A 143,415-nucleotide genomic window follows, 5' to 3' on the forward strand; every position below is an offset into this window, starting at 1 on the left:
TGTTAGAAAATCTCCGATGTAGACATTTATTATCTAAATTCTACAGTACATTCTTAAAAAAAGGACGATCCCCTGGCTACTGTACCACATGAGCTGATATCACTGGAATTCAATAATAAATCACTCTTAAATGGCACTAAATTAACTAATGTGCTCCACCTGAACAAATGTTGTCATTATGTTTCCTTTATAAGTGAGCAAAAAATACTAAGACTTAAACAAATACAACAATGAATCTTTTTAATACTGTAAAACAGTTTGCTTTTCATTGTTTTACTGTCACTTAACAGCAGGTTAGTCCACACACTGTGTATCTGGAGTCCTGCGTGTGTGTTTAGCAGCTTCTGATGCCTGTTGCAGTAGTCACATTAGGAGTTTTTGGGGTCTTCCAGAGGGAATGTGTCAACCCATTTCTGTGTGCGGGCTCGGCATTGTTCCCAGTCGTACAGAGGGCGGTACTGGAAGTGGCGCTGGGCTTTGTCTGTGCTGACAGTGAAGGAGGTACTAGCTATGGCCAAGGTGTAACTGTTGAGCAACGGAGTGTAGTTGTACAAGGGGCTCAGTATCCAGCGAAGCAGATCATTAAACATGGCCAGGAACCAGATCACCAGTGAGGGCATGCGGACCCTTCGGAACTTAAATGTTGAGAGGAACTGCATGTTGAAATCCTCGTAGTTCTTGTAGGGTGAGTCATCATAGCAGAAGAAAGCTTCACCTCCAACTGTCTGCGGACGCTCTCTCAGGGCTTGGGCTGCAAGTATATGCATCCACGCCACATTGCCTAGAAACACAAGAAGTGGGGGATTACCACACTGAATGATGTAACTCCCACTCAAAACATTTATCTTAGTAGAAATAGTTGGTGAACAAAAGCAACAGGTTAACAGTAAAATGATGATGTCAGTATGAAGATTTCACCTCTGTTACTTTACAGCCTTTTACATGTCTTTTTACAAACACTTTCATCGCCTTCATTGGAACTTGTGTTTTACAGAGTTCTTAAAAATAACATTTGCTATTAAAAACTAAATTTATGGCTGACACCAAATACTTTATTAGTTTAAGAGATTTAATTAATCCTGTCACGGCCACGTTATTGATGTATGAGCATGTACCTGCTATATGTTAGTTATCAACTTGGAGGTTTACCCAACAACACCAGTGTTTTATGCCATTAATCAAAGCTGAATATAAAATCATAATCTTCACTTGAAAGGCGCACTGTGTAGGATTTAGTGGCATCTAGCGATGAGATGGCAGATTGCAACCAACTGAATATGCCTCCTCTCACCCCTCCCTTTCCAAGCGTGTTGTAGAATCATAGATTGTGCCATAAAGATAGATGGCATAACAACTCCCTAAAAGTGAAGCCAAAACATCTCAATTTCCCCCTGGTGGCTGGCTGCAGTACAGGCCTTATCACGTTGATGTTTAATTAGTTATTTGATGCTATAAAAAGGGGGTTTGGCGTCATGACTGACAGCTGTATGTGCTCACAGTCAGTGGTGCTTTTTGCAATTGGTCGGACAGTGGGAACTCAAGAGATTGCTACTGTGCAGACTCTGGCTCCAAATTACGTCATCAGCACAGGATGTCAGCAGCCATAGGACATTTTGGCTTTATTTTTGTACAACGGGAGGAAGTGGAGATGCGTTGTCCATCTTCATATACAAGTCATTGAAAAGCCCTCATTGAAAAACGTGAAAAGCCCTCTATATCCCTATGTAGATATGAAAGGCTCGTTCTAAGATAACGATAACACAGTAACTCTTAGTTTTAGGGGATTATACACTAATGAAAACATAATTATGATTATTATATTCCATTCTACCAATAGATGCCCCTAAATCTTACATGCTGCATCTTTAACTAGTGAAATAAAATCACTAGTTAAAGATAAAATCCCTTACATCAAAATTCTATGCAAGTACAACTCTTCCGGAAAAATGTGTGGTTGCTTCACACCTGTGACCACATCACACTGACATCACACTGACATCATCCTTAACGTAAGCTTAACACATGCTACCAATTACAAAACATCTACAGTGTCTAATGTTTTAATAGTGAACTTGCATCCTCGACATTTATCAGCTGTAGATCTTTCTCATGTTCTATGACATCAGCATCTGCTTGGTTTCTACAAATGTCAGCCTCTGACACTCGATGACTGTGAATCATTCTCATGTACACAAGTCGTGGTTACTAATACGGTCACAAGCAACAGCTGACACCATGAGTGAATAACAAAACCCCACTCATCAGCACTGAAACCGGCATGTTGAAGCTGGTCTAAAAATGTCATCATTATTTGTGGAAGGAGATTTATTGAATGACATGTTCACATGACCGCGAAGATTTATGATGTGCTGTACTATTCACATGCTATTGTTATCACAACCAAGAAATCTGGATTGAATTATCCTTATTGTTCAAGTTCATCATGTTGTACAATCTGTCTTGTGATGTTATCTTGCTTGTGCCTTTGACTGACGAGCAGCTGTTGAGGAGTCAGCTGAAGAGAGCATCATGACTGGTGGCACTGTAAAACTTAAGTCAATATAAGGACACTTCCTGTGAAATGCAGAGGAAGTACTTTTGCAGAACAACTGCCCTTCTGCTTTGGTCCTGGTTTAGCATAGGTCATGCTATTCTTTACTCTGGTTCTCCTTTGCAACTTGGTTTACACGCCTTGGTTGTCAGAGTTAAAAACAGAACAGAGGCTGCTCGGGATTTTCAGGCTTCATTGGTTCACTGACGTGTCTTTAAGGTTGTGATTATGACTAAAAAACAGTAATTTTACCTGCATAGACCCGTCCATGTTCAGAGTCTTCTGGGACACCCCCGATTACCAAGCCTCCCCTTTGTACACTTTGCTTGTAGAAATCCTTAATTAGCTCATGCCCCTCGCCATAGATCCCCGTCGGCCTCAAAGAGCATGTGTATAAACACTTCCCACCCTTCACCTGGACGGGAGACAAAACCAGGTTTCAGCGTTGGGAAATCAGACAGGAGGCGTACAAGAAAAAAAAACATACACAGAGCAGTCCAAGGGTAAATTTTTGTGGATTTTGAGAGTAAACAGCAGGAGTGACCCCACAGGGAAGCCACAAGAGATGATCTAGAATTTTGTGGCAAAGTTGCACAAGAAATTTCCTCATAAAGTTTTTCTAGGCTTAACAGCAAACAACATCCACAGCTTTCAGATTGTGTAACCCAGTCTTAAACTAAGACAATACAGTATAAAATCTAGTCAGCATTTTAGTACTCAGTAATGTTCAGCAGTAAACATAATACACATATCTGGATGCCAATAAAAACATTTATTCTACATCAGTACCTTTTATCAATTCCATTGCATCACTATGGTTTTATTATTCCTTTTTCAGCACTGTTTTTTTTTCTTCTTTAGTTTTCTAAGTGTGTCTGTAAAGTTAAAATGTGCTTTCAATAAATCTGCCTCAATGAAACCACTTGAAGCAACAACTATTTATTTGTGAAATGTGTATTGTTGGACATAAAGTACCTTGGTGCCATTAGCTTCAAGCACGATTTTCTCTGCCTTTGCCTTGCTCTTAGGATAGGCCATAGTGTGCTTCACTTGGTAAGGTGTGTCTTCATTTCCCCTGTGGAGAAAGAGTCAAACGGTCAGAGGAGGACTCAGGAGAAAGTAAGCAGGTAATGTTTTCTTGACCTTTCGGTATGTGTGAGAGGAATGTGGCTGAACAGACGGAGAGAGGATTTAAACACAGTGAGGGAGAGAGAGATAGAGAGGAAAAAATGAGTAGTCAGTCTTTCCAACAAGAACAGAGCAGGGTTCATTCTTTTACTCTGACTCCTCTGAAAGAGAGACTGCCAAATTTTGTTCTGAGCTACAGCTGTAGCCATGTACTATATGTACAAACCCAAAGAACAAACACATACACACACACACACACACACACACACACACACACACACACACACACACACACACACACACACACACACACACACACAATGAATGTTAGGATTCACTCTAATAGCAGAAAGACAGAGTTTGCCATTGCAAGTATTTTTTCCATCTCCTGCCTTTAGCATTCAAGATCCACATCACAATTACTACTAATCATGTATATTTTGATTTACCATACTGCTAACCAGAGGTGTGGACTTGAGTCACATGACATGGACTTGAGTCGGACTTGAGTTAAAAATCTAATGACTTTGCACTCAACTTGACAAAGTAAGAAAAAAGGCTTGCAAGTCAACTTGGACTTTTACACCAATGACTCATGTATTTACTTGAACTTGAGCCTTTTGGTTTAAAAGAACCTAGGCTAATATTAACATAGCTAGCGAGCAACTGCTTAGCTAATGTGATTACTCTGTTGTTAACATAGCATTACACTTGGTGAATGGTGCATTATGACTTGTTTGGGAAGTGAAGCCTAAAGTTAAAGACTTAGAACTTGTCTGTCTTGACTTGGGACTTAAGTGCGAAGACTTGAGACTTACTTGTAACTTGCAAAACAACTACTTGGTCCCACCTCTGCTGCTAACCGGCTTTCAAAAGTTACATTTGCATTTTAGATTTTTCAGTGTGTTTAGCCGTTGGCTCCCACTGAAAATCAAATTTCAGATTCAGACACATGAAACATGCTTGTGACTTGTAATCTATCACAGTAAAGATCATTAATGTTTGATAGAGATATATAGATATATGTATTTTTTTCTAATCATGCCTCTGCACCAGGATATAGATGTACTTACAGTAACACACAATAACACAACAATTTTTACATGCATAGAAACAGACATACAGCTAAAAAAAGGCAGCTGGGAATAGTCTCACAGTGTATGTTTACACTATTCCGGTACCTATACTAAATAAGCACAGTGCCTGGAGACAGAATGACAGTGTCAAATAGTCATGTGGCTCTGACTCACTCCTGATGAGTGAACTCTTCTTGTTTGTCATCTCTGTTTTCATTTATTGCACAGCTGTTTTTGTTGCTGGCTGTACAGCTGCCCTATGTAATGTGCGTCTGAAAAACCAGACAGTTACATGCAAAACATCAGAGAGTGATAGTGTAACAGTAAGATAAAGAGAACTGTGGTAGTTCTTGTTCAATGTCTTTTCATCCCAGATTCTTTCTATCTGGAGGACTTTAAAAGAAACCCTTGAAAATACCACTAGGGCGGTAGATTCTGTGTGTTGTGTACTTTTGTGTCCACCCGATCATATCTTTTCTGTACAGGCCTCATGTTTTCCATGATGGTGCATTCGAGATACACATAATAAGAAAAAAGACAGAAAATAGCGACCACAGAAATGTAACTGAAAGAGCCATGGTGCAATTTGAGAGTGTAAGAGCCAAAGCAAAAATGTGTAAGAGCCAAAGCTTGAGAGTATGAAGTGCACCCATGTGTTCTCAGTGAGGACACACTTGGACGTGCACACTGGGTAACTCTTAGCTTAGAAATGAGTCAACACAGAATTACATTTTTTAAACCTTCACCTGACAAAGTGGTCTCCGTTGATGTTGGGCCCAATCACTTCCATGCTGCTGGTGTAGATCAGGCACTGGATGCCACACTCCACACATGCGTTGATCACATTCTCTGTTCCTGAGAAGAGAGAAAATATAGTCATTTAAGAGATGGAGAATAGGTTGACTGAATTTACTGAGTAACACGAAAGCTTGTCCATCCTCCAAAGCCACAGGAATGACTTTGACACAGTTGGATTTCTTCAGTAAGCTGCAGTCAGCCAGTTTTGAAAGACTTAAATCACGCAATAACAGGAAGAGGATGAAAGTCTTGAAATCCTAATTGGATGCATACGTACAGAGTCAACAGAACATAATGCAGCAGAGCCATGAGATTCATATGTGTTATATTTAGCTGATAGGAAGCAAACATGTTTTTCTAAAACCTGTTTTTTGTTATGTAACAGTGGACGTGCAGTGGCCATTGCAAAGTGGAGGAAATAAGACCTCTTTTTGTTGTATTTAATACTTTTCAGGTCTTTCTAGTTTTCCATAGTGAGACTTTTTTAGGCCTTTGACCTTTGGTCATAGACTGAGCAGAGGAGAAGAGGACACACTCCACAGGCTGCACAGTTGCATCTGTTCCAGTTTTCCAGAGGATCAAAACAATTCCTGACGAGACTGTGCTAAAATATGCGCTTTAAAAAGGAAGCCAAGTTACCCAGATGACAGAAAATGTAAGATTGCCTTGACTGTTACAGAAACAAAATTAAGAAATACAGAAATATATAGCACCTATCTAAAAGCAACCACCTACTAGTGAATTAAAAAATAGTACAGGTACTCAAGTACATATGTTCACAGAAACTTGAATTAAAAACATTACATATATTTAACATAATCAATCAATACGTCAACTGAATTGCAGCCATTGCAGCTATAAAAAGGCCTTATTAAAGTGCTTCTTAAGTAGACATTTGAAAAATAAAACTGGTCTAGCAGGTGCACTCCAGTGCCCAGGGGCTCTGATGGTTCAAATTCAGTAAACATCTGTTTTCAGGAGTGGCGGGCGTGAAGATCTGAGGCCACATGCTGGCACACAAGTGGGTTAAAATCCCTGGTATGTACTTAATCTGAAGGCCAGAAAGCAAAGGGCGTCTTACGTCATCACTAAAATCAATTCTAACTGGGAACCAAAGTCTAGATAACGTTCTCAACTCCACTACTGACAGGATTAGAGGGAGTTAACATGAAACCCTGTTGAGACAAACACAGGGGAAATAATATCGAATTCTTGTCATATTTGTCTGCCAGAGGAATCTAGACTGGACCTTCAGAATCAAACCACTCCCTCTGTTCCTTGACTTCATGCAAGACCACAGACTTTAATTCTGTGGCGGTTTGATAACATTAGTTTAAAATTAAACCTTATTTAGCTGATGATGTTCTGGCACTTCAACCCATTAACAACCTCTAGACAGATATTTGTAAATTATTTATTCAGTTCAAGCAACCTGTAAAGTTGCTAGAACTGAATAAATAATTTACAAGTCCGCCTGTTTGGGAGGAACTGTTTAAAAAACCCACGTCTCACAACAAAGTGGGTTTTGTCTATTTGCTGAATCACTGCAGACTACTAAAGGCCAGACATTGACCTTAACCTCAACACAACCCACAAACATCATGATGCTCTCACCATGTTCCCAGCTTAGTCACATAAAGCTCATTGTCACAAAGATCCATGAATTCGTACAATTAAGTCACAGTATTTCCTGTACACATTTTAAAGAATAAGTCTAACAATATTCAGGAAATATAGGAAATTGTTTTGGCTTTATGTTATTAAATGAAAGCATCTATTTGTGACCTTTCTTTAAAGATTTACATTTCAAGTAGGAACTGGTGGGCATGGGACTGAAGGCCACAGACAATCTGAGGAAATCAGAAAGTCCTGAGAGAAGGACTAATCATGGGCGGATTATGAGACAATGGGCCCCTGGGCACAGACGTGCAAAAGGCCCCACCACCTCAACATCGGAGCAAAACACACAGACTTTGTAGTGGTTTTGTGTCTCTTTTGAGTTGTGTTGTGTCCCTTTGTGGAAATTTTGTGGTCATTTTGAGTCTTTTTGTGGTAGTTTTGTATCTCTTTGGGGGGGTTGTGTATCTTTGTTTTTTGGGTTGTTTTTGTGTGTCTCTTTGTGGTCATTTTTAGTCTCTCCCTGATTGATTCAGATTCAGATTCAGTTTTATTTGTGTCCCCGTAGGGCAATTAGTGTTGCAGCAAGTAAAAAAAGACAAAAAATGTACAAGACATACAATTAAAAGTCTAAGAGGGGGGGATAATACATCAGCAGCAGCGACTCAAATAGCCCATACAAGATAGGGAAAGATACATTACATTTTGTAGCTGAAGGCCTGGGGGCCCCCTTACACTCTGGGCCCCTAGGCCTGTGCCCACTAAGCCTGTTGAATAATCCATTCATGGGGCTAATGCATTGTCGGGGTTGTGTTTTTCCATTGGATTTGCTGACACCTGACAGCTGATACCTAGATACGTTATCAGCAGCCTTTTCCTTTAAATACATCACCATAAATTTCAATAGCCGTAAACCAAACAATCTAAATGTAGTGATGCAAATAAATTAAACTACCTCTGTGATCATTTCTTCAGTATTTCGATACCATTTGTTTGTGTTGTAGTCGTTGTAGTGAATTGTATTATACAGAAAGCAGTTTATGTTATTTTGTTTGGTTCAATACAACATGCCTTGCTAACAATGGCCAATATTGTCTCAATAGACAACAGTACAACATAATTATGGCTAACATTTTTTAAACCATGAATGAAGTCACGTCCTTGAAAACTATCCAAAACAGGAGAGGGTGTGGGTTTCCTCTGTTTTTCTGGTTTCCCACAATAAAACATTCATTAAACTGAATCACCCATTGACGCTTCCTCCCCATCCCTTTTCCCTGTTATCACACGAACCACCACTCCCTTGAAGTCTCACCTGCGACGTTGACAGAGAAGATGAGAGTCTCTGGGATTTTGTGCCAAACGTCTACCAAGCTGGCTGAGTGGATGACGACATCGGCCCCTTGGGAGGCCTCCAGAACACTGCTGTAGTCTGTGATGTCCCCCTGTATCACCACCACCTTTGTTTGCTCTGTGGGTGAAACAGGAAGACATTTTATCTGTCTGGTCCTGCAGCAGGGAAGCTTTCCTAAGAACCCAGCAAAGGCTGGCAAGAGATTCCTCACTCTGTTTACGGATAACATAACTTTCTTTCGGTGTGACAGAAGACAAACACTGCCTTTCTTCAGCAACAACTATTTGTGTCATACTGCAGATTATCTGGATCATCTTTCCACAAGCTCTTTTCTGTCATTGTAAATGTAATTCTATTTCAAGTAAGAAAGGTTACCAGGTAATTAAAAACCTGACACATTCCTGGACTTTGTCACAAGACACAAGACAGATAGCTCCCTTGATAGAAACAATATCGCTAACTCTTTGCCAAATGACAAATTTAAATTATCTTTCAGTATATATCATGGTCACACCCAACTTGCCCTCACACTGGATGAATTCTTTGTGGGATTTCATGATGTTTTTCACTTAGGCACCAATGCTTATCATTTATGAACGTTGGCTTGACTTTGCTCTCACACACTGTCCTTGCAACACTTAACACTGATAGATAACAGGAACAGACAAGAGTCTTGCTTACATGGAAAGGGGCCAGACTTTTGAACATGCAGTCAGAGATCCTGTTGCTATTCAGACTCTAAAGTTTGCAACCCCATCTGTAATTTTACTAATTACAGAGAAGCTTTTAATTACAGACGTTTCCACTAATTCAAGCCAGCCTAAATATCAACCAGATAAAACCACACACACAATTAAACGTATCCTTTTCTGTGGGGCCTACACTAGGTGTTAGTGAGACTGAGCTCTCCTGTTACTGTTAGCTGATCTTTTTGGGGCCCAATCTAACAACAGCATGCCTCAGCACTAGCTGACAATAAATAATGGAAGCTGAGCGAAGCAGATTCTACTGTGGATAGAGGCATCATTTGTGTTTTCAGTACATTCCTGACGCTAACAAGGGACAAAGCTTTAAAAGAGCAGTTGTTGAATGTAACTTTCTATATTTCATGTAGCTTCTAGCATGCCTTCTCACCAGCAAAACACTCCCTGACCTTGATTCATTTTAATAGTTTTTTCTTTCCCAGGAAGTAAAGACTAAACAGAAGCAGAAAGCATGCAGTCCACATCAGGTCACAGCACACCACAACTACAACACATCCTACATTCATGTAATACAAAAGTGATGACAGTAACTGTAAACGGCTATAGGTCGTGAACAGGACGCGTCAAATCACACAATGACAGGTTATAACATCATTATCCTGGCACAGGATATAGGGAAGTTGGCTATCCTGGATTCACAGCCCAGCTGTCATCTGCAGATCGACCCAGTGACCATTCAACATGTGAGGGAAATTATGTTGGGAGTTTTTCCATAGAGAGACACAAAGTTCAGCTGTACTCAAACTTTCCAGTATCTCCTCTTACACTACTAAAAAAAAACTAATCTTCATTTACTAGGCCTATATGTTGCATAATGATTTACACCCTGGTGATCCATTCAAATAGCTGATGTGTTTGTTACCTGCTGGCTACGACCAAATAGCTAAACCTGCCCTCATCAGCACCATTTTCAGAGGGAAATAACCCAATAATGAAATCCATGTGGTAACTCCATAATATGCAGGTTCATCAGTATCCTATCACAGTTAACTTCAGTCTAACATCCTATAGACTATCAGAGGGAAATGTAAGGAGAAACCATGCAAAGGAACACTGGAGGTAACTGGCCTTACACCAGAAACATACACAGAGAAAAGTTTCAATAAGCCAAGAACCAATTATGTTTTCTAAAATATGACAGAGATACTCTTTTATGAATTTTCAGACAATCTTCAAGCAGAAACGACAGATTGCGAATGCAGTTATAAAGGCTGAAAATAAATGAGAGCAAGAGATTTTAAAGGGTCACTGGCTTCACTGAAATTAGCTAAATCTTTAAATTATCAGAAACTGCGTCGCAACAACACCTTCAGGTCGTCTTACCTGTGCTGAGTCCATTCAAACTTGAATCTATGTGCTTGTCAAATACCCGGACCTCCGCCAGTTTGTCCTCCTTCTCCAGTAGGAGCCGCAGCAGATGCCTGCCGAGGAAGCCGCAGCCTCCGGTGAGCAGGTAGACGAGACCCCGCTGGTTTTCAGACATGCTGTGGAAGTGCTGTGCAGTGTGGACGTGCTCTAAGGCGATCTGTCATGTCTCTCTGTCACGTCTCTCTGTGAACGGCAGCTTTAGGAGGAGGGAGAGGGGGAGGAGGAGGAGGAGGGGTTTCTTTTTCTTTTCTTTTTTTTTGTAAACCTTTATTGTTGCAGACAGACGCACTTGCACGTACAGAGCAGCAGTCAGTGGTGGTGCTGGTAAGTATATTCACTGAAGGTACTTACATTTTACCTGAGTATTTCCATTTTCTGCTACTAAATTCTTCTACAATTCAGAGGGAAATGTGTATCTTTTACTATACTATATTTATTTTAAATGACCTTCCAGATTCAGGTTACAGTGAGATACAAAAATATAAATTATGATATAGGCCTACTTGTGGATACAGTTAAGACTCTATCCTTTACATTCACATGATAGGCTTTCCATCATAAAGTAAAAAAAAATAGCTCCACCTTTACCAGCTGCAACACGAAAGCAATGTACATATTAATGCAAATTGTACTACAATTATACAGTGCAATATATTATTGCAGAGTCACTCTGCATAATGAGTACTTTGATGCTAATACTTTTTTACTTCAGTTATATTTTGAGTGCAGGACTTTTACTTGTAACAGAGTATTTCTACACTGTGGTATTGCTACTTTTACCTAAGTTTACCATCTGAGTACTTCTAACATATTTTTGTCATTGAAATGAGCAAGGTTGTAATCACAAGGGTGTCTGAGTGGGATTACATTAGTTATAATACAAAATGATAAAGAGTAAATAATTATTGGATGGATTAGGCCTACAATGAATTGGTTCCAATTAGGCATATTTTAAAGAGGGTTTAAAAGTTTTACTTAAAATATTTATGGTAATAAGTTATACATTTTAGTAATCCATTCATACATTTCCATAAATTATTCACTTAAAACATATGAAAATATAATATAAAAATGCTCATCAATCCAACTTAAACTGGTATCAGGGAGAACTTCTGCTTAAACTCACCTGACTGTTTTTATGTTAATGAAAACATATGTAAGCATTATGCATGATATTGTGGAGAGTGTGAATCTAGTTGAAGTATGATAATTGATGTTAAAACATTTCATTTAAGATGAAAAGCTGCTAATCTCAAAGCAGGTCAATGACAGAGTGATAAGCTTTAATTACAGTTTTCCAAATGAGAAAAACAAACCCAGTGTCATTCCTAAATATAGAGGCCTGCTGCATGTCATTTTGTAGGGCTTCGGCAGTGCTCCTCCTGTTTCTCCTCACACAAAGGAGCAGATAACGGTCCTGCTGCTGGGTTGATGCCCTTTTACAGCCCTGTTCAGCTTTCCTCGTGTAATAGCGTGGTCTCCAGTTATCTCCTCCATGCTCTTAGGACTGTGCTGGTAGACACAATAAACCTTTTTGCGACCGCACGTATGGATGTGCCATCCTGGAGGAGCTGGACTGTCCCAACTGTCTGTGGCCACCTCGTGCAAAACCACTCCCTTTTTGGGGGTCGTCTTGCTTTTGCCTCTCCATTGCATCTGCAGGTGAAACTGATTCACAATCACTTGTACTTCCTAAATGGACAGAGTGATATCCCTGAAGTTTAACTAACTTGGTGTTATACTGTGACCATTAAGTGTTCCCTTAAATGTTTGGAGCAGAGTGTAGTACCCTGGTCTTAATCATATCTAAAAAACAAACAAACAGAACATTGGATAAATCAGCTTACTTAATATTGGGCAAAATGAACAGAGACGGACATGTTTCAGCTACAACGTGATCATCAGCGTGACAAAACAAGCAGGAATGACAAATTATATAACCAGGTGGGGTTCAGACAGAATGTAATTAATTGATAGGCTCCTGCTGTGAATGACTGACATGCCCCGCATTGGCCTCTCCCAAGTAGAGAAGGAAGGAGTGTCTATAGTAAAAGACTAAAAAGCAGGGCTTATTTTTGGATCCTTGCCATATTATTCAAGATTGTGAAGGCTGCTGTTTGGCATGGTATTTAATCATATCTAACAATCAAATTGTTTTCAGATGGAGGTCCCTGAAGTAAGATCTTATCAAATGGGGGTGTGTGACTAAATGTGCATCATTTAAGGGGTCTTGAAACAAAAGACATTGACAACCACGAATATGAATATTAATAAAAATCCATTAATAATCATCAAGTCTGCAGTTGTTAAGTGTTACTAAATTGCTGATGAATAGATTCAGATTGTCTGCAGACCTTTTTAAGATAAGTGGTCAAACTAGATTTTTCACAACCTGGCAACCCAAAGGTTTTTCTTCATAATCACTGATAAACTTTCTATAAAGCATCAGTAAATAATTTATTAACAATCTCAGTCCAAACATTATTGTCAATAATAAGCCACTGAATTTTTATGCATACTAAAAAATATTTGACTGATATTAAACTTGGGTTTTGGCAGTATAGTAATCCACAAGTTAGACTAAATTTACTGATGTAGACTCTAATTTCACCCAATATCTAACCCTTATCTATGTTCTTGAAGTGTGCAGTTGAAATTCCCTGTCAAGGCCATTACACACCATCGTATCAAGGTCACATGTTAACCAAAGAGGACTGGTCAAAGGGCAGTCTTTGTTTTTACTGTGTTGTATAACAAGGATTTTTATCAGTTTGCCCGACTTTGTAAAGCTCACTGTGGAGCCACAAAAGGCTCTACGCAATGTCTGTATGCAGGAATACCTGTAAACATACTGTGTATGAATTATATCAGCAGTTTTCCTTTGACTGATCTGATGTCTTTGTGCTGCTGTAAAATTTGAAAAATCTTACCTTCCCATTTCTATAATTCATTCTGGAAGAGATCAAAACTACACACAGGTGGGATTTCATGGAACAACATCTTTCCATAGAAGGCAGTGTTTCATGTAGATAAGTTCAAGGGTTCTTGATGATACTATTTGGGAACAATTGCTGTCATCCCTGCAACAATAAGGCAATAAATTGTTGAAATGCTGAGCTCTATGGTTTGAATGTGACTAAAGCAATATCCTGCCATTCCAGTTTCAGCCAGCCTCCTTCTGACTAAGAGGGAAATCACATCTTACGTTCACCCACAAACAGTTGAAGGCCTGCAAATCATACATGACAGAAATCAGCTGTACGTGCTTTATTGTTCTATTTTTTGTTGGAATGTTTGCAGTGTAAGTGAATGACATCAGCTGTCAGGAAGTAAGCAGTGACCCAAGCTGTTGACAAGCAATGCACTTCCAGTAAAACAGTCCATATAATTAGCAGGTTCTAAATAAAACTCCCCTCCCTGAAGGACTGGCAGTAGATGTCTTCTGGCCCAAATCCAAACTATGAATACCAGATGAAAACTGATATATTTCTGACAACTGCATTAACTGTAACAAAGGAAATGGAGCTGTGTTTATTTCTATGTGGGTATGTCAAAAACTCATCCTGGAAATAAGTTCTTGCACTGATTTCTAAATTGAGAGAAAGTGTTGTTCCTGTTGAAGCCAAAATAACTAAACTGGAATAAAAGATTTTCCAGTTAATGTTAAGAAAAACAGACAAATTGTCAGTTGAGTAAATGTCCGATAAATCCTGTCCAGCTGTTAAGCACGGGGTTGGATCAGTCATGCTTTGGGCTTGTGTTGCAGCCAGTGGCACGGGGAACTTCTTACGGGAGGGAGGAAAATGGATTCAGTTACATTCCAGCAAAGTCTGGAAGCAAACATCACACCATCTGTAAAACAAGCTGAAGACAAAGAGATGATGGCTTCTACGATAGGACAATGATTCATAAACATGTTTTGAAATCCATAATGGACTACCTCAAGACACGCAAGTTGAAGGTTTTGCCTTGGCCCTCACAGTCCCCCGACCTGAACATCATTATAAATCTGTGGATAGACCCCGAAAGTGCAGTGCATGAAGACGGCCCAAGAATCTCACAGAAATAGAAGACTTTTGGTTGGGAGGATTGGTGACAATTCCCCAAACAAGAACTGAAAGACTCTTAGCTGGCTACAAAAGGCATTTAGAAGCTGTGATACTTGCCAAAGGGGGCACTACCAAGCTCTGTCAAAATTTTGCTTCAGGCCCCTTTTGCGACTGTTTGTCCATGTTGTTCTGTTGTTTTTTTCCCTGCTCTCCTCTTATAGTGACTTGATATTTACACTTAATGTTGTGTTTTGGAATCTTCTTTTTACCAAGAATGTTGAGTTATTTGGGACAGGAGGGAGGGTTTTTGTGAATGTCTGTTATGTTTATTCAAAATGAACATAAAAGCCAATAAACTTGGTGTAGAAAAAGGTGAAGTGCTATTTTCAGGTCAGCTCAGTTCAGCTCTGGTAAAAAGTGCACCTTCATATCACCAATACCACTACAGCTGATTTCAACAGAATAACGCGTTAAGCAGAGCAGGGGCTTGCCAGATGTTCGTCAGCTTGATCTTTTAAAAATTCGGGTCACCATCTGCGCAGTGAGCTTTCCAAATCTCCCATTTCCTATCGTCATCTGGTGACTTATGAAATCCAGTCTTTGCCGGCCAGATTTCAGCACTTCCTCTCTCATTTCTCTAAACAGGAAATATCACAGTTGCAGGTGCACTGTCGGTGCTGATTTCAACTCTGTCAAGAAGGAAATGGGACTTTGTAGTTTCCGCTATGCAAGCAACTTCCTGTTGAACACTTCATTTTATCAGCTAGTTATTTATAGGTACCTTCTATCTAGCACGTAAAAAATACTTGAGTTGTCTGGTTCCTTCAGACACTGACGTCTACATAATCCTACCACACTTGCTGAACCTCAGTAGAAGGACACAAAGTTATTGAAAAAACATGACGTTTCGTTTGTTTAAAAAATATTTTAATGCACCATTAATAAAGGGTCCAACGCATTAATACAAGAGAAATATTGCAAATAATATTAACATAATCATCAAATTAAAAGGAAAACCAATAAAAAATAAATGAATGGAAGGTATGTACATGTTTCCTCCTCATGGAGAGAGGAAAAGGAACGACATATTTACAGCTTGAAATCAGTGTGTTTCTACGAGAAACAAACACCTCTACAATATTTACATGTACTTCTTTGAATTTTTTTTTTTCCTTTCATCTTTTTGTCCTGTAGTAAAGAGGGTTGGTTTGTACTGAAAGGCTGTCATTGCAACAAGAAATATCTTACACATTTTCCTGTTTGGGAGGAATCTAAATAAAAAGAGTCTTCTAGTTAAAAGTTCAAAATGAAAGATAAACTTTGGACGGCCATAGCCATATGAAAAACAGAGACACAACACGAGGGCCATATACGTACATCCTGCCATCTGAAGCGTGTCACAAACCTGCCGAGGCCTATCTATATATACCTTCCACCCATCTACAGACAGATCGTAAGCAGGACATCTCTTTGCATTAAGCTGATTAAAATTTTTAAGGGAGGGATGTTTCGTATGGGGCAACAACTCCACGCTTTCAAATAAAACACACAGGCCTACTAGCGCATTCTGGAAAGGCCCACAAAACGGGGGGGAAAAGAAACATTACAAAACTAAACCTCTGAAGAGACCTGACCTCATCAAATAAATGTGCCTTTTAAAATCATGTGCAGCACACAGATTGACAAAGTTAATCACTGACTACACATTTTAACTAGGACCTGCGTGAGTTTGGTGGTAATCTTTGCTTTAAAAGCTGAAGAAAGAAAACCTTTGCCAACGGTAGAAATAGGAACTGTCAACATTTGCTTCCAAGGAACTAAACACAGACAAACAGACAGAAAGATCCTACCAAACACTTGTCAACCTCAAAGACTGTTAACATAGCTTTAACTTCCAGGGAACAAAGGAAAAAAAACAGGCCAATTCTCTGTTGTGCTGATCCTGCAGACAAATATTCAGCAGCCATGTAAAAATAAAACACACTTTTAGCTACAACTTAACTGACTTATTTTTCACGGTGGGTTAAAATCAAGAGCTCAAAAGGACTTTACTCTCATCCAGACAAAAAGTTGTGGCGAATCAGGAGAGTAACGCACAGTGGAGGAGAGAAATGACAGTTTCATGGTTCTGGTGAATCACAAGCCACTAAGGACAGTGGGTGGGTACACTGAAGCTCACTGTAAGATACTTACAGCTAATGCAACTAAATAACAATACCATTAATAACAGCAATAGTAATATTATTATATAATACTATGAAATGAAATAAAAAAAAGCTTCAAAACAATCTTCACACTTGGAAATCTTGCATAACTGAAGACCAAATTGATTGAACTTTGTCATCTTAAAAGTACGCCCTTAACAAGCGCTTTTTAAAAACCCTGAATTTGTCAGATATTCCTGTGCGTCTGTGTGCGGATCTGAGTGGATGGGTGGGTGCAGGGAGGGATTTGACACGGGAACAGTGATCCGGGCTGTTTAGACATAAAATACTGGTGTTTCTTTTTAGTTTTTATTGCCTTCCTTTAAATGGATATTGGCATGGTACTAGAAGCACTTTTCATGCCAGGCCTCATGGAACCCCTTGATCAGAACATTTAACCAAATGGAGTCCAACAATACTGCCACAGGAGAGCTAATGCTGAAGCGGAGGCCCCCCTCATTGTATTCACATGCCAGGTGACACAAACCGCTCACACACTGGCTTGTGAGACTGCCAAGTGAATGAAAAGTGTGCATGAAAAGTGCAAATGTGTGTCTCTGTTTCCTGGGTATTGTGAGGACGGGGGTGGGGAATCAGGAAGGTGGCTTTGTTTTGAGGTACACTCTGAGGAGGGTGAACCAGGCGGGTGTTCAGGTCTGGCTGGCCATTGGCAAGTGAGAAAGAGATACGTGTCCACTAGTTTAGTGTTCCACGGCAGTTCTCTGTTCCACACAGGCAAGGAATCTTGTTCTCCTCCAAGGGGAATTTGTAGTCATAGGTGATCTCTTCATTGACGGCGATGGCCTGTTTCGAGTAGATCACAATCTTTTTCTGGGACTCTATGGTGATAACCTTGGCGTAGCAGTTTGGCTGGAGGAACAAAATGATGACAGACTGATGAGGAGCAGCTCCAGAAATAAATTACGATAAAATCAGTCATATGTCAGCGCCTGTTAGCTATGACCAACATTTAAAACACGTCAGATATGAAATGAAAGTGACTGAGGGTGTTTAGACTCACAGTGCAGCAGTGGTTGATGAATCGTGCCAGGTTACCACACTTGGTGGCATCTATAATTGTGTCGTGGTCCACTCTGAACAGGTAGCTGCTCCCGATGCCCTGCTGTGCGTACCGCTTCTCTCGATTGTCAGCCACCATCTGGACGCACAAACAAACATTTGATCACTGTTAACACTGAACCAACCACAGTATAAAGGCATCTAACATTTAATTTACTGCCATATTCACAGTTCTTTATATTAGAGTGCACTGGTGAAGAAATAATGGAATTTTGTGGCGGGAACTGTATCATCACTGCTTAGGACTGTTAATATTTGGTCAACATTCTAACTGCATGGTATGTCTAAAAAATACTGCTTTAAAATCATCAGTCGCTCAACACAGATTGGGGGCAGTACCTGTCTGATGTTTTGTCCCACATACTCAATGACCATCTCATCAGCAGCAATGGGCTCCATGGCGAACAGGCCCCACTCATGGATCCTACTGCGTCCAAAACGAAGCCTCTTCTTGCGGTACTGCATAAGGACAGACAAGAGTCACTGTATCAAAAGACTTGATTTTTTTTTTTTAAAGATTTTTTTTGGGCATTTTTTGCCTTTAATGGACAGGACAGTTAAGTATGAAAGGGGGAGAGAGAGAGAGGGGATGACATGCAGCAAAGGGCCACAGGCTGGACTCGAACCCAGGCCGCTGCGGCAACAGCCTTGTACATGGGGCGCCTGCTCTACCACTAAGCCACCGACGCCCCAAAAGACTTGATTTTTAAAAGAAAATTACAATGCATGCAGGCTCTCAGATGAATATGCGTTGAGATTTTAGAAAACTCCAGCCCTTACATGTACAAGCAGCAAATATAGATTTAAGTATGTAGGCTTTTAGGTGTGGACATGGTTTGTAAGTAGATTGACTCTGCATTTATCACAGTTCCAGAGTAAAACCGCCACCACCCAAACTGCTCCACCACCACCACCCTTCTTTAGGGTGTTGCTGATGAACTTGTTTCCTGTCTGCGTATTCAACAGAGTCAGCTGTGACATGTTTAGCCCTGGAGGCAGGAGAAACTGGCAGGCGTTGAAGGATTAACGCCTTCCTAGCGAGGAGGCCAATCACTGATACATCCATGACTCAAGAGTGTGCAAAGTTAGTGACCTTACTTTGAATACAGGAACTGCAGAAGGCCCCAGGTCCAACTTTTATTGGTCAAGGCATATAGCTCTAATGTGTAAACAAACTGGCATTTAAACTACATGAGTAAAACACAAATATGCAATTTCAGCTTAAGTAAGATAGCTTTGAAGTTGTCAAACATCACCAAAGTTAGGGTAGCAGTTTTTTCATTGGAGTGTTTTCTTTGTGTTATACTCAGAGCAATGTGCTGAAAAGCGAAGATGGTTTGTGCCTCTGTGTGATAATATTATCACAGAGGGAAATCTTGTATATAAGGGGGTGAGTGCCTGTTGGTTGCATTCCTGTGGATCTACACGCTGTGGGTTTGTTGTGGATAAAAACTGAATGGTATCATGGCAGCTAGAGGAGACAGGAATGTTTAGTCAGTACAGACTAAAGGTCAAATCTGTTAGGCAAAAGGTACTAAAAGAAATGAAAGGGCAGCATCTTAACCTCAGGATTTTCCCTGCCCGTCCGCATGAGTTATCACCAGGCCTTGGCATGTGTGTGCGGGTCACCTTTGAGTTATTGGCCGCTGCCTTGGTTTAACTTGCTGACGACAATGCAAAGGCTTTTTTCCCCACACCTTTTTTTTCTTTTCAACTGTGCCTTTATCAGCAAATACTTTGATACACTTACAAAAAGTGCACATACATCAGTCTGGATCGCTATATTAATTCAATGATGAACGATCATTGAAAAGTGAAAACATCGATACATAACATCATCTTTTTTTTAAATTCCTGTGGCACGCCTGCCACCATTTCCGTCCAAGCACACCTCTTCCCTGAACTTTTATACAGCACTTGAGGCATTGCATCAGGCAAGCAGCCATGAAAATTACAATAATAATCTCATATCAGTTGCAGGCCCCTGAACTAAATCAAATTGAAACTGTATTTTGGCAGACTTTGTAATATCAGCAAAAATCTTACCGTTGTCCAAAGAATCTACATTTTCACGCCTATTCAGCTCAGCACTCGCGTGTTGAGGGAAATGGGAATGACACATTAAGTAAGCAATAAATTGACGTTATTAATAAAGCAAACAAATGTGTGTTTGTATGACAGCCAGGTTGACTTAAGTTACAGAATAGAACAGGATATCGAGCCTCACTATCGTACTTTTTTAAGAGGCAGTACTTGACAGATCATTTTAGAAGGCCAAAACTCCCAAACGTATTTGCCTCCAATACCTGGAAGGGATGCCACACCTAATGGGATGTTGTAAGTACTCTTCAAAAGACACACTCCCTGACATCATGTTCATTTTGTATCTACACATCTCTGCCATCACCACCAGGCATTGTGTGGTGATGTTTTAAAGTCACTGAAGTATGATGATTTCATCTTATTTCTGGGATTACTGAAATAATATTCTATATCAAGATAACTGTATTGCGAAATTTGAATACCAGCAAATACACTATCAAAACTCTGTCTGGAAGGACTTTATATGAAAAACCATAATGCACAACAATGCCTTATAACTGTAATGCGACTGAGTGGATATATGAGACACTACGACTGTAGCTGTTCATACCTTAAGCTGGTTGAGTTTGAGCAGGTCAGAGTCCATGACAGCTGTGGCGCCGATGACGGTGAGGAGGCGGCGCTGCTCTGAACGTCTCTCTGATAGTATCCGGTTGGCTCCCTGGAAGGAAATGGACAGTTAAGGAGTCATTGCCACGGTATCACTTTATCACATAGCCTTGAGCTGGAAATCAGGATCACTCAGACAGTAAGACTTGTTAGTGTGGTTGAGGTTCACTGGAAACCAGTCAGTGAGAAGGCAGATAAGGCTGTGAGTAAATGATAACAGAAGAGATAGAGGCAAGATTTTCTTCTGCTTCTACAAAGTATGCTTTATCATTGCACAATCTGTAATCATGCATTGGACAACCAGAAAATGCAGGATGTCAATTCTGAGGCCTCTGAATTGTGTTTCTTATACACAATATCAGCCATTATCAAAAGTTGTCTTCAAACGAACAAACCGTCAAGACTACAAAGAAATTCAAGATGAACTATAATTACTGCCCTGCAGTTGTATGCCTCTGCACACCAGTCAAGTTTCTCTTACAGTTTACATCCATGTCTGTGAAAACATGTCTGCTTCACACACATCTGCGTTCCGCCAACCAGAAGATCTATACAATCAGCATCGTTTCAAGGTGGGCACCCAAGACTAGTGTCACCCATTCAGTATCTGACCATATGTCTCCCCTTCTGTTCCTAAGATATGATGTTGAGTATTTAGCAGAAAAGTGTTTTATGCAGAATATTAAGATGTCACAGTGAAGTTGGCCTTTGACCTTTTGGATAGTTTTTTTTTAATCCTAATAGACATTTTTGTGAAGTTTTGTCATAATTAACATAAGAATGATTGAGTTATGGCCAAAAACATATTTTGACCTTCAACCACCAAATTCCAGTGAGTTTATTCTTCGGTCCAAGTGAATGTTTGTGCCAAATTTAAAGAAATTCCCTCAAACTTTTCATGAGATATCGTGTTTACGAGAATGGAATAGATGCAAGGTCATGGAGACCTTGACCTTGTGCCAAATCTGAAGAAATTCCTTCAAGGTGTTCTTCAGATATTGCCTTCGACCACAGCTATTGCACAGAGGCGTAAGAACTATAAAGGGGAACAAAAGTTGAAGCTAATTCTGCTCAGCAGCACAACTGTAGGATACATGTCAAACCTACATCAAATTATGAACGTTGAATGAGTATGAAATGTTTCAGCAGTAACTGAAAAGATGACACAGCTTCTGTTAGACAAGGCTTCTCAAACACCATATTAAAAAAACAAAGGAGTTCTGTCTTTTGTCTTAAACCTGCTATTTACCAGCTGCTGCAACGACACGACGGCTTGTATTGTTTATACCATGTGAGTGTGCGAGTGTGTGTGTGATCATGGCAACATGTTGTCATGGTGTGACCAACAGTAGTGGAACTACCGCGGAAGCGGTTATGAGTATTTTGCACTGTGTTTATATGTCTGTCTAGCTCATGCCTTGTTGCTAATAATGAAAAGATATATCCTCAATAACCATTATAAACCTTTATAAGTTGTGTTCTTTTTTTCCAAATACGGATTAAATGTGTAGATTTAATTACAAACCAACAGTGTGTGTCTGCGTTTTGTGTATACATGGCTAAAACCATCCATCTAAAAAACATCAATGTTTCAAGTGGTTAGTAGCAAGTCTGAAAAGGTGAGCTTAGTTGAAACTATTAGAGCTGTCCAAAAGCCTAGAAACAACAATGTTGCTAATGACAAAAAAAGATGACTCCCATTAACTGTGCAGCTGACTAAACATGGTCACAAACACAATAAACACTTGTCCTTGTTTTTGCTTTGCTGTGTGTTTAGCTTTTTCAATAGCTGAGTCAGCTTTACTTATGCAAAGTGTTGAAACAATAACTTGACTGACTGAAGGATGGTGTCATTTACAATTCATTATGGTCAACCTGAATAGCCTTTTCTGAAGAACATGATCAGTCTGTGTTATGAAAACATTTCCACTGTGAACTCCTCCACAGTCAGACCAAACCACATCACTGTGCACCTGGGACAGGTGCTCGGTTACTTTGATCAGGACATCAAAGATGCTGTTTGCTGTTGTGTTCAGTTACATCTTATTTTGTGCTGAGTCAGTGATATTGTACCTTTAAAACACTGAGGCTACATCAAAACAATAAGCCATAATAAAAATTTAAATTGTGTGTGCCCTGAATATAAAGAAACTTGTTTTTCTCCATAGTGACGGTGAAGCACAGCACAAAACCAGAATGGAAAACACATAACTGGGGAATCCAAGTGTTGCTCAGAAACACAACACTACTTTAAGCCCATTTTCCAGTGAAAACCACACGAACACTAAAATGCTCCTACCTTCCCTAACAACAATCTGGTGTTGTATGGAAGCTGTAACCCCTGATGTGACCCAGTACACCTCATTTCTACCAAATTATACAAGGGGAGCAGATATTTTCTTAGAGAAACCACAAGGAACTACATGCTTAAAAATAGCAAAACACACGAAAGTGATCAAATTTGGGAAGGTTGTAAAATAAATCCACTGGCAGGAGTGACTGGTGTGAAGTTCTGGAAGGTTTGAGGATTACTGTGGCTGTAACAGACAACTACAGATGGGTGAAAATATTGATTCAAATAAGAATCTTGAATCTAATCTTCTATGATTCTGAATAAATTCACACCTTTAAAAAATTGTTTTTAAAGGGATAGTGCACCCAAAAATGAAAATTCAGCCATTATCCACTCACCCATATGCCGAGGGAGGTGAAGTTTTAGAGTCCTCACATCCCTTGGCACTGTAAGCCTCCATTAAGTGGAGTTGTGTTGCTACTCCCTCTCCCCTGGGATCTCCGCTTTTGGTGCACTATCCCTTTAAAGGTGCCGTTTGGCAATATTGATTTTTGTGAGCATGAGCTCTCTGGTAAATCAAGACCACAGTGTTCTTCAAATCGTGTTTTTTAAATAGTGTTTTTTGAGAGCCCTTGAGAAATCTGTCAGCCATCTGTCTCACAACGGTTACACTCCTTTAATCAGTCAATGCAAACTGTGTTACACATGTTTCTAATATGTTTACTTGGAAAATTTGCACATACAGGGTTTTAACCTTTGATTTCCAATAACGTCACATTTTATTATCTAATTAAAGTGCCTTAATTAACTTCCTTGCAGAAATGCAGCACTAAGGGCTTCACAAAAACAGAATTTAATCTGAGGCTATAATTAATGTTTAATTAAGCTTTTTAAAAAAAAAACCTTACCCTTGATTAATACAAGATAGTATTTTAGCTTTTCTAAATACTTTAAATAAAAGAAAATAACCTTAGATAGTGTACTGCTGGTTTAACTAACAAACTGTATATCCTACTGTAGATTTAAACCATCTCAAAAACAGCATTAAGGTGTTGCACAGCAATCAAATTCCCGACCATCACTACTGAGGCAGTCTGAATTCAGGCTCCACTTCAGAAAATTGCTAATATGTGATTCTGTAAGACTAATCTATAAGGCAACTGGTTAGGAGTAACCCTGTAGATATGGAGTCTTTTTGTGTCTTATGAAATTTGCTGTGTTCAACCATAAGTTACTGTATTATCTGTATTAACAAATTGTCCAAAACCTCTAGACTTCACAACACACATGGTAAAGTTATGAAGCTTTGTGCTCATCAGCTATTTGGAAAAGCTTTATCACAGTTCCACAAGCCCATCAATTCAATCTGTTTGAAATCCTCTCTTTATCCCTGCCCCTATTTAATTCCAAAGCATCACAATAACCATCTATAATAACCATAGCATATACAGCAATGAATGGATCCCCTGGAGTTTGTTTACTGAGCCAGCACAGAGCTGGAATATATGATCCTTTCCACAGCATTGTCATCTGCAACCACATTTGGATTTTTTAGAGCACTTTGAATTTCCACACAATCAGACCCCCACCCTTACTTCCATAGCAACTATCAAACATTTTAAAACTTGCTGCAAATTGTATTCAGTGGGTTTTATTTTAATAACCAACATCATAAAAATGAATGTTGAATAAACATTAACTAAGACATGACAATTTTGATTCTGATCTCATTTTCCTCAGTATCAACACTATTTATACTAGTTTCTCGCTCTCTCCAATCTCCAAGAGTGAGTTGACACACACACACCCACACACCCACCACTGCAGAGCACGGATAGTCCCGCTTCTCACTCACTCATACTCACTTCTCGTCACTTGTCTCATTTGCTCCAGTTTCATGTTGGCTTTTGTGGCCAGGTTTTATATTTCACTTGCACTTTGTAACCTTTCTAATGTGTGACAACACATTGTGCACTACCACAGGAAAAATATTGTTTTAATTCATGTATATAGTTTTAACTATTGTTAATGTTTATTAGAGTCCAGTAGTTAACGGTCCTAACCCTGAAAGGAATAGTTGTCGTTGTCATGTTATAGCCATGTTATATTTATATTTCAATACAGTTTTTTAATTGTATGCCCTCAATGTCAATGTTTCCCTGTGGTATCAAAACAGTTTTGAATATAGATATTTGTCAAAAGTTAGAAATTCTAGTATCATGACAGCACTAGACTGACCAAATTCAAAAATAGAGCAATAAGTGTTTCTTTACAGCTAAGACTATTCTTTCATTGTTTTAAAAGCCATCTATTTTATCTTCAATATTTAGTTTCTTAATTGTTAGTTTGATAATGATAGAAGAACAGACCTAAACAGGCTATTTTTTCTTTAAATCGATTGGCAAAATCATTGGAGAACCACAGATTCAAGTACATCGCTGTTAAACAGATTCTTTGAACAGAGTGGCGGTAAAGAAAAAAAAAAAAACCTTAAGGATACTGCAGAGACGAAAGGACTACAGAGTCACATAATAAAATTGGAAGAATGCTTACCGAGGTGTCGACATTCTCCACCTCCCGTATGACCTGCTCAGGCAGGTCCAGGTCCAGATAGACGTCCTTCTCCTTGCGGCTGATGGCGTAGTAGCCCTCACTCCTGGCACAACCAGTCACATGCTCACGAAGCTGTCCACCTGCATTCTTCTTCTTACGCCGAGGGTTCGGCAAATTGGTTAGTGCAGCTCAAAGGTCAAGGACAATAGCACAAAAGCACACAATGATATGAAGACATAACATATTTGACCCAGTAAAAAATGTGGGCTACTTATTGATTCAAAACAGCCACAGATTGTTTGGACATTGGGAACTGGGGTTAATTTGGTGATCGCACACACATAATTAATGCAGAGGTCTGTGTTGATAAGGATATTTGTGTGGTTCACCCAGTGTGTATCATTGAGCCAGTCAGAGCTGTGGTCGTCCTGTAGCAGCTTCTCATAAGTCTTCTTCAGCAGATTCAAGTCTTCACCGTCCAAACCGGAGTTCCAGATGTCATACAGGATGGTCATCTGCTCAAACTCACTGCGGGTGTCAAACTTCATGGCTGGTGGCTCGGGTGCTGGGGCAGGTTTTGGCCAGCGCTGGGACGACGTTATCCCTGCCTCCTGCAGAAAGAGGCGCTCGCTCTTCCTCACGTCTTCAACCATCTCGTCCTCTGTGTCTGAGCTGGATAGCTCCCCAGACTCGAGCTCCTCCACGTCCACATCTTCCTCAGAGTCCTACACAGAAGAAGAATATTAGTACAAATGAACTGTGAGTGACCACAACTATGGACAAGCACTGAGTCTGTGTTCAAACATACACTTCAGTTTCCATTGTCTAGGTTCAAGTGAAATTTGTCATCCATTGTAGCCTTTTAGTTTGTTTAATGTTTATACCTTCACATCTTGTGCACATTAAGTCACGTGGACATGGTCACATATTTATAGAACAGTTTCAGTCAGTACCTTGCTTTAACTTACCAAAATGTATGTATATATGCAGGATCATTACATTTTTTCCTGAAATACAAAATTAATTTTCATAGAAACAAGCACAAGTGCTGTTCTACCAGACATTCAGTGAGGTAGGCTATCACCTTAACTTAAATGATTAAAAGAGAAAAGATCCCTTACAATCTCTCTCACTTGTTCAGAACGCCAATAGATATTATCCTGTATGCTTGTTTTCCAGTCCTTCTGAGTGTTTTTCCAGTCAAAATCAAACATCTGAATCAGTTACATTCAGCCTGGCATGTATGAGGAAAAATGCACTGCACATCCGTTGCAGCCTAAACATGTGGTTTTTGCTGGTGGCCGAGCATGACGGTGACACTAGCAAGTTTGATAAACATAGACTGAACAAATTTAACTAAAACACTGAGGCAGAGCCAGTTGCTCTGTGTTGACGCAGTGACTGAGATTAATTGTTGTAGAGAGGAGCAGAGATCCGTATCTCGGCCTGCTCCTCCTAAAACATCCATGGGCCAGAATCTACCACAATACAATGATGGCGATATAAATCTGGTCAATACAAGGTTTTTACTTTTTTATATATCTACATATACTGTAGTTGTGCAGTGTGTTTGTATTAGGCCCACTTTCATATTTTCCGCAGATTTTGTAAGTGGACGAGACGCAGGATAAAAATAAAGCCAGTCATGTCGTTTCCTTAGAAACGTGATGACATTACTAAAAAATAATGTGCCACCATTACAGAAACCTAAACTTAGTCCAACAATGAGTCATAATGTTTTCTGCGTCAGACACATTGTGACAGCCTGTTACCTATGACACACTATTTATGGTTAAGGCATTCACAAACGTTTACAGGAACAAAGCAGAAGTCCTACGCACCTCTAGTTTCCGCTTCCTCTGTTTCTTGCCCGGCTGCTCCTTCTCTTTCTTTGCGGGAAGAATCTCAAGGTTTTCTTTGTCTTTTCTTCTCCTCTTTTTGTTCTTGTCGTTTTCAAGTTCGAGACCTTTGCTGACCATGATCTTCTTCTTTGACGATGGAGGTAGAGCTGCAGCCTGGCCAACGTCCTCAGACTCACAAAGCACTCCCATTGAAGATAAGTACTCTCCTGTATCTCCTCTGGATGGTAGCGCCTCTCCAATAACCTCCTCTGGTGCTTCAAGCACCCCAGAAATAGTGTTGAGGTCTGCTGGGAGCAAAACAGAGGAGTCTTGTTTGGAGGAAGTCCTTTTGGTACCGGATGGTACTGGGAGAACTGGGGGTTTGCAGTAGTTGTGCTCCATAAGGACAATTACACCCTCTGGGCTCAAAATCAGAGCCAGTGACTCTGGGGAGAAGAGATCCTCTTCCATCTTCTGCTCCTCTGCCTCATCAGATGTCTCTGTCTCCTCTGAGTCCCCTGCATCAGGGTCCATTTTCAGGGCTACGTCAGCCAACACAGACAGGTCAGTGGTTGACGCCGAGGCCAGCTGCAAGAGGCTTGATGCCCCCAGCTGCTCTCTAAGTCTCAGCCTCTGCTCACTTTCTTCATCATCCTCGTCTTCCTCTCTGAGGGAATGACAGGAAGATGCAGAGAAGCTGGTTGTCCGAGGCCTGCCTCTGGACCGTTTGTTGACGGGAGGTGGTGGAGGAGCCTCCTCGAAGGCCATCCTGCACATAGAGGCATGGTCCAATGGCAGGTTTTGCACAGTGCGGCACACCATAACAGGAGGGACTGGAGATTTGGGGGACTCTTTGCCTGCACCCCGCTTTCCGGGGGATTTGACAGGGGTGATCTGAGGAGAAACAGATGGTCCCTTTTTGGACTCATCGGAGTCTTGTGTCCGCCCAGATGGGGGCACGATGAGGGCATTGCCTTCCCCTGGTTTGGAGGCAAAGGGGAGCAGTTGGATGCCCTGAGTAGGACGAGCCGTGGGGGATGGGGAAGCAGTGACGGGAGAGTCTGGGGGCCTGCTGGGGGAGAGGAGGGGAGATTCACCTGACAGTTGTGAGGGAGATGGAGATAACGGTCCAGTAGGGAGCTGTGTTTTGCTGTCGTTCTCGACTGTGGAGAACGAGACGGTCTTCCTGCGCTTCTTGAGAGGGGGCACAAGGACAACAGGGGACGATGGACGCGGGTATGGGGGCGATGGAGGGCGCTTGTTAGGTGCTGCTGTTGTATCTGCCTTGCTGTCCTTGGCTTCACCTGAGAGGAAATGAGAGTTTTTAAAAGACTGATCTGAACTAAACACAACACACTTTATATAGTTTTTCCAATTGTTGCACTATTTTAGGTTTTCCCTCTGATCTTCCTATAATGGTTAACCTCAGTGGTTGATGCTGATGATTTTTATATTTGCATTTGTTGATTTGTGTTTGTTAATGATGTTGATCAGGACTTCTGACTAACCTGTTTTGACCTCTGTCTTTGAAACAGCAGCTGCATTATTTTCCCTGAAACGCAAGAAAAAATAAAATTGGAGCCGGCAATAACACATGATGAAAATGACATTCATTTAAATAAAACTGGCGACATATATTTCCGAGGACAGATGTCAGCAATGCACAAAGATTAAATAGTGAAAACAGAATTTCAAATTTCATACCTGCCGTCCTCTTTCTCAGTTGTGCTGTCCATGGTCGACTCATCCATGGTGTCTGGCCCTTCGCTCTCAGCCCTCTCTCCTTCCTCTTCATCCTCATCTTCAGAGGAAGATGAGGATGAGGAGGCTGAAGAAGAAGAGCCCTCAGAGGATGAAGAGAGGCTTTCATCATCGCTATCAGCACTAAGGGCGTCATCTGGAAAAAAAAAAAAGAAAAAGAAAAAAAAAAAGATATTTGTTATAATAACTTAATTAATTAATTTAAATTTTAAATAATAATATATTTGTTAGAATTAATGCTTTAACTGAAAGAAAACACATTAAAAATATGGGTTGTGATTTACCATCAGACTCCTTTTCACTTTCTTCTTCATCCTCCTGCAAGTAAAAAAAGGTTGAGGTTAAAACACTAAAAGATCAGAGTGAAATGCTGCCATCTAGCAATCAAAAAGAGTGAGAACAAGATTCATATCAAACTTCACACAAAACAAATGAGAAATCTAGCTACTTACCACTAACATGCCATATGCATCAAATATTCATATTCATATTTATTGGATGAAATGCTCAAATTACTACTTGAGAAGATCTGACAGAAAAAAGGTTTTCAAATTATTCATTTATGCACCTAACTTAGGTGTGTCTTGGCTCTTGTTCTTGTGTTTATGTTGTATTTTGTTGTTTGCTTTCTAAAACAAACAAACAAACAAACAAACAAACCTTTTCAGTCGAGGAGCCATCAGATGTTTCCTCTCCCTCACTGTCAAGCTCCCAGGGTTTACGATTTCTTGGCTTCTTTTTCCTCCTCTTGTTGTCCCTTTCAGCTCCATGTCTGTTTGCCTCTGGCATTCTCCCCTCAGCGGCTGTAAACAAGACACCAGTTTAAGAATTATATTCAGCAGGCTTTTTAAACCGACCTGTCTTTTAAAATGTTCAACATCTCCTCAGCAAACCTTCGTCATCCTCGTCTGGTGGGGTCGAGGGTCGCGGCCTTTTCATGTCTCCCTCTTCAAGCTCCTGAGGTTCTTTCCTCTTCACCTGAACAATTGGACACCAACAATATTTTTTAGAAGTCAATGCAACACAGCAAATACCATAATTTAGCGAAATCAACATATTTATGTTCTATGTCTAAAAAGAATAGACTTGAAGTGTGTACAACTCTAATTCCAGGCCTGTACTGTGGAGGGAATGCCCTCTTTTAAAATGTAAATAAAAAAACAACAGCTCAAAACTGAGGGCATGCAATGATGATGATACATTGCTTGATAAATGTAAAAAAAGGTGTATATGTAGGTGTTTTAATTTATCGAATTAAAGTGTGAGCTGTCAAACATGGAGATACTAAGATCTGCCACAGTGTAGTTCTTTTTACCTTGAAGGAAGGCAGTCGTAGGGCTCCTCGGAGAGACAACCCCTCCATGCCACCGCTCTTTGCCCAATCCACAAGAGACATGAGAGGCTCTCGAGGACGGTTGACCTTTTCCTCTTTCTTCTCATCATCTCGTAAACTAGACACTCCTCTAACCATTGTCTGGAAAGGCTAGAGTAGGAAAACATTCACAGGACAATTTGTATTTGTTCCAATTTCACAGTATGACAGTGATCCCTGGTCAATGTGGTAAGGGAAATTCAAGCTGCCATCAAATGGTAAAAGCAGGGACAGCTTTGGAAAGCAAAACGTCCCCTTGCTAATGAGATCCTGTAAGGTTATCAGGTTTTCAGCTGGTTGGCAGATTGCAACCAGCTGAAACTTCTCCCAGTTAGAATTCCTTCAGTGTTCATTGTGTAGAAGGTTTCTATTGGGAGCCAAATTATCGGCAGAGGTCTCTTCCTCTCCAAAACAAACAGACCAGGTGATTCAAACCAGTAAAAACACTAGATGAAGGCATTTCACATTTCAAATCAGTGTTTCTTCTACAATGTTTAGCATGTCGCATGTGGCCTCCTCACCCAGCACCTGCTATGTGAGCCCCCCTTTATTTTCTGATAAATAAATGTGTGCTCGCCTTACTTCTGATCCAGACATTCAGGAGGTTTTTTACCATGAATTATCTGCAGTCTCCTCCTCTCCAAAACAAACGGACCCAGTGATTTAAACCAGTAAAAACACTGAATAAGGCAGTTTCAGGTTAAATATTGGTGTTTATCGATGTCTCTTGTTGTGGAGGGGCTTCTAAATACCATGGCCTAAATGCATAGGCGAATGACCCTATCTAGAGCTAATCTAATGTTTGATTTGTCCATTCTGGGCTACTGTAGAAACATGGTGATTATACAGTAAGAATATACTCCATTTAAATTCCATTTCTGCCAATATAGCCTCCTAAATCTTACACACTGGACCTTTAAACTGAAAAATGGAGAAAGCAAAATTTGTGGCATCAGTGCATATAAATACTGACAGTAGTTTTTAATCTAAACATTATCAGCTTGAAGTAAAGGACATTGTTTAAACAGATTTTGTCCGAGTTTAATAAAAGAAACCCCAAAACATGAACAAACAGGTGAATAAAGCAATAATTCTTACCTTTACAAAAGGAAAAATAAAGCAAGGTTAAAACCAGACCACAGCAGAACTGATTCTTCCTTACCTTGGCCTTGGTCTCTTTCCTTTCCCACCACTCGTCAAAAGTTGCAAATGCAACGTTCTCCACCATTTTTCGGTTCAGGTCCCGCTGCATGATGTTTTTCATTTCCTGGATCAGAGTGGCCAGGACCATCTGCACCGTGGCTTCATGTGGATTTTCAGCCAACATGGGCATCTCTTCTCCTGGAGCCCTGTACTGGTGTCCCTCCCCAGGCAGCATAGTGCCATAACCAGGTGGGGGCATGTAAGAGGGGTAATGTGGTGGTAAGACGTGTGGTGGCCAGCCAGTGTGGGGAGGTGGGATGCCATGGTGTGGAGGGGGTGGTATCTGAGTGCTGTGGGGGTCTGCGTAGGGGTAGGGCATGTGAGGGGGCATGTAGCGGTGGTCCTGGTCATAATGAGCGCCTGCCCCGCTCCCCTCTTGGTCCATGTAGGGGTGGTGTGTGTGGGGTGGTGGCATAGAGTGGAGATGGTAGGAGGTGTAGTCTGCAGTGGCTGCCTCACCTGGCCCTGGGGTGCCGTTGGATGACGACAAGCGCAGCTGGTGTAGGCGACTTAGCATGTGGGTCTGCATTTGGAAAGACATAGGGGCTCCACCGCTGTACTGGTTCATCAGCTCCATGGATGTGGCATAGTCGTACATGTGGTGGGGCATGGGGGGAGGATACTCTGGGTGCAGCTCCATGTGGGGCAAGGGAGGGATCCCCGGGGGAGGTGGGGGCTGGAGGGAGTAACCTGGGGGAGGTGGAGGAGGCAAATGAGGAGGGTAGGAAGGTATGGGAGGGTGCATGGAGCTGCCAAAGTGCTGTGCAGAGTCAGAGATGGGTGGGGGCGAAGATGAGGGGTCTGTTGTTTGTGAAGGCATGGCAGCCTGGGATGAAGAGGGTGAGGAACCTGAGGTGACTGAGGGTTGGTGGGTGGTCACTGTTGTTATGGTGGTCTCCTCCTCCTCATCTGAGATCTCCATGTCCTCTCCTGAGGAATGAGGCGAGGACTGAAAGAAACAGACATTAAGTGTTTACGCACCATCAACGCTTTTAAAAGAGGGGCTCTCAAAATAACTTAAAATCATAGAATCAGGAAGTGTACTATGAAAGTATTATAGCCACAAAAGCAAATAACAGAAAAATTACAAAAATTACAATGAAGGTTATGCTTAGTTTGTACCCAGGATCCCCTGAATCTTTACATTTTTGTTGTGCACTGATGTTATTTCTTCTATCCTGTCTGTTTCTTTCTTTGCACAAAACGTTTTTTTGTTTTCAGACTTTTATGTACATATACTTTTGTGGGTATGCACGTTTAATAATAAAAAAAATCTTTCTATTGACAAAAACAGTTTATCATTGGGTTGCTTTTTCCAAAACAATTTGCTGTACACCCCATCCAATTACAGCCCCACTACAAAAAATAACATGCCTACAAGCATGAGGACCATGCAGCTTTTATTTGTCAGAACAAAATGCGGCTCAGACAATGAATAAATTTCAATATTCAACAAACGATTAATTGGTCGCTGAGCATTTGATCAAACGTGAAATGAACTTCATCAAATAAAAATTTGATTCTGAAATTTAAACACTGTGTAGTCTCCTTGTACATGCCAGCTTTCAGTAGGATGGTGTATTTCGAAAGCATGTTTTAATGACTAGCATTAGCAAACAAAGAGCGCAATATAACTACTTTATGACAAGGCAGCCATCTCAGGGTTTGGAAGAAAAGCGCAGCGGCAACACTGGAAAATGAAGAGGGCAAAGCAAAGCATTATGTTTTGTATGTCTAGGTCTCTACATCTCTCTATGTTTCATGGCTATGTAGTGCTGCCAGAGAATATGTAATCTATTGCAGTGAGCTTTGATGGAGGAAAAAATGCATTTGGTATTGGTTGATATAGCAAAATTTTAATGCTTTTAATTGTTGATGTCACCAATGATTGATTACAATTTGCAACCCTAGTTGAGACCCAACAGTCTGAAGCCAAAAGCTTCCTTAGGGACAACCGATCTTACCTGACTCTGTCCATTGTAAGGTGGTGTGTGTGCTCCTGTCCTGTTCTGTGTATCAGCAGATCCAGCCTGTGAGGATTCCTCCTGCAAAGCTCCAGTCCCAGTGAGGCCCACCTGAGGCTGGGGTTCCTCTGGGGGCAGGATGTGAGAAGAGTAGGTGGAAGAGGATGGTATGGTTGCTGTAAGCACAGTGGGACTCTTCCTACCTTCTCCCCCCTTGCCCCGTTTCCTTCCCCTGTGACCATCTCTGTCTCTTTCCCCTTTCCTCCTGTGGTCCTTCTCCCCATTATCTCCCACCTGATTACCACTTGTGTGCTCCCCTGTTACATCGCCTGATCCGCCTCTTCGCTCTCCTCCATCCCCACGTAAGCCCCTCTGCTTGTCCTCTTTCCTATCGTCCTCATCTTCCTCATCAGAGGCGAGGAAAGAAAACTTAGCCTTCTGTTCCTTTAGGAGCATCTCAATACGAGAGTCGAGGCTGCTGCTGTGGTAGACAAACGGTAAACTCTCATTGGTGGAATCTGGTTCTGGGGAGGAGGAGTCACGTTGAGGGGGCGGTGGGGAGGTAGAGGAAGAGGGAAGATGGTGGGGGAGGGAGGTAGAGGAAGGGGAGGTAGAGGAGGAAGCAATGGAGGGGTGGGGTGGGGAGGAAGGCGGGGGAGTCTTCGGCGGTGCGGGTGGGGTGCTGGGACGGCGTTTGGGCTTTGTCCACTGCTCTTCACGGGCCGGACTATCCTGGTTGAAATCCAGTGTTCCCAGTGTTTCAGCTACGGCTGCTGCAATGACTGAGGCTGGCGGGAGGGGAGGTGGCGGCGGTGGGGGAGGTGGAGGCAGAGCACTGTGGTGACCAGGATGGTAGTCTTTGTCAGCACCTATAGAAGGCAGGGAGCCCCTCTCTGCGAGGCCTGTGCCACCGAGACGGGTGGGAGTGTCCAATCCCTGAGGAGGGGCTGGGGCAGGCTCTTTGGAGGAAGAGTATGCAGAGTAAGAAGAGGGAGGAGGAGACATGCTGTTGGAGGAAGAGCGGTAGGAGTTGGAATTGTATCTGGGGTCAGAGCTGTTGGAGTAGTCACTGTCTCTGTCCCTGTCTCTATCTCGGTCTCTGTCTCGATCTCTGTCTCGATCCCTGTCCCGGTCATGGCTGCTCCTTCTGCGGCTGCTGCTGCCATGGTGGTTGTGAGAATGGTGGTGGTTACGGTGTCTCTGGTGGCTGTGCTCACCTGGTCGGGAGCCCAGGCTGTCGCGCCGGTACCCCCTGTCATCCCTGCGCTCTGAGTGGTGATGGGAGTGATGGGAATGGTACTTTGTGGAAGAGTTTGTGTCTTGCTGGTGGTGGTAAGATGACCTTCTGGAGCCAATCCCTGCTGCCGCATAGCGCCCCCCCGAGTCTCTGTCTCGGTCTGACATTGGGGGCTGATCATATTGGGCGGCAAGAGGTGGCGGAGGCATTGAGGAGTGGTGAGCCATGTGTGGTCCAGGCCCTCCAACACTAGGGTAAGGGGGGTAGCATGGCGGCTCATTGGGACGGTATGATGAGGTTGGGGGGTACATAGGGCGACCTCGATGATACATTGAAGGTTCCTGTGCATCCTCAGAGTAGCGAGCCACTTTGTATCCTCCGACAGTAGATGAGACTGCAGAAGACGAGGAGGAGGATGGTAGCATGTCCTGGGGAGGGTAGCCGCTGCCCAAAGTGCCAGTGTTGTAGCCAGTATGCCTGCAAGACACAAATAAGATTTTTAATTATTATTTTACATCCTAAGCGTGATTGACATTCACAAACAGGCAACTACAGACTACTGTCACCTACTCTCCTAAACTGCTGTGTGAGCTGAGACTAATTTCTTTTGAACATAACCAAAGAATTATGAGAGTTGTGTAAAAATACACAAATAAGATATGAAGACTTATAGCTAATGATTCATGAACTGATTTCTTGAGGTCTCAGACTATGATTTGATGATGTATGGATGAAGATGTTGAGTGTCTCAGCTTTGACTAAAAGACCTGAATGATAATGACAGCACTAAGGCACTGGTAAAATGTTGACATGAAACTCTCTATGTGTCCAATATCAATAACTAACCTGCCACCTGTGTAGCCCGAGTCTTGTGAGAAAGGAGTCCCAGACCTGGAGCTGTAAGGTGTTCCTCCACCCCCCTGAGATGAAGCAGAGGAGCCTGGTGTGAAGGGACCTGACATGGAGGAAGGGGGCGTGTCCAGACGCTGATCACTGTACCCAGCATCCCCAGAGCATGGGGTGACGTTTCCTGATGTGAGGGCCTGGACCCCAGCTGCCAAAACTGCAAGCTCACTGGAGAGCCTCCGCCTGATTTCAGATGACTGTGCAGAAAAAAATCTATTAGAGTTTAGAAATTAAGAAAGTATCTGTTGTTCATTCTATAATATGCTTCATTTGATTGAGAATGGGTGCAGGTAAAGACTAGTATTCATGCTGCTTAAAACACTCAACGTTTTCTTAATATTTAATATCCATATCGACTTTAAATGATCATTAACGAAGTGAAGTGACATTTATGCTGTGGCAATACCGTGTCAGGCTGTGGTTGTGGCTGTGCTGGGGCCTGAGGCTGGAGCCTGTCTGTCAAAGCCTTGCCTCCCAGGGGCACAGTCTGAGGAGTGTAGGACCCGTTTACTATCAGGTCATAATACTTCTGCCTCTGCTGGCCTGGGTAAAAAACAAAAGCCGTAGAACAATAAACACAGGTTGTGAAATGAGCTCATTGAAGATATAAACGGTATCTACTTCTAATGAGGTTTTCAAGACAAACTCCATTCGGTTTAACTGTTTCCGCCAAAATACAACAACTAATGTATGTTTTTTTTTTGTTGGTGATGAGGACTACTTAAAAGCTTGTTAACCAAATTCTGTTAACGTTTGGAAGGGAAGTTGGGGAGATGGAGGAAGGAACAAGTGAATCACTTTTGGTCAGACTTGGATAAAAAATGCAAATTTTGGAATTCCAATAACATTTTCAGTATTTTCTCATAAGGTCTACCTCATAATTGTATTTCCCTCTGTGTATTACTGTGTAAAAAACTGTGTATACAGATCCAGGTACATGATAAAAATTTCCTAGACTTTTCAATTGTAAAAATAAATCCCCCCCCAAACTTGTCTGAATCATAACTGTGATAACTTGTATTTTACAACCAGCTCCTACTTTAAAATGCCTCAGATTAGGTGATGCAGCTTACCTTTTATATCCAGTTGAGCATGGATGATGTTACCCATGACAGAAGTATTGTGCAGATGCTTGACTGTGTCCTTGGCTCCTCTGGTGCTGGTAAACAACACTCTAGCTAGGCCCAAGTGCTTCCTGGTCTTGGGGTGAAACAGGATCTCCATCTCCTCAACCTCACCAAACTTGGCACACATTTCTGCCAAGAAGGGCTCCTTGATGTTGTCATTGAGTCTAGCAAAGGTCACCTCTTTGAGGGGTATGGGACCCACATAGAACTCATCAAGCTGTGAAGAGAGGTTGCAAAATCAGGGACAAGAACTTGTCATTTTAATACACGAAGCTGGCGGGATGTGTGAGGTTAATGTTGACCAGCTATTCTCACCTTAAACTTCGGCACTGGCAGGGACAGTTCTGTGTACCTGGACCATAGTCTCCTGGGTCTTGGATCCCGCAGTTCACCCACAGGAGGAAATCCAGAGTCCTGGGAAAAATTAAGATTTGATTTTCCTTTCTTCCTGTGGCAATCAAACATTACAACTCTTCTACCTCACACAGAGAGGACAGCAGAGGCATGGGATGCTGACGTGGCTCCAGCCTTCTTTAAGCTCTGCCCTGTTCAGCTCTGTTTGGATTTGCACCCTACCATCAATCTGTTTTTTTTTCTATGACCCTTACCATTAACTGTTCACTTTTTGGCACATTTCCTGTATATTTTGAACTGCACCTTACTGTTAACAGCTTACATTTGTGACATTTACCATTAACATGTTTACAACCTGTTCACATTTCTGGCTTTGTGAACATTCAGTTTTTACACCTTTCTGATATTTTTAATGGTTTATGTTTTGTTTATTTGTGCTTTAAGTATTGGCACTCTTTCCCCACTTTGTATTCAACAAGTTTATACAGGTCGTAGTTCAAAGATAAAATTTTAGGCGCACACACACAAACCCATTACAGAATAAAAACATGGAAATCAACTCACTGGCACACTGAAATGCACTCCGTCATATCTGTAGATTTTCTGGGCAACCCGTCGAATGGCTGGATCCTGGACAAGTTTGTAGCTCTTCCACTGCAAACTGACAGCTTTTTGTGAATCTGCCCCACCGTCTGGATCCATCCTACAACTGCGTGTCAAAAGACAACCATGATTTCAGACATTGCAGCAGCCACTGTTTGGGGACAAAAGCACTTCAGAGCCACCACCACCAAAACCACCAGAGAAGCAAAGCTTTGACAAATTAGCTGCGGAGTAGAGATATACCGGTGAGAAATGCTGCAGTAATTACAGCCAAAGTATATTTGGCTGCTGGCAGTGGGTACACTTTATGGTAACCTAACAGAACGATGAGTTGCAGGGAGCATGTCTGTGTTCCCAGGGTTCTATGCTCCCCCAGCTTTATATCCTCTGAATATGACCCAATAGGAATTTTCTTAGGGTTTATGTTCTCTGCAACATTGTTTTTCCATGAGTCAAATTTTAAATCTACGTTTTCCTGGGTCAATATGTTTAAATCACCCACCTACATTTATAGCTGCCTGATGTTAAACCTACGCCCTCGATCTGCAGGAAAGACAGTTCTCTTGACTGAAGACCTTGATATCTCCAGTGGCTGAACATTTCTACCATTCAAACTGCACTTGGATCATCCATCCCCTCTCATTCATTAGCAAAACGATACCCCTTACTAATCACTTAAAGTGCAAGTTTATATCAATGGATCATTTTTAACAGTATACCTTTTAAATCACTAGGAATTCTAATGTATAGGGTCTGGGGATCATAACATAGGGCCCTGCGAACATAGGGATGACCCCGAGCTGCGTCACATCAGTTAGCCAAACAGTAACTTTTCTGATCACTGTCTGTTAACAGTCATATTCAAAGCAAAGCAGAAAATAAATTAAAGAAGATAATAATAAGGACGTTCTCAGCCTCGACTAAGATGCTGCGTGCTGTCAAAACAATGACCAGCGTTACGTCACTGAGCAGTTAGTTCAGTTAGCAGCATGCTAGCTACACCAACAAAATGCAAAGAAACTGTTTTCCAACGTCAAATGAGAAATCATATTAAACGCATATTAATTCGGGTGCCGAAGTATTCTGCAGGAGCAACATAGCCGGTTTCTTATGCATTAGATAACGTTCAGTAATGTTATTTTACTTCTCGCTTTAGCTAGGGCAAGTGAACGTTAACGCTGCCGCTGGCTAATGCTAACTAGCAAGAACATCAAGTTGGGAGTCAAACTCTGATCTTGTTGCCCCTCCGCCCACATCGATAACATTTTATCAGTCACATTCATGTTATGCACCTCTCGTAGACGCTCTCCTGACTGGTTTTGACCTCCCGGTCCGCCTAAATTCAGACCCCACCTCTTCGAGACCTACTGCCCGCTCATCCGAAAGTAGCAACCGCCGCTACAGTGTAGGCAGCTACATCCAGGCCCGGGAGACGAACAAGAAAAACACTGAGCCCCTAACAGAAAAGGGACACCTCCGACCCGGCGCTAAAGCTATACTGACGAGCTAAAACGATACCGCTATCATTCCGGTAGTTAGTCAAGACAACAACACGCCTCTCCGAGCGGCGAAGCCATTGTTTTCGCTTTAAAATCCCTATATTGTTGAGAGAGCGGCCATCGCGTAACCAACCTGAAAGCCTCGCCTGTTCTCCATCAGTGTATGCGAATGCAGCTCTCCATTCCTGATCGGCACTTTCTTCAAACACGGTGACTTGAAAAAATATATACGGAAGCTACTACATCAACACACAATGTAGATATAATTGAAAATAAAAAAATATTTTATATGAATGAACGACTGTATTTTATTAACGGTCAAACTTACAGTTAAAAAATTATGTTCGAATCTGCTCATACAAACCCAAGCCCAAGGAAGTGATCAACGCGCCCCCTAATGGCTGATCGGTGACAACTCAGTATTATTCACCAACATTTGATCATATTTCTGAACCAAGGAGTGCAGTTCTAATACTTAATATGTATTATCAGTAATATGTATATGAAGTAGGCCTATCAACATAAAATAACTAAATAAGCAGCATTTGTTATTATTATTATTATTATCATTATCAATTTAATTGTTGTTGCTGTTATTAATAGCAGTAGTAGTAGTAGTAGTAGTAGTATTTACTGAATTACCACACACATTGACTAAAGTTAAAGGGATAGTTCAGTTTTTTTTGAAGTGGGCTTGTATGAGTTACTCATCTATAATCAGTGTATTACCTACAATGCATGGTGGCCAGCACACCCCTAGTTTGGAGAAGCAGGCTGAAATCCAACACGGAAGCTAAGCAATGTACTATTGTGGATGGGGTCAGCGATAAAACGCATTGTAGCCACCTAAAAAAAGTCCCACCTAAAAACAAAGAGCAGCAGCAGTTTTTTTCATTGGAGTCTGACTTTATAGAAAGTGATACAATGCCTTCGGTTACCCGTTGGAAATCGCTGTCTAACAAAAAGGTAAAGCAGTAAAAATACTCTCAATATAGCGTACACTTAAACTGATGTTGATTGTTTTGGACAGGACTTTTTTTTAGTTGGCTAAAATACATTTTATTGCTGACCCCATCCACAGCAGTACAATGCTTAGCTTCCGTATCGGACTCCAGCCTGCTTCTCTAAACTGGGGGCATGCTGACTACAATTTACTGTAGGTAATACACTGACCATGGATAAGTACCTAACACAACCCCACTTAAAAAATTTTTTCCGTTTCACTAATTTTATTACTACTATACGCCAGTCTACCACAGTACAATATATTATATTACATTTTTTATTCTATTTTATATATTCTATTTTATTTCTTGATTTTAACTTCTACACTATTTTGTTTATAGCTTAGCTTATTATATTTACTTGCTTGATTTTCTCTTTTTACATATTGTATGTGTTATGAGTTGTTAGAGGGAACCTGAGGGCAAAGAATTTCATTGCCAATGCCTTCACTTCGCCTCACTGGAATTGTTGTGCATATGACAAATAAAGAACTTAAACTTTTTAACTTTAACAAAATGGGCCCTGTCAGTGTTTTATTCAGATGTTATTGTTTGATCACTATTACTGATTTATTAATGTGTAGGCTGCATTTTTAATGTTGTAGCTGTTTGAGGTGGAGCTAATTTTAGCTACTTTATATTATTAGGCAGTTTAATCGTAATCCTTTTCATCACATTTTTTTTCTCAAGTAAAGCACAACTGACTAAAAACTGTACTTAAGTGCAGGTACTGAGTAAATGTACTGAGTTACATTCCACTGCTGCATACTGAACATTGTTGTGGTTAACTACTGGCTATTTTGTACAGAAACTAGCCCAAAATCAACACCTCTTGCCATCTGGAAAGTGGCCAGTATTGCGCACCATAAAATAATAATCAATGTGAAAGCATTGCTGGAGAAGATTCATATCATTGTGACTGAACTTGAAAATTTAGATGCGTATCAATTATAAGAACAAAAATATCTGCAATGTCACAATTTAAACACTATTTGGTAAAAGGTTAAACAAATGGTTTCCAAAAGAGCGCAACCATTAAATTTTCTACTAAGTCAAAGAATTTCAGTATGGAAATCCAATTACAGGTCAAAATCCAGATTTATGTCTATACATCATACTGAATCATTTGCCCTGTTGGATCTCCAGATTACAAAGTGTGGATACTATCATGCCATTCATTTAAAAGTTAATCCCATTCCGAACCCCTAAGTGCAATGCATATTTTGTTAAGTGTATGTTATTTCCTGACATATTTATGCTTCTGTAAAAATGATTAAATGACATTTTGAGATAGTGTGGTTAAAAAAAAAAAACACCACAAGATTCTTGTTTTCAAGGTGTCTACAGGTATCAGACACTAAAATTTAATGCTTTTAAAGACCTTTTCAAGATACTTTTTAGCCAAATTTATGACTGACTTAAAAAAAAAAAATCTGTATTTTTTTTCATATTCAAGCAGGTTCAATTATATTCATGGTCACATGCAGAGGTAGGTCTATGTAGGAATATGGTTCTTAGAATGAGTCGTGTCAATCTACATTTTGCCAAAAGTGCAAGCATGAAGTAAAAAGTTACTAGGTTCAGTGGTAGGTTTTCTTGTTTTTTTTTTTTTTTTAAAGATTAGCAACATCCGAAATAAGTACTTGCACGCAGAAGAATCTGACTCATTCTGACAAAGCAAAATTAAAAGATGGATGAATGACATTAGATGGTAGTGGCAATTAAAACCTCACAAATTCAAATGTAGAGCTATTTAATGAATTTTAAGTCCTAATATTTATATAATTGAATTTAATAGATTTTAAGACCTTTTAAGGACCCGCAGATCACGGGGATCACAGGTTTTTATTATACCCAGACTTAAATCTGGTTAGACTGGGTCATTGTATCCATTTTAGCTTGTGAACTACACTGATGTAACCAAATCTAGTTTGGAGACTGCTGACACAATCTCACAGTTAAATTTAGCACCAAGCCTCAGCCATTCTGGTCCCTGTTATAGACCCTCACTCTTTTAACTGCTGCTACCCAGAGGTCCGTGAATCTGTTTCCATATCGTTCATCGATTGCCTCGTAAATTTAATCAAATAGTTGAAATTTAGAGAAAGAGAAGGACAGAAAAATACGTTTTCCAACAGACTCCAGTGCATTTTATTATGTTTGCTCAGATATTCATAAGAAACAGCCTGCAAGAAACCAACCTCATGGCAGATATAAATTAAAATTTCATTGACAGTATCATAAGATTACATTAATGCTAATAAATTTCCAATGAAACCACAGCGATGCTTTCATTCATTTTAAAACCTGGCTCAATACCACCAAATAGCGTGTCCCTTCCCGGCAGATGAAGTTTAAAAGCTCATTAAGCTGCACAGCTTTCAAACAGAGCTAAGATTAATTTTGAGAAAACAGTTGGACAGAAAAAGACAAAAAAAAATATCCTGATGTGAATTGTGGTGATATGACGGTAAAAAAACAGTCCCTGTCAATAGACATGGACAGTTCACTCTCAGTCATTTGGGTTCAGCCGCACCAAATGGAGCAGGTGGTGACAGAGACAGCAGAGCTTGACACACCCAGAGGCACAGGATGTCTGTTTAGAGCGACTGTGAGCCAGAGCTACGGACAGAGGTGAGAGAAGCTGCAGAGAACTGTCTTGAGCTGAGCACTGCTTTCATGTGTGCTTGTATCCCCCGTGGTGATCTTTCACATGGCTTTCACTTTGATCTGCTTCATCTTCATCTGCTTCTTCTCAATCTTCTTCTGCTCACGTCGCTGGGCTGCTTCCTGAAATAAGGACAAAAGAAAAACTGGAATTACGACCTTGTGTTTGTATGCCTCAGTGAACCAGTCAAGTTGCATTTACAGTTTACATTCATGTCTGTGAAAACATGGATGCTTCACACACATTTTCCCCCGGCAGCACAGAAGAACCATACAATCAGCACAGTTTCAAGATGGACACCCAAGATTACTGTCACCAGTTCAGTATCTCATCAAATGTCTCCCCTTCTGTTTCTCTGAGTCATGACTTTGATGGCTAGAAAAGTGTTTTTGCTGAACATTATGATGTAACAGTGAAGCTGACCTTTGACCTACTGCATATGAATGATTATCACTTCATTTTATCCAATGAGAAATTTATGTAAAATTTTGACCAAATTAGCATATCAATTTCATGGCCAGAAACATGTTTTATGAGGTCACAGTGACCTTGATCTCTGATCACCAAATTCTTATCAGTTCATTCTTGAGTCCAAGTGGACATTTGTGCCACATTTGAGGAAATCAAATAAAAAAAGATGTTACATTCACGAGAATGAGACGGATGCAAGGTCACCGTGAGCTTGACCTTTGAACTCCAAAACCTGATCAGTTAATCATTAAGTCCAAGTGGATGTTTGTACCAAATTTGAAAAAAATATAAATAAAATTCCTCAAGGAGCTCTTGAGACATCGCGCTCACAACAATAGGCCCGTTTCCACCGCAGGAACTTCGGGGTAAATTTACGGGGCTGGGGCCGTTGGTGCGTGTCTCCACTGCAGGAACCACCCCCCAAGGACAGAGTTCCGGAACTTTTACAGGGGCTAAACAAGTGCCTGCCTCGGGGTAGGTACTCAGAACGGCCCCGAAAAACTCCTGGCTGGGGCTTGGGGATTACTTGGTGCTGATTGGATATACTCAAGGCGGAATGTGATGTCAACAGAAAGCAACAAAATAGCCGGCATTTTTAAAACTCAGCAGACGAGGGTTAGCTCGTTCATAGCTTCCACCGCCATGTAACTCAATAAATGGTCCGTGAAAAACATATTTTTTCCGGCAGATATCTTAGTTACAACATGATTGAGCTAGCAAAGCAGTTTTGTGTTGCTATGTGTGGTATTTATTCAGTTTTGGGAAATCACGATGTCTAGAAAGCATCAGTGGCTGCAGCTGACAGGGACAGCTAACAGCAGCAGCAAAGCTAACATCAGGACGTCATCTGTTAAAAGCCTCCCGTTGTCGGAAATGACATGAAACTACTCCAGTTAGCTCAATCATGTTGTAACTAAGACATTCGCTGGAAAAAATATTTTTTTCACGGGCCACTTTGTGAGTTTAGTGAGTTATTACAGACACCGCTATCGGCTAACAGCTAACAGCGTCCCTACGCCACTACGTCGCCCCGGTCAAAATGGTCGCGCAACGATTACATCACATCCAGAGCCCGGTAACTTTACAGGAACCTTCCTCCTACTCCACTCTCTCAGTGGAGACACGGTGGTTGAGAGGGCCGAGCGAGGGGACATGTAGTAGTTCCTGCCCCCCAAATAGTACCAGGAACTTCTTCAGTGGTAACAGGCCTAATGAGACAGGCAAAGCCAAAGTGACCTCGACCTTTGACCACCAAAATCTAACCAGTTCATCGTTGGGTTAAAGTGGACATTTGTGCCAAATTTGAAGTAATTCCCTGAAGGCATTCTTGAGATGTTCATGTTCACAGGACTGGGACAGACAAGCGGACGAACTGAAGATAGATCTAGATGAGTAAAATTGATAGGACTCATGTCTGTACTCAAAATATGAAGCTACTGGTTTAGTTTAGCGGAGCATAGAGACAGGAACCTGACTACCTGCTACCTGACCGCCCAAAATCTACCTAACAGGTACCCTCAGAGCTTAGTTAACAAGTTACATATAAAAAAGTGTAAAAAGACAAGTTATGATTTAACAGGGGGGTTTTGTGGCTAATTATTGTTTTCTTTTACGGCTTTGATTCTGTACAGACTAACTGGCTGCTGTCTCCAGCTACACATTTATCATAAAGACTTGACAGTGTTATCAATTCTCTCATCAAACCCATGGCAAGAAAGTGAATAAGTAGATATCCCAAAATGTTAAGCTATTCATTTAAGGATCTTTTTTGTGCAGTTCATTTGCGGCATTCCCAACCTCCAGACGACGCTGTCTCTCAGGGTCCTCCTCATTCATGATCCTCTCCTTCTCGGCTCTCTTCTTCTCCTCTCTGCGTGTCTGGGCTGCCTCCTGACGCTGAGCATGAGTCTGCTTCAGGAAGTTCTCCTCCACACGGGCACGGTTTCTGTCAGCTTTCAGTTTGCCCTTAATAAACAGGGAGGATAGAAGGGACTCTTAGCTGCACATTCTTGAAAAGCACAGCAAACAAGTGGGGCACCAGAGCACTTAAATCCTGCTCACCTCCCTGTTGAGACGGAGCTTCTTGACTTTATCGATGCTGTAGATCACCATGTTCATGAGAGGGAGCAGAGAGTCCATGTCTTTGGGAGAGGTGTTGCCCATGCCAGGCACTGCGCACACACACGAAGTGTTCATTAAACATCATAGAATCAAATTATGGGGTCATAGATAGTGGGAAAGACAAAATACTCACCATTAAATGTAAACAACAGCGTCTTCTTGGTCTCAGGCAGCTTTAAGGGCTGACCCTCCCTGAAAAACGGCACAGGAACTTTCAGCACCACGAGGAAAATATTAACATTCTCAATAAATTCCATTTGAGAAATTCCAAAAATAAAAAGATTAAATAAATACTTACTCTTGCATAACTTTTGGACCAGAAAATTGGTCCGAGAAATGGATGGACTCGATCTTGTCTGCATGATTGGTGATATAATGCACCATCTAAAAATATCAAAAACAGATCCACAGGCATGAGAGAGCTATATTTTAAGAGCGGAAGATGTTGTCTGACAAATCAAAAAAACCCTGTTCAGTATTCTGAGACTCTGCAGTGCCTTGTGAGATAGGCATAAGAAGACTTTACCTTGTTGTCCATCACCCCATCCGTGACCTCGCCCATCTCACTTAGAATAGTAAGGGAGTCTGGGAGCCCATACTTAGCCCCGGACTTAGGCTTGTCACCGCAGAACTCACTCTATGGAAAAACAACAAAAACCAACACCATTACAACAGTACTGTATAAAAAAACACAGCTTAAGACTGCATCAATTTGATATATATTTACCAAGTCCTGCATCTCCTTCTGAAGCCTGGCCATCGCCTTCTTGGTGCCAACAGCAAACACAAAAGTGTCCATGTCCTCATCATTAAGCGTCACTTTGATTTGCTACAAACAGACAGATACTCACAGTGAGACAATGACTCTGACTATTACTACTACTTTTACAAGCACAAGCCAGGGCATCTATATTTTGTGTTCCACTTCACAGACTTATTTGAACTGCTATTTGGCTACTACGTACCACTTGATCACAGGCGGGCCTCATCATCCTGGCCAGAACATTGAGCAGGTCCTGCCTCTTCAGAAACTGGCACAGACCACAGGGAATGTTACATGACTGTATATTTAACAGCAACACACACCCACGCATAAAACACACTGTCTATACCTTGAGTTGGATCAGCATGCCTTCACAGCACACACGCCCGGAGCACCACAGGTTGTAGATGTGTTCATTTTCCTGATTCAGCTTCCCTGTGCTCACTGCTTCTTTACTGGTGCCATCGTCACCTATACATACAAATTATTGACATTAACACAAGATCTGTCGTCATCATTTTGTTCATTGCTTTCTCACACTGCTGCTGTGTACAGGAGGCAACTCAGAGGTGGAGGAACTCACCCACTAGTGCAAAGTTGCTCTCTAGAAGCTCCCTGTGTGAGTTGAACCAAGCCTGAGCGAGGCGACTGTTCTTGTTCTTGCCGATGATGTAGTTCATGATATAGGCCAACAGGCCTGTCACCATCAGGATCTCCATGTAGTAACTCTCCCAGCTGTTCTGCAGATGGGCAGGAACCTGCAGAGAAACAACAAGTGGTCATCAGTATTACAGCTGGACCGATAGTAGAGTTTTGTTGGCAAGTGCATGAAAGCGCAAGGGGAACTTAGTCTTTTTCCAACTGAATATAGTTAAATAACATAAACAATTTTAATGTGAATGTTAGATTTGGTTATGTTTTTTTTTAAATAGCGACCAGGATACACGCAGTTGATAAAACAACATGTAACATCATATTTTTTGCAGTCAGCAGAAACCATGTGCACAGTCAGAGCCTAAGCAGATCACAATCAGCAGGAGACAGGAGAGTGTGAAACTTGCTTCTGAGAAGATTTCAGCAATAAGCCCGGCTTACCGTGTGGATTATGAGGGGGTCCTTCATGGAGTGGCTAGGCTTGTCCATGTCCCCAATCCCCTCAAACTCTTCCTGGTCATATTTGCTATATATGTCTTGATCCTAGAGAAACATAAAGTTGAATCATCTGTAGATTCCGTGTAAATCTGTATAATGCCACACATATAGATAAAATAGTTATTATAAAAGGTGTGCTAAAATATTATGCTGTAACCAGTAAGACAAGGCTGTGTACCTGTGTCTCTGAGTCTTCAAAACCATCCATGCCATCCTCCAGCTCCACAGTGGCTTCATCTTCATCTTCATCGTCCTCAGGCTGCGAGGACGGCGAAGCCCGAGGTGGAGGGGCAGTTTCTGCCTCCGCTGCTGGATCGTCATTCATGTCCTCAAACTCAGCAAAGTCATTGTCATCAAAGTCTGCAAGGTCCTCGCCATCATCAAAGTCGTCATTGTAGCGTCCCCTGGAGACAGGAAGGGCCAGGAGGAGCAGTAGCGCAGGTATCAGGAGGAGATGCGCGCTACGCATGGTGGGACCTGCACCAAAGCAGAAACACTGAGTTAACATTAGTTGGCACGACAGACAGGAAAACATATAAACAGGGGTGGTTAAACAAGTGACAGGGAAGGTCAAATGCAGAAGTTTATCATGTCTACATAGATAATAAACAATAGGAAGGATAAAGCTTACTCAAACGTCAAACCTCAAACTTTAAAACAAGAAGTGAAAAGCCAAATCAGTACAGAAATCTGTCAACTATTACATGCTGCAAGGTGCTTATGTATTAGCCATTTTAGATTTTGTATATCTTACTTCTGTACAGGTTGTGTCTTCCTGGATTTAAATGCTGCCATTACATTAAAGTAATGCAATTTTCTGAACTTACCAGACCGTTCTGTTGTTTTATTGCTCTAATATTGTGTAAAAGCACCAATAGTCAACTCTACAATATCCTTATCAAGGTATTTGGTCATAATATTTTGATTTTCTCTGTATTGCCCAGCCTTACTTGGAAGCATAACCTGATATAAATCCATAAAGTGTGGTGAATGTGTCAACCTACTACAATTATTCACTCCAAGCTGCCAAGGTTACACATGCAAATATTTAACATGTTAGTCCAAACTGGGGCCTCTGTAGTTAACAGTTATATTTGTGACAAGAGCCCAGGTTTATTAAAATGGTTCACGTTGCAGAAATCGAGTCAGTGCCTGCTCACACACTGGGAGTCCATGTGACAAACCCCAAAGAGAGACTAACTAATCTCTAAGGACAGAGACTACCTAGAAAACAATGACTAAGGAAGAGAAGGAAGTCCAGTGAGCCAGTGTTGGGAAACGTTTTAATCTCTGCGTACGCTGTCACTTTGTCATTGCGAATAAAATAGGATAAAGCTACAAAATACCACAATAAGACATTTTAATGACAAACTGTGACACTACCGGTGCAACATAAAGGTCAAACTTAGGACGCTGTACTAGCTGGGGGTTGAATATTCAACCAGAAAGCTGTCGCGAGCCCAACTAACTTTACCCAAAGACCCAACGTTGCTACCTTCCACGCTTGCTAACGGGCTGAAATAATGGGATATGTCTCACTTACTTTAGTGGCATTCTAGTCAAAACTATCACTGTGAACTTATCTTGTGACATACGTAGGATTAAACCACAAACCGTAGTCATAATCACAGTACCCGCCCCATCCCCCAGCACCCTCTCACTTTATCATTAGCTGTTAGCAAATCTGACGTTAGCATGCTAACGGTGGCTAACTAGCATGGCACCTTGTTGCTAACGCTCACCCTAAACTTGTACGGAAAGCAGCGTTTTTTTCCCTTTAACACAACTCGCTACGTTAAATGGGACTTATTAAAACAAAATAAGTGGACTAACCGGATAAGGAGCTTACCTGGAGAGTTACAGTGACAATAACCGTAACGCTGGTTGAGCTAAAGCAGCCTGAACTGTCCTTGTAGTGATGTTACGCCTGAAGCAGTGGAGTACTTGACACGGGGCTGACCTTTCAAAATAAAAGCATCGCAGCAGGATGTGACACTGACCCCCTTTACATTATTCCTTGTGTATCCCTCTCATTAATTCCTTACAGCAAGATTCAGTTTTGAAAGTGACGTGTGTTCCTTTTGCAATACAGGTAGTGATACCACGGAGAATTAATTATTTCCTTGTCAACTTTATTGGAAACAAATGGAACAATGATTTAATTAACAAATGTTATCTGTCCAATTTAAATCACCTGGTAGTGTAATGTATGGACTTGTTAAGACAGAGGCTAGAAAATCAGCAGCAATCCTCATAATGGCATAATATTATATGCACAGAGCCGAATTCATGAAACCCCACCTATTTGAATGTTTTTTTGGAATGAATTTCGCCTAAATTGTAAATATAGGAGGTTAAAATCTGCAAAAGAACAGCTAGGGTGTGTAAGATTGTACAAATTGATAGAGTTTGAATGCACCAACCTTTCATTCAAAATGAACACCATTTATATTTATTTATAAGATATTTATTTGTATTATTTACATTCCTCTGTGTCTATTTTGTTATTTACATATATATACACATATATATGTATCATTAATATAAAAAAAAGCTAATCTATTTTGAAGTTACAGGAGGCGTGTTTGTGTATACAACAGACGGCTTTGATTTATAATCACATGTTTTGCTTCCCTCTAGTGGCGATACCGAGTAACTACGATTATCCGTCAAGTTAGACACAATACACTAGGTATATTCCGGTTCAAACTTCTAAAATAAAATTAGAAATAATTTTTCAACATTTCTAGTTAAATTTCAATACTAGACAGTTGGAAATGTGGTTAAAACCACGAGAATGGGGATATTAGTAATGTTTGGCCCAAAATGTACCCAGAAATTTAATGTGAAGTACGTGTGATGTAGTCACTGTATTCACATTTATGCTCACTGAAAATGCAATTGTTGGTGTCATTATTGGTTTTACTTTTCTTTTTAAGGCAGGCAAAAGAATAAGAATATAGTAGTGTACAGAGTCAGTTGTTTTCTTTGCATATTAGTCATAGTTATGCAATGTATTTATTGCGGACATTGCGAACAAACTCATAGACGTTGAAAAATTAAACGTTTTAGATTAAAATGAAAACTACAGATGAATATTCTAACAATTTTATGAACAAATACACATAAATATAAACCATTTGCCGACAGTGTTTTTAAAAAGAGCCTTCAAAGTGTCTTTATTTTTTAAGTTTTTACAGACAAAGTATGACGAGATTTGGTAGAAACTCACAAAATCTGGCTTAATGGATGTATATTTTTGTTAAAGAAACAGTTATTTAAATAATAAAATCATACTTTGTTGTTAAAAAAAAATCATTTTTAAAATGACCTGCTTTTATTCTTTGTAAATAATAAGCGGAAGTCAGTTGTGTTTTGTTGGACTTGACAGCGCTATAGATCGTAACGAGCAATGCTACTCTTTGTTAAGTAAAGTGGTGAGAAATCTTGCTCGAAAACAACATCTATTTAATTAAATGGTCATTACCACCACACCTGCTGGTATTTGTTATCGCAAGTTAAAGTAACTGACAATTGTTGGCTTGGAGGACTACTTATTTTGTAGTTAGCTAACGGTAGCGTGTTAGCTGCTCGGACAACAGCTGCAGCTCGGGAGGATGTCGCTTCACGGCAAAAGAAAAGAAATCTACAAATACGAGGCGCCATGGACGGTGTATGCGATGAACTGGAGCGTCCGTCCAGACAAACGCTTTCGGTTGGCGCTCGGGAGCTTTGTGGAGGAATACAACAACAAGGTGCGTAGTGTGGTCATGGCCATTCATCGGCTAACAGTGGAGGTGGTAACGTTAGCGAGCTAATGCTAATGCTAGCTGTCTTGCGCAGCACCAAGAAATAAAATTACTGTCTATTTTGTTGTCATTCCTCAGCGACACACAAATAACCAAAGTTCCTGTGTAGATATTCTGCAAGAATGTCGTTGTGTCTGTCATATCAATGTCCCTCAGTAAGACTATATATAGCTAAGTCTATTTCTAACCCTTGTTGCTCTGTAAACAGCCATTTAGCTGCCTTGCAGTAACAGGTAATGTGTGTGTTTGCTCCTGCACAGGTTCAGCTGGTGGGTTTGGAAGAGGAGAGCTCCGAGTTCGTCTGCAGGAACACGTTTGACCATCCTTACCCCACCACCAAGATCATGTGGATCCCAGACACGAAGGGGGTGTACCCGGACCTGCTGGCCACCAGTGGAGACTACCTGCGCATATGGAGGGTAGGATATTTAATCTCGCAGGATGAGTCTGATGATATGTCTGTTGTTTATATGTTCATCAAATTCCTTGTTGTGCAGCAGTTGCTGTCAAAAACTGGTGCAAATATAAAATATCTATAAACAGATCTCCTTAACCCACTAATCCAAAATATACATGAAATCGGGGTCCATTGTTGCCCAAATACTGCACTGTTATAAACACATCAGTGTGTGTCACTGTTGCACTGGGTGATATGATCCTTCCTTACAATAAATAGGGGTGCTGTGATTATGTTTCAAGTCAATTCCACACACACACCATCCTACTTACTAGAGCAGGGCTTCCCAAACTTGGGGTCCCGAGCCGCACTACGGGTCACCAAAGCTTCATGGGGGTCATGGACTTGCTTGATTTTAGGGGTGTAAGACAACACAAAATAATTAAAAAATGATACAGCAGGCCTATATCTCTGCATTTCATTCATTGCTGTGAGAGAAAATAAAGTTTTGATTATTATTCAAGATGTAATTTTGGGTAAAAACTAATCTTAAGAGCACGGTGAAGACCTGAACACAAGCTATGGTCACAGAATCTTCACTGTCTGCTAAACAGCCTTGTCTTAGATTAGAAAACTACACAGTTGAAACAACCAAATAACAAACAATAAAACGTCAAGCGCAACAACAGTGACTTTGTAAAAAAAAAAAAAAGTCTCAAAGGTTTGTAAAATAAAACATAAGACAGATAGAGAACTTAATTAAAAGTGACAGGAAAAACTCATCTCTGCAATCTTTACAGGACATCCTTTGCTCAAAACCCAAATCACTTGTTTTACAAGAACTTTATGCAGGTATCTCGTTCATTATTTGGGTTAATTGTACAATCTATTAGTTGTTCTGTACTGTTATTGATATGCATTGAATTTAATATGAACTGCACTTAAAATATTTCCCTTCGTCAGGGGTCATTAGTTTACTCGGTGATAGAAAGGGGGTCCTATTGGAACCACTGCTGTAGTGCACCAACTGTGTATTGATCCACAGCTAGAAATAGTTCCCAACAAGTGCTCTTTTCACTCCTGTTTAAAACAATGTGCTACAGCGTTTATAAAAAAAAAGACACTATATATTTGTAACAAAGTCAGAAAGTGTTAAGAGATGAACATTACTGGTTTTGCCTTTTGTCTGGTTTTGTCTGACTGGTTTTCAGTCTTACTGCTTAACTCCCCGCCTGTCCCTGTGATCTACAGTAGTGCATGATTACACTTCAAGAAGACATCTGTATCTGAATTTAGTGCTTGTTTTCAGAAGTCTGCTCACTGACAAATTCCTTTACATTTATCACGCAGGTCAGCGACACAGAAACACGTCTCGAATGTTTGCTGAATAACAACAAGAACTCCGACTTCTGTGCTCCCCTCACCTCCTTTGACTGGAATGAAGTTGACCCCAATCTGCTGGGTAAGAGATCCACTCTGATAAATAGTTTGGAGGTTATACATCGGGCTTTGTTGCTCTTTCAGTTGTGTTGTTCAACATGTTTGTTCATTCTGCAGGAACTTCCAGCATCGACACCACCTGCACAATCTGGGGGTTGGAGACCGGTCAGGTGTTGGGACGGGTTAACCTGGTGTCTGGACATGTAAAAACCCAGCTGATCGCTCATGACAAAGAGGTCTGTGTGTGTCTGTGCTGTGAAAAAGAAGCCCTATGTGTTTTTGTACACAAAAACATTTAGATCAGTGTTGGTGTGTCTGTGCAGGTGTATGACATCGCGTTCAGCCGTGCAGGAGGTGGCAGAGACATGTTTGCCTCTGTGGGAGCTGATGGATCCGTCCGCATGTTTGACCTTCGGCACCTGGAACACAGCACCATCATCTATGAAGACCCCCAGCACCACCCGCTGCTCCGCCTCTGCTGGAATAAACAGGACCCCAACTACTTGGCCACAATGGCCATGGACGGCATGGAGGTCAGTTTGCTGTGGATCCTTCACTACCCATCTTTTTGCCCATTGTTTTTTTTTGTATTAACATTGATTGTTAATTGATTCCTGAAGGATTTTGTGTTCCCTTTCCAGCTCCATCAGCACAAGAAACATGAAATATTAAAGTTTATGGACACTTCACCACTGTTCTGTTTGATAGGTGGTCATCCTGGACGTGCGTGTGCCTTGCACTCCAGTGGCTCGGCTGAACAACCATCGGGCTTGTGTAAACGGCATCGCCTGGGCCCCTCACTCATCATGTCACATCTGTACTGCAGGTAAAAGCACCTACAGATAGTGGGATATACATAGTTGAAAAAAACAGATGCTACCATAGACATGTTTTTAAAATGAAAAAACAAAACAGAAAACAAGTCTGGTCATTGTACTGGCATTTTTAATTGTCAAACGCCTTAAAAGAGAGTGTGGGAAAACAACACAAAATGCCAAGTTTTGAAAGTGAGTTTGAGGTAAATATGTACTCAGCAGTGTGCTCTCTTGTTTAATGCCTCAAAATTCAGCCTTTTTAACATGTTTTTCCTCACAGTAGCTAACTTTCATCTGAAACAGCCCAAACTCCTACAGTGTTCAGGGACGTTAAAGGGACACACTCCCCAAATGATGTGTGCATCTACTCATTGACCAAAAGCTTGTGCTTGTGACAGCTAGAGGTGTAAACATTAATGGCGTCCTCCTCCGCTGAGTTGTAACATTAGCTGCTCAGTGGTGCGAGGTGAGCTAGCAGTAGATGCACGCTTCTGTCTGTGCTGCAGTAATAAGGTTGGTGGGTGTAGGTCGGTAGAAAGAAAATAGTTCCCACATGAAACTGCTCACAACAAGGACTGTGGACTATTTTGAGTAACTGGGTTGGATTTTCTGGAAAGAGACATTGCTCTTGAGGTCTTTTAAAGGTATTTTTTTGGTAGAGAAAAGGCAGACATCTTTACAGCCAATATCTCCAACACTCAGCAACTCACACCAAAACAATCTAGATTATAAATAGCACTACAGGTAAGAGGAAGAAATTGTGTTTTTGATTTGGGGGTAAACTGTTCCTTTAAGGCTTAACTTTATTTGTAATCTGTATTTCTCTGCTCTCTGTCCGACACATCTCTTTTAATGCCCTCTCTGCACGTCTTCTTTCCTCAGCCGACGACCACCAGGCTCTGATCTGGGACATCCAGCAGATGCCGCGCGCCATTGAGGATCCCATCCTGGCCTACACTGCCGAAGGGGAGATCAACAACGTGCAGTGGGCCTCCACGCAGCCGGACTGGATCGCCATCTGCTACAACAACTGCCTGGAGATCCTGCGTGTCTAAAGCCACGAACACTTAGACCACGAAAAGAAGGATTGTTGTTTCAGATTTGGACTTAATTTTTAGTCGTCGTCCCACTGCTTTCAAGACCAGGACGATGTCACGAGTGAACTTCCTGAACGTGTTTGGAGTATCACACACACCTACTCCACAATAACCTGGTTTACACTTTCTCCCATGTCTTTACTCCATTGTTCTATTAAACGTGTTTAAGCTCTTATTTATTTTGCTCTCAAGGTAGTGTTCAGAAGCTTTGGACTCTGAGCAGTTGTCTATGAAATTCAGATTTTTATACTTTTGGTGTGATTTCAGCCAGCTGTGAGATTATGATGAAGGGTTTAGATGTTGTGTGTTTCATCTGTTTGAGTTGTAAAGGTTGATACAAACTACTGTAGATGGCAGAAGATGACCTCTCTAATATGTAGTGATATGTCGTAGCCTTCTTGTGGACTCATACCATATTATTGGTGACTCAAAGATCAGTATATTATAGTCTTGTTTACCCCCTGTGGCAATTAAACCCATTTCAAATGGGTGTGTGTCCTCCCACAGTATGATGGTACGAGGCTCAAACTTGTGACCTGTGCAATTTTTATAAATCGTAAAATAACCTGAGAGGGATTCGTATTGTCACTGCAGTGGTGTTTGTCATCATACGGTGTGTTTTAGTTTGGCTGGTGACACTGTAAGGCAGCCATGTACAGCAACACTCAGAACCTACCAGAGCAACGTCGTTCAGCCTTTTTAAACTCCCTACTTATTCTCCTCTTCTTTATTTGTAGAAGGATGTGCATTGAAAGCTGCATTTTCTTTGTGTGTTAGAGTGAGTTGTGGAATGGCAGGAGAGCGAAGCAACTTCCTGACTGCATCTGCCTCTCTTTTTGTTGTTTTCAATAATTAAAGGGTCATGTCCTTGTAGCATGCCAGTACAAGGCAAAAATGTACATACATATAAATATATCAACTCGAGATGTTGGTAAGACAAGTGTTCATGTTGTAGCTTTTTCATAAAGTTTATTATTGAATTTGCTCTAATAAATTGTATTCCTCCATGTCCTAGGAACAAACTTGTTGATGTCCATCCATTTTTTTGTAACTGATTATCCTCGTTAAAAAGGTGTGCCTATGGATTTACTCCCACAGGCAATTTAAAGTCACCAACCTAAGAGGAAGGTGGAAAACCCACAGAAAACCCTGCTAACAATCATTGCTTACTCCACAGTAAGACTGTCCTGAATATCAGTTTTTTAGCATCCAAGTTTCACTGAGAAACCGCTTTTTTTGAAACATCAGCTAGACGTAAAGAATACTTGGCAAGAAGGCTAAGCTATTACAGTTTTGTGCCAAGCTCATTGTCGATTTGTGATATGTCAGTTTCCTTATGCATATTTGGCACCTGACTTTTTGGGGGTTACCTTCGCAAATCTTTGAACCAATTCCAGATGTCTGACTTTCTTAACATCTTGCTAGTGTATCTTTAAGCTTGTCACGTGTGGTCACACTGTCGCAGTCAAAGTAACTCTGGAGTGCTGGTGACTGATGTTAGATGAGAGCGAGTAAGAGTCACAAAACTATCACTAACTTAAAATGTCCTTGTCTGAGAATAACTAAAATTAACTACCGTTGATGCACAATCAATAATGTTGGATTACTATTTCTTAAATTATAGGCTATTTTGTGGGTATGTACAGTATACATATAAACTAGAGTAACTGCCTCACAGCTGTATGCCTCCATGCACCTTTTAGGTAGCAGTTACAGTTTACATCTGTCTGAAAACATGGATGCTTCACACAAAACCTTTCCCTAGCAGCACAGAAGATTTATACAATCAGCACAGTTTCAAGGTGGGCACTAAATTGTTAGGACACTTTGCAGACAGTCCTTCAATATGCGTAACTTTAAGCCTTAATAAAATGTAAACGGGTGAGATCTATCAAAATTTTAGATCTGGCATTCATAGATGGATGGTCATCCTGAAAACAAACCCCCAGCCATGGCTATCGGTGGTGTGGAGGAATAAATACAGTATTTTCAAGAGCTACTTTGGAAGTCAGTTACCATGGCACCAATCAAAGCTTTGCAGCATTCACGTCAGCTCTCCCACACAGAGAGGTCCATTTGAACACACACCATTTAAACTCTAAGGCCACAGTGCCCCCTCATTGTTGTTTTGTTTGTCTAGTTGCAATTGGTCCACTGTCTCCTTGTGCTATTAGTTCATGAATAGCCAATTGTCACAATATGTGTATAAAGAGGGGGCACTCGGATTTGAACCGGGGACCTCTTGATCTGCAGTCAAATGCTCTACCACTGAGCTATACCCCCTGATACAGTTCAGTGTACACAAGTGTTGATTGTCTAAAACTCTCCCGCTGTTTTTGTTTGCATAGTGAGTGCTTGGGTGGTGCGAATGTGTATGAGTGCATATGTTTGTGTGCTGTATAGACAGGATGGCTAAATTTATTTCTTATCATTTCCCAGAGCTAAAAATGTAGCGAAAGATAAATGCTTATGTTTCATTTCCCAGGTCTGACAGGTCATGTGTGTGTGTGTCTGTCCATTTAATTCCCTAACAGGCTGCTTTAACACAAGGGTGATCACTTTAATTCATTACCTAATTTCCAGACAATTTGACCTCTTAGGGCCTCACTTATTCAAATGAAACCACCAAGTTTAGAGGCAAACACTCTCTTTGATGGAACTGCTGGCAACTCAGACACCTTAAACATGAAAAGAGACCCTAACTGGACACTGCTTTTTTGTTAGGGGTCAGAATCCAAAATAAATAACCACTAGGTTGAGTAATCTGGATAATAAAAAGCATATCAGACTCCCAGGGTAACTCTGCAGTGTGTCTTTAATCTAAAAAAGATAAATAACAGGAATTTGTGCTTCAAGAAACATTATACAGAATTATAAATGCTTAAAAAGTCATTACATTCACCTTGTGGTTGTAACTGTGGATTCATCTCAACAAAGGACGCCTTGAGACGACGTCACTGTGACTGTGTGTGACTGACAGTTACCGTCCACTTCACTTGTCACTCAGTTGACGTGAAACAGCTGTCTGCAGTTTAAGTATGTTAACTGTTTAAGTATCACAGGCTAGAGGACGGGAGAACGAGTCCTCTAATGTTGGCACTTTTAGATAAACACATCAGGTATATTATGAAACCATGTGACCATGAAAAGTAGCTGACACATGTTTGAGTTGAAGAGTGTAGATGTACAGAAACAGGAAGAGGGGAAACCAAGCAAAGCAGTCATGATCAAAACAAAATTGTAAGAGCTACGTGTAAATGTACAAGAAACTATGAAGTTATTCTGCTCTGCTTGGTTGTGTATGTTGTAATACCTTCTAGTGATTAAATGTCAGAGCATGAAATATGAGATGAACATTACACTTTATCCTTGAAGCCACCATCCTTCACAGTGCGCCAGACAGCTACAGAATGCCTTTTGATATTTTTCCAACATACACCAAAACAATAAAGTGAGTCTCTAACTTATAACACTCATAATTTATTACATTTACTAGGTGTATCGTTCTTATCGTGATCAACACATCTCTATTAGGAAAATAAATTCAATTCCAAATAAATGATTACATTTTTCTAAGCTCAAGTCTAAATGTGCAATTCTTATACAAAGTGAATGCAGATAATTTTTCACATGTGAAACATATTAGTAGTCCTTGACATTTCACCTCTCTTCAAGGAAGCCTTGGACTGGGATGCAGTTTGCGTAGCCTTCAGATCCAGTGAATAACGCATGTATATGTTTGTATGTATTAACTGTCAACTTGTGTTTTTGCCCACCCTGCTAGATAGGAATAATCTCTTCATTGCACAGGACCTCAGGTGTGAAGTGACGCTGGGGCACGCACCCACAGCAGCCTGTGGGGGCGCCGTAGAGTCTGTATGTAGGAAACAGGAGGCACTCTTAACTCTGCATCCCACGTTCTACAGCAGCATCTGAACAGGACAAAGGAGGTTTTAAAGGAGGAAAGTGGGGAACATATGACTGTCCCGTCCAAAGGACCAGGCTTTAGGGTGGAGTTGGTGATTGGTTCTCTAGCTGCCTGGCAAGATAGGGTCAGAGACATGCCGCTGGATCTCCTGCATCTCTGTAGAGGTCTCCAGGTGCTCAGGGAGGGAGGGGAAGCGCTGGCTGACACATAGCAGTCCAGGAGGCTCTAGAGCCCCTGACAATTGAGGAGGGGTGAGGCCCACAGAGGGCAGATGTGGCGGGTCAGCGTCTGGCGACATGGACACGGTGTCATCGGAGGCCACAGTGAGATGGATCCCGCTTGACAGGGAGTCCTTGGATTTGTGGTTGAAGTCAGAGTCTGGACTCTGGAAAGAGAGAGAGGAATTAAGTGTAACTCACACAGAATTGGTTTGATGTAGGGAACCCTTCTCAGACTTTAGTGTTTAAAGGAGTAGTTGAACATTACGTTTATTTACATTCTTTCTGAGAGTTAGATGAGAAGTCTGATACCACTCTCTGCAAAGTCAATATTCTGCTAGGGCTAGCAGTAGGTTAGCTTAGCTTAGCATAAAGACTGGAAACAGGGGCAAACAGCCAGCTTTACTTTGTCCAAAGGTAACAAAATCCACCAGCCAGCACCTGAATCTCATTCTGTCAGGTAACCGGTTGACACTGTGGGAAGTTACTGGCTAAAGTAATACCAAGAGGCAACCTAGGTAAAATGAAGTTAATGCAGAAGTGCCAAAAACTGCAGTTCCTTGAATGCCCACTTGTTGCTAGCTCCAGAAGCGAGTGAATTCCCATACATATCCATGTTAAACTGCCCAACTTTACAGCAGAAATAAACACCTTTACAGCCTAGTGAAAAAAACGGGTTTTAGTCTCTATAGCTAATTTCAACCATCGTGACAACTGTACGGGCTGAGAATTTTTATGTATCTCGTGCATTTACATTTATCTAAGGCTTAAAGATACACATATGTGAGGCATCACTCAGTCTTTTAGTCAGATCTGCCCATTGCTCCAACACACCTCCAACCTCTAATCTAAATTTGGCTCCACAAACACTGAGATGGTGATGGCCAATGGGCCAAACTCGAGGCTTCAAAACAGGAGTCCGCAACTCAGTGGGTGATGTCAGGGTTGCTACATCCATCTTTTTACATAGACTATGAGTAATACACATTTCCCACCCAAATTAGCACACATGCATTTGCTGACACCTGCTTAAAATAGGTGACAGACCCCTTTTTTTCCAAATCATGTTAAACTTCACGAACTTGTTGGAAAACAGGTAAGTAAACAGAAGAAAGCAGCATAGAGTGAAAATGTTGTGATATTTACTTCTCTTTTATATCTGTTACTTATTCAGTCTCTTTTTCAAACACTGTGCTGAGTAATCTATAATGACGCTCATCACAGACGATGCTCAAGATGGACAGAATTTGTTGCTAAGATGACAAAGAGTTGCAGAAGTTACCCATGGTTGCACCAGAAAAGGGGCAAAATTAGCGTGTCCACCTAAGTGTCATGTTTCCATCACTGACGATGGGAGCTGGAGATGGTAAATACCCGTGACTACTGCAGAGTCATTGTCATCTTTTTTAAGGGTGCTGGTAGTTGGTTTGTGTTACCTTTGTACAAAGCCAGAATTCAAATAACTGCCTCACAGTTGTATGCCTCTGCAAACCAGTCAAGTTGCAGTTACAGTTTACATCCATGTCTGTCCAGACTCATGAGTAGCAATGACAATAGACAATACTAAGACATATATGGATGTTTCTGCAAAAAAAGCTACAAATTATAAAACATAGATGCTTCACACAAATCGTCAACCCAGCAGCACAGAAGATCTATCATTCAGCACAGATTCAAGGTGAACACCCAAAATTAGTGTCACCAATTTAGTATTTGACAAAAAGTCTCCCCTTCTGTTCCTGAGTTATGACATTGAATAATGGCCGGAAAAGTGTTTTTGCAGAAAACTATGATTTCACAGTGAAGCTGACCTTTGACCTTTTAGATATATAATGTCATCACTTATTCTTTTTATCCTGTTAGACATTTGTGTGAAATTTTGTCATTATTAGCACATGAATTCTTGAGTTATGGCCAAAACCACATTTTGTGAGGTCACAATGACCTTTAACCACAAAATCAGTTAACTGTTGAGTCCAAGTGGACGTCTATAGATATCACAGTCATGAAAATAGGATGGATATAAGTATGGGAGCAACCCCCCAAAAAATACCTCCAGTAAGGCTTTTACCAGCGCAGAGGCATAAAAGCGAATTCCCCGAAATGTCAAACCATTACTTTAATTTAAAAGTCAAAGGATTTTTTTTTCTCAGTGTAACTGGAATTAGTCCATAAGGATCCCAAACTGAATGACCTCAGAGCGTCAAACGTCTGATAACTGTTAGTAAGTAAAGTGAACACAACACCTGCAGCAGTGAGGCAGTGCTGTCGATCTGTACTGGCTGGATTGGAGGGACAGTGTGGATTGTGGGTGTTCCTGTGCTGTACAGGGTGGTGGGGTGAGGCGGGTGAGGGCTTGGGGACACAGCGCTGTAGGCCGGAGGCACTGGGGCCATCTGCCTCTGGAGGAGCTGCAGGATCACGTTGATGTCTGCTGTCATACGAGTCTCCAGCCTTGGCAGGATAAAGAAAGACATTAGGAATTTGTCCTCATGAACAGAAAAACACGCAGCTTTAAATTACACTATTGCTGTTTTGATGGTGGATGGAGTGTGTCATAATCTTTTTATAGAGTCCTTTCATCTGCTTTTTCAAAAATGTCCACTAGGTTTCTCTCTTGCTCTCTCTACAGTTTCTATCACACGCATATATGAGGACAGGCATGTAAAAGGAGGGAAGGAAGCACATGCATGACTGACTTTATATAAAATGTTTCTAAATTTTTTACTCCCACCTTTGACCCTTTCTTATCTCTGTCTTTCCCACCTCCCCTCTCGTCTCCCTCTCTCTCATACATATGCTAGTCACATTAACACCATGCACACAACCAGCTGGGAACTGATATGTAAACACAGCAGGGGAGGAAGGGAGGAGCTTTCCTAAGTATGACGTGGAGGTAAAGACAGGCTGTTGGTAATAATAGAAAATGTTAACACCCATCCTTTACACTCAGTAGGGGGTATAGCTCAGTGGTAGAGCATTTGACTGCAGATCAAGAGGTCCCCGGTTCAAATCCGGGTGCCCCCTCTTTTCATAAAAACAACCCACCTGTTCAGCTGGGACTGCAGCAGCTCCAATCTGGACTCCAACTCACTGGGCCGATCCTCAGCACAGGGTGGAGGATGGAAACTGGCCCTGACAGAGGACGGTCGTCCCTGGCTGTCCGAGAACTGGCTGGCTCTGCGATCTGGCCAATAGCTATACAGGCCAGACATGCTGATGGGGGCTGCTGCTGTGCAGAGGAGCAAGAATCTGCCTTGAATTTCTGAAACACTTTATTGTCTGTTGTTCAAGAAAATCATGCAATATGTGAGTATGAGATGAGAAGCAGACAATTTGTACTCTAGATTTTTCATTTAGTCTTTATGTTCATATCATTTCCAATTTTTTACGATGTATTTTCACTAGTTTTGGTAAATGTTTCATTTCAGTTATTCAGATTCTGCTTTATTTTTGACTGTTGCTTTTTGCAGATGTTACTTTTACTTTTACTTTTCTTCTTTTAGTTTCAGTTCTATTTTTACTAGTACTGGAAGAGCTGGAATTTTAAAGGTATAGTGACACATTTGTATCTGTGTAACAAGTATTCTGTATTACAAACTACAAGTCTAAATCCTATTTAGATTTTATTATTGTTGTATTATTTCGCTTACAGTCACTGCCACTTAAAAAATTTCACACATAGAAATACACTCTTTGGTTGCACTTTGCAAAACAATATGAACTTTTCTTAAACATTTCTTTTTGGTTCAAATCTCAGATTTTGTTGGATTAATTATTAGTTTACTTTATAGTATGTTTATTACTTGCATATACACTTTGGACTTGAATTTTAAGTGCGCTGGACTTTCCCTGGCATGAAAATTTGACGTCTTAATCAAAACCCCACTCATCACAAATCAGACACTACACCTCTGTGTGACTAAAAAAGGTTAGGGAAGGAGATTTCACTCTTCTGTTTTATTAAAGTCATGATGCCTAGCACATGTGGAGATGGATGGCAGCATCTGATGTTGCCCTCAGAGTAAGGAAGACATGTAGAAAAAGTGTGTTGCAAAAACTGCCATTGAATAAACCTGATCTGACAGGGAAAGAATCTCAAGAGCAAACTCTGAAGGAGGCACTGATAGAATTGTGATTTAAAAATTCTTCTGACCTCTAAAATGTTTAAAAGCTCTGTCTAGTCTATTGGAGACTATCCTGACATGACTGGTGAAGGGATTGTGGGTAGTTTTTACCTGAGTATGGTGGACCACCGAGGTCTACAGGCGGTCCCATCCCTGCTGAGGGTCCACTGTGAGGCAGGAGGTTGACCACAGCTGGGGGATAGTCTCTGGTGTCACCCCTGCTGGGATACAGCTCCCCCTTGCTGTGCCCCATGGGCTTCATCTCCTCATCACTAGACTGAGAACAGATGCTTGGGCTGCTGCAGAGGTCTTCCCAGTGGGATCCTGCCATCGTGCCTTGGTGGTGGTTTACCATTGGACAGGACTGATCAGGGTAAGAGTCTTCACGGTCCATGCCGTCTGTACAGACACAGGACAACCAGCATGAGGCAATATGGAGATCCGACAGAATAGAAACATATGAACATTTTTAAAGCAACAGCCCTCACTCACCCGGTCGGTTTCGACGACGCAGGGAGCTTCTGCGATGCCTTGTCCGGCGGTAGCCACATTCAGAGTCCTTGCTCGGGGTTGGCTGGTGTATTCTATCTACCTGATACATATCAGCTTCAGAAATTCAGAAATACACACCGGATCTCATACAAACAACAGGCCAAGACATGGTAGATACATCAAAAGTAATCTTTCAAGGATAATCACGTAATCAAGGATAGGGATACGACATAAAGCTGAGAAGAGATCGTCTAAGCAGGTATGACCAAGAGATGTCATCTTTTTGATTTCACGTCTTTAAGGTGCCCTGTGGACTTTGTGACTGACCACCTGTGGTGTTATAGAGCAATACTTTGCTGAGTGTGCTGTGCATAGAGGCAGTTAAGTACCATAAAGGTTGAGACATGCCAGTAAAAGGGCATTTTAAAAAAAGGAATGCAAGCTGATCTAAAATATGTAGGTTTCAAGGCATTTTTAAAAGACTTTGCAAATGTTTCGTGGGGTAGGAATGAATTTAGGCATGCTTATGACGGCTAACGTATACACACAATAAATCATGGTGGGAAATGTTGAATGTATACGCACCATGTTTGTTTATAAAACTGGTCAAAACAGGTTTTCTTAGGTTTCAAGGCAAAAGCAAAAGCACAGATTATGCAAAAGGTCTGCGACTGTTAATAGGATGGTGTTTTTAATGTGTGACATCGCCCTCTGGTGGCACTCACATCTCTCAGGTTGAAGGTGATCTCCAAGTTGTTCCAGAACATGTCAGCGAAGTCGGGATACATGTCCAGCACTTCCAGCAGGTCATCTCTCAGGATCTTGTGAAGGTCGCAGTAGGTCAACGCCCTGACGTCAGCGCTGGATTTACCTGGCCTCCCATACAGACTGATGGACTCACCAAAGATATCGTTCTTTCCTACAGAAACATCAGCAAAAGGAAAAAAGAGGATGGGAAAACACAAAGAGTTTATCAATAGATATTTAACCAAGTGAGCAAGCGACTGCTATTAATAGTGAAGAAAGTTAACTGATAACATTTTGATGGATGAATCTGATTCAAAACAAATGAGAAACAAAGCAATGGAGTGACATTAATTCTCAGCAGCTCTGCTGCTCAAAACAAATTAATGATCCCCCCAAACTCAGCTAAAAAAGAAATGACCTATGTAGGCCTGGATGTGAGTGCTGACCCTATTGATGATCAATGCCACTGTGAAATGGAAGTGGAGCTCTGCCCAAACACCTCTGGCAACACACACACACACACACACACACACACACACACACACACACTCACAGACACAAATTAGTGACACACTGTGGTTACAGTGTGTCAGAAGAGTAAAATGAAGATTTTTATTGCAATTTCAAGATTTCATTTTATAGTTTGGTTGTCACTGGTCATTATTTTTGACATTTTATTAGTGAAATAATTTGTTGAATATTTAAATGAGTGACTGATAATAAAAATAATGACCGATTTGCAACCTTACTGAAAAAAGGACACAGTAAACAGGAACTCCACAGTGGCTTGCAGCTCACCTAGTATGGCCACCACTACGTCGTCCCTGAGGATCTCTATAGAGCCTCTGGAAATGAAGTAGAGGGCGGTAAGAATGTCCCCACTGTGGACCAGAGTGTCACCTGGCGGAGCGTGGGTGGTTTTGAATCGCATGGCTAGAGCCCGCAAACAGCCTTTGTTGGCACCTCGAAAAGCTTTGCAGTTCTGCAGCAAGCTGCGGTTCAAATGGAGGCAGATGTCAGCCTGTAGACACTCAGGGAAACCCTTTAAAACCTGTGGGGCAACAGAGGGCATTGGGTGAATCTACTGTTAATAATTCTCCATGATATTTATACATTTTTTCCTGAATCCATTTGTCGTGTATCTTTTAAAACCTTGTAACCTAAAAACAGAAAACTGAATCTGAAAGATACATAATAAAGAAACATCAGGGTGAGAGGAGGAGAGCAGATTGTGTCAGATTGATTCGGGGTTGGGGGGGACGCAACGGACAGCGGCTCCAAGTGATTATCTATTCTCACATTGAATTGGCAGGCGCTAATGCTGCTCTCAGGCTGTGTCATGCTTCAGTGCTGATAGTAGCCTAAGCAGCGATATGACGCACATCATCACTAAAAATGCCATCTCCCAATGCTTCAGCCTCACTGGAAACACTCAAAATCCATGTTTAAATGAGAAGGGGGCACCCAGAGTTGAACTGGGGACCTCTTGATCTGCAGTCAAATGCTCTACCACTGAGCTATACCCCCTACTGATTTCATAAAATGTTTTATTTCATGTTCACAGTAGCACATATGAATCCCAACATATGCTCAAAGAAGAGGTAAAAAAGCTGACTGTGATAAAGGTTTTGTTGGAAAATATGAAAAATATAAAAAAACAAATCTCAATTCTGAAAGTGAATCCACTTGCGATGCAACATTGTGAAAACCTGCATTTATGTTAATTAAAGTGTAAGGTTACATGAGAGTTCAATGTGGGAAAACTGGGTCATTGCCACAGCAAAGAACAAGGCAAACAACCAATGTAGGTCAAACAGAATATGTGAGGTACTGCTGCAAGCGTCAGTGGGATATATAAAAAGACGACCAGAGGAAAACGAGAGTGCTAAAACATCCTGGTATATCATAAAAGTTTTGTAAGGATGCTTATTTTTACCATCCACTTCAGTGCCTAGGAGTTTTTAGGCGTGTTCTGCCAATAATTTATTTTGAGACTAGCATAACAAATGCATATATAGTCCTACAGTATATGTTAATGACAAATCTAAAAAAAAAAAAAAAAAAAAAAGTACACTACATGCCCCGAGGTTTGATTGAGGCATATTTTACACAGATATTTAACATGCATCATGAGTGCTCAACATTTGTTCCAGCTGAGTGGCCAGTACAACAGTTGTGGTTTGGGATTATGTACACAAAGGATGGAGCTAGGGGGCACCCAGATTTGAACTGGGGACCTCTTGATCTGCAGTCAAATGCTCTACCACTGAGCTATACCCCCTCACACATTACTGCTTTTGAAAAACAAAACTGTAATTTATAATTTAAAGTCTTTATATGAATATTTAAAGTCTTTATATGAATATATAAAGCAACCATTCCGTCTTTCTAAACTGTCTCAACATCCACTGTTCAACAAAAAAATGTTTCTACCCAAATAATATGTGAACTGGTGCAGGACCACGTATGTGCATGAATATCTTACTTGACCTACAGCGTTCATGTCGATGCCGTTAGTATAGGACCAGGCATGTTGGAAGTACTCCTCCAACCTCTGTCTCAGGCCTCCTGGGATCTGGTGGAAACGGATGAACTCTTTGACCCGCAGCATCTGAGTGTGGTACCGGGCTGTCCCTGAATACAGTCTCTGAATGATGGCCGATACATTACCAAAGATACTGGCGTACATCAGAGCTTCATGGGAAAGACAACAGAGATACTGTATGTCAGAGGAACTGATAAATGTACTGTTTTCTATTTCACATTTTTAAAACAAGTGGCACAATGCGAACAATTCTGTATTTTAAATTAAGTCCTTTGGCAACATGCTGATATTACATCTATGTTGTAAAATCATTTCAGAAAATAGATCATTTAAACACAGTATTGACGGATGAAATCCATTTAGTTATTTTTGTTTGTTTTTGTTTTGTTGCAAATATTTAAGAGCAGTATGGGTGTTTCGTTGAAATAATAATTTAACAAAGCTGTATAAAGTGTTTTAAACCTAAAAAAAAAAAAAGAATTGCCTCTGGACGTTTTTGAAGATTAATGCCTGATTTTAAGAAAGAGGAATCTACTCTACCAGAGTTTAATGTGTGAGCAAATACATGCATAGGTCACCTGGCCTTTAAAGGATAGGGTTTGATATATTTTAACTTGGACCCTATTTTTCCATGTTCTTGTGTCTAAGTAGTCTCGCTCACCAGACCTTTCTCAAGAAAAGAAAGGTCTGGCTGGGCCGACTCTCACTTTAAGATTGGAGAAAAAAACGCCCCGGCTGCTTGTATTTCTTTCAACCAATCACAATCGTTCTGGGCGGTGCCACAGCAACGGTGCGCTTGCAAAAATATTGCCAGGGGGAAACAGGTTTTGGTGTAACACGCCCACAAAAATATCGCCTACAGGACGCGAACCATGGCAGAAAAATGGCTACATCCCCGCAAGATCAAACACCGCAAAAGTTAGTAAAGGACGTGTTGCTAACGGTTGAAAACTGCTACACAACCGGAGGTGGTAGGGCGGGACTTCAGCGGGTGGCTCGTTCCGCCCAATGAGAGGCTGATCTATGCAGCGAACTTCCGCCCACTCAGACTAGTGTCTAAGTAACTAACATCCATGTTTAAAATTGGTCCAGTATCGACTGTGAGTGCTGTAGACAGCAAGCTGCAATGCACCCATTTGGGGAATGTTCGCACCATCAATGCATGTCCACTAAAAGTGCTTCTTTTTGTCACTGACAGGTTCAGATTATTATTTTAAGTGTCTGACAACATTATGGGAAAAAAATAAACCTTTTTGTTTGGCCAGAAACATCACTGAAATCGCTACCTCCAAAGCCACTAGACTCATATGAATAAAAAATAATTTTAGTGTGTATAGAGCCAGCATATTTTCACATCTAACTTGATGAATTAAGGGTTTATTCCAACCAAACTAAAGCTGATAATTGTTGGAACAGTTGAAAGTAGAACCGAGACAGTTTTTGTGAGTTTCATTTTGTTCCTGTCAATTCTGAATTAAGTGTTTTACAATGTAAAAATTACTGTATATATAAATGGAGTCTGGTGGGTTTGGAGATAGCGATTTCAGGGATGTTTCTGGTTAAACCAAAAAGGACCTTAGTCTTTAACAATAAAATCTATTTCAGTCAGGATCCTTCCATAATGTTTTCAGACACTAGTAATATAATAATCTGAGCCTGTCAGTGACAAAAACAAGCACTTTTAGTAGACGTACATTGACAGTGCAAACATGCAACAGAGTGGTTACATTGCAGCCTGTTTCGGGCTGCTGTCTGGAGCTCTCTCACTCAATGATGGACCAGTGTCATGAACTGTTGTTCCTATTAGATACTTTGACACAAAAACATAGGAAAATAGGGTCCAGGTTGGAAAATACCAAACGTATGCTTTAAAGGGTGTGACACCCTGAAGAATTCAGTAATTTCTATATAAGAGTTTTAGTCTCACATTCTTTCCACACTGACATACACATTAGTCTTTGGGAGACACAGAATGTTTGTATACCCTGAAAATGATAAGAATATGAAGACGAACTTTTGCTACAAAATACTGGTCATCAGCTGGTTCAATCAAAGCACAAAAAACCCTGCCAAAATCAAGATTCAAAACCTTGGTGACCAAGGTTTTGAATCTTGATTCTGCCTCTCTCTTGCACATGCAGACAAATATTAACATTCACCTACAGCTGCTTTAAAAATAGACATATTATATTTGTTCAAGTGGGTGCTCTGATATCAGACTCATTCCCATTCTACTCACAGCCTATGAGCATGACACAGATGGAGAAGATCTTCTCTGGGTTGGTGTTGGGTGAGACGTTCCCAAAACCCACACTGGTCAGGCTGCTGAAGGTGAAGTACAGGGCTGTAACATACTTGTCCTTGATGGAGGGGCCCGAGGCTGCGTCACTGTCATTGTACTGTTTACCAATCTGTTCAGCCAAGTTGTCCAGCCAGCCGATCTTCATGCCTCCAATGCGGGCAGAGCCGGTGCGCTCCACGTTGCCGATGGCATACCAGATACAGGCCAGCCAATGAGCGATGAGGGCAAAGGTACACATGAGGAGGAAAAGGACTGCAGCTCCATATTCTGAGTAGCGGTCCAACTTCCTGGCCACTCGTACCAATCTCAGCAGTCTGGCTGTTTTCAGTAGGCCAATCAGAGTGGTTGTCTGAGGCTGGTGGAGAGAGAGAAGAGAAGACCTCATGTTAGTGATATTAGCAAGCTTTTGTTCCAGTCTAAAATAACCAGTAACATTAATCACTGACTTTCTGCTGCAGTTATAAAGTGTACTGAGACATTAATGGAAGGTTCTATCGTGCAACGCATTGGCACACACACACACAGACCTGACACTTAACGTCCCATACTCCACCACTTTGTTGGACAAATCAGTAAACTATGCAAGATGTTTAGACAACAAATGGATTAACTGTATCTCAAAAGTCTAAATGTTGCTAACAAAAGTGTAGACTAATTGTTGTATAAATTAACAATGATTCTGCAACTGCATTACCTATTTCTTTTTTCCAGATAATTCAATAACCAATTTTGGTCGATGGTATGAAGGAAATCTGACACTGCCTGAATAGCTGATGTATTTGCAAGGGGTGTGCTCATTCAAATGGGGTCAATGTCTCAGCAGAGTATCATCAAACCTTTTTATATATATTTCAACTTTGAATGTTTTAGCGATGATTCAATACAGAGCGGGAGTCCTACCTACTTATTTAGCCTCTGTTCCTGTAGCATCTGTAACTCAAAGGGGTTTCTTAAAAGGAGTTTTTTTCATTGGTCTTTATGAAAAACTAACATACTCATTGGGTCTTCTGTCCTTGTTATCTACTATGATACTGTCATTTTACAGTGCCATATGAGTGAGCACCTTATCATTTATACCCCTGTTTCATAGGGACATTGGAGATAGAGACAGAAAACGCAGGGAGACAGGGGGCTATGCAACAATGTCCAAAACCAGATTCAAACTGATGACTACAAATGGTCCGACACCATTTTTTCCTTCTGGTGCCCATTCCTATACCTGAACTTGCGTATTGGCCAATACCAAGTACAGATCCAATACTACAGATTTATGACATTTTTAAACAGCTAACATTACACTGTTACCAGAACTCAATTCCTCTTCACAGCTCTAAGGGCCCTAACACACAAAGACAATGTTCAGTCATTAGTTAATATTGGGCTGTCAGTGAGCGTCTGTCACCCTTGTTTTTGCGGTGTGGCCCATACTGTTGGCATCTTTTTGGCCCTTGTCAGTTTTTTTTGGCCAATTTAGCATGTTGATAAGCATTGGAGACAGTGGAACCATTTGTGAATGATATCACTCTGATTAGCAGTTTAGCTCTGTGAATGGGAAGAGAAACGGAACTGAGGAAAGCAAAAAAATGACTAGAGGCATGTCAAGAGGACGTGAGATCAAAACAAAGTTGTTATATCAGGTAAGATTATTTTTTTAACCATCATTAAGCTCTTTAGCAGAAACAGTTTGTAGTTGTTTGTGTTATTTTTTTTGCTAGCACACGGTAAATATCCTTTGTTCTTTCAATATAAAGTTGTGTTGTTAATGTGCTAACTGGCTAAATAGTGTCTTGGACCTGTCCTGTTGGTCTTCCAGTTTCCCTTTTGAATGATGAATGCAGACTTAGAGACGGCCTGCTAGTATGGAGAGTTATTTCCTGTCACGCAGGTGCGGAATGTACATGCTAATTGGCCATTGGCTGTAGTGGTTGCAGAGTGTTCAAGTGCAACTTTTTGGCCAAGACACAGACTTCTTGAGGCAACACAGTTGGCCTTCATCGCCACTGGTTCTTTGATGTCAATTTCTTGTATCTGGGTGTTAAAACAGTAGTCACCAGTGGCTGCACAGTGCAACTTGCTGTGTAGGCTACTGATTTAAAACAGCAAAGAAGAATTGACTTTCAGGAAAACAGCCATTGTATCTGGGTGTGAAACTACTTTAAAGTTTATCAATAAGTTATGTGGTATCGGATTGGTGCATGGACTCATGTACTCACCAATACCCAATCCAGCATTTCAGGCAGTTTTAGAACAACTCTACTAAGGACACTGTGCTTATATAGTATACGTCTTAAAAACTAGACCCACAAGACACAAACATTTTGTCATTGCAGCCAAGATAGAACCACACTACTAAATACCTGCTAAATAAAACATAGCTTTTCACAGCATTTTGACATTTGTTGTGGCAGGAAAAGGACGGTGTAACTGATAATATGACTGGCATAACATCCTGAAAGGTGAAGCGGAAGGAGCCATTATTACACACCATTTTGATGTTTGACCTTTTGTCTGTTGTAAAAAAAAAGGCATATTTTTCTTGTTAGAAAACATTGGGAGATTTGATTTTGATGTTGTGATGCCACTGACATCCACTGTGTCCCCTGCTTTCTCACCTCCTCAGAGCCGGAGCGGAATATGAGCAGATCGAAGGGGATGGCAGCCACGATGTCAATGAGGAACCAGCCCTTGAAATAGTGCTGTGCGATGCGTCCCGGGTGGCTGACCACCTCGTCATTGTGGTTGACGTAGGTGGTCCTAAAGTTGATGAGGATGTCCACGATGAACATGACATCCACCACCAGGTCCACCACATTGAGCGGATTGCAGGTGTAGCCACAGGTTCTCCTCCGCTCTTCCTCCACCTCGTTGAGAAGGAAAGCGGCCGAGTACGGTGTAAAGATGGCGGTGTAGATGACCAGCAGCAGAATGACCCAGTCCCATACTGCTTTGAAAGGGCTGTAGTGGAGGATTGTCCATTTGTGGATGCGTGGGGCCTGGAGCTTGTACTCTGGTAGCACGTCAGCACCTAGAGACAACACCTGAGGAGAAAGGGACAGGATGGTGAGGATGTTCTTCATAATGGAGGTAGGATAGTATGACAAGTGGGATAGAGGTAACTTTACAGGGACTGGGTTAAGAGCCAAGAGTTGATTTATCCGTGAGGAGATGAAAACATGGAAAGTGCCCATTGCTTATACTTAAGCAAACACCATAATAAGAAAGAGCAAGATACTAGCATTAGCCAAAAACATACAAGTAACTTACTTCTTGCGATGAGGATTAATATTCATGCACCGCTACGCAATTCACCCTCCACTTTTCCTTTGTAGGTAATGCACTGGCTCGCTCTGACAACAATAATCCTCTGGGGGAAATGGGCAATTTTCCACAGACCTGGTGTAGCAAGCAGACATGCAGGCCAAAACTTCCTTTTTTGTGTGCCACACGTTTCAGCTAATCTCTATGCACAGATATCTACATATAAATACATATACATTTTTAAAAAAGCTAATATAAGGCTAACTTGTTGTCAGACCATAGCGGATGAGTTCCAAAACTGTGTTTCGGCCAATACTTCCCACATCTCCATACGGACTTTTTACCTGCCACTCAATAAAACTCGGACTACAAATGGAAACAAGAACACTTTTGATACAAAATCTTGTCCCGCTGCCAACAGATTCTACAAACACATGCAAAAATCTGTTTCTAAAGATTAATGTTACACCATCAGGCTCTTTGCTGCTCCCAGCCTGCATTTAGCAACATAGGAGCTGCTTTTCAAAGCTGTGTTGTGGCATTTTCTGATTCTGTTTGTGCTCTCTTTGTGTTGCCCTTTCATGTAGCATCCCCTAGATAGCTTACATAGTGCTGCCAGTGGCCCTGGATAATGTACTTTATTTCAGGCCATTATAAATTGCCCAGAGTCAACACAGAATGGGTGTAACACCAAAATCTGTGACCCATAAGATTCTGTGACTCCCAAAAAATCATTGAGTTTTGGGAGTTGTTGATTGATGGTACACCAAATAGTAAAATGTAGGAGTGCCAGGACTGCATGTTGGTGAGTACCAGCTCACTTTAAGCACTGCTAGCAGTAGTTTGTCCTAAGTTACCTTAGAAATTGGTATAGATCAGTACACATAACAGAATACATCCCCAGCTTAAAAAGTAAAGCCTCATGTGAGCACTGACACACAATTTTCCCTTAAAAAAATAATTAATTAAGCAAAACCAAACCAAGCACTTGCATTAAGTTGTTGTTTAAAACAAAGTAAAATGACTGTCACTCCACTTGACGCAAGGCAACAAAAATATCCTGATTAAGTCCAGAATATTCATACAATAAAGTAGCTGTTAATTTAGACAGAGAAGTGTTTATGCATACATTAGTGGCTGCTATACACACTAATGAGTGCGGTTTGGCAATCAAGCCAATCAGGCTTTATTGTATAATAATTTGTGTCTGAGTGGTAAATTACAACTTCCTCAAAAAGATTCTCACCAGGTTTGGTAGGAGAAAAAGTCACAACATATTCACACTCAGTGAGTTTCTTAAAATGCAGTTTTTTTGCAAATGCAGCAAAAATAACAGAAACGACCCCAGCCTTTAGCAAGGCAAAGAACATCAATACACAAATCCCCATCCAGTGCTACCACCACTCCCTCAGTGATTTGTCTAATAGCATTAACAGGCGGACCAACAAAATACAGTAAGTTAACTGTAAAGGCATCAGACGTTGAGCATTAAGATCCCACTGACCGGTACAACAATTAGGGCCTCCATATCCAGGTTCTCCTCTTGGTGTCGACCACAGCAGCAGAGGAGGAAACTCCTCCAAACCCTTTGCAGCCCTGCCTGCCTGCTGTGTAGTGGCCATCTCCTCTCCTGCATCACTTTCTAGCAGAATAAACACAAACTTCTACAAAAAAACCCAATCTGAGCTGTGACAGAGCCTCTGTGTGGCTCTATCCTCTCTCTCCAGGCGCTCCACTAAGTCAAATCACTAAGTGCTGTTTTTAAAAAGCCCACTGCAGCCTCACCTGCCTCTGTTGCACCATGTGATTCCCATTTTATGGAGACCATGTGACCCCTTCTACCAGCGTTCTGATCGATTGTCAACCCGAATAAGTGCCCGCATCGATTGGGAGCCACGCAGAGGAGTGATTTCAGTTAATTCTGCAAAGTTGGGACTCTATGTGGCTGATTTAACAGTCATTGCTGGTGTGAAATTGCTCTCCCCAAGGTGTGTATTCCTGATGCCCTGCTGCTGACACTCATATGTACACTAATGCTCTACGTGCAGTGTTGTCTGTCTACCTCCTCACAAACCCTGCAGTGGTTAGACCCTCATTTGCATTTTAGTTTGCATAATTAGGACCAAAGACACCCTGACAAAAGACGCTGGACCTGTATAACGAGTAGCTGCAGTGCCAAACACTAAACTCACAAGAACCATAAGAAGAGTCTAGCATGATATTTTCTTAGAATTCAGCTCTTCATTCCCTCAAAAAAAAGCTGTTTCTTTCCACTTTCCCAGCTTAGATAAAACAGTGGTCAGAAATAGTCAAAGTGAAATGCCTCTTAAGGACAAAGTACTACATTAAAAAAGTTACTAATGTGTTCATGGCCATATTTGGTTAAAAAAACAGGAGGCAAATACAAAGTTCAAGCTTAGATTTAACCAAGGCATGTATAGTTTTCCATTATAGCATGCAGTGGCCTTTAGTAACTGGTTGAATGTTGGCTTCTGGTCTTGCTCCATAAATCTGTGTTTTTTATGACCCATAGACAGCATACGGTATTTGGAAACGAGGTTAAGATGGGAAACGACACAGGACTTAATGAACACAACAACTTCTGGCACTCCTTTGTGTGTCAGCAGCAACTGACCACAGGAGCTGCACAGATGTGAAAAGACAACACAGTAATGAGAATGTAAACACACGAGCAAAAGTTCACTCATCCAAGAAATGTTAAGTTATTGATGTTGTGCACAGCTCTGTGTCATAATGACGACCAGAGAGCAACTGCCACCACAAGTTCGCACGCGAACAACCTTCTGTTGCTAGTTGCACTTTGTAATTAACACAGCAGGAGTTCACTGTTTTTACTTTTTCACTTGTATTAGACAGAAAAAACAGTTGAGGTGTGAAGTACAGGGGAAGCTTTTAAACTGAACAGGATATAAATCATGAAGGACAGTGTGGTATATATGATACTGCTGATTTTATGGCATTAAAAGTGGGCTTGAATACAAAATAACCATGATTGTAAAAACACAAACATGATTGTGAATTGTAATTTATCTGCTGTGAAGACAAAAAATCCTACCTTTATTCTTACTGTTGAATAAAGACACAATGCAGAGTGCAAAATCTTTCACGTATAGCTCATTTCAGTTAATCTTTTCTTCTTGCAAACTTTAATAAACATGAAATTCAACTATTCAGCCAGTGCGTGTTCCTCATCCTGCCTTATTCCACTCTAAACATGAACACATATTTCTGTACTTCAGTAAACCCACCACAGAAGCGACTCAAAAGCAAAATAAGCTGCAAGATTCTGTGCACAAAATGTGTGAAAACTGTGCAAATAGACAGACAAGTCCTTGTCATAGTAACGTGACATGGCATCAGCTTAACCTGCATAAAGCTAGTGTTGCTCACCTGTGGAGCTACAGTAGGTAAGCAGAAATAGTGAGGTGCAGGATGAGGACAGAGAGAGGGAGGAAGAGGGAGAAAAGGGAACAATAAGCAAAGCAGGGAAGTGGCGCTGAAAAGTCAAGGGAGAGTTTGAGGAGGACACCAGGGAGCTTGAGAGACCCAGTAAGGCTGAGGTACTCACAGGCTGCAGTTTATGCTTGAAGCTCATGCTGAAGCGCACCACAGGGTAATCAGCAGGAGGAGGCTAAGAGACTGCAAGAGAGAATGAGAGGGAGGAAACCCCTATCCATCTGTCTGTATTTCCCTCCCTCCTGCTCTCTCCTCCCTCCCTGTGGCCCAGCCCTCACAGCAGGATCCTCCTTCAGACATGAAAAAAATGATACAGTGGCTTTATGAATGATGCTGTCTGCCTCCACCACTGGTACTCAACAAGCAATAACTGCTAAAAGACAACAAAGCTTTTCTGATTATATAGGCAGTCTGGTTTATGGTTAGCTATTTAGAAATAATTATGTAAATGTTTATATCTCTATGCAGTGAGTTACAGCCATGTCTATTTATTTTGTGGTTGCAGTTGTTTGCATAATCCTTTTATCAGTCAACAAATTGTTGTCTATATGCTCACATGGACAGGTGTATCACTCATGTTGTGCTGTTTCTGAGGTCATGTGCAACACATTCTCCCTCCAGTCTCATCACATATCAGTGTTTGGTCATGGACTATCCATGTCCAGATACAACATGAGAGGTACCCTGGATGCGTTGGTTGTTGACATTCTTGGACGTCGTGTCAAGTCAAGTTCTGCCTGTTACATGTATTGTCTTCTTTCAAAATACACTTCCGTATTCACAGGAAATTTACTGTCTCTTTCAAAATAAATGCAATACATCAGTACAACACCACGAATTGATGTTTTTTCCTCCAACAACTAATGCACATGGTTTGGTTTAAGCAACAAAAGCATGTGCTAAGGTTTAGGAACAAAGAACAGGGTTTTGCTTTATAATCGTACCGGGTGTGAACACCGCTCTTGTCCCACCGTGCACCGAGCGCTGTTAAACTGTATGGCGATTGGCTGAGTATCATGCTGACGTCAAAGGACAGTGTTTTTTGTCAGTGTCTGACGCTGCAAGTTACTGACCAAGCGCTGGATTTCGATGACTTCGGAGTGAGACCATGTTTTTGTAAGTTACTCAAAATCATCAATCAAGTATTGTCTCAAAAAGTGGCAGATTAAATAAATCAAACTAAATACACTGAACTTTTTAGAGGAACAGTTCACCCCAGAACCAAAAATACATATTTTTCCTCTTAACTGTAGTGCTGTTTATCAGTCTGGATTGTTTGGTGTGAGTTGTTGAGAGCTGGCACTATCAGCTGTCAGCTTTGATTTTGGGGTGAACTGTCCCTTTTAGCCACATTTGCTCTATTATTGTAGTACTGCCATGCATGTTATAAATTACTCTGAATTACTAGACATTTTTTTGTTGTTTTTGTTTTTACATTTTTGTCAAGTCACATGGCTAAAAAATTAACTGACTGTATTTCAAGAGAGTATAAACAACATAATTTTCTACTCTGAAACAGGCAATGTAACCAAAAATGTTTGAGGGAATTAACACAGTATCTTGGAGGACAGTCACGCAACCTCCCCAATTTATTTTGATTACTTGCACTTGTTGACTGCTCTTTAATATTAAGTTTGATCAGATTATAATACTTGGGAAATTCAAATCAGATAAACAAATATACTTCAACTGTGCACACACACTCTCCTGCCCACAAAATTTAAAAATCATGGTGCCACCTTTAAAAAACAACTAGGAAGTTCTTGTCCATTCAAACTGAATTCCTCTGCAGCCTCATGTTGTAAGCTCATTGACAGCCAGGGGGCACCACATAAACACATTTCTGCTTTCCCAAAACACACACTGGTTAGTGTGCTGGGCCTTTTCTACAGTTACCAGTCTTTTACAAGCTGCAGTCGAGTCAATCACACTGTGTGCTTCATGTTATGCAGCCAAATCAATATGAACAAAGATCAATGACAGCCTTCATTTCCCTTTTTGTAAGGTGCCAATCGAAATCCAATTATAAAGGCGGGATAATCAACAATTTTATTGTATAATTGCAAATAACAAAAAGCAAAGGTAACATCTGCTAATAGATTTAGTTCAAAGAAAAACAACAAACAAACAATTGTCTAGAAAAACTTGTACTTGGTGTGCTCATTGACCATTGCTACAGTTTGTTCCTACATGACAACAGAAACGATTACTGTGACCTAAACCCTGACCTTCAGAGCTTCACATTCATATTTGACCCAGCGACTATGATGCCACTGCGAGGAGTCAACTCCAACTGTTTTAACAGGACCAAAGCTCAAACTGGCACCAGCATGAAGACAGGAGAAGGAGACTGCAGTGTGATTTTTTAGGGCAGTTGGAGGTTTGGCAGATGCACAGAGAGCATGCCCTCCACTTCCATTAGCTCCAGAGGCCAAGGTCACTGGCATCAGCGTCAAGCCACCCAGTGCCGCTCAATAGGCTCACAGCCATCGCCCTTTTTTACTCGCTTTCATAACTATGCACATTTCACCAGAATAGACAGCTTCACAGACAGTCTGTGATCCCCCCACACACCCACACTATCTCCACATACATCCTCACACACTCAACAGTGAGTAACACATATTAATCAATTAAATTCCACACACACAATTTTAAAACAAATACTTGTACAGGCACAATATTGATTTAGTTATCACTGGTTAATGAAATTTCACATCTCTGCCCCCAAAAAGAATTTAAAATTTGGTGGAACAAGAAAAAGTGTCTATGCAAATGGACAAGCACAGACATCCACCATTACTGATGGGACAAATAAAACTACAAACTCAAAGTCCCCCTCCACTCAAAATTGTGTTTTATTATATTGTAAATTTACTTGTGCAGAAGTCAGTTTTGAATTCCATTTGCTGAAGGTGGTAAATTTCCCTGTGCTAACCTTTAAACTCAGGTAAAGCTGTGTACATACAAGCAGAATCTTGTGACATCACAACTACTTAGGAAGCCAATCCTGGTTCAATATGCAGCTTACACAAGTGTGATGTGGAAACTTAAAGCTTTCAGTTCAAGTGGAGACATCTTGTGTCCAGTAGTGAACTTTTCGAATGAAATGTTTTTGCATATTCATAGATTATGGGTTTTTTAGTGAGGGAGAAGGGACAAAGTGGTAGAACTTTTTCCGTGGACATATTCATATGTCTAGAGGAGATCTTTCAAATTCATTCACTGAAAATCTAAAGAACTTCAGGAGATATAATGTTTGACAGCTAAAACACCAAAGCATAACCAATGCAAAAATAATTTACATAGAATATACTGAAAACATATCACACAAAAGATAATACTCGAAAAGCATAGTATTTTCCATGAAACAAGAGATTAAATATCTGCAAAGGTGTCCAGATAATCAATCTGCCATATGTAGTGTCAAGAAATAATATTACAAAATGAGGGAGATTCATAAATTGCCACTAGATAGTTCATTTAAACATGCTATAAAACAGCTAAGCAAGTTGAAACAAGTTGATATACAATGCAAACAAGTGGAAATAAATAGCTCATTGTTTTTACTAAAAACAAGATTTAAAGACACAGTTCTGGACTAAAGTTTTTGTTGAGATGAAGACACATTGAGGAAGGCCGTGTGTGGTCTGTCAACAGGAGACATACCAGAGACAGATAGCTATAATAACTGCTTTCTACCCTCTAAGGGAAACATAAAGAGTAAGACAAACCCATCTCCACTGCCATGCCAACATAGAGAAACACTCTTCATCAAAATTTGAAGCACATGACGTCAGTGGAGTCAAGATAACAAGTTAAGTGTTCTGCCAGGCATTTGACGAGGCCTTCTGTTCGTCCTGTCAGTTTTTCAAGGGCCACAGAAGCCACGTTGTTACCGCATTGTGCGGCAGGCTGTCGATACCACTCGCCTTCTCTGGTGTGAAGCAGTAAGATCTCACCATCACCAAGGCAGCAGGAATTACATAGGATAATACAAATGTCAGGCAAATTTAGGATCCATTAACAATAAAAAAACACACTATCAAGTCTAATGCCTGTGTTATCTATCAGTGTAGTGCTGAGAGTTATCACTTCTATCTAAATCTGTTAGCATTTGCACAGCATGTTCACTTTATTTCAAATTAGCCATGAATATAATTACAGAAAAAACGTATCAAATTTAGATAAAAATATAGACAACATTTTGTAGACTCATGCTGATATATTGTATAACAACTTTTGGGTAACTGTATGGTCCTTGATTTATCTTGATCCAAGAACTAATAACTAACTAAATAACTTTGGTTGCTCTTGACCACGAAGTTCATAGAAATTGTTCAATGAAGCAGATTTACTGAGTAATTTGGTTTACACTGCTGAGTAAAACCTGGACCAGTAATGTTTAATTCAGTCCATGTCCCACATTTGAAAGGATCAATCAACACTGCGATTGAAAACAAAGGCATGAGGCACAAAGCAACTTTGATGGTTTGACAGGGGGATGAATGGAACTGGGCCGGTATATGTAGTGAGAGGCTGATGAGAGAAAGAGATGCAGATGAGGGGATGGGCAGGGAAGGCCTGGGAATTGCAGAGCAGATGAGGGGAGTGGGAACAGGTGTGAATGTGGGCTGGGCAGTCAGGTGATGGGGAGAGGAGGGAAAGTCTGAGGGTGTCTGGTGGGTGGACGGAGAAAGGCAATGAAGGGACATAGGGAATTCTAAATGTGGAGACACAGACTGATTAACACAGTCAGCCAATCTGCTTTGTGTAAAAGGCTCTTGGGGTTATGGACCTAAATTTAAAGTGTTTTACAAATGGCCTCATGGTGACACTACATCACTTGTTCCTTGGCCCACGGCACAGTTTTCTAACAAGTTTATTTGAGATCTGTTGGCAGGTTTTTTTGGACTGTCCTGTTAGATAACAAACCAAAAGCCAAACAAACAGATCAATTGGGCCAAACACTGCCTCTTTGGCTCAGGCTGGATGGAAAGAGAGTCAACTGACCACTGTGGAAGCCCCTCGGATAAACTGGGTTAATGTGATGCACTAAGGGAGCCCCACAGCATCTGACTGCCAGCTCAATCCTGCACCAAACAGGCCAGTCCATGACATTTTGTCCATGTGCGTGTGTATGTGTGTGTGTGTGTGTGTGTGTGTAAGGTAAAAAAAAATCCACTCAAGTTCTTACAATTATGAGTGCTACTTCTTCGAATTTTACGATTATATTGTTATCAGTTTCTGCACTTTCCCTTCACTAAATTTTTGAGGTTAATATTGTGGTTAATGTTTCACAGCATTTATCTAATGGCTTCCGTTAAGAGTATATTGCTGATTCAGATTTAATAAGCTCATAAAATATGTACACATTCTGAAAAATAAAGTCTATGTGCTTTACCTCAGCAAGACATGGGCATCATGTAGCAACATTCTATGGACTGATGACGGACTGAGAATTTAACAGGTATTAACAAAATAAGATGTAACAATTACTGTAAGAGACCTGGGGCTGGGTAATATGTCAATATTATATCAATACTGTGTTATAAGACTAGATATCGTCTTAGATTTTGAATTTTGTAATATCTTAAGTGTCGTGTTTTCCTGGTTTTAAGGCTGCATTACAGTGAAGTGTTTTATTCTTTGAGCTTATCACCTTCTTTTAGCTGTTTTACAATTTGCCTTAACCCACTTAGTCATTACATCCACATTGCTGACAATTATTTATCAAAAATCTCCATGTATAAATATTTTGTGAAAGCACCCTACAGTATTGTCACAATATTAATTTTGTGGTATTTGGTCAAAAACATCGTAATATTTGATTTTTGCCATGTCACCCAGCCCCAATGACTCCAATGTCTCTGAGACATTAAATAAAGGGTGTTTAAAAATGTTCTCAAAATGCAGAGGAATATTTGATGCATAAATTAATTTAGCTGGTTGACCTACACTTCATCACTTCTTTATCTCCAATTTTCTGAACTAAACACTCACACACAGTATTTTTCCATTGTGGCTTTTCCTCCACTGCTGCGTGTGAGAAGCAGCGTGCCAAAATATGCACATGCACACCGTGGTGTGATGACAGTTGGCTGATGAAAGTGCTGAGCTGCTGGTGCCATAGATGTCACACCTCAGGTGAGATTATTCTTTCGCACCGTCACCCTGGGACTGCAGATGTCTTCGAGCATCTTCAGTGAGCCAAAAGCAGTAAACATTTATAGACATCTTTGCCTGAACTATCTATGTGCAGAGACAATGACTGGATGTGGCAGTGCGGAAAGATCAACTGCAATTATGGCCAACATTCTGATCCTATCAAACAAGGTGACAGGAAAAGTAACAATATGACTGATATTATTTCTTTTCCCAGAGTGAGTAGCGTGACAAATCTTTAAAACTGCTTGCAGGAAAAGCTGAAACTTTATTACCTCTACATATGAGGCTTAACTTTACTTGAAATTATCCAAAAACATTAATCATACACTGCAAAAAACACATCCATCCAAACAAGCAATAAATAAATAACAGTCTTCAATCAGAAGGGTAACCAGAAAAAAAATACACTGATACCAGAGCAATGGGAATCAGAAAGACTGTCTTTATGCTCTCATTTCATTCACAAATCTCTCCACCTCACTCTTCAGCTTCTCATTAATCAGCTGACTGTGGGCATCACTGTAAGTTAATCCAACCAATCATGTCTTTGCTATCAAATTTTAAAACCATCGCCTCTCTGCTGCTGTCAGTTGCAATTTCAGGACAAACAGATATGACTCTCTTCCACCTCATTCACCTCCAGTCTTCATCACATCCAGTGCCCAGTCCTGCTCCACATTCCACCATCCTCATCTTCAGCCAACTCAATTCACTTCCACCACCAGTGTCTTGAAGCCTTCGGGGAAATATTTCTAAACCAGCGTTTGCATCTCTACCCCCTAAACATACACATCACGATGGGGTCTATTCATCTTTATCCTGCACAATAAATTATTGTTCACGCTAAATTAAGCTTCCCCTGATTGAAATAGAATTATCTCACCTCATTGTATTATATTTACATAAGAAAAATAAGTCATGTTAGGTTCAGTCTGGTTTCAACTGACTTCATCGGTCGCTCTGTGGGCACAGGCACATCCATTATTAACTTTTCATCAAGCAAAAATGATGAAAAGAACATAGCACTGGCCCTTTTTTGATTACAGGCATCCAGCCATTTAGCTCACAGACAAGAAATTTAAAAATTGTGCAATGATCACAGCTCTCAGAGTGTAACTATGAAATAAAGAAATAAGAAATAAATTGTTGGGGCATCTGTGGCTTAGTGGTAGAGCAGGCGCCCTATGTACAACGCTGTTGCCGCAGCAGCCCGGCTTCGACTTCAGCCTGTGGCCCCTTGCTGCATGTCACTCCCTCTCTCTTCCCCCTTCACACTTGTCTGTCCTATCAAATAAAGGCTAAAAATGCCCCAAAAAATATCTTAAAAAAGAAATAAATTGTTTACTTTAATTGAACAGAGTGAGAACTTCAAATTAGTGCATAAGTAGAACCATCTTAAATTCCTTAAAAAAAACGTGCAAGCAACCAACAATCAGAAATACCAAATTTAAAATCCCAGCTTCGACCACAAGATGATTGAATTATGTTTGAAAAAAAGATGAAGTGCAAAGAGAGAAAGAAAGATGGGATTTAAAGGACCCGTCCTACCTGAGTGACGTGAGTGACCTTCTCTGTGACATTCTGGGTTCGGTCTTTTATCTTGCTGGGTGCAATGATTTCAATCTCGGTGGGCGAAGGAGGTCTCATCCTGTCCGATCCGAAAGTGAGAGTAACCTGAGGGATGCGGCCGATGGTCCTAAGTCTCATCAGGTCCGAGTCTGATGTGGAGTTCAGAGCACTGGGCTTCAGATCTGCAGCAGAATGCAACAACATCAGCAATCAGGACTCAGAAGCACATCAAGGACAATAATGAATGAATGGTGGTGAGATGAGTAAAAATGAAACAGAGCAGAAAACTAATATCTGAAAATGTATTTGAATGCATTCTCTATGATGCACTCCGAAATCTAAAAGTGTCCAGGTTTCAAGGCCAAATCATGACCAGCATTTAAAACAAATATAAACTACAGTTCAAATGTTTTCAGAAACAAAATGCTTCATCCACTATTTCTTGCTTTAAGAGGAGAATCAGGACAGACTGCATTTTCCCTCAGCCCCAAGGACCCAGATGGATGTACAAGTCTGATGAAAATGACAGAAAATGTGACATAAGTGGGAGTCCACAGTATGATTGAAACCTTAACGAAAAAATACAGTTTCCTCACAAAGTACTTCCCCTGAGGGGAGAGGAGCACATATGTTCACTAATGTGCAATCTAACCACAAGTGGACCACAAAACCACACACAATCAGAAACACACACACACACACACACACACACACACACACGCGGTGACAGAAAGATTGATTGGCGAGTCTCTGCAAAACAACCATCAGCCGGCTGCACGTGCTCAGAGCAACACTCTCTGTGTTATGGATGGTAGAGATCTGTGATCTCTGATCTTTTGTCTATTTCTGTCTTTTCTTGTCTGATAGAAAAGTAAAGGTTATTTGAGTGAATCGTGGTGAGAAATTTGTCGTGAGCTAGTTGCAGAATTGTGTCTTGTTGGCCAATATTGGTGACAATATTATACCATGGCTATGGTATTCCTTTCCTTTCTGATCAGGTGTGTGTGAATATCATACTACAGGGCAACTTGTGTTGCCATCAGACTTATTGTAATTGCATTGCTTTCTTCCTATCGTCTCTCTACTGTTGCTGTCTAATATAAAACATCTTAAAAATGCCCAGAAATCAAATGTAATATGACAGCTCAAACACATGTAGTTTCAGTCAGCATTTCAGCCACCACTTTGTGCTAGCTCTATTAAATTGCAGGTAACTGTAGCAATAATAGTCATACTTCTTGACCTGGCATGGGCTACACTGGCCACAGATGACATGTTATTGAATACACCCAATTTTTTCCTTTACCCTTGATTCATGGCCTTGGTATAGTAATGGTAATGTATACTGAGGTATCCTTACACAGAATATAATGTCTTGGTGTAGGGAACCCCTTTTCTGCCTTCATTACCCAACACTGGTAAATCTCTTAATGAAAATGATCAGTTTTTGCCAAATGATTGCACGCAAAACCCCACTGAACCAAACTACATTGGTGACGTGTGTGTGTAATTTTCAGTTTAATTTCCCCTTTTGTTTCCCGTCTCAATGAATGTTACTACTGGTTTATTTTGAACAACATAGATGCAATGTGTATTCAGACAAGGTAAACACACACTTGCAAAACATACTGTGAATTATTTTCCGTATCATTAGTAAGATTACAAAAATGATTTAACTTACATCATTACGTCTGTTGTTTGTGTTCACAGAAATTAAGCAACCGTCTTTAAATAAAAGTATGTTAATCATGTTGAAATATGACTCGTGGCATCGGTTTCTCACACGAGAGGCTTTGACTGGCGATAATTCAGTATTATGAATTGTTGACTAATAATGTCATCATCAAATGTTGCATGCTTGGTGTAATCTGGTTTAGAATGATCATGTTATGTTTCTGTCTGAAGTTAAATTTGATAAAATGAGACATTAATAGACATTCATATTTCACTAATGTAACGACAGTGCGTAGATATTTTAGTTTCTCTCAGACACAAATGCAGGTCTGATAGCCTCCTGTGATAATCCTACTATTAATTCTGTATTTTAGCCATAAATTCCCCCTGAGACGTTCACAGTGTCCCAGTCAGACACTCACTGCTGTTGGGTCGGGGGTCTCCAGGTCGACTGCTCCATTCTGCCCTCATGCCATCAATGTCGTCCAGTGATGAGGCGCGTCGGAGGCTGCGGACGCTGTCCCGAGAACAGCTTCGAGGTAACGTCCCCCTGGGGAAGGCACTGCCAGGGTCCAGGCGGTCTGTCAGTAGGGAGCGCCGCTTGGTGGAGGGCTGAGCTACAGGGGAGGGAGGATCCAGGTCTTGTTCTATCAGAGCTTCCGTCTCAGACTGCATGCAGCTCTCCTTGGACGGGATGCGAAACTCTTTGAGGGGGACTTCCTCGCTGTTGGGCTGTCAAGGACAGAAAGCAAGAGGCCATGTCTTAGATGTACAAAATCACATGCTATGAGTATTTCTTAGAAAAAGATAATCTGTCTGCAGTCACAGCATTTCAGACAACAGGACTCTTTTCATTAAAATTTTGTTGTTTTGCTTATAATAAAAGTAGAACTTAAATAGAAAGGAATGTTTCATTGCTGCCAAAGACTCTCAACATGTAAGTTAGCCTAACTTGGCCAAATACGGCTCTGGTGTCAGGTATGAATAACGTCAGGAAATGCTGTCACACTAGGAGTGATTTATCAAAACACAAGAGAACTCTAAACAGAAGTAAAGGGAGACTCTGAGAAAAGACAGATGAACTCAACAACGGAGCTTTTTCCACTCATTCTTCCCCTTGGTGTCCTCTTGGCTGAGAAATCAGACCCTGAATTTCAAACAATTCTTACTGCTATTTGAGGAATGTGAAATAACACAGTGCGTACTCAGTGTTAGGAATTTGGTTGTGAAAAGCCTACAAGAAAAGTTTGTCTATAAATAATTTGAGTGCAGAATATTTCGTGATCTTCGTACAAGCATAATCTTTTGTCAGTAAATTCAAACAATAAGTTATTACAAAGGTTATGCATAGCAGATATGTAGTACTATTGTTTGCATAGATTTTGGCAACTGTCACACCAGTACGTATCACAGCAGAACGCGAGGCATGCATACACATAAGCATTCAACACTGCATTATCTCTTGTGTGTTGTGAGTGTGTGCACGCCACCTCACCTGCAGGTAGTCCACTACCACTCCTTCAAACTGATCTTTGGAAAGTGAAGGTCGTCGCATGGACCGCAGCACCGGCAGCCTCATCTTCAACCTGCGATTCTGACCTGAGGGGGGAAACTCTGTGTTCAGCTTGGCTGTTACCAAAACTTTACCCACTACAAATTATGTTCATATGTAACTATTTTTGTATTAATAATATGTTTAAGGAGACAATTTTGCTTTTTGGTAATTTCTACTGTCCATGACTCTAAATGTCAATGTGTGACACGTGACAAAAATCAATGCAATTGCATGTGCAGGTGCAAAAAAAAAAAATCACTTGTATTGGTCTATCTCTGGGGCAGAGAAAGCTTCTCTAAACTGGAATGTGTATCATGCAGGTAAGGTATGAGACAAATGTCAAAGGCCTTACAGTAAATCCATCCTTGGGCGACTCTCTGCTTAAGGCCTGACTTCTTAATTGCGGGATCAATGAGCTCCTGGAAGTCGAGGATGAACATGATGACAATGCCTTCCTCACTTTTTACTGGGACAATGTCCACCAGGCATGGTCTGCAGGTTCCTTTAAACACAGAGAGAGAATTCAATAGGAAAGCAGGGGGCACCCGGATTTGAACCGGGGACCTCTTGATCTGCAGTCAAATGCTCTACCACTGAGCTATACCCCCTCACACATGCCTGTCACAGCCATCTTTTTTTTTTTTCATGAGGCTTTTACAGCAGACCATGGGGGGGGGCACAGGTGGGTGGGAGAGAGAGAGAAAGACAGAGAGAGATTGCGAGGGGAAAGGGAGAGACAGATTTCCAACACTGAAAGCTAAAAAAGGCCAAATGAGCGACACTTGCGTCAGGTCTAACTTCACTCTGCAATCAGCGTGGTCTAAAAATAGAAACGGGGGAGAGGGCACATCACACAAACACACACACATACCCATACATACAGAGGACAATATGTCCACACACACACACACACACACACACACACACACAGTTCCTGCATTCAATTCTAGTCACACATCCAATCAGAAAAACACTGACAGGAATTTAGTCTGAAAAAAAAAAATCAGCCTGTGAGAGCAGCTGAATCACATTGTGTCCACTTGTTCGCAAAATTTTCTGCCTGTTCAGTCTGGAGGCACAGTAGGAAGCAGGAGACAAAACAAATAGATGCTTAGCGGTTTTAAGCTGGCATGCTGATTGCATTTCCATGACAACAGCACTCTAGACTGCACGCCCCATGCCCAAATGTCCAAAGTAACAAAAGACACGTGCATGTCTGTGTATGTAAGTAGACTGAGACTATATTGTGTTTATGGTGGATGACTGTAACCGTCCTAAGCCTGGTGTGTTTGCTTGCCCCCATCATGTGTTTCTGCCTCATTGTCTCTGTGCAAGTGACAGATAAAAAGGTGAAGAATGAAGGTAAGTGACAAAGATCAGGGAGACAAAATGCAGACCTTTGCACAGGTCAGTATGCAACTGAAGGTGGCGTTAAGATTTAGTCAGAGAGTCAAGAGGAAATAAAGCTTTGAGAGGAAGGGGGTGATCAATAAAATGCCATGGTTTCCAAGTTTAAATGTCTCTTATATCTTTGTGTTCTTTAACTCCATTCTCTCATAACAATTCTAATATCACCATTTCTACATCTCTACACTTTTCATTCCCTTACCTCCCCACCTGTGATAATTATGCTTTTGTTTGTACATTTTCTAAAATCAATGTTTTGCACTAAAGATAAATACAGGTTGAGGTTTGATTGTTGATTGTTGAAGAGGGAAGAGAGCAGGGATTAAGGTTGTACCAACAAACCATTATGGCAGAACAGGAGAGGCAAAACAAATGTGCATCCACAGGAACAGGTCTTATGAAGAGATTAAAAATATGATGCTGAGTGTGCCTGCCTGGTCTCACTGGGGAGGCGACTCAGTGCCAAGTACACACTATGGGATTTAAAGCCTGATAATAAATCTCTGATTTGGTCGTTTTCAAGAACAGAGCGTCTGCAGTGGTCTATAAAAAACAAGACAGGTCACTGTAAATGCTCACCACACATGGAGGTGCAAGATTAAGATCTTTTTCTTCCTGATAAATTGTGTGTTTCATGTTTGATTTTTTTGGCTAGAATCTGGGAAGATCTGAATGTGATTGTGTTCCAACTAATTAACGTCAGAAATGTGAAGGGGAACAGGCCATTACAGAGTCATTTAGGATTTTCTGCATGTTCTTGAAACAAGGCTGATTGTCTTGCTGGTCATGATTTATTAAATTACAAGATAATTTATTCCCAGACAATATATCCTAATGACTTAAGAGATCCCCCAACCTTTCCTCTTCCACCACAATGAGGAACTTTTTTTTATTTTATTTTTTTTAGTATTTTCCAATACTATTTTTGACTGTTTTTTGACCAAAGATTTTCACAACTAATGACATCTCCATCAGCCTTAGTGGTATGTTTTGTCTCTGAATTGGCCGTCCTCACCAGAAAGCAACAGCATGTTCCAACACTGAAACAAGGTACGTATATATTTTCCTAACAGCCATCTTCCGAATAATTACTGTTGTCTTTCTGCATCCACATCAATTTAGAAACTACATCCTGCAAATTCAGAAACATTATTTACGTACTATCCTAAAAAATCTGTCAGGCCTAGATCATTTGCCTTGTTGGCCAGGTCGCTCTTGAAAGGAGATTTTTTTGTTTGTTTGTTTGTTTGTTTCTTGTTTTTGGATCCACATCACTTTAAAAACTACATCCTCCATATTCAGAAACATAATCTTTTATCCTAAAGTTTACACAGTATCTATATCTATACTATATTTTTATTCTTAATGAGACTTTTACCTCATTAACACAATGTGTATATGAGTTAAGATGATTTAACATTTAGCCTTGGCTGTTGCAAATTTTGTTTCCTGGAATCTAAAATGGTAGCATGGAGTTCGGAGGCAAACAATCTGTTGGATGTAATTTATTATTACTTTTCCCATCCATATTCCAGAAATAAAGAGCAGTGACTGACAGATGTTTTAAATGAACGAAACAGGAGCAAATGCCTGAATAATGGTAAGGGAATTAGGATCTGTCCAATCAGGTTTCTTGTCAGAAGATGGATGGCAAGACAGTGGAACATATGGGTGATTATGTTAACTGTGTTTTCATAACAGTCAAGCTGTCCAACAGGACAGCCAGAAGGCTCCTACCCAGGGATCTGAGGTTGCAAACACTCCTTCCTTCTTGTGCCTTACCTTCCTTATCGTAGTAGAGGATCTCCACCTTGCGCTCCTCTGAGCCAAGCAGGGCCTGCGCCAGCTGGGCCAGGGCGCTCTTCATGGTGCCTGGACCCACTAAGAACTGGCAGGTACAGGGCTGCTGCATGATCTCCGCCCTGGCGAAACCAAACATCTGGCAGAAGCCTTCGTTGCAGTAGATGATGCCACAGTTCTTCATCTGGGCATTGGCGATCAGAAACTTGCGATCTGAAGGGTGAAAGACACTGTGTGTGTCATATTCCAGTTTTAAAAGTCAAGAAGTCTAAAAGGGAACATGTACAGCAACTGTGGGTCGAAGTTACACAAGAAGCTATAAACAATGTTCACCTTCAAGACGCCCTATAGTGGAGTGTTCCTATAAAGTAAAGTATTTGACTTTAAATATCATAAAAATTAATATTAGATAACCATTATGGGTATCAATTAACCAAATTAACCACATTACTCCAAATATCATTAAGTATTCAGTGTGGTTTACACAGTGGTAGAAGATGCTTTACCAAAAGCAATTTACTATAAACATTAAGAGAAAGAGTCTGTCATAATAATATTTTAGGTAAAACAAATGTCAAAAAAACAGATTCTGGTCTAAATTCAATTTTGACTAAATATATGCTTACTGCTTTTTGCTGTTGTAGGTTTAGGATATCTATAATACAATTACACTTACACGGTTGGATTTAATCAAACACTCTAAAGTACAGGGTGTTCAAATCAGCTGAAGTGGAGCTAATAAGGTCCACCTTTCAGCGGTGCTAATGTGATAAACGTCACAATTTCTCCCAAGTGGACTGAGGAGAAGCAGATGGGCACTTCATCATGAGAGCCTCTGTGCTCACTCAAACCTGCCGCCACGTAACTTGTGGGAATTTATACGTTTTGACATCTGTCAGGATTACTCTGTTAGATTTTAACTGACATTTTTTAATTAGACTGTAATCATCCACCTGTTTACAATAATTGCATGGCCCTGTCATTATACTGGTAGAATATGTTAATGTCTACTTATCGTGATAGATAGCTATTTTGTGTTTCCTTGTCTCTATTTATACCGTCAGGGGTGAATGAAGTATTCAGATCCTTAATTTAGCTAAACGTATTAATGCCACTGCAAAAAATACTCTGCTACAAGTAAAAGTCCTGCATTGAAAATTAAGGTATGTGAGTTTAGTCAGGAAAATGTTCTTAATGGTGGCTGTGTCTTTATGCTATTATATCATAAAATTAATATTACTCATGCATTAATGTAAAAGCCAGATTTTACTGGAGTGGCTGGTTGAGATGGAGCTGTCCTTTTATAAATTGCTGGGAAATTTAGTTCATAATAACACACCATATTTTGTGAGCTCTCTGTATATTTTGCATGCAAAAATCTTTATTTGGGAAGTAACTAAAGCTGTCAGATATATGTAGTCAAGAAAAAAATACAATGTTTTCCTCTGAAATGTAGTTTAGGCTATTCGCTTTTTTTGTTTTATCTGGTTTTGGATGTGTTTTAACGTGTTGTGTTTACACTTTAACCAGCAAGTTATTTATTTTTTTGATCTTTGAATGCCATTTAATTCTACAGCAGTGTTTCCACATATATGGAATTTATGTCAGCCCACCCAAGAATATTTCCCCCGACCCAAATGCATAATAATTCTCTCATGTTCAGTTCACTACTCTCTGCTTGAATTGTAAGCTGCATGAAAATTGCTTGTCTAATTGAATAATCTAAATGTATAATGTTGGGTTGTCTATGGATATGAAATGTGCTATATAAATAAATTTGCCTTGCCTATATAAGTGGTTAAAATCTAGTCCCACCCTTGAGCAGCTACAACATTAATGTTGCTTACACACTGATGCATTAACAATGATAGTTATTATAATGTGTCAGTAACAGGGGCATATATGCTCATAATACTTCTGTAGTAGGATTTAAATGCAGAACTTCTACTTGTAATTGAATATTTATACATTGTTGCATTGGCACTTCTAATTCAGTAAAGGATCTGACTACTTCATCCACCAGTGAAAACTGGACCACAGTAATGGTTTTTCCTGTGATGTCAAACCGTTGATACTGAGTCTGCACTCAGAAAAAATCCTTAATAGTAATTCCAACATTATAAACTATCCAGTTCCTGTTATTGATGATTGTAATGTATGTGGCATCCGCAACACCACACCAAAACACAGTTCGCCATGAAAGTGAAGTAGGACAGTTTTGTTCGAAGGCTGCTAATGGAGGAGTTCAATGAGCTGAATGAAAAGTACATACATATCCTCCGCCACCTCTGCCTGGCCCTTTTATTATCCTGTGGTGGAACTGGGTTAAACAGCTCTCTCTGTCTGCTGCCCACACAGATGAGTGGAGGGGACTCTTCCCTCTCTTTAAAGTAAATGGGTGAGCTCCTCTGGTGGAAAGCACATCCTGTCCAAAGTCATTATCTGGGACTCAGAGCGGAAACACTGATCGTCACACCGTTGCTAAGCAGCACCACTGTGGCACGTGCACACACCTGGACGTGCATGTGCATGGGGCTGCGCGTGCACCCATACGCACTTAGGGACATACAGTAGAGGCCTTACATAATAGGTTAATTTTTTTTAAAGAGGCTTCAGAGATTCAAACATTATTGACCCCAGATGTAATCAGACTAAAACTGTGTGAGAGCAGTCAACTAGCTTTTTCTCCATGTTTGGTCAGAATCCAAGGTTATATTCACTCTTACACACCCAACACACTATTAGTGGTCCACAGTGAGGTCTAAGTAGGCAAAGGGAATATGGAAAAACTGACTTGAAAGGAAGACTGAAAAGCAGACTTTGCATGATTATATTCTAGATATAATGTATCATAGCATTTTTAGACATATGAGCATAAGGTGAAATAGAGACACAAACAGTAAAAAGAAGGCATGTTCTTTGTCAATGTGTAAGAGGAGGTCTCTCTATGCAGCCAGTGGAACATGTGAGCTAATATTAGGCATCAGGTGAGCACACAAACAAATGAACATGCAGGTGCAATGACACCTACAACATAAAAGGAGCAGCAGGGAGCTGTCAACATCACAGATACAAATAAGATAAGATTTTTTTTTTAAAAAAGCCTGCCACCTGTTCAGGCAATGAATGAGTCTAAATTAATAAGAGTGACAAATCAAATATGATAAATACAGCATATGGAATGCTGTAGCCTTTCTTGCCTTTTTGTAATTCTTTAGGTGAAATGAATCAACACAGAAATATGCTTTGGCACCAAATTAATAAGGTTTTATCCACATTATTCATTACTGTAATTTAAAAGTACACCCATCGCTGTTCCATTCACAACAATTCTCTATTTCAACCACCCTGACATGAATATCCATGTACTGTTGGCCCACTACTCCCACTGATGGTAACCATTAGCTGTCAGAAATCCCCCCCCCCCCTTGGGACGGAGAAGATTATTACTCCCCTTTAAATGCCAGATGTTTCTAATGGAGGGTAAACTCCTTACGCACTTTCTCTGCACACCTGTTTCGAGCTGTCATCTTAATCGGATCAGCTAACTGAAAGCATTTAACATTCATTACTTACTTGAGCAAGAGTTAATTTCACATTCACTTACTTTGCTCGTCGAATTTCCTGATGATAGTGTCCAGGTAGGTGTTCTGGAGCGCAACATGACCGCGTCTCACAGGCATTTTGGTGCTGAGAGAAAAGATTTCTCCGACACATGAACCTTACTGGTTAAAAAAAAAGAAGAAGAAAAAAGAATTAAAAAAAAAAAACAGAGTTTGAAGAGCCACGTGTGAAGAAAACAACCTGCTTCCACTTGGAGCACGAGCGTCAAAAGCAGATATTTTGTTTTTGATTATATCTCTCGGAGGCTGATGGTGAGGGATGAAGCGCCTGAGAATGATGGAGAGGAGTTCTGGTTGCCAGGGCGATAGCAGATGCAGGATGTTGCACGCTGATAATGTGGGAAAAAAAGTAGACTAGGATACCGCAAAAGCCATATGCAACGTTTCTTAACATTTACAAAGGAAAGCAAACAGTACAAAAAAAACCGGTTCCCCACGTTTTGGTGTCCTCTGGGCAGAGAAGGAAACCTGGGAGAAGAAGTTGGGAGGAGAAGCTGAAGGATATCTCAGTTTGTTAATATAATCGCAGCCTTCTCCCGCAAGTTTGGACACTGCACGATAAGGACGGCGGAGAAGAATCTCCTATCAGCCAGATTCCCTGGATCCACTCCCCTTCCACCGCCCCCCGGCTCGACAGGAGCAGCTGTCAGCAGCGGCAAGTCAGTCTGAGTTAACCGGCTCAGAAACGGAAGTCGTTTTGATAGACTTTCAAGATAGAAGCAAGGAATGGCTTTCTTCTTTTTCCGGAGAACAAGCACACATGAGGATTGTTTCAAGACCTCTTTAAGGTAGCTGGCACACGCTTTATGAATGAATATGTCCTCCTACGCCCTAATTTGGAAGCCCAGAATTAGTTATAATCCCAAAATTTGTTACAGCCCCCCAAATACAAACACTTGGAAAAGAACAACAAAGATTTTAAAAATCTATTATGATTTAATATAGTGCTCTCAAATACTTGTTTTTCTCTCATAATCATTTAATGTGTTGTACTCATGAAAATCTTTTGGTCATAAGACCATCTGATCATTGTTTTAGTGCCCTCAAATGCCCCACAAATCTCCTCCAATCCTCCGAAAGTTTAAGATGTATAGGCTATAATACATTGAGGGATTATTTAAACAAAATTAGGACCAAGGATTTGCAATTTGGAGACTTTGGGTGACTTAAAAATACTTGAACACAGAGTATTTCTTAATAACAGCATGTTTATTTTGAAATCCATGTCCTGAAGTGGTGTTTACTCTGTGGTGTATGACTTGATGGTGGTCTGACACTGATAGAGTGCAGACCCTCATCAGTCTGCTTCACTCCACATCACAAGTCTCTGAGCTCAAAATAGCAGCATCCTCTCTTTCTCTGTGGCTGCCATCACACGTCTGGAGTATTATATCAATCTATAGTGCTGATAAGCTTTGACATGGTGTCATATGGTCCTGTGTGTGTATATGTGTGTGTGTCATGTCCCCTTTAAACCTTGCAGAAAAGAAAGATTTTTGGTATGCAGCTATATGGAAGCAGCTTATTTCTCTGTTCTCATGACTTTAAAGGATTTTTATCTTCTCCTTGAGCCCAAAGAGGAGACATTTAGCCGGCACAAGCCCCATATAACGAGACACAGTGGATATTCAGGCCAGAGTTTCAATTGTATACTTACTTAAAGGTCACATGGAGAGGCTCCAAGTGGCTTCTTGACACACTGCACATTGTTAGTTTTGTTTTGGAAAAAAACTGCCACGAAGAGTTTCATTGACCAGCTGAACTGAGTGATGTTTACTGCTGAGTGGTATTTACGGGTCAGTCCATCACACTTCCTTTTTCTCACTATGTCTCGAACACCATTGGATACACTGACATGGCACCTGCAATGATCTGAACCCCTTAAAGGTTCTGTATGTGACATTCAGAACATTAATACAGTAGCAAATAACTATTTGCTATGTCGATATTTGGTGGAGTAATGCCATCCTGAGCAGAAAAGGAAGTCATGTTCACTCTGTGTGTGTTGTAACCCGAGCTTCTCTGTTATTTGTTGTGGTAGAAAGTCCGGATAGACGTGCATGAAAGTGCATGTTGAGTCCCTGTGTGTGTGTCCCACTGGTAAGCTGGACCCGGAACGGCATCGTTGCTGAAGCAAGACAAAGACAAATGGACCGACAATATTCAGGCTTCACTGAGCTTATATGTGATGGTGGAAATACAATGCGATTTTGACTCTTTCAAGTGACAGTGCTTTACCAATGCCAGCCAACTTATAGTGCGTCACTTCAGCGTTGCTATTGTCGATGCAAATGCAAACAGAAATTAAGACCTTGAGGGTAGTTCTTGGATGAGCTCCCCAGTGGGCCGTTTCTCTCAGGGAGTCCTCATAACAGTTGAGTCCAAAAATGCCTGTAGATATGCAGTGCATGTCACATACAGCTCCTTTGACTATATTAACTGTTTAAATAATTAAATAGAGGCTATTAGGAGACCATTAATGATCCTCTAAGTTGGCAGATTGGTGACCTTTACATCTAAAAAGTAATCACCCCACTTTGTCCAGAGAAAAGCAGTTGGTATGAGCACGTGTTCGCTGATATAGGTTCAGTCTGTAAGGGTGTTTGGAGATCAGAGGTGGCCTCACGGTCCCAGCAGATGGGCTGAGGTAGTTGCTCTCTGTTTTGTTTCAATGGCCTTGATGAAATGAGGGCTAAAATTAACCAAGGAGCACACATGCCTTCCCATTGTGACCCCTTGGTGTGAGAGCCAAGTGAGACAGGAATGTGCACCAGAGAGAGCAGCGAAAGACAAAGAGCACGAAAGACGAGGGGTGTTGGCTGCAACACTGGATGATACGTGTCAGTTTGTAGGACCTGCTGCAGCATCCCACAAATTGTTTCCTTGTATGACAACTGAAAAGTCAAACATTTAAGTTTAATTTTTGTCACCATCACCAAGGATGTTGTTTTCTGTTGCATTTGTCTTTTTGTTTGTGTGTTTATTCATCTGCAACCTAAAAATTTGCATAATTGAAATAGCATTTGTGGATTCATGCCCAGTAGGTGATCAAGAAATATTTAAAAATGATTGCAAGATAGGGTATTTTGTAAAAGAACTTTACTTACTAAAACAAATTTGTGTTCAGGGGTGTTTCAATATCAACTGATCTTATTTTCTTAATTAATCGATCAAATTAATTTTCTGCCAAACGATTATCGTTTAAGTATTTTGATGCAGGTTCTGATCAGATGCAAATTTCTAAACAATTGCAATGATTAAAAAACAGCCTTGGTGATGGTAGAGCATGTGTTTTACCATGCTGCAACCATGAAAAGCATCACCAGAATTCATTAGGGAAGTGAGGGATGACTTGATGAAAGAAAATTGTTTTGAAATGATTCCTAGGGTCAAGTTAAGTAATTTGAGACACTTTTTGGATGTAATATTTCTTAGTGGTACTACCAAGAAATCCACCTAAAATGCTGAAGACTACTTGAAGTGTTTCTTTTAGAGCTTATTATGTATCCTGGTTGTATTTCTATATAGAAGACGCTGCCAGATGTTCACGATGTTGCCAGAAAAAGTATTTTAGAAAATTTGGACCATCAAACACATCAAGAACCCTGACCTTACTCTGATGACATGTTCAGGTAAAATGTGATGTTGTAAGGTTAAATGAGTCATGTTTTCTTAAAAACATTTATCACCTCAGTCATTGATTCATTAAATCATTAATGTACCCTAACTATTAATTGAAAAGATCATCTCTCAATCTCTCAAATCTTTCTGCCATCCTTCTCCTGTTCTTTCGCCTGTTTCCTCGGTGGTGTGTCATCTACAGTGGACATGCATGTGACAGCGATGGCTAATTCTGGACTGTTGTGGCTGATATAGACCCACCATCATCTTTAATCTTTTTAAAGTGACAGAAATACTCAAAATGTCTATAATATTACCAGATGGCACACAATAAGTCATGATTTTATGGCACCTGGTAGCTTAAAAACATTTTCCTCCAGTAAAAGGTCCCATTTTAGCTTAATTTTTTGTCCTTTTTCCACCCAAATGCATTACTTACTCAAGACCCTTTCCCATAAAAGTAAAGTGTATTGTGAAAATATTAATATTAAATAGATTATAAGGTAAGAAGTTTTAAAATTGAACGTTGTACAACCAGTTTCTGTTGTTATAATTTAATCATTTAGCTGTAGTACTCTTACTACCAAAAAGAGAAAGTCAACATGGTAGGCTACATGACTCACCTTGCAGGTCCTGCGACCATTGATTTTTTTTTTATTCTTTTCATCTCTAACCTGCACATTGTAGTTATCTCAGTCCAATCACAATGAATGTTTCAAGTAAAGCACATTGTAACAATGCATTAACATGTTTGGTGGTTAGCTGGTAATATGTAAAGAGCCCAGAATGTAAAACCTAATTTGTCCTATTTTACCTGATGTCCTATTTTACCTGACTTCACCCTATCACAATTAAGAGTATTTGTATCATGCCAGCACTTTAAGTCCATTCTTGTGTATTTCAACAAAAAGAGTTGGCATTTTCTAACGGGACTGGGTGACCGTGTGTATTCATGTTTTCTATAGCTAACATGACAGCTGTTGTCACCTGGTACCCGCTGTGGAAAGCTAATGAGCTTAAAAATGTCCATCTTTGCCCCTTCCCGGCCCTGTGGAACAACTCTGGATGGGAAAGTGTTTCAGAGCCAGACGTCAGGGCCAGAGCCCCGACTGCCTGAGAGTTTTATCTGTCTGAAATTCCTTCAGCTCATAGTCGACTTCTGTACAGACCTGAGACCCACCATTCCTCTGATAAGAACGGGGCAAAACAGATACATACTGTACTTTACACACACAGTCACACTTCAGTACACACATCACCCACATTTCTCTCGAATACACTGTAGCTCAGAATAAAAACATGTTCAACATGATGACTTAAAAAACGTTTGGCTAACATATTAGCGACTAATGCAACATTCATGTGCGGGTGGAAAGCTAAAATATCCTGGACTTCCATGTTAGGTCTTGAAGCCACTTGTAAGATGTTGTTATGTTTAATTTGGCAAACTGTAATCATACTGAGATGTGCTTGTATGAGTATTATTTGACCATACTGAGAAGATTTCTGATGTTGTCAAGCCTTCATTACTTTGTTGTGAAATGTCTCAAGTAGCAGATACTCATCAGAAAACTAAAAAGAGAGGGCATAGTCCAACTATCTGAGCTATTCATGCTGCTTGAGGAAGGCAATATGCTTTACGTCTAATTCTTACTCTTTATAATTTAGATTACGTTCTGAGCCACTTTCAAATTTCCTTTTCCAACTGTTTCCTGCAATTCAATTGTCAGTAATGAAAGGATTTTCACAGTACATCATCAAACACATAAACACAGCTCGAATCCTCACAAACATAACATCATCATACTGGGTGTTTTTAGTTGGTTCAAGTTTTCCTAATTGGGAGAAATTCCAGTATTTGTTGTAGTGAAGAGAGCCAGTCAGACCCAACATGACTCAGAGAATGCAACAGCTCTTTACATGGATGTGTTTATGAAATGGCGTGACATAAAACTTAAAGGATAGGTTCTCATTTTTCAGGTTTGCCTTCAGACAATGCTCACGTTCCCATATGTACAGTAAAACAGGTTTTGCTTGCTGTAATCATTCCTCCCTGCTGGCTGTTAAGAAAACCCCTCTCCAGCGAAAGAGATGTGTCCTTGTTTGATGCAAAAATATACTCCAGAGTTTATGTGAAGTTACAGTGAGGCTTCAGCAGTCTCAGCAAGACAAATCAAGTGTACCTTCCTAAAATAGTCTTTTGAAATTTGTGTTTCCCCAGACAATGTGTCCTTGCTGAGCTGTGTTGGAGGGATAGTAACACAAAGAAAACATTCGCAGTAAAACAATTTATTTGTTGTACTTCAGACTGCTGATGTTACATATTGGCTTTCAGCCAGGCCTCACTCCTCGGGTGTCAAAATATGCTGCTTGGGCAGTGCCCCGGCATCCCGTGGGCACTCTTTAGCATCTCTATGAAACGCACTGGACTTTGAACCAAATCCACTGTAAACCCATTTGCTTTATTAGTAGACACTCTGAGTGACAGCTGTAGTGTAATGAGTGCAAAGGTCTGCTTGGATGGGTCCAACAAGCACAGGACCTTAACCCAGGAGACCGGTGTTTGTGTCCCGCGAAACTAAAACACAAAAGGCTGTTCCTGGCGTCATTAACACCAAGAGCTTCTGTCTAAGCATCAAGATATGTCAAGAAGAGAAGAGATCATGTTGTGGCTTTGGCTAAACTTTCTGATGTATTTTTGCATAACATGACAGCGATGGTGAATCTTATTCCCCCATCACTTATTTTGAAATGACTTACAGCAAGCAAACTCTGTTTCATTACATATGGGGCGTCCGACTACTGTTTTAAGACAAACTTGAAAAACTTGAGCTACTTTAAGCACTCAAACAAACAAAATTGAAAAAAGGATGAGGATGTAACAAACTATATTCTTAGATCATGATCCCTTGAAATGTTCAACATGGAGCACTTCTGTAATATTTTCTGTTAGTCTCTTTTTGAAGACAATTGTTGAGGTGACATTATACGTAACAGACTTCTTTTTTAATCTTCAGGTCAGGTGTTTAACAACCCGGTGCAGGTGTTTATTTGCATCTCACGATTGCCTGCAGGCAATACTATTTTTGGCTACAATAGGCTATCACTCAGCCTGCATATACAGTAACACTCATACTAAGCCGTGATCTTACAGGAAGTGAACCCATCTGCTCAGCATGATGGGCTGGCCGATGGGCAGAACAATCAGTTCTGATGAATAGTGTCTGTCAGCTGCTGTCATTCCTCCAGTAGCCTAAAGTTAACTGTCGGCATACATAACACTAATGTCAATGAGATGGCAGCTGATATACTGTATGTATGTGCAGTACTGAATGAGAAGCAAAGGAACATGACTACAAACACATTAACTATCATTAAAAATAAATGCAAAGCTTTTTAGAAACAAAACAAGAGGCATCAACTCTGACAAACAAAATGCTTTATTGGTGTTAACATGATGTCATAGCATGTGGCACTGGTCAAAACTAATGTTATATTCACATCTGCAGAGGTTTCTTCCAAAAAAGCAGGATTTATCTGCATCTTTGCTACAAGACTCAGGAGTCAGATTCTATCTGTGATCGACATTTTAAAAAAATAACTGTGAATACAAGAGATAGCTGCATGTTATTGGGAGAAATGGGAGAAGGGGCTGAGTGACAGGAGTGGAAGTTGCGGAGGGGAGAAGGTGGGAGGCACATGGGAACACAAATTCACAGCGTGTCCTTGGCGACGGGCACAGCGACAGCCAGCTCCAGCGTAGCACCACTCTCATTAGTGGCAGGGCCTGTCAACACGACTTCAGTCAGCGGGACTTCCAGCAAAGCAGGAGGCTTGGATTGCAGTGTTTGAGCTGCAATGTCCATCCATCAATCCTTCATCCCTGCCCTCTTTTCCTTTTTACTCCAGCATCCTCTCTTTCAAAGTAGAAAAATAAGGGTTTGTAGTACTGTGGGATTTGTTGGAGGTTATCTCCGCAGCCCTCTCTGCCATCAGTCACACACTCCAGAAACTGGGTGGTGAATTTGAAGGAGGGAGGCTGGTGGATTAACTGGAGGCTGGAGGACAGCTTCCAAACACCTCCTCCACACCTCCAACCTGGCTCTGTTCCTATCACCCCTGCTGGATAAGTGGGCATGTCCGGACTGACGCATCCTGGTGTCAAAAAATGTCTTACCAGGTTGTGTTCAAGAAACAGAGGACGCCAAGAGCGGAGTGTGCGATGGATGGAGGAAGCAGAAGAGCAGAAATAAAGTGATGCAAGAAAGTTGCTCTTGTATATTTTGGCTCATTAAACCTCCGCTAAGGACTGTGTGGGTTTGGACAGGCTCTTCGGACTTTGTTAATTTTGTTGCACCTGTTAATGGGGTGGATTTTTGTAAACTGTATGCATGTGACAGCACTGTAAAGGTTGCCATGGTCACTGCCCTCTGAGTGGAAAGGATACAAACATTAAGCATCTGCTGTTGGTGCTAAAATGGGCTGTTATGCAAATGACTGCACAAGTAGATTAAGACAGAATTCAGGCAAATGTTGTTGTTTTTTACAACAGCTGAGTGGTGCTGCAATTTCAAGATAATTGGGATGCTGACGCCAAAACTCATACATCAAACATCACACCTTTGATTAATTTGGACTCTGCAGAGATTTCATCTTGATTGCCTGTCAGCTGTCTCTGTATTTCTGATGTCCTCAGGATTTTTATTTATTGAGACATTTTGCTTGACTGGTGTGCTTTTGGGCTTGGTGTGGTGCACTTCCTTGACGTCAGTAAACGTACATGTCTGCAAACTCAATTCCTGATTTTAAGTCTATAGATCACTGACTGCCCAGCATGCCATCGATAAATTTGCTGTTTTATCTCCTAATTTTGTAGTTTTACGTGAGCAATTGGAGGTTGTTTGCCCACATACTAGATTGGGTTTAATGATTTCCACTAAACCCCAATCTGAGCACACATCAGCCAGAAGTGAGACAGGAATGCACTAACTGAAAACACCTGTACAAGAGGCAACACACAAACAGAGGTGGCTGTTGCAACAAAGGAACAAAATGCAAAATAGCACCTGACAAGGGTTAAAAAACAGCCCATATTCACCTGTCATTCCACCAAAAACTGCTCTAACATACACACACCTCTCATTTCCCGCCTAAATCCAGTTCTGATGTCTGCAAAACCTGCAACTCTCTCTCGTACTTCCCTTGCAACATTTCACATTTCACATACACATAACCAAACATAAACCTCCACCACGCTACATATTAGCTGAACACAATCGCTACGTTTCAAGGCCTCGTCTATGGCAGCTAATCTGAAACTACAAATCTGTTTTGAGTTAAAATTAAACAGGTTACCAGTGACTTCCAGTTGTTTTAACTGGAACAAGCTACGGACCATTTAAGACAAGTTACCTACATCCTACTCACAGCTGTACAAAAGCTCAGCTTAGATGTTTATGGGAGAAACTCTAATGAGGGAGTCTAGGAGTATTTAATGGGTATGTTATTGTCGCAGGGCAGTGAGCAAATTAGCCGGCACGTGATGAAAAGATAGAAAGTAAGATGATGACTCTGGTGGAACAGTGTTGGGGGTTTGGTAAACACAGTAAAATTGTAACTGTTGAAAATCTTCAGATGGCAACTGAAGACTTAACTTCAAGGAAGATCTTTGTGTTCAGTTGTTGATTCCTTAATGATCTGAAAAAATAAGACGCCAGAGTTAAATATAGAAACAAATAACAAATCCCTTGTGACTTTTTGCTGCATTATGGCACCAGGTGTGCTGAGCGTCAGTGAGCGAGTGTGAAAACCTGCAGAAGGGTTCAACAATGCCCTCCAGAGGTAATGGGTGAGAGGTGCAATGTGCTAATTGGCCCTTAGTGTGAGGGAGTTGAACTGTGTTGTTTTGTAAAAGCACGTACCTCCCCGTCTCTGGTCTCCACAGTTCGGACCAGGATGCTCCTCTTCACATGGGCCTCTGGGGTTTTAGTGTCCAGGTTAGTTTCTAGAAAAAGAGTAGAGGGAGAAAGCAGGAAACAGTCAATACAGTCCAAGAAATGCAAGTTTATTACCCTCTGTTCCAAACTGTGACATTCAGGGAACAAAAATCTCATAGGATGCTAAGGGTGATATTCTTACCACCACCCAAGAGAGATAGCCATGTTTATGTTTTGTTTTTCAAGCAGTCTTCTTTAGTTAGACAACAGTAGATGATATGACAGTAAAAGTTGGGGAAGAGAGATGGGGGAATGACATGCATCAATGGCCACCAGCACACCCTGGACCCCAAATGTCCTATGAATATTCATGGTGCCTAAAGCATGATTACTAATGATTTTGGTGACCCCGCCATCAGGACAAAATTTCTAGTTGTTATTAAGAAATATTCAAATCTTAACATGAGCACTGTCCAAAAAGCAAAAAAATCCAAATCAATAAAAGGAAGAGAATACAGTGAGGTCACCTTTAATACTGACCTCTAAACTGCAGGTTGGAAAAGCTCTGAACTGGAATGGTGATCCTGAAGGAACAGAGGAGGAATATTCACTATTAATAATGTTCACATTTTTTGCTTGTGTCAATCCCAACCAGTCTGTTGAGCTTTGGCTCACCTGCTCTCCTCTCCTTCAAGCAGCTTCCTGTAGGTGGCAATCTCGATATCCAGGGCCAGCTTGACATTGAGAAGGTCCTGGTACTCCTGCAGGTGTCTCGCCATCTCCTCCTTCAGTCCATGGATGTCCTCTTCCAGATGGCTCACCGTATCCTGGTAACCAGAGGTCTCCATGGCAAAGCGATCCTCCATGTCCCGGAGCTGGCGTTCCAGAGACTCGTTCTCAATGAGAAGAGACAAGACAAAGTGATGAACACCAACATCTAATGTAGCAGACTGTGGGCTACAATTTAATATTCTACTGAAATCCAGTTCAACTGAGTTTTACTGTTACATCTACTTCTACTACTACTGACATTACCACGTCTAGTACCATACATCTACTCCTGTACTACCACTCTCCCAGTGCTACTATTTTTTAAGTTACTGCCACTCCTGCCACTACTTTTATTTTTATTATTATAAACCAGTACCATTTCAGCTTTTCCACTAAAAGTACAGTGCAATAAATTCACATTATATCAATAAATTCAGTTTTAAAAAGTGTAATATTTGGGATTGTGCATGCTTTTACCTGGTCATACATAGTGTGTTTGCACGTGTGTATGTCTGTGTATGTGTGTGTACAAATAATCTATGACTGACTCTTCCTCAATAATTCAACAAAATATTTCCTGCCTCACTGAGTGCATTGAGTTTGCTGAAGGATGGAAAATGGTTGATACTGAGAAGAGTGTCCCCCAGTAGGACATGGTTTAGGCTTTTAAACTCTCATTATGATATAATTAAGACTCTCATAAATAAAAACACCATCCTTATGAACAACAGACACAAGATACTTTTATAAATTTGATCACTATTCTCCCTTATTCCCATAAAAAGTGTTTGCTGTTTGCATTTCCTCCCTTTTTGACAAGACAGTGTTTTGTTGGTCACACTGCCATGTGTGTTTCATCACCAGAGAGCCCAGGATGTGCTTTTCACAGCACATTAGGGCTCTAACAGAGTGCATGTAGGCTGGTGCTTGGAATAACGGCCTCAGTGTCATGTCCCCTACAGAGGACAAATATGAATTGCCATGTCTCAGGAGGATAATTCTGCTATTTTTGGCTCCCAAGTATTAAGTGATAGGGTTTAAGGTGGTTTCAGGGTGTTAACATCCATCCTGAGTCCCTCAATAGGCCTATTTGGAAAGTACAGCTGCATAATGATGCTAACAGACAGACAAGACAATTTTAATATTTAGTAACAATGTGTCATTATCTTACTCTCTGTGAAGATTTTAATGTTGTAAATGGTTAGCAACATTAACTAATGCAATGTTGTAATGCCGGACAAAAAATGGTGCCAGCTAGCATTAGGCTAACCATATATATATTACACATATTAACATGTCTAGCACACCTGTGCAGTTTAGTGAAAACAAACGTAGCTTTACTATCATTTTTGCAAGTTCTGTTTAAACTAGTGAAATTATTTATTCATTCATTCAATACTTTTATACTTAACTTAAGAAATACAAATGCATGATTGTCAAAAGAACGTATGATTTATCAAGAAAGTCTGACTTCAGGTCCAAAGCTGTGGAAGCCCACTTCTGCCAATGTGAGGAGAAAAAAAAGGTCCTGTAAGTCACTGTAATGAACACTCTCTTGAAATAATGACTTTGTATCTCAAAGAAATGACTTGGCCATACAACTCAAAGCCTCCTTTGGCTAAACTTTTTTAATATCTATATTTTTTGTTCAATCACATTTCACTTGTTGAGGAACCACTGAAGACAAAATGTACCTGAAACAAGCAAGAATTGAAGCTGGCTACAGTACAAGCTTGGCACACATCTCGATGAATGTTCTGATAGTGTCTTTGGGTCACAGACTTCTGGCAAACCATTTGCAAACAGATATTAAAAATTATTTTTGTGCTGGTTTATTATTTTTCTTCAAATGCTGCTCAACAAATATGACCCCAATTGGCCTGATGGGGGCACTATAATTGAATGTCAGCTTTGAAAATTCGCAACTCCTATGCTGTAAGTCTGATTTACACAAAACTTGGTACAGACATCCATCTATAGTGACGCAATAAATGTCATTTTGAAGTTTTTAAAAATAAACATCTTTGTCATGTCCTCCTAAACTGTAGGTCAAGAGTGGTACCAAATTTTCTGTGGGTCATTATTGAACCAAACTTATAAAAGGCTATGTGAAGCTTTTTGATATTTTATTTAGTTTTCAAGATACTGACCAATAAAATTTAGAATTGCCTGGTTTTACCAAAAGAAGCTGCATTGTGTCCATCTTATCAGAGATAAATTATACTAGCCAATATGTTCACAACACACAGTGTTTTCTGTTAGTGGACTTACTGTACCACGGAGAGCCTCAAGATCACAGGTCACCGCTTGGATCTGACGCCGGTATTCATTGGCCTCTTGTTTGGCTTGACGCAGGGCTTCTGTGTTTCGATTGGCTGCATCTGTCAGGTCAGCAAACTGTGCACAGAGGTAAACAATCCAACAGCCTGTAAGCATCACCTCACAAGGACATTTTAGTCTACTTCCCAATACCATACACTTTATAAAAGGCATATCTTTCTCACCTTGGATCGGTACCAGTCCTCCGTCTCCTGCATATTTGAGGAGGCCATGGTTTCATACTGGACCCTGATGTCCCTCAGAGCAGCAGTCAGGTCTGGTTTAGATACATCCAGGTCAACATGCACTTGCTGGGCCATGATCTGCTCCTGTAACTCACGCAGCTCCTGAGAGCGGGAGAGGTAGTGGGAGAAGTGAAGTTCAAATGAAGTGGTCAAATGGATTAAAGGTTCAGGTGGTGATAGTTAAAGTTGATCTTTCATTTCATTTTTACCTCCTCGTGAGTCTTCTTCAGGAAATTTATCTCATCCTGCAGAGCTTCGATCTTCCTCTCTAATTGGACACGATTTAGAGACGCCTCATCCACATCCTATGCAAAGAATAAGGCACATAGAGGAATGAGGCCAGACAGTCACCCAGACAGTCAGCTTAAGTCATGAATTCAGAGAAATATCAGCAGAATTACCTGTCTGTAGGCATTCAAATTGTTCTCTGCATCCTGTCGGAGGCCAAGCTCATCCTGCAACCTGAGTAAGTTAAAAAAAAAAAAAAAAGAATAAAAGTGTGAAGTAAAATTGCTTCACACAGCAGGTGATCATGAGGAAAATTACACATAACTACAGCTTATTTCCCTGCTGTCTATCAAAGAAAAAATATTTTAACAACACTACAGCTTTTGTAGATTTATATTAGTATTAACAGCAAAAGTTAGCATGTCTTTTTTATGATTGTTGAATACATTTGTTCTATATCATAACATACATTTTAGTAAAATGTGTTTTTGGAGATTTGTTTTAACAACAAAAATCCCTAAAACAATCCCAGCAATTTTCCATTTTGCTCTTATGCCTGCTGATAATAATTTTTCATCTGGTTGCTTCATGGCGCAGCATCAGTTAGAAAAAAACAAGCATTAGGTTTTCGGTGATTCAAATAAGACCTTCCTGTTGATATGAGTCAAACTATGGGGGACCGAAAATCTATTTCAAGCACTTTGATCACATTTTCACTGTGAGCTTCAGGGCTGCTCCTCGTGCTTCAGGAGACGACCGGGGCTCAGCTGAAAGGGCAGCTTATGCATCATTACACATTCGCTCCAATCTAACAGCCAGAGGCCTTTCCCACGGGATGGAGCTCACACACACACATACACAAAGGATGCATGTGTGTATTGCACAGCCTCACATGCAGACACACACCACCCTGCAATCCATCTGAGGCATGGAGACATAAACGCCCAGACTTGAGGTAACATCTGCATAGCTTCACGCAGAGTTTGCTGAATGGAGTGGTTCGAGAAAAGCAGCAGAATCACAAAAGTGACCTTTGACCCTCTCAGTCGCGGCCATCACTCTTCACTCTGCGTTCTTTCAGGGGACCAGGAGCTGCGTGGTAATCAGACAGAGGAGTCTGAAGGAGACTTTTCCACCCTCTGGGACATTTAATCACTTGTTCTTCTCACTAAATTACATTATAGATTCATGCCACGCGTGCACCTTAAATAAAATCAAAATTTGAATATACAACTGCAGTGAATCAGTGTTTTGGAGTAACAGGGAACAAGAGAACATCTGCCCGCCTGCCTGCTTCCTTTGTGGAGGGCTGCCATTGTGTTTGCCTCATTCCTCCGCTCTCACTCAATGGCAATGAGGGGTTCAGTCAGGATCAAGTTTGTAAAGAGGGATCCAGGAGTAAAGCTCGGGCAGAGCACAGCGGTCAGCATTCCAACGAATCGGAGACAAACTAATCTGCATATAAATGCATCCGTAATTAAAAAAAGAAAAAAAAAACCCAGCTATGCAACCAACCATGTCTCATTTTGTTTAGAGAGAAACCTCAAATCTAAATTTCTTTGTCTTTTCCTGGTATTTTAAAAACATTCACAAAAAACCAAGTTGACCAAAAGTTGTTTGTCTCTTGATAGTGACAAATACATGTGAAAAGATGCATAGAAAAGGTAGCTAAACACAAAAACACAAAATTAAACTGATATAAACTTAAATAAATGTAGTAAATAAAACCCCAGATATACAGAAGAAAGGAGAAAGCAGATACTTCTCCCCATCAACTGTTAGATGTGTTTTTATTGGTTAATCTAAATTTTAAACTTAAGCACCCCCATGAAGGCATCTTTCAAAATGTTTTTATTAACTTAAAATGTCTATTTTTGATGTTCACAAAACTGCTTATTTACATGTTTGCATTTAAGTTGTTTTTATGTCTTCTGATGACTTATTTTCACAAGTGCCAAATTTAACATAAATGTATTTTTATCATCAGAAAGTACAAACAAGAGAAATAGGCTGCAAAACTCAGTCCCGTTGTGCCTGTGATTTGAGCAATCTTTTAGGCGAATAACAGGGTGGTGCTGCTGTGCATCACACAAACATGATCCTCCACCCACAATAGTCCCACCCTGCTTCTTCCTCCTACCTCTGCTTCAGCATGGCCAGATCCGCAGCCAGGTTGTCCTTCTCTATCTCCAGCCGAGCTTTGCCAGCAGTGAGACCATCCACCTGCCTGCGCAACTCCCTCAGCTCCTCTTGGTAGATGTCTCCCAGTCGGCTGGGCTCCTTCACCTTCAGCTGGTTCAGCTCCGCCACCAGAACCTTGTTCTGCTGCTCCAACAGACGCACTTTCTCTATGTAGCTGGCAAAACGGTCATTCAGGCCCATCATCTCCACCTTCTCATTGGTGCGTGTCTCCTTGTACTGGGCCTTCATCAGAGAGTCAGCTGAGAAGTCCAGCCGGTCCACGGGGCTCCCCAGGAGCAGGGCAGCATTGGTGGAGCCTAAGGAGATCCGGGATATGGGGCTGGAGTGGGTGAGGTTGCGAGGGGTGCCATGCCAGGAGAAGCGGCCAGAAGACAGGCTCCCAATTCTGACTCCTGTGCCGCTCGAGCCCTGAGGCCCAAAACGCTTCCTGTACGAGGACTGGATTCTCTGACTCTCCATGTTGGGGAATGGAGCTCACTCAGGGCACAAACAGAGCTTTTATAGAGGCAGGCGAACCCCCAAAGTCCAAAGCAGAGAGGCCACAGGGTGCGGCAGAGAGAGGGGAGGGTGGCAGGCAGTGAATGGGACAAAAAGAGAGAGCGAAGGGGTGGTTTACATGACACTCAAAGAGCTGTGTGCCAGGGATTGTCTGTGCTCGTCCACTCAACTACAAATGTCTCTTGGCTTTTTCTCTCTCTCTCTCTTTCCCCCCCTCTCCTCCCTTGTCCCCCCTGCCTCTGACTCACTCTCTCTCTCACTCTTACTTTCACCCCCTTTTTGTCTTTCTCTCTTTCTTTCTGTTCCAGCTGAATGAAAAGGAATTTGTGTGACAGGGTCTGGCCACCAATTCAACCTGACCACACATACGCTCTCACAAAAACAGAAAACAGAAAGTTTGATCGAACAAAGGGATGGAGCTGCTGGGAAGAGATCGTCACTCTCTAATCGGAGAAAGCCACAGCAGATTAACAGATGAAGCAGATAAATTAGACACAGAGAAAGTGAAATATTAATTGTTTCGTACATACAGTATAAGCCTGCAGGATTTGGTGGAATCACACTTTGAGTCTCACTGAGGAGACAAACAGCTTGTAGGACAGAACCTCAGAGCTGTTTTCTCGCCTTTTTGGATCACAGTTTATAGCACAGTTACATAACAATGACATACAAGGCCTACGATTACTCACTTAACACCTGCTTACTCGAATGTGAGCAACTGATTAATTTTGGATTAAATTAACAATTTTCAGTATGGTTTTTGATTTTAAAAAATACATTAAACAGGCATTTTCAAGGAATTATGACATGTTAGATTAATACTGACTTAATGAGACTCCTTAAAATGTAAAAGCAAAATAAAAATCCTCACATTTGTTAAAGCGATAACCACCCCCCACTTAATTCCCATTTAAAATAAACTATTTACTGTACTTGTTGTATTATTTGATCAGGTGTTTCACACTAATACTTTTCATGCACCTTGTTGAGTGATAGTAATCCTTTCATTATAAAATAAAACTCATGGCTGTTGAAATTAAACAAAACGTAATCTGAAATGCAACTGATCACAGCTACAAAAACTTCACAGAAGATAAATGTGTGGCTTCTCAATACACAGGTTTAAAAACAATGCCTCATTCATTAATTTGTATGTCTTAAAAACTATACCTAAAATAGAGCTCTCCTACTATGGATATTAATGTTAGTCACCTACTCTCCTTGACTACAGTATTAAATTAAATGACATATTGTATTTTGTGTTTTGTTGTGCTATGAAACAGACTGTATTATCTGAACAATTTATATGCACTTTTGTGCCACGAGGCAATGTTTAGAATATCATTAGAATGGGATTATCATCATTTGTTTTACTTGAGACAAAATACACTTTTTTCGCTCTCAAAAATGTGTGCTGTGTATGAAATGCACTTTACATATCTTTAAAGAGTCATTCATTCAAATTCAATTCCTGTTTACCTAATTTTATGGCATAAAATATATTTGGTTATATGACAAGTGATATGACTTTATCAAACTAGTTTCAAAGTGCGTTTGCACATAATGCATTCTGCAAACTTCATGGCATGGCAACTTGATTTCATGGCACACAAATAACTCTGTATCCAAAACTAAACATGTGTACCTTGGCATTAAGTAGCATAGTGTATGCCAACGAACCAATTGCCAGAACAAATGTTGGCATTATAAGCTACGTTTTTACATCGCATATGTATCATTTGTATGTTTCATATGAGGTGGATATGTTAAAGGCGTGGTTATGTTTAGGCACAAAAACCACTTGGTAAGGGTTTGGAATAAATCATGTTTTGGCTTGAAATACCTGGTTTTGTTGCTACAACCACTGCTGGAAATGCCCCAAAAAACAGCCAGTTTTGTTGTTTGTTGGTGTCAAACTGTGCTCTGCAGTGGTCTGCTGCTTGGCAGCTGTCTGGCCTAGACTTTCTACTTTCCACTCCATCTCACAATGACAAAGTCAGCTCATACATGCAATCTGACCTATGTCAGTGTAGAAATGTTGATATAGTATGTATGAAACATTTCTTATCCATTGTTTGCATGAACATACTGAGCCAACTTTTCTTCTAGCAACTAGGCTGACACCAAAGTGTGAGCAAAAAAGCACCACAGCCAATAACCAGCAACACATGGATGATTCTGATGTGTCCATGCTCTTTGTATATATATGTATATTTTTTAATGACATTACATATTGTTTCTCGTACACATTGCACAGTTGGTTGGCCCTCATGCTGCAGGAGCAAATGCACACTTTCATTATAGCAGAAGTAGACTGTATCTGAGGCTCCTGTGAGACTGTAGGACCCTGGGGTGCTCACTATGTTCAGGTTATTAGACGTCCTGCCAGCTCCAAGACAGATAGATGGTAAAGCCAAGGAGAAGTGGGATATAAGGAGGGAGGGAGGGAGGGGAGGAGTGGTGACTGCAGACCTAATCTGAACTCCACGAGGACTAACAGAGGCTGCGTTACAAAACCATTTTCATCCATTACCTTGACAACCGCAGGGCTGGCGACGTCAGGGCACTTCAGCTGGTCTTTTTCTGACTTCTTACTAAAGAGAATAGGATAAGTGGAGATGAGATTGTGACTGACTGCCTGCTGCCCTTTTCCAAGTGTATGTCCCTGAAGACGAAAGAATGAAACACAAAAACACTGTCAGTTATGTTCTTACAAACATGTTTTATCTCATATACAACAGATTTACCAGCCTTTTTACTACAAATACTTTATGGTGTAACTTTTAAAGTATTAAAAGGCTGTTAGACAAGTGAACAACATAGCTAAAGTATCTCTAAATAATGCTGACATTTAATAATAAATGCTGAGTGTAAAAGGAAATACAGAGCTTTATTTTTTTCTTTTACCACCAATCAGTTGATGAAATAAATTAATTCATTTGACTCTTCTTTCTTCAACACCTTCATTTTCCTATTTTATGTCAGGCTCCATATAGGCTACTAAACATCACAAGAGTTCTCAAAAATGAATAGAAACCAATGGCTGCCTGGCTGTGGGAAACAGCAGGGAAAAAAACTGTACAGCATGCATCTGAAAATTTTCCAGCTTAAATTAAAGTTGAATTCAAACATTATTTGTCCTTAAGAAGATAAAACAGTGGTATAGTAATTCAACTGTGGTGCTGCTACAGGTAGTAAAACCAGAACAGCAGTGGGACATAAAGGACTTCCTTGTTACTGGGTCATAAAATCACAGGGAGTGGAAACCAGTGGTACTGGGAGACAGTGAATAAAGTACCGTATGACTCTACTATCTGGCCTCCAAGTGTTGTTGCTGGTCAGGAAGAAAAACAACAACACAGTGTCTTGAATTCCAATTGGTCTCTTGTTAATGGAGGTTAAACAAGATGGCACACCGTAAGTCTGGCAGAGATTTGTTGATTTAAAAGGTTCCATCGCTAAGGATTGATGCTGGGGTTGCATCATTAACGTGACACTAATTGTTTCGGCTCTCTGGATTTTTTAGAAAACCACGGCCGTTGCCTCAGATCTGGTCACTGAGGTAATATGTCCTGAAGATTAAACCTCCACAGACATAGAAGAAAGGGGTGGCGCAGACGGTCCCTCTCCTCCCTCCCTGCTGCTGGAGTCACTGGAGGGCCAAGTCAAACAGCTGATTCATGTGTCCGACATGGGGAGACCATTTCATTTGCAGGACTTACAAGGAGAAAGGGGTGCAGGGTAGAATCTTAATGCTGCTGGACTCATTCTGATCTCAGGCCAAGGCAACATGGCTGCCAGCTAAGTTTGACTGCGTAATACTCAACGCTTGCTTTGTGCGCTGGCATTTTACGCCCAGAATCCCCCAGTGTGAACCTCTCTGCCGCCATCCCTCAACTTCACTGATGGCCACATACCAAATTGAATCCTGATTAACGAGCTGGAAATACGACTGTCTCAGCCCCACCTTCATCGCTACATCAAGGCCCTGTTCCCCAGACAGGGTGTAAATTACAGGAGGAGTAGGCCTTGATTCACAGAAACTTAGACTTCTTACCATGAATTCCTGTACTAAATAAACAAGATTATTTTCCACCACCTGTGTTAATGTTAGTTTTCATCAGTGAGGCCTGAGGGAGCTCAATAAACTGCAACAGATCACAAAAAGCATGTCATTAAGTAAATACAGCCAAAACAATGGAAGCAGATTAAAGAGTACCCTCACAAATAAAAAAACAACTTGATGCCAAAAACCTTTAACTGATCAGCATTTGGAGAGAAAGTGTTACAGGCTTTCCTCTGTGAGAAACAGATACAAGGCTGGGATCCTGCAGTGAAATTATCCCCATCTATCCACCATCTTTAAGGCTTCATCTGGATTAACTCCAAGATACTGGGTCTGGTGGGTGAGTCACAACTTTACCAAGTCTAGGATTACTCCGAATCTTGTATAGGAAAGCTTTTTAAATCTAATCTGGTTTGATTTAAGTCCTAATCAGTTCACTCCCTGTGTTGGAAACAGATCTTGATTGTGTGTAGCTACTCTTCATGTAAAGCTCTACTTTTTCCTCGAAAGTATTCCTTTTATTCCTGGACATCCTTGTGTCCAGAGATGGAAGACATATTCAGATCCTTCACTTAATTGAATGTAGAGAAACTGAATAATAAATAGAATTAGCTGGTGATTAATTTAGTAGTTGACAACTAACCATTTGACAACTTAATGAACCTACCTTATTTGTGCACTACGCTGTTTGACTGATAAAACAAACCTGTTGCTCATATGTGCTGCTCAGGTACATTTCTGAACCCTGAGACATAACAGCCAAAAAAACAACACAGCCAAATGCTTGGGTGATACTGAACCAGGATGGCCTCATGGGAATGAGCTGTGATAAAAATCAGGGGGGCTTAACTGGGACAGATAAGCGGGCCGTATGACTCGGCACCACTGGGTCCAAACAGAGCGCAGCCACAAAGAGGGCCAGCGGAGAGCCAGTTCAGGCCTCCAGTCTGCCTGTCAGCAGGAATGCTGGGGGCCCAAATATACCATACAGACAGAGCTGCATACCACACAAACACAACACATAACAAGCACAGCACTCAGACACAAACTCCGACTGTTCAAAATATATGGATGTTTGGATGTTACACACACTTTAAATCTGACTGATGGTAGGCCAGAAATGAAAGGATATCCTAATACGTGAAAGGATATACTTAAATTATATTATATTTACCTGCGCTAAATGCTAACATCAGCGTGCTAATATACTCACCAGACAATAGTAACATGATGTTTAGTAGGTTTAATTTTTTTTTTTAAAAAGTATTGGACAAACTGACCTTACTGATGGTGCTAGAGGAAACGTTAAAGGGAAAGTTCACCCCAAAATCAGGAACACATATTTTACCTCTTACCTGTCAATCCAGATTGTTTTGGTGTCAGTTGCCAAGTGTTAAAATATCAACTGTAGAGATGTCTACCTTCTCTCCATTATAATGGAACTAGATGGCACTTGGCTTTTGATGCTGAAGAAAGCCTCTAGCACCACTAGGTGCAAGGCAAGTAAATGCTGCTTCCCTCTGCTCAGTGATACAGCTGAAGGGTGCAGTTAGATACAAGGGAAATTGTTTTTCAATTGTTTTATTTTTTTGGTGCTTTGAGCACCACAAGCCGAGTGCTAGTTCAGTTTGAGAGAAGGCAGACATCTCTATGTCTCACACCAAAGCAATCTAGACTGATAAGAAGCACTACAGGTAAGGACAGTGTGTACTTTTGATTCTAGGGTGAACTGTCCCTTTAAGTGTTCACCAGCGTGGTTACAGTTCATCCTGAGGGGGTTGCCAAATTTCATGGGAGTCCATCCAATATTTGCAGAGAGATTTCACACCTGCTGTTGGCACTAAAGAAAAAGTAAGACGATTACCAAAGTCAGCTGGACTCATCCTCTGAGGACCACGCCCATTTGTAACAAATTTCATGGCAATCCATTCAATAGTTTTTGAGATATTTCAGTCTGGACCAAAGTGGTAGCTGATATTTCATCACAGAAATGTAACATGTGGAATTCAGGATGAAACTACTCAAACAAATCCTTTCTGACATATAGCATCTAAAGGTTAACGAGTGAGAGGGAAGCAGAGAAGGACAAAGACATTCACAATGGCCTTGAATGTTAAACAGCTGCAGCTTCCTCTGTTCTGCCTCAATATAGGGGACATTATAAAACCAGACCGCTGTACTTTTCATCCTTTGGAATGTTGGGTATATACTTTTCTGAAAATGCTGCTTTCAAAGTTAACTTTTACCAATTAGTAGCAAACAAAGAAGGTGCTTTTACAGTGCAGATCCTCTGTACTGTACTGTCTCCTCGTAAAGTGACCTACTCTGTTATTATTCACTGTAACCATGTTAACAGTCTCGAATCTGTCTTTGTCTACTGTGAAAAAACCCAGGGCAAACTAGAATGAATCAATTCATAAAAGGCAATAAAAACCAAACCTGTCAAAAGCAATGCATCTCTGTGTCACGCCAATTCAAGAAAAAGATCCTTTGTTTGATACAATCTGTTTTACCATCTCACAGCCAGACACGGTTGTACGAATCTCTCCTTCCTGTGTCTGCCTCCTGTTTTTCCTTCATGAGAGAAAAAACAGAGGAGGGAAACAAAACGAGGGAGAGACAGAGAGAAAATGAGTGCATTAATCAAGTAGCTTCTTACTGCCAACAATGAGCTCAGTCAGCCCTTTATTTACTGGACTCTCTGAGTCTGGACAAGCCACAACCAGTGCAGGACTTAGCACATTCAGCACCCTAGGCACCCCTGCCCCCCAAAATAAACTATTATTATTAATACTATCTTTTATATTTATTGTATTTATTTCAAACAAGAACAAGTGCTGATGAATTTAAAATTGTAATCAACACAATTGCAATTCATTTTCTCTTATACTCTAATGCTCTCCATACAAACTCCACTCCACCATACCCACCAGTGCTCTAGTATGTTTTCAATGCAATGGTCACCCGCTAATGAACACATTAAGGTGAACTGCATTGTCAGGACTGAAGGTGGTGCTCCTACTACAGACTGACCATTAGTGCTCCATCTTTGGATCATTTTCCCTTATTTTTTTTAGTGTCTGAAAAACAAGATGGTGCAATTTTGGCACCCCCCCCTTGATGGTGCCCTAGTTGGCTGCCTAAAGCCCTCAACAGAGCTTGCGTAATAGAGCTGCTACGAACACCCTCATTACCGCCTTTACTTTTTTAAACAGAATCAAACAACGGCGGCATCATACCGCCAAAGGGTGTGATTTTGGACAGCATGCATCATGGACGCACGAGAGCCGTTATGGGCATGTTGTATAACACAAATGCATTGGCCTCTAGCATGACATATATCATACGCGTCAGGTAGCGCTTCATAAACGATAACAATGGCATAACATGGGAATAACAATCATTTACTGTCTCTGTTATATGGCAGCTGATCTTTTCCTATACTCGGAGGGTAAAGAGCTCCTGGACCTCACTGTTTTTCCAACATTTTTGGCTGCTGTTCTTCTTCTTTGAGTTAGCTGCTGACTGCTAGTAGCTGCTTTTAAAGTGTGTCACAAACTTAAGATGTTGTCAAACATCACACCCATGCCCTCCATGGTCCCATCCCACTGGCTGCCCCTTTTGCACACACGCCAATGCAGCGCTGTTACTACCTTTGCTGCCGGCTTTAATGCAAGACAACTTTGTGCCCCCATTCTGCAATCGTACCTTTTATTAAGAATGGTGAGGTGGTATAACGCTGTGAAATTAACACCTTTAACAAGCAGTGTAAAAGGGGCTTCTGCCACCGTTAGGTAGATCCACCACTGGCCACAACTGTCCTCTTACACATGTACACAAACTATCAAACATTTTTTATAAACAATTTATTTGTTTTGGGGAGAGGACATGACATATATAAACACTGTCATTAAACATACTATTCTTTTCTTGCTGTAAAATAAATTTGATACATCAGACTTTGCACTGCAAGTCCTGTCATGATACATAATCATACATTTACATATATAGATCTCTAAACAACTAGCTTGTATTCATTTGCTTACCACAGGGTTCATTATCTCACTGTCTTTTAAACAAAATATTATTTTCAACATATTTTAGCTGCCTTTAGCCTGTAGCAGCCCCTTAGAACGTTCTCATGTTAGCCTTCAGGCAATGTCAAGCCCTTTGCCCAGAAAGTCATTCAATACTGGACGCGTCTGAACCCTGGGATAAACAAAGTCGTCATCTGGGTTGAACAGCGAACTCTGAAATCCAGCACTGGCTCTGATCCTGCTCGTCTTTGGCTCATGCACACCCCTTAATTACATTTCACTAACAACTGAGCTCACACAAAAAATACTCCCAGCAGTTAAAGGTTTCATTCATGAGACCTCACTGATGCGTCAAAGCAGAATGAGCAAATGATACAAAGTTTCCATAACCTGTCAGGTAACACTGTCATCTAAATGTATAGCTACGAATGTGTGGAAAGGTTTCTTTTTTTTGAGCTGGAACAAGAACCAGGCAGCCAGAGTTCGTTTTCCACCCATTTTTCATTTATAAACCCCAATTCTGTAATGTCTGCAAAACCAGCTGCTTTCAATGATTTACTTTTAACGACACAAAGTCCTGAAAGTATCATTAGATTTGACACAGTCTAGATATAAAAAATATATTTATACATATATATTTGCTTATAAAAATCTAATTGGGATGGACATGGGGATATAAATAAAAATGAAAAAAAATTTCACATTTGAAGATAAAAAAAATCAAATTTGGTAAAGAGAACAAAAACTCCACAACATTCATTTGACATAAAAGTGCATCTGATTTCAAATTGATCCGTAAGCTAAGGCTTCTCAGCCAGGGATGTTTGGGCCAGACACACATCAACAGTTAGGCAAAGGAAATCACTTCCAAATTAAGGCCTTTAGTTTGTATTTTCCAAACCATAAAAAGCACCATCTGCTTTATTTTCACATATAACTCATACCAAGTCTGTAATATAATATTTCATCTGCCCCTTTTTGGCACTTTGTCGGCAATAAACATGAGATACTGAAGAGCCACAATAAGAGGATGGCGGGTAGAGGGATAAGTCACACTGAGGTGAAAGGTAGTACAAGACAGAGGACTCATTTTAATGAGAAAAATCTTAAAAGGAAAACTCCACTTGTTATCCTCATGCTTTATGTGAGTGGATTATTTGATAAACTGTATTAAAATGCACTGATTCTCGTAATTGAGGCTAGAATTTTGAATGTAGGCAGCCCAAGACTCAACTGGTTAGTTTTACAGGTAGAAGAACGGAAACAGTGATAATTACAGTGAAGCAAGAGAAAATAAAGAGCCATATCTTTGACTTAAATCAGGTGTTGTAGCTGCAAAGCCTCAGTTTGTGCCTCTCATGTTACAATTACTTTTAAGCCACAGAGCTAAGCATTTGTTTTTCTGAAAAATAAATCTTAAACCACTGCTCTGGATGTATTTCCAAAGTTTCAAAAATCCTCTTCTGACCATTTGGACGAAGAAAAAAAATCCCATTTGCTGCACTATGAACCCAAAAAAAAAAAAAAAAAAAAAAAGATTTTGTAATAAGTTTGTCAATTTATGTCTGTATTTTCTATCCCAGTAGCTGGACAACATATATCCTTGCCATTTTTGTACAACCAAGAAACAGAAACAGATGCTTCTCACTGTGACTTGAATGTAACAGAAACACGTAACAGATAAACTGGGGCTACCAGCAGCCTTGCATCAAGGTCCACTGAAGGTACTATCAGTGGAGAAACATATGTATTTAGCTCTTATTATTAAAGATATACTATGCAGGATTTTCTTTAAAAACAATATATGAACTCATACAGAAGTAATTCCCCTCAGTCATCACTTACGACTCACTTTCAGTGCAGTGCTGTATTTTTCTGCAGAGACTCTGGCCCTCTGCCTGTAGTTTTCTATTTTCTTCTTGTTTTCTATGCTCATGATATTTATGGCCATGTATCCCCAAAGCGCTCAGGTGAGATCAGGGTTTTATAAAAAGGTAGCGCCTGGGTGCCAGACAATAAGCAGCAGGCATCCAAGAGACACAGCACCCAAATACGCAAATACAGTGAGGCAGAACGCTGAACGAGTGAATCTGGGGTTGGCTTTTACTTTCGCTTGTGAAGGCGAAACAGTAACAGACAATCCTGCATAGTGTACCTTTAATTTCTACCTGCAAGATTACTAGACCATGGTAAAATATGTAGGGCTCGAACCAAAAAATACTTTGGTGTGTTTAACATTAATTACTGTTCTACTAAACTCCAGTGTAGCTACTCTACACATGTCTCCATGTATCGTTGCTTCATCTATTTCACTCAATCTACACAAGCATGCAGTCAGAACTGCAAAGTGCTTCACTAATAGCTTAAGCTGTTTCAACAGAGCTCTAGTTTAAGGGTTTTCTTTTTTAAAATGAGACAGAGATGAAGTGGAAATGAGAGAACAAACCAATTCACACTGTGGTGACCTGTAGCTTTAAAATGGTGCTGAGCTGAATGTTTAAATGTCAAACACTGTGAGGCTTCCTAGACTTCAATTTTTCACAACTGCCCAACGTGTGAATGTAAACACAGGAGAGGATATTTTTTGGAGACTGCTTGACTTGAATGATGCTGCCTTTGGAGTGTGTGCGCGTGTTTGTATCTGAGAAAGATCAGCAGCCCACCAGATACTTAATGTTTGGTTTCCCCCTGGTGGTGACTCTTGTAAGAGCATTTACTGGCATTGGTTTTCAAGGCATTGATGACAGTTGTTGTTGGACTGCCTTGTTATTTGGATTTGTGTAAGAAGGGCAGAGGTTCAGTGGGTTAAAACACTGACTTCTAGACCAGTTCAACATCTGGATTTCTGCCGTGGATGGCTTTCAGGAAGCTACAGATACTGCTGAGGCTACTCTGTGGTTAAAGTTCAGAAACCAGGCAGGTTTCAGCACAGAATCTGGGAGAAGGGATGTCTGAGCAGCTCCTCAGCACTGGGTCTGTGTTTGGCCTCCACAAAAATGCAGCTTATGAAGTCCTGTGCCTGGTCGGAGGTGTGCGAGGGCAGCCGTGGGTTGGTGGGCTGGGTGGCGATCTTGAATATGGCCGCCATGGCCTCGTATTCAGCCCATGGAGGCTTTTCTGTCAGCATCTCCACCACCGTACAACCAAGGCTCCTGTAAAAGAAATGCAGGATTTTTTCTGCTATAGTTTAATCCGCATAACAAACTGAAACAAATACAACAAACTAGCTGCTCAACAGTAAAGCTTTACAGGAATGTTTTGAGTGGAAACTCTCACACTCGCCCCTCCACCTGTTTGGGAGGTATAAGACCTCCTGGGAGCGTTACTCCCCCTCCAGCCTGGGCTGAGAACCTGGAACATACCAACCTCTGTTACAACCTGTCTGACTGGCCTTCAGCCAATCACATCACTCTCCTGCTGGGTCACCACCCAATCACAGATTGCGTAAGGGAATGTAGTCTGTTCTGAGTGTGGGAGTGTGGTAGCAGGCTCCTCACTTTATTAAAAACTTTCTCATTTGAGAGTACAGAGATTCTGCCACTTAAAGTTTAAGATGCTGGTATTTTCCCTTTTTCACATTCACAAGTCCCACCCAGTCAGCCCCTGGTGACTTAAAACGATCTTGTTGAATAAAGGTTAAGTATTTCTACCCAGTCCCGACATGAACATAACCTTTGTCCCTATTTCAATCTGACTACAGGGATATGCAGGTGTCACTTTCATCAAATTGTTCCTTGAACCTGTAATAAGCAATTATGTCTGCTTTTGTGTATGTGCATGTTTGTCAGTCACACAAGTTTTACACTTCAGCAGTATAAGCAGCTACATATATTCCCTTAAAGCAAAAAATGCTCCATTGTTTGTGCCAGTGTTGTAGTCCTCAAGACCGGTCTCAAGACCCCTTTCTGAAGGTCACAGTCTCAACTGCATTTTTACTCAGTCTTGTCTCTGTCTCAGTCAAAGAGAACTCTAGACTTTATCTCAACGCTGATCAAGACCACAACTGCAGGGGATATTACTAAATGGCCTGTACAAAAAAAGACAGGAGTGTTAAATAAAGCTCCTTTGTTTGTTTTCTACTTGTTTTGCGCATGGAAAACAAAGGAAAATTCACCTCTGCGGTGCCTGCCTACAATGATTTTTTTATGGTACACTTACACATACACATATGTAAACAGTATAGCAACAAAAGAGGTGACAGAGGAGGGATCTCAATATGTTATCTGTTGGGTTTTTATGGAACTGTAGATCTTGGAGATCAATTTGAGGAGTGCCTATGATTTGCATGTTCCACATTTTATTCTAAGTGTGTGCAGTGCGTGACTTGCACTGTTATGGTCTTGTCTCGGTCTTGATACACTTGAGTCTTGGTCATGGCTTAGACTTGGTTTAGATGGTCTTGACTACAACACTGGTTTGTGCCACTAGATTATCAGAGTAGTTACCGTGCTTCTAGATCCCATTAACAACCAAGAGTTTAAGTCTAAAAGACTCAATTAAAATTCTCTTTTGTATTTACAGTATCTACCATTACTTAGTGTCCTTGTTCATTTATTATGCGTTCATTCATTATCTGTGACCACTTATCCTATTCAGGGTCGCCTTTCCTCATGGATTCATTTGTAAAATGTGCTTTATAGCTTCTATTGGAAGGCATGTACTCTTCCAATCACCAAAACTGCATGTCAATGTACTAATACACTATTGTGATAGCAGCATCTTGTTACCAAATAACCTCTAAGTTTGATTTTTTTTAAAAAAAGGCAAAGACATGGAAATCTACACTGTGTATTTGTAAATCAGTTCATGTTGAATTGAAGTTTTGGATGAACTTTAATCTGTATCTCCTAGTCTTACCAGACATCAGCCTTCCTGCCGTAGCCCTCTCCACTGATCACCTCCGGGCTCATCCAGTAGGGGGTGCCGGTCACAGAGCGGATGCCAGCGCCAGACATGCAGATGGTCTGCAGCCTCTTGCTGGCACCAAAATCTCCAAGCTTCACGTTGCCCGCTGAATCCCGCAGGATGTTGGCACCTGAGTTGACATGGAACATGTAAATATTAACTCTCACTCGACCCTTTTCACATGCTGTGAAACACAAACATCTTTATATTAAAACACTGTCTAAACATTTATCTAGTGTCTAAACAGTGTGATATAGTCGAGCCGCTGCGGTTTATCAGGACTACCTTTGATGTCCCGGTGTACGATCATGTTGCTGTGCAGGTAGGACATGCCCTCCAGGATCTGCCTTGTGTACTTTCGGGTCACGTTTTCTGTCAGTGCCCCGTAGGCCTTCAGCTGGTCTTTGACTGAACCCTGATAGGAAGAAAGCATGTGCTTTACACAACAGCACACGGCCTGTGAACACATCCAGGGTTTAAGACCACCAATGCCTCCCATCATTCAAGGTCTGAACCAGGAACACAGATAGTAAAGGAGCCAAGATAAAACCTGGCCCATGAAACACATATTTGATGTCTTCAAAGTATGGGCAATTTGATGGCCCTTTTTGACCCAATAGTACCAGAAATTATGGCCCTGTTTACACATGGTATAAACGTGCGTCGGGGGTGAAAAGATCACAAGTGAACAGATCTAAGCAGAGGTGAGAATGCACCAAACGCGCCCTCAATGCATCTTATGATCCAATCTCTCAGACCACATTTGAAGTTGATCTGGGCCTTGTATGGCTACATTCTTTGAGCAGTGTGTATACTAATGTGTCCTGGGTCAAACTGAAGGACTGCCTACTCAGCTGGCATCCTTACTTATTGACTCCGCGCCAGAAGGACTGTCCACAGAGCCGCTCATCTCCTGGCGAACAGTTAGTTCAACATCTGCCTGGTGAGCACAATCTAAACACAGCAGCAGCTGTAAAACAATCCTGAAAATCTCAAACCGACACCAGAACCACACCACTCTGTCATTGAACCCATTAAAAACCGTTGGGTGACAGCCATTTAATGCTAACAGCTAGCCCTGTCACTGTGTGTGCGGGCAGACTCAGTTAAAAACAACACATGGTCACTCAAGATGCATGTGGAGATGCATTCTAATGCCAGGTGTGAACAGACAGACTTAGACCTGTCCACTTGTGAATGGATCACCCATAACGCATGAAAATACCAGTATAAATACCAATATAAACAGGCTCTTTAAGTCCCAGGAACGAACCTCATAAACTAAATCAGGGAGTAAATTTTCCTTTATCGCATTTGTGTTTGTGATTTCACCACACCCGTAGAACAGCAGTGATTAAACAAACCAGAAGACTGATAAAAGATTAAAAACATTTGTTTGCAATGTAGTGTAAAATATTTGTGTCATGCCTGAACTGACATGCAGATGGGAGATAAAAATTCCAGAAATGCAGACACGAGGTAGAGTTGATCTGCTTTACCATCAGTTATTTGTAGACCTCAAACTTCAGAAAATCTGATCTGACTCCAAGCTGACTGCTTCAGAACATAACTTCATCTCCCGCTGTCTCTTTATCTCACTATTTCTTTTAGTCTTGTCAAGATGTTGGCTATAAAACTAAAGCCCAGGCTCCAAAACTGAAACAAGGTTACTGAGGTCAAAGCTGAGTTCCTAAAAAGGTTCCTGGAAAAGTGTCTGCGGTTGCAAGGAAAAAGTTTTCATTTTATAAACCTTGGGCATAATGTCAGTTGGGAGGAATAGATAAAGCATGTCCAACCACTTTTTGAATGCTTAAATCGCCAACTTAATATCAGTACAAAATGTTACAGTCATGGGAAGTCAGTCTTGCTTTCCTCTTGTCTTTATTTCATGCTCATAAGCCTGGCTTAGTTACATCATAACATTAGACTGGACACAAAGACTGAGGTTACTGAACTGATTTCAAGGTTCCAACTTGTGAAAACAATAATTTCACTGAACCCTGATTGAAGCCATGACATTAACATTGCTGGGACTCACCCCCGGCATGTACTCCATGAAAATAGTGAGGGTCTTCTCATTGTGGTCCCTCAGACAGCCGTAGTACTGAACAATGCGCTCGTGATGCAAATTTTTCAGCAACTGGATTTCACACTCTAAAGCACTGACCTCCTGCACAGAAACAATGAGAGGCAGGGAAATGACAGTTAAGATTTAGCCACTCAGACATTAAACACAAAAGCTGTCATGTCTGAACAATGCATCTTTGTTGATTTAATGTTTTCATTTGTACACAAAATGCATTTTCTGGACACAGTGGAGCCCCACAGGCTCCGTCATATCTGTTACCACTGATGACAAACAAATGTAACCATAAACACAGGGATGCGACACTGTGATTTATGGCTGCGTGTGGAGTCTGCCAAAAGTGAAACTTAAAGCAGAGAGTAAATGAAAGCCAACAGCGCAGTTCCCCAAAAGAACTTCCTGTGTTTACATCAGAGAATGAGGCCACAACAGAGAGAGACAGAGAGAGGGAAGTCAAAGTAATCCCCAAGTCCCAACACAGAAGCCGGTTTAATAGAAACAACTGATTCACATCTGCTGCAAGCTGAGGGTGGGCGTGTGAGGGGGTGACGGGAGGCCAAGGCAACGCTGACCCGTCACCCCTCACCGCCACCGCTCCCCCAACAACACTCGGCTCCATTCAGATACAGGAAGTGACAGTGCATGTTTTCTCTGTGGACGACAGGAAAACACATTAAAATGGGGAAGATGGGGGTGGAGGGAGGAAAGAAAACCTCTTCAATACATTCCACTTCTTGAGTTATTCAATTTCTTTCCTGCAGACTGTTTATTTTATTTCTGTGTCAGGGGATAAAATAAAAATTTTGTGGCTCAACACCTGACCTGAGAAACTAACTTATATTTCTAAGATAGTTTATTTATAAATGAAATGCTCAGTCAGTTGTGGTAACTACCTGCATTCCAGCTAAATGGCAGAAAAAGGTTAACATGCACAACATATGAGGTCATTTTTTGTGCTTTTACAGTCACAGCGCTGTCATGCTTTGTTGTTAATCAACAAACTGTGGTTTGGTATTTTACAAAAGACTCTAATGTCATCATCCGTGAGTTAAATTGTAAAAGTACTGAGGAAATGACACCATTTCCTGACCAAAACAGCTTTTTAATGTGCAACCAGAAGTAGCGAGAAATGTTTTCATTATTGCATGCGATGTCAGCAATGAAAACATTTTTTTATGGCTGAAGAAGTAACAAGTGGCATGTCATAAGAGATAACGGAAATGTTCTCAATAGCACCGGAAAGAGAAAAGAGCATAATGCCTTTGTGAAAACATGAGAACCACAATGATATACTATGCTGTATTTTTCAAAACACAATGTCTAGACTCATACACAAGTAATTCCTCTCAACCGTCACTTATGACCCACTAGAAGTGTGTGACGGTGTATTTTTCTTCTCAGACTCTGCCCTCTGCCTGTATTTTCTTCTTGCTACTGTGTTTGAGACGCTCAGGTGAGTTTGCGACTTTATGAAAAGGTAGCAACCAGGTGCCAGACCGTAAGCTGTGGACATCCAAGAGACACAACAGAGAAAAATACACACATAGCGGGGTAAACACACAGTAACCGACAATCCTGCTTTGTATACCTTTAAGTATCTTTGTTAGTTTCTCACCTTGCTGGTTTCAGGACTGTCAGGGTCAAACTGGACCTGCTTGGCAGCCAGCTCCCTCCCAGTATCCACATCGTAACACAGGTAAACTCGTCCAAACGCTCCCTGGCCCAGAAGCTTCCCCCGCCGCCACGTCATGGGAGCACTGGGTGCTGAAGAAACACACACACAAACTCAGCTGTTCATTCATGTTTTTACATGAAATAAACAACATGTCCTGCACATCACAAAGAACATTATTTTAAACAAACCTATCTCTGTACTGAATGCACAAGGCTGAAACTGATATATGTCTTCTAGAGCTGCAACAATTAGTCGATTAATTGATTAGTCAATTGAAAGAAAATTAATTGCAAACTATTTTTGACAGTGATTTATCATTTTAGTCATAAACATGTCGGTTTGACAAAAGAAGCTATTTGAAGAAATTGCTTATCTGCAAAATTGAAATGAGCATTTTTAAAATACTAAAGTCAATTAATAATCAATTAATCATGAAAATAATGTGCAGATATAATCAACAGTTTCAGCACTACAATCTTATCTGACTCTGAATTGTTGCACATTTTTAATGAGGCACAGCAATGCATATGGTACAGTTTACAAAGGAATCCATTTTACTTTCACTATTTTTCTAACCTTCAGTAGCAAATATTACTGACCCACCTTTTAAATAATGAGCCAAAGATTATTTTCATCCTACTAAAAGTAAATTTTGGGGGAAACACTTTCTACATAATTTGGGCATTGGTATTTGCCCTTAAACAGTGCAATGTATCATCTATTTATCTCATCAGAATTTATATCATCCTAAAAAGAGGAAGTGTATATTCCGAGGGACAATTTGTAAAGAGTTTATCTAGATCACCACTCACACTTATGCGGAACAGAACGATCTTGGGGACGGAGCCTGCCCTGAGCATCGACCAGCTGCCAGCTGCCCAAACTCTCCTCGCTGCCATTGAGCGACCGGCGCGAGGGCACCAGAGTGAACAGGTTGCCCTGGGGGCGACGGATCCGCGGAAACGTCCGTCGGCCTGAAGAAGAGTGAGAAAGAGGCTGGCTGAAGTCAAATATCACATGACGATCAAGAGAGATTAAGGGAGGAAACAGTACAAAGAGAGAGCGTTAGGAATAAGTCACACAGTTGATACGACGCTAATTGTCTTACCTTCACTGTGGTCCTTGTGATGCAGGGAGACGTGGTACCTACGAGGATAGGTGCCTCCTTTCCCTGCTACCCTGTCATACACATGATTCTCCCTGTCTGAAAGCAAATATCCAAAAGGTCAAATGTCAGCAGGATTACCCTGTAATAAAACCAGTTTAGCTCAGCTGCACAGAGTCACACAACATTCACGTGAGCCACTTAATTATTCTCCTTTGTATCTTACACTTATGAAAAACAAGGCAGATCTGGACTTGAAATCACTGTTTGCATAAATTTCTTAATCAAATAAGTGATGTTTTACCCTTAGCTTTTATATAAGGCCTCGGCAGACAAGTAATTACGTTCATAGTTTGCTATAAACACAAACTTTAATGCATCTCTCACAACTTGCAAACTATAGACAATAGAAATCTTCCACCATGGTGTCCTGAAGGTTTAAAAGAAGTTTGAAAGTGGCTGTCACAATGCTTTATCCCCTAAGATGCGAGTGCACTGCTTTGACACAGCATTTCCGTGTGGTTACTGGGAAAATTAAACGTTGGAAGAAGCTTTTCTTTTAGCTGCTCTCACCTGAGCACTCCTGACGATTATCAGGGTAACTCTTGGCTCTGTGCATGCGAGACTTCCTCAGCGAGGGGCTGTGAGAGAGGAGAAGAAAGGAAGAAGAGCGAGAAATGTTAAGAGACCGTATTTAGGTTTTTATACAGAGCAGGTTGCAGTAATTTCAATTTTGCAAACACCAATTATAGGAATGCAACAGAAAGACAATAAAAGATGTAATGAGTAGTGACTTCCTGGCAGTTTGTTTCTCACCTGTCTGAGTTGCTGTCCAGAGACTGACAGCTTCCAGAGACAGAGTTTTCTGCACTGCTCCAGGGATCCAACACCTGCACAGGGCACAATGAAAAATGAAGGGTGTGTATGCACATGTGCTGTGTACACACGTCTCAGTGAGAAAAATCCATCCTAAAATGGAATTTATATTTATTTATATATTTCATTTTTTCCAGAAAGGCTATCACAATGTCAATAAAACTTCAGAAAACGGGAAAAGGCTTCCAGCTTTGAGGACGAGTTGTTTATATGATCAAATCTCAACAGTCTCTCAGGTCATAAACACACCACATGATTCCCACTTTAAGGTGGCTTTCTCCCCATTAATAGTGAAGCTATGACTCACACACTGATCACTGGTCTCAGGGATGAACTCCCCCTCACTGTTTATGCTGGTGTATGAACCTTGGCGGGCGATCCTCTGCTGGCGTTCAGGTACGTAGCCAGGAGGCGGTGAGCTACGCCCCGTGTTCTGAGAACCTGTAATGAGACAGCAGTTATGAGCATAAAGGAAAATAGTATGTAAAACAATATCTGACTTTGCCTGAGGCCTGAAAAGTGCATGAAAATGTCAGCAGCAATGTGCTTTGAGGGGCATCAGTTGGAAAAACTGCTTTGCAGAATATCTGAAACAAACATTTAATTTTTTCCCATGTAAAGACAGCGCAAGAGCAAACATGCAGTAGCTGAGACTCACACACCTTACATCGATGCGAAACTTCTGTTACAATGCTGTCATGACTGTCAAAAAACCCCTGAATATTCAGTAAGGCCCTCTCTCCAAATAAAAGTGTTGATTTCTTCCAGTCTGACCTAAAGGAGCTGACTTTAATATTTATGGCCTGGTGCTGTCAAAGTCCAGCTCTCAAGCCCTCCTGCAGCTACTTCATCCTAAACCAGGCCACTGGTCCACCACACTAATAGCATGCTGTAATCTGATTGGCTGCCATCCAGCAGGCATCATCTAGTGATAGTGAACAGGAAAAGGAAGTGGACCCATTGCTAAAAGGGGAAGCCAAAGAAAGAACAGCCAGAGAGAGAGCGAGAGAGAAGGCGACAGACAGGGAAATCGAGGTCATGAAAAAGAAGTTGTTTGACAGTTCGACAACACGACAGCTGAACTACCAGCAACTGAATATTAACAAAATGTTGAGGCTTCTGAGAAAAACAAAGCGTCTACGTATCCATCTGTGAATAAGTGTGTGAATCATGTTGCTGCAGAGAGATCAGAGAGGAGTCTGAATGACAGGTGAAGACATGTACCAGTTGATAGGTGGCGCCCCCTGGGCTCGGAGGACTGATACACCGTGCTGACGTCTCCAGTGGACTGGGAGGACTTGATCCTCACCTGCTTGCATGGCACGTGGTGGGAGGGGGAGGAGGCCTGCAGTTGGAACAAAAAAGGGAGAACAAGGGGTTTAAAAAGACTTCAACATATGATTAAAGTCCTGTTGTCATACAGTGCACTTGTTTACCAATATATGTAAAAAAAAAATGAAATAAAAAATACAAAAAAATTATTCTTATGTTCTTGTATCAAATCCCAATCATGTTTTCTTCCTGTAAAGCAAAATGAGACGCTTATGTGAGCTAGTACCAACAAATTTCAACTCATAATACCATAACATCTCCCCATCAATCAATCTGCAACTTTATAGATTAAGTTAGCTAGCTAGCAACAGCACAGTACCTGGGTTTGTTTTCCAGCTACAATTTACACACATGACAATTATAATTTTTTCTTTCAACATTGGGTTGTGTTGTTGACGTGCTAACTGGCTAAATAGTGTCTTGAATCTATCCTGTCAATTTTCCAGTTTCCTTTTTTTAATGACGAATACAGACCACCTCCACTTACTGGTATAGAGAGTTTTCCCTCTCACATAACTGCAAAACATACGTGCTAATGGGCCATTGGCCGTAGTCTTTGTAGGTACAATACTGAAGCTAGATAGTCTCGAAATGTAGTTCCATCTGGACTTCACATAACCTCTTTGTGTCAGCTGGCCAGCTCGTGTAATGTAAATATAATGAGGAACTCTGATTTTACACAACATGGCTCTGTGGTGAAGAAATATCAGTGGTGCAATGGTCCGCTGTAGTTACGCACCAAGTGTGTGTGTGTGCTTTTGTGTGTGTGTGTCTCACATTGCTGTGCTCCTGAGTGAGCAGCAGGATCTTGATGCTCTTCATGTTGGAGCTTCTGTCCAGCAGGTCGATCGCCTTGTCTAGGTCATCCTGATCTCGCAGAGGGATGGACAACTGCGAGGATAAAGGAAAAACATAGAAACATACAATCAATAACATATATGCAAAGTCACATATCAAGATTCACAAGCATACAAAGGCTTTTGGAAACATTTTCAAATATACAAATATTTAATCAATACATGACATACGTAGATGCACATATACATGCAGATATGTGCAACAATTAGGACCAAAATGAAAATTCCTTTTCAATTCAACTATGGAAACACACACGTTCATATTTAGACATTTTTGTGAAACAATTCGATTCAAAGTCCATTGATGCTAAATAAAACAGCAACTATTTCCATGATTGATTTACCGGTTAGTTCATTTTTCAAGAAAAAATACCAAAGATTCAAAGAACCAAAGGTTCCAGCGTCTCCCTTTTACCTCATTGTTCATATAATGCAGGTCTAGCTGCTGGCCAAAGACAGCCTTGACTTTCTGCTGGATTTCATCGAACTGCACGGGCCTCCCAAACATCAGGATCCTACAGAGAAATCACACAGACAGACAGATTATGAAGAGATTTGTACCGGCTGTGAAGGAAACTCCTCTTGACTTACATGCACATGTGCAGGCAAAATACACACAAGCTGCTGTTTTTAGTGCGTGCAGATTCCTCTAAGTACACCTTGCATATTTGTGGTTTGTGCTGGCAGCCACAAGCTAACCACAGTCCTTTCCCCTTTATTCTCCAGCTCACATACCAGTCTGAATTAAGTGCTGGAGTGGAGTCTGAGATGTGCTCTTTCTCATGAACTGGAACATGTGACAAGAGCAGCATGCCTGAGTGAGTGTGTTTATGTCTCTGGTGTGCCTTTATGCTCTCTCTTACTATAGATATATTCGCAAATGTTTGTGAAATACCAACACATACCACACAACGTGCATGTAAAAAAACCAAGCTCACCTCCGCTCGCCTGAGAATTCAAACTTTATCCTCACATCGTCCTGAGAGAAAACAGAAACAGGAAGGTCAACGTTAACACTAAAAAAATAAGTAAAATGACGATCATAACTGTCAAAGATGTGATTTTCCCACAAGGAAAGACTTAAATACTGATTTGCACATGCACTGGCTTCACATGTTGGCCTCACACATTTGCTGGTAAGACATTTCACTCTGCACCTCCTCTGTTGCTACTTAATTTGTAAAAACCCATTTCCACTTATAACAAGTCCAAACCTAAGTTATTGAGGTGGGAAAATGGTGGAGACTGTCTCTCCCAGGGGGACAATTTTTGGTTTTAAGAAAACACTGGATTGCTGGAGTTGTCTGCTTTGGCTATTCTCTGAGGCTGCTGCTGCGGTAGAAAGCGAGGGTGGATGGGCTACTGGCCACTTTTCCACACAGGCGGAATATATTTTTAGAGAAGAAGTTGAAAATAACTGGATTTAATGAATTTGTAGGTGGCTATCTTGGGAATCTGTCTGTCATTATGCTAAATTAGCTAACTGTGTGGGCTAGAAGAAATACTGGAAGAAACAAGAACACACTTGAATGGGTGATACTGAATTATATGGTTCTTTATTATAGCAGTGGTCCGAAATCTAAACTCTAGAGTCGACAAACCTGTAGTCATGAAGAAAAACATTATTTTGTCAGTATTTAAGGCCCCCCTGACTTCTAAATTTAGCGTCATTCCTACTACAAATGAAAGACAAATCTCTCCCTATGTGTTTAATTTTCTTCACAGCTATGCAACTGTGTGCAAATGGAGGGTTTAAGATTTATGCTGTGGACAGAAGACCGTCCACTGCCTGCTAGGTTTACCACGCATCAACCTCACCTCAAATAAGTATTTCACTGCCGGAAAGAGGGTCTGGACCAACAAACACTCCCGCTGCTGGGTGACGTAATGTGAGTAAACAATATGGCAGCTAGCTGGTATCAGACAATCTCTAATTATGGTTAAGCAGTAGGCTAAAATGTGTTTCTAAAAACATTTCAGGTGAGAAATAGACAACGCAGTTACAGAATCTCGGTTTATATTTGATCAGTACTGCTTAGTTGCACCATTTAATCTAATTTTGTCAGCCTCCGTTTTTATAATACAGTTAAGAAATTCTCGTATTACAGCCAAACAGTGCACTAAAACATGTTTCAGAAGATATTTTTGGTGAGAAATAGGCAATATAGTGACAGAATTTTGGTTAACATTTGATCAGCAATGCTACGTTTTACTGTTTGATCTGAGTTTGAAGGGGGGGGGGGGGGGGGTGTTCTCTCTTGACCCACTTCCACACTGTTATACACTGTTCTATACTGTGCCCATGGTAGTGGGCATATGAAAATCTGTAGCTTCGAGCTACAGCCCTGGGTGGGTGCTGGTAAGATGGAAACAAGTTTACCACAGTTCATTTATACATGCTAAACACATTTACACTTACAGCTGTTTTATTTAGATTTTTTTTTACTTTGACAATTCAGCTGAACATATTTTATTGCTGAAGGACACCATAACAAAATGCATGGGTGTTTTGTGGGGTTAAACCTGGGAGCTTTGGGTTTCAGGGTCTCCCTAAACACCTTGCTACATTGCTTCTTTAGAACAACACTATTAAAACCACTTCAGATTCACTTAATCTTAGGAAAACTTTCATAACATGGGTGCTTACTCATGGGACTAAGATGTTCGAGCTTCAACTCACAGTTAAATAACTGAGTATTCTGACTTATGTGAAGCCTGGATAATAACAAAAGCATTACCCTGTCAGTCAGCACCATTTCTATTGTTCCTGAGTTTAAATCCTGGTTTATGAGGAAAACTCTACACAAGCTCGAGCTTCCAAACCATCTTAAGTCTTCTTCTGAAATGTTTTGCAGCTTTAACGCACCTGTCTGTTGGCCTGGGCCGGTGCCTTGGGTTTGCCGCTGTCATACGACAGCACAGGCTGGCGCCGTGTCATCTGGAGGGCAACCAGGTCCTTCATTATAGAGTGGAGAGCCTGCCTCTCATCTGAAGAGGATAATGGGTTGGGAAAAATACACAATTAGAGTGTGGATTAGATAATGGATGGCCTCTGTATGTCCGTATGTCAGAAAGAGAGAGATATGAGCCCCTTGCACTTAGTCCTGCGCTAAAAGGTGTGTGCAAACAATTAGTCAGTCATCTTTGACTACAGCTGTATCGAGACTATCCCGTGACAGGGTATTAGAGGCAGGGAAGGACTGCAGTGTTTTTGATATGCCTATTCCCATGTTTGATCTCAGGGCAAGCTCTGCCTTTGCTGGACTAGCTCACAAAGACAAAATATTCTCCTTGTGTAGCTTGGACAGACATCATACAGCCCCGGGGCAGTGGAGAGAACCAGAGCCCTATCTCCATAACGCCGAAAACCAATCCTTCACCCGACAGTGTCTGGAGCAGCAGCTCGCACAGGCTTTGGCCTCAGGGACAGTGTTTGGTGTGAGTGTCTGTTTTTATCTCATGCTGTGTGGAAACCATGCTCTAAATGTCTGTCTAGGATCAGAATGTAGGAGACTTACTCATTGTGGCGATATTTGCGTATGTGGTCAACAAACAAGTCTTCAGAAACTTGCCAACCCGGCCACAGCCTGCAGTGATAAAAACAGAAATCAATTAGTTATAAGAGAAAGTGTGTAATAACTGGTGCTGGCACTATTCTTGTTCATAGTTCTTTTGCTTGGAGACAGAGCAGAAGGATGTGAGTCATCGAGTCGGACAGGAGATGACATATGACAAAGGTTATCAGCCAGTCTCACAAAACTTGTCAGTATGCAAGTACCTCAGTCCATAAAAAATCACAGTGGTGGTAAACATTACAAAGATAGAGAGGTCATAAGAAAAAGGGAATTACCTGAAGGCTTGCACGACAAAGAGGCTGCACTGCACCCCTGTTATATGGTATCTAGGCAATTAAATCACATGATAGAGTGTTTTAATCTGACGTTAAACAGAGAACCTAATTTTCATTTACAGCACAGACCGTTTTTTCCATGCATAATTCCTTGCAGACATGTAAAAAAAAGTAACCTAAGTCTGCAGAACACATACCTAAAGATTTCTCTGACTGAGTGAATGAGAAAGTGTGCAGTGCATGTGTGAATGTGTGTTGTGTGTTTTGCCCATGAGAAAGAATGACAATTGGAAACGGCTGAAATTCAAGCTGCACTGGCAGCGATCAGTCTGGCACGCTTCATATGGGAAGAATGTTTTTTACTGGGAGTTTTTTGCCATTTTAAATATCTACCAGCTTTAAACTTCTCTGATTGCACGAGCTGCAGAAACCCCCCAACTCAGCTGCGTTATAGCTCCATTGTTGAATGTTAACAGGGCAATATTATCCAGTTCAAGGCGTCAACAGCATTATAAACTGAGGCATTTCCTTCAATGGAGAGGGTTTCCCCCAAATTTGTACCAATAAACCATTGAATTTAAATTAATTCAACAAAGGAGAACACAAAAGGACTCTTGTGTTCTTCAGACTCTGAGGTCCTTAAAGAATAAACTTAGTTTTCACAGTTACAGTAGAAGATGGACAAAAATTGGCTGGTGAAGCAGATATGGCTGACTCACCACTTTAAACAAAAACAAAAGACAATCACTCACCCATCAAATCAGAGACTTAACTAAAATAAACTAACTCTTCCAGAGATGAACAAACTTTTTCTCTCTTTATTCCAGCACATCAACTCAGGTATCTGAGCTCTCTTACAAACTTTCAAAATCTTTATATCTCACTGTGTAAAACTCCTTGGGATTATTTCCATGCACAGTAACTTGAATTAAGGAATTTCTGTGGCACGAAAAGCTGATAAGGCAACCAATTGCAACTAAATGCATGTAACATCTATACAGAAACTGTCACGTCTGGCCAACACTTAGTTTGCTTAATAGGATCAGAATCAGCACAGATAGCATTCCAGTGAGCAGTTCATCCCTAATCTTTACCATAACATTATTGTTAGGTTACAGCATATGTTGTAAGTGTGCCTGGATGATAACTCCATGTTTGGCCTGACCATGAGCCAAGTTACATATACATATGGCCATATTGTGTCACTGCAAATAAGATTAGCCTCTCAGTAATGTCCATGACTGGCTTTAAGTTGTGGAAAAGAAAGAGATATAAACCAGAGTCTTCTGTAAACACAGCAGGTGCTTGGATTCGACATGTGCCTCACCTTGCCAACCTTAGTTACGAGGATGAAAAAATAGATTTTTAGTTGCATTGCAATTCTTTTTTGACAGATTATGTCTTGATGCAGAAAAGACAATAATCAGAAAGTAATATTCCAATTCTTGACATTATGATTGCCCCTAACAGTTTTGTAAGAACAGGCTGTGCATTGGTGAAACGTAATGGACGTTAACATTTGTGTCTTCATGTGTTACTACTATTGTATTAATAAAAGATAATGGAAGTAAATTCATCTGATTATTTTAACTGTGGATCATTACAAATAAGCTATTTTTTAAAAGTAGCAAGTAGGGCTGCAAATTTAATTGAAACTTATCAAAATAGCAATATGGCCAAGTGCAATATCCAAATTGCAGAGGCTGAATTTTTTTTATTAAGGTAAAATGTCTCAAAACATATCATTATGTGTCTCTATATTGAGGTTTTTTTTTTTCGGAGGGAATGGGTTGTGATGTTCATGCTACATTGAAAAACTTAAAATGAAATATTAAAAAAAACAAAAACAAAAAAAAAACATTAGTAAACGATTATGAGTGAAGCATTGTGGTGCTACGGAGATGCTCCGGCCAACAAATCATATTCAAGATGTAAGGGAACATGCTTGTTTGGTACAAACGACCCCAGCAAAAATCACATCGTTACCATTTCTATACTTTTTTCAGTATAAATAAAATGCAAAGATTATTTTTCCCACCGAAATCACAACTCATATCACAACTGCAATATCTGTCAAAATAATCTCAATATGTTTTTTTTTTGCATATCGTGCAGCCCGAGTAGGGAGAAGTCATACAGTGAGAAAAACTAAATCATGTATATAAGAAAAACTAGAACTACCGTCTCATGGTTGTATGTATCCGTGAACCAGTCAAGTTGCAGTAATGGTTTACATCCATGTCTGTAAAAAACACGAGTGCTTCACAGCCAAAAACACATTTTGTGAGGTCACAGTGACCTTTGACCACCAAATTCTAATCTGTTCATCTCTGAGTCCAAGTGGATGTTTGTGCCAAATTTGAAGCAACTCCCTTAAGGCCTTCTTGAAATACAACGATCACAAGAATGGGATGGACGATGTATTGATGAATGGACATACATACACATGGCTGTACAGATATACGGACAACCTGAAAACATAATGCCTCTGGCCACGGCTACTGGTGCAGAGGCAAAAGAATTTGATGCATCAGTCATTTTATAACTGCAGCGTAGCCTTCTGATTCAGAATAAGATCAAATCGTGAGATGCCTAGAGATTCCAAATGCAAGTAGTTATGTGCCTCCTAAGCCTAGAGGAGTAAGGACAACATAACCAACAACAACAACAACAAAACAGAACAGGGAAATACCAGAAATCGGGATGAACAGTGTCTGAGGATGGGGCCTACAGAAGGGGTTACAGCTGTCTTTCTGGGGGAAGATTTGCACAGTCAGAAGGCTGTCTGAGAAGTAAAATGAGCAGCATCGGTACCTGAGGCAACTCACTGACTCTGAGGATTTCTGGGTAATAATCACCCACAGGAATGCCGGGCATGTCCGTCTGTGGTCGGCGGAGAGTTGCCACGTTGCTTTCAAGCTTCCGCCGCGCTCATGTTCCCCTGCCAACGGACTAGGTGCCAAGTACTTTTGTCCTTCAACCCTTCGAACTTCATGCTTGTGCCATATAATCCCCTACTACTGTGCGCAATAGTTGCTAGATGTACAGTCACTTCAGGACACTCAGAGCCATTATCTCCTCTCGGCACACAACATGTTTTGCAAAGAGAACAGTAGAGGTGCTGGATCAGGAGAGAAAAGCTCAAATCGTGCATCTCAAGGGGTCCTTGTTGTCAACAACACAACAACAACAACTAACCTCTCTGTCCATTCCCCCAGCTACCCTCTTCTCTCCCCTGCTTTCCTCATTTTAATTACCTCCCAGGCGGAATGTGGGGAATTCAATGCAGAAGGAGGCTGTGCTCTACCAGTTCAGTCAGCTGTGCCCACTTTATTTTCCTTGTATCACATTTCCAGGACTAGCAGGATTTACATGGATTTTCCTCCCCCCTCTCTTCTCTGTCTGCTTTGAGAGGTGTTTAGTCTGAGGCTGTTTTTCCCAGCCACAGTTCTTACTCTGTCTCTGGCCAGTCATGCATCTGGACTCAGCGCTTCACGGCAAAATCCCCAGGCCTGATGTCTCTCCTGTTTCAGGTGCACATGTGTTTTGGGTTCAGGGTAACCCACCACATTTAAATATTGCAATCTCGACAACTTGCTGGTACTTGCCTGGGGTAAAGTTTCAAGTGCCCTTTGTAGTGTTTTAATACATACATACATGCAGATGCATTCAAAAAAAAAAAAAAAAATCTCAAGGAGTTTTGAAAATGCTGTTCTTCGTGTTCAGATAGCAATATGTGAAGGTCAGAGAAAAGTTAATAAAGACAAAAAAGGAGGGCCTTCTGTGGTCCATACCTGCATACGCTTATGTTGACCACGAAACTATCAACAACTATTTTTTGTCATCCAAAGAAATATGTTTATTATAACCCACTACGACAGTATCACATGCAGTGGCGGTCGGAAGGGGGGGCCATGGCCACCTTAAAAATAACTGGAGGCTGATATTACTGTCTTTAAGAGGCTGTGGTATGCTCATTTTTTAAGCTAGGTATCTTGTGAAACGAGACAACCTCAGGCATCCATTGGCACCAACCATGTCAGCATAGCTTGTCAGGAAGAGAGCTAAATAAAGCCAGAAATTGGCAAGAATTCTCAAAGGGGTCCCTTGAACTCTCACCTCAAGAGATCTGAATGAAAATGGGTTCAATGGGTACCCATGAGGCTCCCCTAAACTTGAGAAGGCTTGTTCTCTGTAAATGTTTTGTTCCTTCTAATCAAGGTAGACCTTCAAACTAAAGCTATATATTTGTCTTTTTAGGGAAAAGGACCACCAGCCTATTTGAAGAACAATGAATCACCTAACATGTACGGATACATAACACATTACAACAAGGTTGTTTGAGAACTCAAAACCATTATTGATACCAGTATTAGTCTAAGAACATTAATACAATCAACTGTGATATGAGAAACCAAAGTATATCAGTATGAAATTCCTTAACTCTCTATACTGACATAGTTTCCAACTAGCCCATATACTTCAAAAGCATAATCAAATTCCTGTATTTCAGTTATGGCTCTTGGTTTTGGGGTGCCAACCCAAGATTTTCAGGGGCCCCATCTGGCCACCCCTATGGAAAATTTCTAGGGGTGCCACTGATCCCATGGAGGGCCAATTTGAAATTTGTGTAAATTTTGGTGAGTTATACAGGATATTGGAGGTTTTGGTGAGGATTTGGTGACAAGTTATTAAAGTCATAAATCTAATCACCCACTGAGGTAAGCATTCAGACACTGGTATTAGCACCACCTTACCAGATATGGATATATATTTTGGTGTGATGCGTTAGTAACAATTGCATTTATTTTTGTTCTTTGCTTCATCAATTAACACAAAAAAATCACATGAGCACATTTAACAGTTCACAATTCAGTGCCACTGTAGGACTTTTTAACTGATTCCCCTTTATTTACTAATCAGGGAACTGGTTTTGTAGTAATCTGCCGGCCTTAGCAAGCTAGTAGCTCCTACTGTACCTCCATGCATACAATGCTACATTCACATAAAATGGGAATAACTTTATCAACTACAGTTTAAAGACTTTAAGCAATGACTTGCTGTATCTACATAATTGTATCTCATTCGGTGCATTGATAAACACTAAACAACGACTAAATCAAAGTTATTAATACTTTCTGATGTTGTTTAAGACTTGTTTACATCCATATTGCTTGTCAACACAGCTGTCAAACTGGCCTGTTCAAGTATATCCAATTACTATCTGTATTGTAGGGGAGACTGGGGGCAATTGTGACATGTTTTGGTTTTGATGTCATCACTCAAAAGCCTCTTGACCTATTTGGTTAACCAGTTTTGAAGAGTATGAGACATCGGTTTGTTTTTTGGCAGGCAGAGAGGAACCATCACAGATCATGTGCACTGAGTTTCAGGATTCTGACTCATTTCTGATTGGTTGATTAATTCTGATATTGGGATGTTACAATTACATCCGGTTTCCCCTATAATCACAAGCATGTTTTCCACACTTAACAAATAAAGGCCTATATTTTGTTAGTATTACATCTGAGTTCATATATATTAAAGTAAAAGCCATATGCTATAGACTACAATTAGCTCTTTATTGATTTTGACTGTAGGTGTTTGTTTACTGAAGGTGTCAGAATGTATCGTGTTAATATTTCCCCTTTGCTGCTCTGAAACTCTCAAATGCCTTATAAGCTGAGTTATTGCACCTCATTTAAATGATGCTTCAGGTACCAGGACTGCTGTTAGTGTACCAGTCTCATTTACCTTTCTGCAATTAGTCACTTTAAACCCATACTAGCTTGTGGCTGTTTTAATCAATTACTATTGTATTTAGTTTGTGATTGCTTTGTTAAATCATTCATTTTTCAGTGCAGCTGTAAACAGGGTCATGCAGAAGAGGATGCATGCTCAGCCAACCATTCTCATGTAAATGAAGGTAACTGGTGACATAAAGGGGATTTTAAAGCAGAGTTGGTGCATGGTGGACACTGAGGTCATGCCCTCTGTACTTTTTAGGGAATTTAGAGGCTTTAGGAACTACAACTTTTACAATGTATACGCTTTTTTGAAAACATATTCCAGCATTTTCACTCTCAATGTATTTCTAACCACTTTAGGATCAACAAAGACTAAATTATTGACCTTAATGATGGAAACTTATTCTTTGAATAACAAAAACATGTTGCACAATTTGTTTTTAGGTTGTACTCAAGGGATCTCAGGACCCCTACATACCATAAAAACCTGACTACAGTCTTCTTTTCCAGTTGAAAACGTCTTACAACTTTCCAAACAAGACCTGAATGCAGCACAATTCATTCATCATATACCTGTCATCCCTGTCACGTGCACAACCCTCACCTGTCACCTTGACAACCTTCGTTGGGACAAGACCAGGCTTGTTTCGCGTGCAGCCGACAGTCGGTCACCGGTGTCTCGCGTTTGGGATGACGCAGTAGGTCCGGCCGTTGCTCACGTCCATCGGAGCCCTCAGTCAGACCGACACACCGGGGAGCGTGTGTGAGAGTAGGGGCGCCATGGCGGGGCTGACCCCCCCAGGTAACTCGTCTTCTTCAACGGAAAATTAAAGCGCTCACACACACGGGTAATTTCCAGGTAGTAAAAACAAAAACATCAGACAGCTGGGAGCTTTACAGAGAAAATGTTCCGATGGAAAAAAGCCTACATCGGGCTGCTCCAGCTGTGGCCCAGAGACAAACTTCTGCTCCGCTGCAACCTCGGATCTTTGGAAAACTTAAATTTCCAAAACATTGTCACATTTGCCACACACGGTATCTACACTTTCAGCCTCGCAGGCCAGAGAGCTGTATCTCATAAAACACGAACATTAAACTACCAAACAAGGTGTAACAATAACCGTGTGGCCTGTATGAAATCCATTTCTGAGTAACAGCTCCGCCAGAGGAAAAGACCGACCGATTTCCGTGATTACAGCCTCTCTTCCTGCTAAGTTTGCAGATTTTCCTTCTCTGTGTTGCCAGGTTGGAGTCCAAAATAATCTAGGCTGCAGATATCTTTACTTTGCATACAACTGCATTGCACTGCAACTTAATTATGGCCATAAACATACACATGTAAGAATACATAAAGGCCTATAAAAACAGTGCAGGGGGATTTGATTCAGTCATGATGGAGTTCAAACTTGTACCAAAAACTGACTGAAATGACACTAGCAGAAACAAATCTACACGTATAGTGTTAATATACATATAAACTCAAATTATTCATATGTCAAAAGAAGCCAAGTATGATAAACTCCAGCGGTGTTTGCACTCCGCAGAGCTTCAGCTCTTACATTACGGTTCCTGAAGTACTCATGAAAGCTCCTAACAGATTTTAATATGAAAAAAACGCAGTCTTTACTGAGTCAAAGAGATTTCGTGCGGTTTCTGTTCTTTACAGCAATCCACAACTTTCCCCCAAACCAAAACAAAGTAAGAAACAATCTTCAACCGAATACGTCAAACTTCCTGACAGAAAAAAAATATCGCCACCGGAACCCGCTTTTAAGCTTCCAACAAGTCGTGAAAACTGTACTCCAAAGTGGCGTCCGTGTTTCCCAAATGCTTCACTCTCCGTCGTCCATACGTGTGTAACAACATGGATTTATTCCCAGGGGGATTTCTGGTTACTAAACTATCTAAATAAGCGCCGTGCAGCTGCGGGAGCGCGCCGTGTCGATGTCTTTCTTCAGGCGCGCGCACGATATTATTAATGGGGCGGACCAGCTGTGACGTAGTTCAGCCTTATGCTGCCTTCAAAATGACAGGAAAATCGGAATTAAGAATGTGTCATTGTCATGCGTCTGATCGCAGCTTTTTGTCATTTAATTGATGTCAAAAACAGCGCTGGAGGAAGTAGTCCGATCATTTACTTAAAGTAAGAGTACATTATAAAGTATACTACCATGTCAGTGGTACTTACCGTTAATCCAATATATTTTGACGTGTATTCTTTGGATTTGCACCTCATTGTTGGCCAGTTTATGTAACTAACACTTACCTCAAGCTGCTCACTCTAGTGTCAGTCACATTTGTTTTTGCAAGTGGTGTAAGGAGTTCTCAGATCAGTTACTTCAATAAAGGTAGTAATACCACAATGTAGAAAGACTATGTTACAAGTAAAAGTCCTGCATTAAAAATTTTACTAACAAGAGAAAGTACAAAAGTGTCAGCATCAAAACATGTATAAGTACTCATTATGCACAGTGGCCCATTTCAGAAAATAATAAATGATATAATGGGATTATAATTACTGATGCATAAATGAATTCATCACTTTAATGTTGCAGCTGGTAAAGGTGGAGCTAACTTTATATACTGCTGGGTAGCTTAATCTATAACAATATCATAAATCATTTAATGATTATATTCTTAATCTGTAAAGTAACTAGTAACCAAAGTCATCAAGTAAGTTTAGTGGTGTAAAAAGTACAGTATTTGCCTCTGAAATGCAGTGAAATATAAATATTAAGTAGAATAAAATGGAAATACTCAAGTGCCTCAAAATTGTAGTAACGTATAGAACATAAGCAGACTTAGTTACACTACACCTCTGTTTTTGCACCTTATTGATAATCATTTATTGTTATAATTTGTATTATTTTCACCTTCATATTTGCACTCTTTCGTATTCTGCAACTGCTGCATAACAGTTCCCCTCGAGATAAATAAATTTCTTTTATTAAAAGCATGCAAGTATAATCAGGAAATGTACTTAAAGTATTAACCGTACAAGTACTAAACGCAGAAAAA

General features: G+C 40.8%; 7 protein-coding genes and 5 non-coding genes across 18 annotated transcripts in view; 2 read left to right on the forward strand and 10 right to left on the reverse strand.

The window, feature by feature from the left end:
- The window catches only part of hsd3b7 (hydroxy-delta-5-steroid dehydrogenase, 3 beta- and steroid delta-isomerase), an 11,055-nt gene extending 214 nt beyond the window's left edge, over positions 1–10,841 (reverse strand). Inside the window, exons 1-6 of the mRNA XM_050068197.1 lie at positions 10,612–10,841; positions 8,486–8,641; positions 5,502–5,610; positions 3,527–3,626; positions 2,804–2,966; positions 1–781 (exon numbers count right to left, since the gene is read on the reverse strand). The exon at positions 1–781 is cut by the window's left edge and continues 214 nt beyond it. Of these exons, the coding sequence (XP_049924154.1) occupies positions 369–781; positions 2,804–2,966; positions 3,527–3,626; positions 5,502–5,610; positions 8,486–8,641; positions 10,612–10,771 (1,101 nt within the window). The 5' untranslated portion in view covers positions 10,772–10,841 and the 3' untranslated portion in view covers positions 1–368. The remainder of the gene's footprint in view (positions 782–2,803; positions 2,967–3,526; positions 3,627–5,501; positions 5,611–8,485; positions 8,642–10,611) is intronic.
- Positions 10,842–15,610: 4,769 nt separating this feature from the next.
- setd1a (SET domain containing 1A, histone lysine methyltransferase) lies at positions 15,611–39,595 on the reverse strand. 3 transcript variants are annotated; one of them, XM_050068163.1, is made up of 21 exons: positions 39,548–39,595; positions 37,877–38,021; positions 37,274–37,372; positions 36,905–37,175; positions 36,238–36,374; positions 35,772–36,028; positions 33,689–35,402; positions 31,684–32,673; positions 30,465–30,632; positions 30,043–30,127; positions 29,810–29,952; positions 29,434–29,467; positions 29,093–29,285; positions 28,897–28,940; positions 27,389–28,692; positions 25,924–26,272; positions 25,548–25,729; positions 20,643–20,753; positions 18,329–18,448; positions 17,931–18,068; positions 15,611–17,779 (listed from the first exon to the last, which is right to left on the reverse strand). In XM_050068163.1, the coding sequence occupies exons 2-21, from the start codon at positions 38,012–38,014 to the stop codon at positions 17,606–17,608; spliced, it is 6,651 nt and encodes a 2,216-aa protein (XP_049924120.1). In that variant the 5' UTR covers positions 38,015–38,021; positions 39,548–39,595; the 3' UTR covers positions 15,611–17,605. The 3 variants fall into 3 exon arrangements, with proteins under 3 accessions (XP_049924120.1, XP_049924121.1, XP_049924119.1); XM_050068164.1 differs by lacking the exon at positions 39,548–39,595 and adding an exon at positions 39,208–39,538 and having other exon boundaries at positions 35,817–36,028; XM_050068162.1 differs by lacking the exon at positions 39,548–39,595 and adding an exon at positions 39,208–39,537.
- Positions 39,596–42,541: 2,946 nt separating this feature from the next.
- ccdc47 (coiled-coil domain containing 47) lies at positions 42,542–49,552 on the reverse strand. The gene is made up of 13 exons (XM_050068187.1): positions 49,443–49,552; positions 47,772–48,070; positions 47,537–47,638; positions 47,025–47,199; positions 46,791–46,912; positions 46,644–46,709; positions 46,406–46,507; positions 46,205–46,315; positions 45,977–46,062; positions 45,812–45,870; positions 45,619–45,728; positions 45,355–45,522; positions 42,542–43,208 (listed from the first exon to the last, which is right to left on the reverse strand). Exons 2-13 carry the CDS (start codon positions 48,060–48,062, stop codon positions 43,128–43,130), a joined length of 1,473 nt encoding a protein of 490 aa, XP_049924144.1. The 5' UTR covers positions 48,063–48,070; positions 49,443–49,552; the 3' UTR covers positions 42,542–43,127.
- A 1,401-nt stretch (positions 49,553–50,953) lies between these two features.
- On the forward strand, positions 50,954–56,173 carry dcaf7 (ddb1 and cul4 associated factor 7). The gene is made up of 7 exons (XM_050068198.1): positions 50,954–51,348; positions 51,663–51,821; positions 53,150–53,261; positions 53,357–53,475; positions 53,563–53,772; positions 53,948–54,065; positions 54,937–56,173. Exons 1-7 carry the CDS (start codon positions 51,211–51,213, stop codon positions 55,107–55,109), a joined length of 1,029 nt encoding a protein of 342 aa, XP_049924155.1. The 5' UTR covers positions 50,954–51,210; the 3' UTR covers positions 55,110–56,173.
- A 1,189-nt stretch (positions 56,174–57,362) lies between these two features.
- On the reverse strand, positions 57,363–57,434 carry trnac-gca (transfer RNA cysteine (anticodon GCA)). The gene has a single exon. It is a non-coding gene; the product is annotated as a tRNA-Cys (tRNA).
- Positions 57,435–57,950: 516 nt separating this feature from the next.
- On the reverse strand, positions 57,951–94,774 carry kcnh6a (potassium voltage-gated channel, subfamily H (eag-related), member 6a). Of its 5 annotated transcripts, XM_050068171.1 has the most exons (17): positions 94,223–94,774; positions 94,026–94,143; positions 90,401–90,631; positions 87,564–87,713; positions 87,152–87,255; positions 86,079–86,388; positions 83,962–84,164; positions 72,123–72,548; positions 69,448–69,865; positions 67,149–67,357; positions 65,462–65,714; positions 64,642–64,835; positions 63,917–64,016; positions 63,536–63,823; positions 62,346–62,529; positions 61,544–61,751; positions 57,951–59,464 (listed from the first exon to the last, which is right to left on the reverse strand). In XM_050068171.1, exons 2-17 carry the CDS (start codon positions 94,099–94,101, stop codon positions 59,183–59,185), a joined length of 3,636 nt encoding a protein of 1,211 aa, XP_049924128.1. In that variant the 5' UTR covers positions 94,102–94,143; positions 94,223–94,774; the 3' UTR covers positions 57,951–59,182. The 5 variants fall into 5 exon arrangements, with proteins under 5 accessions (XP_049924128.1, XP_049924127.1, XP_049924129.1 ...); XM_050068170.1 differs by having other exon boundaries at positions 94,026–94,753; XM_050068172.1 differs by having other exon boundaries at positions 62,346–62,526; positions 94,026–94,748.
- Positions 62,253–62,324, forward strand: trnac-gca (transfer RNA cysteine (anticodon GCA)). The gene has a single exon. It is a non-coding gene; the product is annotated as a tRNA-Cys (tRNA).
- On the reverse strand, positions 66,119–66,190 carry trnac-gca (transfer RNA cysteine (anticodon GCA)). The gene has a single exon. It is a non-coding gene; the product is annotated as a tRNA-Cys (tRNA).
- On the reverse strand, positions 66,873–66,944 carry trnac-gca (transfer RNA cysteine (anticodon GCA)). Its single transcript has one exon. It is a non-coding gene; the product is annotated as a tRNA-Cys (tRNA).
- Positions 87,748–87,819, reverse strand: trnac-gca (transfer RNA cysteine (anticodon GCA)). The gene has a single exon. It is a non-coding gene; the product is annotated as a tRNA-Cys (tRNA).
- A 6,311-nt stretch (positions 94,775–101,085) lies between the features above and the next one.
- Positions 101,086–109,989, reverse strand: gfap (glial fibrillary acidic protein). The gene is made up of 9 exons (XM_050068191.1): positions 109,302–109,989; positions 107,335–107,395; positions 107,143–107,238; positions 106,874–107,035; positions 106,641–106,766; positions 104,274–104,494; positions 104,139–104,182; positions 103,584–103,666; positions 101,086–103,359 (listed from the first exon to the last, which is right to left on the reverse strand). The coding sequence occupies exons 1-9, from the start codon at positions 109,820–109,822 to the stop codon at positions 103,318–103,320; spliced, it is 1,356 nt and encodes a 451-aa protein (XP_049924148.1). The 5' UTR covers positions 109,823–109,989; the 3' UTR covers positions 101,086–103,317.
- A 7,787-nt stretch (positions 109,990–117,776) lies between these two features.
- Positions 117,777–142,346, reverse strand: map3k3 (mitogen-activated protein kinase kinase kinase 3). The gene is made up of 17 exons (XM_050068186.1): positions 141,002–142,346; positions 134,319–134,387; positions 133,667–133,788; positions 131,739–131,779; positions 131,216–131,315; positions 130,721–130,834; positions 129,836–129,956; positions 128,919–129,052; positions 128,552–128,625; positions 128,309–128,376; positions 127,739–127,834; positions 127,443–127,604; positions 126,571–126,719; positions 124,908–125,039; positions 123,155–123,284; positions 122,822–122,999; positions 117,777–121,116 (listed from the first exon to the last, which is right to left on the reverse strand). Exons 2-17 carry the CDS (start codon positions 134,320–134,322, stop codon positions 120,888–120,890), a joined length of 1,854 nt encoding a protein of 617 aa, XP_049924143.1. The 5' UTR covers positions 134,323–134,387; positions 141,002–142,346; the 3' UTR covers positions 117,777–120,887.
- Between the last annotated feature and the right edge of the window lie 1,069 nt (positions 142,347–143,415).

Source organism: Epinephelus moara, chromosome 18 (genome assembly GCF_006386435.1).
Source record: "Epinephelus moara isolate mb chromosome 18, YSFRI_EMoa_1.0, whole genome shotgun sequence".
NCBI lineage: Eukaryota > Metazoa > Chordata > Actinopteri > Perciformes > Serranidae > Epinephelus > Epinephelus moara.

Bases quoted from the DNA above. Each gene is read 5' to 3' on its own strand.
- setd1a (XM_050068163.1), bottom strand. From the start codon at position 38,014: ATGGATCCAGACGGTGGGGCAGATTCACAAAAAGCTGTCAGTTTGCAG. The intron at 35,403-35,771 runs GTTAGTTATTGA...TGTGTCTTGCAG, and splicing joins TCGGGCTACACAGGTGGCAG to GCATACTGGCTACAACACTG. The intron at 29,953-30,042 runs GTTTGCTGAGGA...TCTTGTTTACAG, and splicing joins ACCAGACGAGGATGACGAAG to CCGCTGAGGGGAGAATGCCA.
- ccdc47 (XM_050068187.1), bottom strand. From the start codon at position 48,062: ATGCGTAGCGCGCATCTCCTCCTGATACCTGCGCTACTGCTCCTCCTG. The intron at 45,871-45,976 runs GTAAGTATTTAT...GCCGTTTTTCAG, and splicing joins GGTCCAAAAGTTATGCAAGA to GGAGGGTCAGCCCTTAAAGC. The intron at 43,209-45,354 runs GTTGGGAATGCC...TCCTTATTTCAG, and splicing joins AGAGACAGCGTCGTCTGGAG to GAAGCAGCCCAGCGACGTGA.
- dcaf7 (XM_050068198.1), top strand. From the start codon at position 51,211: ATGTCGCTTCACGGCAAAAGAAAAGAAATCTACAAATACGAGGCGCCA. The intron at 51,349-51,662 runs GTGCGTAGTGTG...GCTCCTGCACAG, and splicing joins TGGAGGAATACAACAACAAG to GTTCAGCTGGTGGGTTTGGA. The intron at 51,822-53,149 runs GTAGGATATTTA...TTTATCACGCAG, and splicing joins ACTACCTGCGCATATGGAGG to GTCAGCGACACAGAAACACG.
- kcnh6a (XM_050068171.1), bottom strand. From the start codon at position 94,101: ATGCCTGTGAGACGCGGTCATGTTGCGCTCCAGAACACCTACCTGGAC. The intron at 87,256-87,563 runs GTAAGGCCTTTG...TTCCCCCCTCAG, and splicing joins CGCCCAAGGATGGATTTACT to GTCAGAATCGCAGGTTGAAG. The intron at 65,715-67,148 runs GTAAGATATTCA...GTTGCCCCACAG, and splicing joins ACATGAACGCTGTAGGTCAA to GTTTTAAAGGGTTTCCCTGA.
- gfap (XM_050068191.1), bottom strand. From the start codon at position 109,822: ATGGAGAGTCAGAGAATCCAGTCCTCGTACAGGAAGCGTTTTGGGCCT. The intron at 107,036-107,142 runs GTAAAAATGAAA...TCCCGCTCTCAG, and splicing joins TGAAGAAGACTCACGAGGAG to GAGCTGCGTGAGTTACAGGA. The intron at 106,767-106,873 runs GTGAGAAAGATA...CTCTGTGCACAG, and splicing joins AGGACTGGTACCGATCCAAG to TTTGCTGACCTGACAGATGC.
- map3k3 (XM_050068186.1), bottom strand. The intron at 131,316-131,738 runs GTGAGCTTGGTT...ATTTCTCTGTAG, and splicing joins GAATTCTCAGGCGAGCGGAG to GATCCTGATGTTTGGGAGGC. The intron at 127,605-127,738 runs GTAAGACAATTA...ACTCTTCTTCAG, and splicing joins TCACAAGGACCACAGTGAAG to GCCGACGGACGTTTCCGCGG.